We start from the raw sequence: 144179 nt of genomic DNA on the forward strand, positions 1-144179 counted from the left end.
TGGGAATTACTGGATCATCTGTTATACAGCCCTGGCTTAGCACAATCAGACTCTCATCTGTTTCCAAAACTGAAGGCATTTTATGGTCGAAAGTGATTGGAAAATGATGGCATGTTGAAAGAAACTGTTACTAGCTTGTTTAATGGTCAGGTGCCAGAGATCTTCAATGTTGGGATCCAAAAGCTGGTGACACTACTTGGCAAATGTTCACAGTGACTATCTTGAAAAGCGTGCACATACTTTTTGATACAATTTACATTCATAAATAAAGCTTCTCCTACTCCATTACAAATCAGTTCTTACTTTAAAATTATCCTTATATATACAGGTCGACAGACACACAAACGAACACAAACATACACACAAAATTCAAGCTTTCGCAACAAACTGTTGCCTCATCAGGAAAGAGGGAAGGAGAGGGAAAGACGAAAGGATGTGGGTTTTAAGGGAGAGGGTAAGGAGTCATTCCAGTCCCGGGAGCGGAAAGACTTACCTTAGGGGGAAAAAAGGACGGGTATACACTCGCACACACACACATATCCATCCACACGTATACAGACACAAGCAGGCAATTTGGTCTTTAAATATGTCTGCTTGTGTCTGTATATGTGTGGATGGATATGTGTGTGTGTGCGAGTGTATACCCGTCCTTTTTTCCCCCCTAAGGTAAGTCTTTCCGCTCCCGGGACTGGAATGACTCCTTACCCTCTCCCTTAAAACCCACATCCTTTCGTCTTTCCCTCTCCTTCCCTCTTTCCTGATGAGGCAACAGTTTGTTGCGAAAGCTTGAATTTTGTGTGTATGTTTGTGTTCGTTTGTGTGTCTGTCGACCTGCCAGCACTTTCATTTGGTAAGTCACATCATCTTTGTTTTTAAGTATATTTTTCCTTCGTAGAATGTTTCCTTCTATTATATCCTTATATATACAGATAGAGATATAATGTTTTTTTTTCATTCTCCTGACAAATGTGAGATTTGACTGTTATAACACCTGATGTTTCCACTTTTCAGTTAAAATAAGGATTGTAAATATACAGCCTGACGTGCACACCACAATGTCAGTACTTGCTCTTGAGCAAAAATATGGTGACCGTGGAAGAACAGGCCAACTAGCAGCTCGTTATGAGGACCTGTGATGTCAGTACAGAGGTGGTGGAGGGCTAAATGGGGGATCCACACAACAATGAATGCAATAACAGTTAAAAATTACAATTCCAGCTAACTATCAACAGGGGGTGTTGCCTATGCAAGAAGATCAGAAGACTATTGAATTTGAGGACAAAAGAGAATGTTGACAGAGTTTTGAGAAATGTTCATGAGGAGCCCTAAGAAATCATCACATCAAGGATCTTGTGAAACTGGTCTTTCACATTATGCAGTTGCAATGATGAACTTTCTGAGAACATTCTGTGGACTGATGAGGCAGTTTTCCACATTGGAGGATTTGTAAACAGGCGTAACTGCCATTATTAGGCAGGCACAACTCAACATCAATGTGTTGAAGAAAGCACGTGGGCATCTGGTGTGATATATCATCCAAAGTTTTTGGTCCTTTCTTTCAGCGGAATACAATGAATGGTGAAAGCTACCTGAATATGCTGCAAGATTGTGTATGGCCAGTAATTTCACAATGGAACAACCCACAGCTTCACTTCATGCAGGATGGAGCACCTGCGCATTTTGCATACAATGTCCGCAAATGGCTGTATGATCATTTCAAATGTCATTGGATTGGCAGACATGGTACACATGAATGGCCTGCCCGCAACCCTGATTTAATGCCTTGTGACGTTTTTCTCTGGGGTTTGGCTAAGGAGGAGGTTTACAAGAAGAAACAATGGAACTTGGATCCATTGGAAGCAATAATATCTGATATGTTAGCCAATGTCCCACCTAACATAGCAGGCAGCAGTATCGCATGTGCCAGTTCATAGCAAAAAGATTGTGTTGAGAATGCTGGAGCTAATGTGGACGTTTACAATGATAAACATAACCTTATGGAGTGCTGTTGCTAACAAAAGTAGTATAAGAAAATTAGTTCAGAAATAAAGAAATTATAATTGTTTAAAAATAGGTAGTGATTTATCACACACACTGTGTACATATGGAGAATGATTGTGTAGGTAAACTGTTTCCCCTCGTTTCTTTCTGGGTCCTTCATAATGCGATTTTCACATCTTTGGCAATCTGAAAGAGCAGTATTTAAAGTGGAAGTGCCAAATTTCAGACCAAGAGAAATATATTTTATGGCAGCTGGTGAAGATACTATAGGTAGATCTTGTTATTGTTGGACTATGAATGCAGCCATTTTCTGCAATGAAGAGGGTTGCATAGGCATGGTGAGCTGCTTCAAACGCCAACAACAACATGAATATTCAGCAGAACGGTCATTCCATAGTGTTCTCCATGACCCACTTTCAGTTTTCTTTGTCACTTATTATTTGAGTGTTTTTAATTTTATTTTGCACTATGCTCTTTTGGTGCTTGAAATAAAAAAAAAAGTGCATTGGAGAGTTATGTACTGATCAGTGAAATGATTAAATATTTCTCACAGTGTTAGCTGGTTTATTTACTGTAACTTAAATCAGGAGTAAAGAATGCCTCAAGAAAATTAGAAACACAGATTGTTTATTTTGTGACCAGAGTTCAACATTATGAAAATAAGACAACTTCTTATTAAATTTGTATATGCAGCTATTGACAATAATAACACATGTTATTACATTAGGAAATCTCATTAGCAGTTAACGATATAATCACTTAAGGCACATAATTTAACAAGATAATTAGCCATTCATTGGGCTTATAGCACATCACTTATCTGAGATTACAATGAAATACAAAGAAATTTACTTTTGTGCAAATGGAGTAGTCATGGAGTTTTAATGTCATAACTTTCTCTGGTTTCCTATCACATCAATTTGCAGTTACGTTCCTTCCATTGCCAGAAGACAGGATGAGAGTGCAAGGCTTCTGAAATTTAGTGACCACACAGCAAATTGATGCAGGCAAGAAAAAAAAATTGTTAAGTTACCTATGATTATGACTTAACATCTCACAGAGAAACAATGCACTCAAGCCACTGCAGACAAGAACATCAGCATACAGCTTATGACTGAATCAAACAATTGTATATATATACGTTCAAGGGCAATATTTTGTTTATCAAAAAAGACTGTATGCTACAATATATTTTTACACCAGATAACAATTATCTAAAAATCTTCTTTAAGATAACAACCTTCAAAACTATTTTATGTCTGCTGTTAGAAAATAGAATTATAAATGTTGTATTTATAAATCTTGAGAAAATTAGTATACTTTAAAACTTCGTTTGCACCCTACATTTTTACTTTCACATTAATAATTTAATGAGACATTCATAAAACCAAGAGCCATAGAGATATATTCTATTTTCCAACTCTGAACTAGTTATTTTTCAGACTTCCAGGCTCTGGACCACACTTCCTTCACAGGCATTAACAATAGGTTCTTAAAATACATGATCTCAGTAAATAAATTATGTGGTATCATGCCACATGAAATCAGTAAAGCTTCCATTCCCTACAGATGCTCATATTTCTCCTCTCTAAAAAAAAAAAAAAACAAAAAAAAAAAAAAAAAAAAAAAAACACACACAACTAACTGTGATTTCTGATAGAATCCAAATGCATCTTCTTCCTATAATGACAGTAGCTGAACTCCATTTACATTAACAATTTTAGCACTCAAACCCCTCAGCTCCCAACTGAAAGTGTAATACTTGAGCGTAGTTAAATTTTGATGTCTTAACAGGGCTGGTGTCCAAACAAACAAAATAAAAACTTCTCTTTGAAAGCACGTCCTCTAGAGGCTCAGCTCTACCACGCACACATACCTAATCAAATATGTTTAGGTAAGTGGTGCTTCCATTCAGCTCCTTTCTATTGCTTACTGCAGTGTGTAATTTAAGCTCCAAAGCTGCTGTTCTTCTAACACCATACTTGTGACTTTCTCTTCAGAAATCACTTCATAATTTAGCATCTAATTGTAAGAGGCCACTGGTTCAGTTCTATTGTCTCCACAAATTTATTAATGGTAATACTGTCAGTAACAGTCCACTCAAACAACTCACAACAGGTGAGAGGGATGCTTAACACCTAAGTGCATATATGGGGAAGCAGTAGCGGATAACAATGCCATTGTGATAGCATATGCTCACAACTTCCTCACAGTGTAAACAGCTCATACTTTTAAATTTAAGTGACCGCCATTCGTGCGCATAGCCAGAGACCGTCTAGAGGAACAGAGATTATAGTCAGTCTCAGCTCATAAATATAAAGAAGGATGTTAGCTACTGAATGTTTTCCAAATTTACATAGCATAATTTTCAGTACACAAATAGCACACAAAGTATACACTATCCATCTAAACACTGTTTGTAAAAGGATGTGCATAAACAAATATTACAAAGAGAAAACGAGCATAAAATCTTGTAAAATCATATACTCTACAGAAAGTGCCTGCAGTTGCTGCTTGTGCTAATTATGTATAAGCTGACTCATTCCATATCATTGATAGCTTTCATGGTGGGATTATGGGCCATGAAGTGTGACCTAGAGTACAGTTTCTTACAAAAAGGAACTGTGTTTATAATGGGTCATAATTGTGAGGTTAGTTTGCGCACAATTGCCTGCAGTGGCAACACTTTTGCAACCACGGACATCTATAAAGGTAGCGTGGCTCAATATTTTTGCATGGCACTTCCAATGACTTGTTGGTGCACTACACCATGCAAAAGGAGGTCCAACATGACATTAGGAGGTATCCCATGACTTTTTTCCCTTCATTTTACAACAAGTACTTACTACTTACATTTTACTTAACTGAGAAAGTAAAATTTTAGGAGATTTGTACATATTATTTGGTTGTCCAGCAAATGCCATTCAGACACATAAAAATACTCTGTGGTATCATTTTATTGGTTTTTGACATTGGCCGATAACAAAAATTGAAGGTACAACACTACTGGAAGTTTTCAGAATCCAGAGGCATATAGCAGTACCTAGTATAAGGAGAATGGCAGTGAAACAGTTTTGAGATTTCAACACAAGTGGTTCTGGAGCATTTATACAAGTACAGTTCTGGATGCTTTTACTACAGGTCAGTAACTACTAAATATTTTAACTTTCTTCAGAACGATACTGCATTTATACATCTCTGTGTTGGGACAGAATGTGAGTTTGGTTTGCTGAGATTACAGTTTTTTACTAGGAAGAATAGCTAACTTCCCCTGCCCCTCACATGATATACTCGTGATTTGAGGTGTTTCGCAAGTCGTGTATGAGAACACATAGCACACAATTGTCAAAAGAACAAAGTAGAGGACAAAGTTTGTTGGACGACAGCACGGTAATTTAAAAATTTCTGTTATAAATATGATAACACAGATTGTATAGACAGTGTGCAAAATGGTGTTCAGAATTTAAAAGGAAAGGTTATGTAGGAGGGAATTTTTCAGACTTACCCATAGGGAATGTTACAGGACTGTTACTAGAAAATTGCAGCAAAATGCAGGAAGACCTCAGATGATTGACGCTTGGTTCAGGGACTGGCAGTTGACCGCCGGCAAAAACAAATGTAATGTATTATCCATAAGTGGGCAGAAACATCCATTATTGTATGATTACACAGCTGCATAACAATCATTGGAGATAATAACACCCATTAAACAAATGGGAGTGTGCATATGGAATTACTTAAATTGGAACAACCACATAAAACTAAGTGTAGGTACAGAACATACCAAACACATTCGTTGGAAGAATACCCAAAAAATATAATTCATCCATGATGGAAGTTGCTTGCAAATACCTTGTTCAACCAACATTTGAATATTACTCCTCAATATGGGATCCTTACCAACGAGGAAATAGAGAAGATCTACAGAAGGGCAGTGAATTTCATCATCATTTAGTAAGAGTGAAAGCATTATGGAGATAATCACCTAATTTTGGTGGCAGACGGTACAAGAGTGATGTTGTACATCAGAATGTGGCTTACTGTTAAAATTCTGAGAGCATGTGTTCCTTGACAAGTCAGCTGACATATTTCTTTCTTTTCGTCTATGAATATTTCACAAAAAGACAAACATGTTAAATTCAAGCACACACAGAGGCTTCCCCACAATTGTTCTTCCTGTTGACCACTTGATATAAATGATACTGCTACACAAAGTGCCCTTAGCCAAACACCATCTTGTGGATTTCTGAATATAGATGTATATGTTTCAATGCACAGTAGAATGGGGTTGTGTATGTGTGTACATGCTATAAATACAGGAAACTACTACATTACAAATTTAAATGTAATGCACAGGTACCCTAATGTACAAGCAAAGCACGTGGAAACAAGGACGTGGCATGGCCATACACCTATGCACTAACACTGTTAAGCCAACAGAAAAGATAATACACATTACACATACAGCAGAGACCAATACTCTTCCAGTACATTGTGCGGAATTTGAAAAACAAGTAAAATCACTTTCTGATCCACGAGTTAAGCTGTGTCTACTGAAAAGATATAGCACTCCTATACATAGTAGAATAAAGGTAAAAGCACAAGTAAGCCATCACTTAAAAGGAGTTACCAGTCGGCTGTGAGCAGGCTGGGATAATGGAAACACAACTAGGCAAGAGGGTAGAGTAAATGTGGGTCATAAGTTCATGTGTACTGCTGTGAGCTAAATATTCCTCATGATGAGGTACTGGAAGGTATTCCTTAAGGAGCTTGATGGGATTAACTACGACACTCTTAAGATAGCCAAATAGTGGCGTATTGGTTGCAGTCGGACTTTGTTTTTTGAAGTACCGTCTTCCTGCGACTGGGATGCTGCTGTGGACTCCTTCTTTGGACTGTAGTTACAGAGTGATTGATGCACAATACATGGGCCTAGCCCTCTTAACCTCTCCTCACCTGCAGTCTTCCCCCCTTCATGAGAGCCGCACCGTCTTCCTGTGACTGGGATCGTCTTCCTGCGACTGGGATGCTGCTGTGGACTCCTTCTTTGGACTGTAGTTACAGAGTGATTGATGCACAGTACATGGGCCTAGCCCTCTTAACCTCTCCTCACCTGCAGTCTTCCCCCCTTCATGAGAGCCCGCTGATTTCAGATTTCACTGAGTGGAAGACCGCACTGGGGGCTTGGAGGGGGGGGGTTACCAGCACTCCCTCGCATTGTACCCTTTACAACTAGAGCAATCAACAAGAGAGCATGAGTGGTGGCCCTTCCACTGAAGGTGCCACTCCAACCGGCCTAGTCGAAGATCCGGTGCGAGGGGCAGCACTTTACGCCTGCAGAAAGTGCCACTGCACCTTTACCACCAAGAATGATCTCAGGGTCCAACACTGTTGCCAACACCTCGTGGCCGCCAATGAGGAGATCGTGACAGAGAGGCATCATGGAAGGTGGACGGAAGAAGTAGTCCTGCCACTCGCCGGGGCAGAAGCCGAATTGTTCCTCAAGATGGATGCCTGGTTCTTCTTCATAAACCAAGAGCTTATTAGGATGTTCTCTGACCGCACACTTGAAGCCATTAAGTGCCAGTGCTGGAAGCCCGCCCACAAGCAGAGCATCCGCGAGTTTATGGAGGCTCTTGTGAAGACTGTTGGGGGGGGGGGGGGGGGCAGAAGAACCGGCATCCGGCTTGGGGGGCAAGTAGGTCACTGCTCAATGCTGGCGACACCACTGTGCCAGCCGACAACAATGTGAAGGACTGCGTGAATGCTGACAACAAGCCGTCACCAGTGGGGCCGGTCGACACCGCCATCTGGGAGCACGTGGCGGGCCTACCCACCTCCACTCAGTGACTCTTGGCCCTGGACCACACTATCAGTCTGAGCTGGGGACAAAGCTCGACATCATCTTGGACATGTTCCCAGATGCCCATTCGTCAATCGGTTCCAGAGAGGAGAGGGCACAGAAGCGGCACCCGCCACATAAGTGGCCGCCTGCAGGACCACCACAGCAGCGGTGCAAACAGCGCCGATGGAAGAACGCTCGGATGCAGAATGCCTTCTAATGGTCGCATGTGTGTGGCCCCCTGGATGGCACCCTGCTGTAGCTGTCACTCGACAACCCCACCTGCTGGACATCTGCACCGACCTCTTCACTAAGAAGCCCATCTGCACTGTGGGCTTCATCAATGACCGCCTCCTGCTGCACTCAGAGCCTGTCGCTCTGGAGTGCATGTGAGGGCTGGTCACCACCGAGGAGGTCGTGGCCGCTCTGCTACCCAGGAGTTCAGCAGCAGGTCCTGACAGCTTTACTCCCATAAAACTGCGGCACCTGCCGCATGAGGTTTCCTCCTTGCAAGGACTCAAGCGCCTCCTTTGCGCGTACACCTCAATCCTTCCTAAGACAGCTGCACCAACATGCCCCACTGACTTTCGCCCCATCACCATTTGCTCGCTGCTGACGTGAACCTTTCACAAGGGTCACATGACGTCCACCCAGTGTGCTGTCTTTGACCTGCCGGAGGTGATGGTGTCCACAGCAATGGTGAACTCGTGGGGACTTGGTCTCCTGAGTTGGCACATAATCTCAATGGCTTGGGGTTCGGACCCTGAGAACTGGTGGTGTTAAATGCCCGAGTCCTGCATAGTTGCTGTTCCACCTACAGGATCTTTGAGCAGATGATGGCATGAAGAGTGCTGGACTTGTTTTCCTGACTCCGGGGGAAGCTGCAAACAGGAGCTAGACTTTTATTGATCATATGTTTATCCAAAAATGTGGCACCTATTTGGCCAAATATTAGAGTCTTTGCTGAAACTCTGTATTATTATTTTATGGTCAATAAAATCAATTCATAGCCAGAAATGGCATATCAGTCACAGGTGAACTCCTTGTAACCGACGTGTTGCTTTGAAGCTTCTTCCTTGGTTTGTTACCGGGGGAGTGATGCGCAGTACACAGGCCTAGCCCATTTACCCTCTCCTCTCCTGCAGTCTTCCCCCCTTCAAGCGGGCCCACTGATTTCGCTGAGTGGAAGACCACACCTGAGCTTGGGGGCAGTTACAAGCCTTCCCTCGCATTATACCCTTAGATAGTTGAGGGCAGCACAATAGAGAATACGAGCGGTGGCCCTTCCGCTAAAGGCACCACCCCAACACCCATCCGACCAACTGGCCTGGTCGAGGATCCAGTACAGAGGGCAGCATACATCTGTGGAGTGTACCACCACACTTTCACAACAAAGAACAGTCTCGGGGTCCACTGCCACTGTCAATACGATGCAGCCGCCAATGAAGAGATTGCCATGGAGAGGCACCGCGTGAGGTGGACGGAAGAGGAAGTTCTGTCACTCGCCTTGTCAGAATCCGAACCGTTTCTTCAGGAGGGACGCCCGGTTCTTCTTTATTAATCAAGAACTAATAAGGATGTTCCCCAACTGCACACTCAAAGCAATTAAGTGCCAGAGATGGAAGCCCACCTACAAACAGAGGGTCCATGAATCCATGGAGGCACTTAACGATAGTCGGGCAGGAGAGCCGGAGTCCGACTTGGGGGCAAGAGGCTCCTGCTCGATGCAGGCGACACTGCGTCAATGATGTGGGGAGGGACAGCGCAATAACCGACACCGAGTCACTGCCAGTGGGCCAATCGACACTGCCATCTGGGAGCTCCTGGCAAGTCTACCTGATTTTTGCCCAGTAGTTCTCGGCCCTGGACTGCATCATCAGTCTGGGGCAAGGAACACAGCCCAGTCATCTTGGGTGTGATCCCGGATGCCCTTGTGTCAGTCGGTTCCAGAGAGGAGAAGGAGCAGAGGAAGCAGATGCTGCTCCTGCCACCCAGGTGGCTGTCGTCTGTGGGCTGGTGCAGCAGTGCCTCTGAGGGACCAGTCACTGCTGAGGAGGTCAAGGCCCAGGGGTTTCGCAGCAGGCCCTGACAGCCTAATTCCTACCAAGCTGCGGTGCCGGCCACATGAGGTTCTAGTGAAACTGCTGTATCTACTCCTGGCAAGGACCCTTTGTGAGCGCCTCCTTCATTACACCTCTCTTCTTTCCAAGACAGCTGCACCAACATCCCCCATGAACCTTTCACAGGGTTCTTGCCTCGCACTTGATGTGTGCAGGTTCTGTAGACAAATGTCAGTGGGTGTTCATCCCTCAGGATAGGATGTTGGAAAACACTTTCATCCTTGACCAAGCTCTCATCGACAGCGTCCACTCCTGCTGCTCTGCATTTGTTGCTTTGATCAACATTTCTAAGGCATTTGATTTCATAGATCATGCTGATGGTGCATGATCTGCTGGATGAATTTATAGAATACTTGGTGATATGCCACAAGGACAGCACAACTGTGATAACGGGGGCACTGGCATGGGTGTGGCAGTGCAGCTGTCACGCGGACCCTCTTGCCGCCCCCCCCCCCCCCCTCGGTATTTAATTTTGCTGTGGACTATGTTTTAGAACAACTTCTCTCCCACACTGGTGGTCGGACCCTGGGCCACAAAGGCAACACTGGGCCTTTGCGGATGATTTACTGCTGTTTGTGTCGACCAAGAGGGCCCTGCAGTCCCTCATTGCAGCCATGGGGGCCTTCATACACCTGGGGCTGCACATCAGTCCATGGAAGTGTTTCACCCTCTTCTGGGTGGCTTTGGGCCATTACAAGATGGTGAAGGTGGACAGTGACACCACCTTCGAGGCTGGAAACACCACCGTGCCAGCCCTACGCATGGGTGAGACCTCCGCTACCTGGGGCTGCAGTTCTCAATGTCGAGTCAATGGCTGTTCAATCTTCAATGATATCTGCAGGAGCAGGCTGGAAGTCATCTCTGGAGCTCCACTGAAGCCACAACAATGTCTCTAAGCGCTCATTAACACATTCTGTCTGGCCTGTACCATAGGCTGGCCCCCAACCACACCTGCATCAGTGCCCTGAAGTTGGTGAACATCATCATCCAAGCTACCATCAGGAGATGGTTCCGCCTCCTGGTGGATGTCCCCTTGGGCTACCTCCACTCTCCTGTGATCCAGGGAGAACTCTGTGTTCCATCATACTACTGGATGGGGCCAACCATCCAATGCTCTCGTCTCCTGGGGCTGAGGCAGATAGGGCCAGCCGTCGAAGGTGTGAGTCGGACGGGGTGTAGCGTGAGATCATGGCACTGGAGTGGCACTTTATATGGGAGGGGCAGGAGGCAGACACCAGATGCAGCACGGCTGCAGGGCCATCGAAATCACCACCCACGTCCTCCAGGCTTGCTCCCACATGCACAGGTCCCACATGCAGTGACACAATGCCATCATGAAGTATGTCGACTGTGGACTCGTGCAAAAGGGCTGCAAAATGTCACCATAGAGCCCCACCTCTGCACACCTGGGGGACTGCACAAGCCAGACGTCGTGGTGGTCAAAGACCATATAGCCTGCACTATTGTTATTGACACCCAGATACTCAGCAACCATCTGTGACTAGACTGATGTCACAATGAGAAGGCAGTCTACTATGTCATGTCGTCCATCTGGCATGCTGTCTCCAACCTGCGTCCAGGTGTCCGTGAGGTGATGATGTCCACAGCAACATGAAACCGGCGAGGGGGGCGGGGGGTGCTGGTCTCCTGCGTTGAGTGCCAGAGTCCTGTAGTCATTCTGTTCATCATACAGGATCTTTGAACGGATGACGGCTAGAAGGCCAAAGCCTAGAGTCGGCATTGGGTGAAGTGTGATCGACTCTGACTCTGACTCCTGGGGAAGCAGCATCAGGAGCATTTTTATTGATCTTTTGTTACTCAAAAAATGTGGCATTATGTTTGGCCATATAATTTAGAGTCATGAATTAAACTTTTATTAAAATATCTTGGTTCAATAAAATAGTGTTATATAATCAGATTATGTAGGAACACCAATGTGAACATAAGGTCAAGAGATTACCCTGTATGTGAAAAGAGAATAACAGTATTACAAAATTGAAAGGGGAAACCTGACAGTGTTTGGAAAAAAGTTATGTTACCAACAGTAGATTGTAGAGTTCAAGATAAAAATTATTTTCACAAGCAAATAGACCATATGCGTGAGATCATATTGTTGCAAACAGAAGTTACCAGAGTCCTCCACTGTCACTTGTTCTGCAAGACTTGTAAGCTAGTAAAGCAAAAGTGGAGTGTGGTCCTGGACTACAGATGACTACTTGATACCACCACAAAGCCTTTCCACTGCCACATGTGTCTGAGATGCTACATCTGTCAGGGCAAGTCAAATATTTTCTGACACTTGATCTTGCAAGCATATACAATCAGATTTTAATAGATTATAAATACACCAAAAATATAGTGTTTAGTTCCAAGGAGCCCTAAGGTTCTCCGAAAAGCTCACGAACATAGTCTTGTCAGGACTTTTTTTTTAATGGTCTTGCCAAAAAAACCAGTACCACCCTGAACTGGAACAACTGAACCACATCCTTCATCAGGGATTTTTATTATCTATTAACATGCTCTGAAATGAGGGTCATCCTACTCAAGATCCTTCCTATCCCTCCCGAAGCGGTGTTCTATAGCCCACCAAACCTCCGCAGCATCCTAGTCCATCTCTACGCCACTCCCAATCCCAGCCTCTTGGCACAGCAGTCATATCCCTGTGGAAGACCCAAGTGCAACACCTGCCAAATCCACACACCCAAATCACTCCCAATTCCAGTCCTCTCACAGGCTTATCCTACCCCATCAGAGGTCAGGCCACCTGTGAAACCAGCTGTCACATATTAGTTCTGCTGTCATCACTGAAAGTTTTTTTTTTTTTTTTTTTTTTTTTTTTTTTTTTTTTTTTTTTTTTTTTTATTCTGATATGACTGCCAATCACCTACCTACCAGAATGAGTGGTCACCACCAAACTGTGGCCAAAAGCAATGTGGACCACACGGTGGCATAAAAAGCAGCCCAACATAACTTGCTTGATTTCAATGTTTGCTTCACAACCTGAGCCATCAGGATCATCCCATCCACTGCCAACTTTTCTGAACTGCACAGACGGGAGTTATTCTTACACCTTCTCCCTTCCTGAAACTATCCCAGACTCAACCTATGGTAACTTAATGCCCCCATAACCTCCACTCAACAGCTTCCACCCCCTCTGTCTTTTCTTCTCCTCCCAATTTGCATCCCCTCACCCTCAATGTGTACCACTCTCCGTCAACGCACCCACATGTCTTTTCCCTTCTCTGTTCCTTTTCTTTTCGGGTCCCCATTTTCCTTCCTCCCTCTCCCACAGCTTTTCGATGTTGCACCAGGCAGCCTTGTCCTGCCACATTCTGGTCCCTGCTCGCTCCACCAGACAGTGCTTTTCTCTCCCAATACTCTTACCTTGCTATTCCTTCCCCTTCTCTGTCCTGTCCCCCTTTGCTGCTTCCATTCAACGAAACAGTTGCAGTCTGGCTAAAGAGTTGGAGGTAGTGGTCACATGTGCATGAAGTGTGCCTGCTTGCATAAATTTGTGCATTTTTCTTTTCTGAATAAGGCTTTGGCCAAAAGCTGAGTGTGTAACAGTCTTTTCATTGTGCCTGTCTACAACTCAACCTGTCATCCTTACGGTGAGTAATGATCTATTCTTTTCATACTTGTTGATGTTCTGACCTGGCCTTTCTATTGTTTGATCAGACAGATATACTTTATCAGGTTACAAAAAAGTTTAAAAAGTTCACACACCACATCTTTGAATTTGTAAAAAAGGTTCAGTCAATATCAACACAACAAACACCTAACTGAGGCATCAGTTGCCCACTTGGCTCTAAATGCTAGCTGAGATGTGGTGCTACTGTTGGAGACATTGCCTTTTTTTTTTTTTTTTTTTTTTTTTTTTACCCCGTTCTTCAGATTATGAAATGACAGATAATGTTTACATTACAAATATTAAAAGTCAAATTATAAAAACATGATTTAAATGAGCATTGTTGCATATTCATGAAATTAGTTTTTCAGATGGCAGTAATTAGTTCCTGTGAAATTTGTCAAAATGTGACAAGTATTCACTGAATCAGATTTAAAATAATGTCTATATGACAGCCGCATAAACTTTAGTATTGAGTACCTAGAGCCTTAACATCATGATATGATTCTAAACTTTGCATTTGTTCTTATAATTCCATGCATGTCATAAATAAAAACTGTACTAAGAACTAAAGCTTAGCCAAACAAAGTACTAAAATATGAAGATTTGTAACCCATATTTCAAAGTATAAAACAATCTAATGATTACATTAAAATGTTTTGGAAGTAGCTTCCATTTCCAGGAAACCAATAAAAATTTTAAAGATGTCATCAAATTATCTTATTGCAACTATAGTCTAGACATTTTCTGATTAAATGGGAATTTAAGTTTATTATCTTCCCTGATCTCTTTTCTACAAGTCTTGCAGAAGCTGAATTGCTTTTAATTTTAACTACAGCGTAATTGGAAGTAACCCCACAATCCAAACATCTATTGTTGAATTTCTTGTTCAAAGCACTTCACATCATATTCCTTTCAGTCTTAAAAAACAGATTAACTTACACTCAGCTGACCTGGCATAATGTTATTAATAAAGGAAATTCCAATCACAAAAACAGAGCTCCACAAACACTTTTGAATGAGCAGTGTGAATTTAACCCTATGTTTTTTGAAGTTTCTCGAGAATTGCTAGTGGGATGTGTGCTAACTGATGTGCTCTCCACCTTTCTGCTGGGCCACACCTTGCCTCACATCTGCTGGGGTGGCGGAGCTCCCACTGGTTGCAATGAAACTTACATGCCTTGGAGAACAAGTTACTGTTTCTTCCCCATGATGTAACTGCCTTCCGAAACATTTTAATCTAATAATTGGAGTGTTTTATTCTTTTAATATGATTGACAAGTCTTCATATTTTAGTATATTGTCTGGCTAAGTTTAGTTCATAGGACACAGTTTTTATATATTAGACACATATAATTATATAAGCAAATGCAACACTTAGAATCACATCATCATGTCAAAGCAAAAAGTACTCATTACTAAAGTTCATGCAGCTGTTGTATACCTACTGCTGTAAAAAAGGTTTGAGCAGTACCTGCTGTCAAATTTTGATGAACTTCACATGGATTAATTACTGCCACATAACTTTGGATGCTTGTAATTTCAAAACTATCTGTCATTTTATAAGTTTGAAAGGGGGATGGAGGTGTGTGTGTGTGTGTGTGTGTGTGTGTGTGTGTGTGTGTGTGTGTGTGTGTGTAGGGGGGAGGGGGTTAGGACTGAAGGCAATGTCTCCGTCACTAGTGCCACCTCTCAGCTAGAATACTGAGCCAAGTTGACTGCTGGTGCCCTGATTGGGCATAAGTTTTACTGATACGAACCCTGAACCTTGTTTTACACGTTTTAAGTTTTGGTGACTGCACTTTTAAAATTTTTAGCTTCTTAGTTTTTATTTATTTATTTATTTATTTATTTATTTTTTTTTTTTGTAGCCTTATAATGTATAATAGATGTCTCTAGTTCTTACGCTCCTTTAATTTTAACTAAAGATTTGAAGAAGACACTAGTCGAAATGATGTTATAAATAAAAAACATAATATATTAAGCAATCTAGACAGTTTTATTCACAAAATGTTCATGGTGATCATGGGCTCATTCAGTTTTGCTTCCTTTATTAGTAAAATAAAAATGTTACTTGGGTGTTTGCACAAAGCAATTATGGTGAATTAATGTAAACCTCACACTTAATTTTCTATCTGTATTGTGAGATGTTTTCATGTTCTTCATAATATAGATGTCCTGATATCCCTATAATGTGTTTCCACTTTTAGAATATGGAGATTGTTGGAATTAGCTGCAAGTTCAAAAAATGTTAGGTACAGAAAAAAAAAGTATAAATAATGCAGTTGAAGGTAGGGATGGGAATTCCCTTGTTCATAAGTCTTAAGGAAAATATTTGAATTCTTAAAATAGTGTTACGTGGCATTTCCCCCTCTTGTCTGGACACGCAAATAAATGTACTAATCTCTATGAGTGCAGGTCTCAGGTTAACCTATGTACCGACTACTCATGGTTGTCCCTATCTAAAACTATTATGTGCACAAAATGACTGACCATGCGCAACACTTGGGATGATTGATATATGGCTTTCAGAGGCCAAATGTATGTTGGTTTTGTGACACCATCTGTTCTACTTGTAAATTAGAATAAAAACAAAAATTTATTATCAAAAACAAATGACAGAATTAAATTGAGTTCGTATAGTATTCAAATAAAATCACATTTCACTGTTTTCAGTTAAATAAAGTATTTCCTCTTCAATTTAATTAAACTTTGTTTTCAAAATCATAAACACCTATAAAAGAAATTTTTTTAAAGTGAAGTTTTTCTACATAGTCAGTTAGTTTGCTGATCTCTCTCATATTTTTAACTTTACACCAGGCGTACATACTATGCAGTTCAAACATGCAAAGTAATTCCAACCATAGACGTGAGCCAATACTCGTTGGGAAGCACATAAAAGTTGGACTGACACCAGAAACCTGCATTCCATTTAAGTAATACTGAGCAATATAAAATACTGATATAATGAAGTGAAATGCAAGCAAGTGTGAACAAACAAAGTGTGGATTGGATGGTAGATGAAGTACTCTTCACCACAAACCATATGATGACTAGTGCATAACTGTAAATGAAAGCTTTTTCATTCCTAAACACAAGAGTGGTGCTAATCAAACTGCCACAAATGCTACAATATGACTGCTATACAACATTCTAAAGCAGATATAGACACTTCACACTCCTGATTTTCATATGCTACAAATTTATGGAATATGTTAGAATCCGGTACCAAAAGCAGTTATATTACAAACAAAAGCTGTACGATGATGTTATTTCCAAGAAGCCTTGAGTAAAATATCAGTAGTGAAAACATTGAAATTGATAGAATTAATAATAGCTTGCCAAGAGGCCTTAAAGTAAAAGAAACGTGGCGTCTATTTACGATGGCATTTAGTATGATACAATAGACAATATGTGTGTTTTCTTAAGTTTTTTGTGCCAAATTTTGTAAAATAATTGTCAATTTCAAAAATTTTAACCATCTCTATATGTGAACATGATTTCCTCTTCACTGTCACAGCTGTGCACTAAAAGTATGGTTGAGTGCTAGTCACATCAAATGACACAGCTCAAATTAAATGATGCAAATTTTCCTCGTGTTTTGTTTGGTGTTGCAGGTCTACCAGACTGCACTTCCATTATTCACTGTGAAATGAAGACCATAAATACATTTACAATCCATCCTATAGGCCTATACTGTAAGAGTTGAGCCGCCATTGCCCTCAAACTCTCAGGCTACCAGCAAATCATATCAGTGTTTACATTCCTGAGACATGTCTTAAGAAATCCTGTACAAAAACACATAATGAGATGTTCTCAAGTGTCTTTAAACATGACTCTCATTTCCCATCCACAGATGAAAGTGCTGATAGTGAATAAAATACATGTGAAGGTATATTCACATATTGTATATCACTTTGATTCAATTTTTGATGTCATGTGAGCAGTGGCATTTCTTTCCTTGAAGTATAGATGAAACTCAACGTACTTACCGATGTGTACCTTGTTCAATTCTGTCACAGATCTTCAGCCAACAAGTGTTTAATGATTTTCCTGATGTTTAATCAGCATGAATGCGAGACACTGACTATGATTCATTCACATTGAGGGTCGAGAATTGAATTGAAGCCTGAGGCTAGAGATTATATGTACCTGTTGCACCAATGTCTGAGTGTTTTTACCTGACCATTACCACAGTAGTTCTCTCCCTGCTACTTTCAACTGTCATTGACTGCAGCACAAGAATCCAGGATCTGTTCACTTTGAGGCTTTCTTCCTTCTCATGTTCGAAATTTATATGATTTCCTTTAACATACTGGAGTGGTTGCTCTTCTTCACAGCAAGATCCTCTTTATAAGCAAATTTTACTGTGTGGCTGTCCGCATACCATGTGTGCTCTGCCTCAGCCGATTTCGTGACCTATCCCAACCTGCAAAATCAGTTATGTTGGGTGATAATGATGAATCATCCAATCATTTCAACATAGACTTTTCTCATGTACACAATATGCTGTATATTCCCGACATTGCCAGTAGGTTCCTTTTGTCTTTTGCTGATCTTAAGACTCTCTTTGACCTTCTTGGTAGTCTTTACACCACGTTTGTGTAATATATGGCTGATTCTGTCCATCAACCTGTGGGTGCATGGAGGAATGGCTGTGACCAACATTTCTTCTTCTAATGTGTCATTTTCTCAATTGTTAGGTTTTGTGACGCTTCTTATGCAACTGATCAAGTGCCCAATGCTCCTCAAAATAGATTCCTGGCATTTTATGTCACATATAAGTAAATTTTATGTTGGAATGGAGACTGTTCAGATGTCTTAGGTAGCTGAGGATATATGCACTCAAACCACCAAATACTTTACTGAGAAAAATCACCAGCTTGCACCTCGAAAGAGAAGAATTACAAATTATCAATTGACTTAATGACACGGAACAATTAATATCGTCTGCTGACAAGGTAAATGTGACTGTCGTAATGAAGACTAAAGATTATAAGAGCAAAATATGTGTGATCTTGTAGATCCGATGACACAGCAAAGGATAAGGGCAGATCTAACACAGTAGATTCCATCAAATAGACATTGGTTAAACAAACATTGTCTCCCTCTTGCCAGACATACAGAGAAACCTGTGCAACACAGAAGCTGTACCACCTCAGCTGTTTGGTTCACCAAAAATCCCTAAAGAAGATGATCCTTTAAGACAGACCGTAAGCATTCCTGGCTCAGCAACTGATAAACTGAAAAAACATTTTGCCTCTTGGCTTAAGTCACACTTGAGAAAGACCAGCACATATAAAAAGCACTCAGTACATTTAACTGAGAAGCTGAAGAACCAGAAACTTGGACTAAACAACAACCTGATCAGTTCTAAGATTGTTTCTTTGTTTACCAAAATGCCACTCTGTGCCCCACTGCAGTATATTGGTTCCATTTTCCTGGAGGACATCATCAAGCACTTTCACCCATGTCTTACAACAAGCTATTTTATGTGGAATAGTGATTACTATGAACAGCTGGAAAGTATCACCACACAGACCAATGGTTGCCAATTTTTTCATGGAGTACTTAAAAAGACAGGTGCTGTATTTGGCACCTTGTAAACTTTAAGATGTGGTACAGGTATGCCAATGACACCATCACGTGGACTCATAGTGAGAAGCAGCTTAGCGATTTCTTAAGACATTTGACAGTCTCTATACAGGAATTCCATGGAAATGTGACATTTTAGTCATAATTTAAGATTTGTGGCACTTAGTCATGCATCATATCATGTTGAAGCACAGAATGAGTAGTTTCTGAATTTGCCAAGACTACAACAATAAACCTAGTAAGAGCTATGCATAATAAACATAAATTGTAAGTAATAACAGTGTCCTATACAACATCCATTATTGGCAGTTTTAAATGAACGAAAACTTAAGTACCTACTTCTATATTAAACATATTTTACATGGCATGCTAAATGATGATCTCTTCTGTCATTTAATGTAGGTTTTTGTGGCATACAGATTATTCTAGTGTGGACAGATAATAATCAAAATAGCTTCAATGCCAATGGTACGTAAGTCACCAAACATGCTGTTTTTTCAAACTACACTGTGTTTTTGGTTATTGTGTCTATAAACATCAGGACAGACATACAATATAGAGGACTGAGAAAGGGGATGCATTATATGCTTCTACGCACTTTAATAGATGACATGACAAATGTAATAGGTATTTTGTGACACATGTTACCTCCATGTATTATTACCTTAATCACAGTCTGTACTGAGAGTTTGTTATCTCCTCACTTGATATCACCACAAATAATTACACAATATGTATAATTAATAGATTATTTTTTTTGTAGGAAGTAGTTGAAACACATATCTTTGAGGACTATGGCTACTGTGACACCAGCAGAACTGAAAAGTAATAGGCAATCTAAGCAAGATACACAGAAGAAAGTGATGGAAAGACAGAAAGCACATGAAAATATGAAGAAACTCTGAGAAAGTAGGAAAAGTTGCAAAAAAATGAAACAAAAGCAGAGGGAAGCACCAAAGAACCATATGAGGGAGATGAGAGAATGCCCCGTAATGCCAACAAGTTCTTATGAAATATCACCAAATAAAAGTCCTCAGGCATTGCAAAGAGCTGTCCCTAGAAAACGAAGAAACATTATAACACAATTGTTTTCAAAAAATTTATCTAGCAGCCCTTTTTCTGTCACACTGTCAAGACACAGGTGGTCAACCACAATCACTGAAGAAACAAAACAACTTGTGCAAGAGTCCTTCTATAGTGATAGCTACAATTTCATGCCAGCTGCCTGGCAGGAAAGATGTAAAAGTTGTCCGAGATAAACACACAATGACAAAGACAAGTTTGCAAAAGAAGCTGATGTTAAAGTTTGAAGTAGGTCCACTTTTTGTTTACAGAGAAGTATCCTGATGTGAAAACATGGTTGTCAGCTTTTGCAAACTGCCTGCCCCACATTATGACTGTTTGTCTCTTTGAGACAAGAAGTGCATTGTTGCTTATACAGTCAAACCTTCAAATTCTTCTCTATCAAATCCACTTATACACAACTGTAGAAACATCCACAAATGGGTTTGTATGCTCAGTTGTGTGAAACATGTGCAACAAAAACTGTATGACAGGAATATGTAACTTGTGCTTACCTATGGAACAATTAGTAGACACCTTGGAGTTTCAAGTGTAACAATCAACTGAAGACCTTGAGAATTGCAAGATCTATATCACTTAGTGGGACAGGAAAGGAACAATTTTGAAGAAAGAGTTGAATCTTCTTGAAGCAAGAGATGAAGTAACATCCAAAATTACACCTACATAACATATATCAAGAAGCATTGGAATTGCAGAAACAGAAAGACAATCTCCAGCCAGGAAGTGTGATACTGCAAACAGACTTTGCTGAATACTATTGTCTAAAATAAGAGTGAGGTAATGGCTGCACACTGGAACAACAAGACAATATATAATGCAGTCATATGTCCCCGTCTGGATTATACTGAGACTGTCAACCATCAATGTTATGCTGAAATTTCAGATTACACTAGTCACACATCCACAAAAGTACAGATCTTCAACAACAAAAAATCACCATACATTTTGAAGAGCATTTAGAAACTCTTGAAAAAATTAGTCTGGAATGATGGCACAGACAATTACTTCAAAAATAAGTATTCCATGGCAACCGTGTCAGTGAGCCCAAAATACTGTGCTTTAAACTTTTCTGAATCCTATCATGGTACGGGTGCAAATAACGGTATGGGTGCTGCTGCAAAAAGATATGTTTGGAGGCATGTCCTCCAAAATGATGAGCATATTGCTGGTGTTAGAGAGTTCTATGATGTTCTTGTTGCTGGTCTTTGGAATATCAAGTGCTGTTTGTCACAGAGTGAAATGCAAGAACAAAAACATGAACTCAGTAAATTTTTCAAACTTTTACTCTCATCCAAAGCACCAAAAGGGCACATTGTGTGAAACGAAAAGGAAATCTGCAGGTTCTGTCATATGCAAACATAGATGATGTGGTTGCCATTTCTGATATCATAAGATTTAACAATATCAGTCTTAATAATAGCATTAATTGATTCCTATAGTGGTACTCCCCAAAACAGTAGTGAAAACTTTCATAATGTCTTCTCTTTTTGTGATAATCAAGATTTGTTAGATTCTATGGAACTATCTGTGCATGTCTGATGTGTCATTCAGTATGATAATCAAGATATCCAGGTGAAGTTATTGGAGAAGACCCTGAGAATCCTAATTCTGTTCAACTGTCTGTCATGCCTCCTGTTGGCACATCAACATACAAGTGGCCAGACAAAAACAATCTGATTATTTATTGTAAGTGTGCCACATTGAAGAAATTGCAATCACCACCAATCACACTAAATCGTCATCGTCATTTCAATTTCAATAAGGATATATGAGAGTTATTTAATGCTGAATGTTCTATACTTGCACTTGTGTTTCAATCATATGAAGCTTCTTTTGAAATAAAGTACGCAGCTATGAACATTGTGCTACATTTGTCGCTTTACATTTGTCACACCACCATATTGATAATCTTACTGTCTTCTCTTAACAATTTGCCACACAGCAATCAGAAACTGGTAAGAAGTGGAGTACAAAGATCAAAATCATTAAGGTAACACTGAATAGTACTGGCATCTGACGAAAGTCTTTGCAACTTCAGTTGATTTTTGTAGTTTTACATGAATTTTACTTTTGTTATGCATTTTTAAGTTTTAACTATAAATAGGCTATTGCATTAATACATTATAAAAGCCTAAGTCAGCCTCCCATGTGTAGCACAATGGTTGTCAAAAAGTAATTATTGTTACCTATGGGTTAACGTGTCTGTTGTCACTAAAAAATGTCACGTTAGCTAGTACGGAATGACACTACACCAACATTACATTTACAATGTATGTAGAAAAGGATCAATATTTATGCTTTCTAAATATGCTGGTTAGAAGGAATAGTGAGAACCTGACCGACAGCCTGTATCAAAAACTGGCACACATGGACGAACACTTGTACAGACTGTCAAATCATCACTAGAGCCAGAAAAGAACAACAATTAACAAGTTCGTAATGTGTGCAAGCTGAATATGTGAACCACAACACCTCGTACGCAACATCCAACACTTAAAATCCATTCTGAAAAGCAATGGATACTCCACAAGTTGCAAATGAACTGTCATGAAACCTGACATTCAGCAGACTGATATACTGGAAGAAGAAATGTTAGGTCTAGTCATTCTGCCTCACATCCCCAGGGTGGTGGACAGAATCAGCTATATTTTGCACAACCACGGAGTCAAGAGTATTTGTAAGCTGAACAAGAAGACTAAGAGCATTGCAGATCAGCCAAGGACAAATGGGACCCACTCACAATGTCAGAAATGTACGGCATGTGGAAAGTCTATATTGGAATGACTGGATGATCCATCAATACCAGAATCAGCACACAAATAGGAGGTGCTATCCAAAATTTTTGGGACTGGTGTTGCCATCTGTTGAAAACCTTACCTTTGGACTAATGGTCACCATCACCCTCGAAGTAGTTCCCATCTGCACATACACACCGGTCCCAGTGCTACTGCCACTGGTCAAACGTTTTCTGGATGTCCTGTTCTTTGAGGGTGTTTATCACTGCCAGTGATGCTTCTTGAATCCTCTCTTAAAGTGTCGAACTGACAGCCTTTCAACTTGAGTTTCAGTTTTGGGAATAGCGTGAAGTCTCAAGGTGCCAAATCTGGCGAGTACAGTGGGTTCAACTGCCATGTTGTTTTTTGCCAAAAAGGTCCTGGTGAGCAAGAACGTGTGACAGGGCGTGTTGTCATGATGCAGCAGCCAGTTCCCTTGATGCCAAAGTTCAAGCCATTGTTGCCGCATATTTTTATGAAGCAGTCGCAAAACATCAAAGTAGTACATGGAATTCACTGTTTGGCTGGGTGGGATGAATTCTCTGTGCACAATTCCCTTACTATCAAAGAAAATGATGATCATGCTCTTCACCTGTCTCACTTTTTTGGGTCTTGGGAGAGCCCCGGCTCTTCCACTGAGACGATTGTTGGTTTGTCTCTGTGTCATAACCATAAACCCAGCTCTCATCACTGGCGATAACCCGTGACACAAAGGTTGGATCATCAGATGTGGTCTGATGAAGGTCTGTGCACACTTCAACACTCTATGCCTTCTGATCGGCAGTCAAGATCCTTGGCACAAATTTTGTAGTGACACGATGCATGCCCAATTCATCAGTAAACATTCATTGTCATGTCCCATAACCAATACCCACTTCATCCGCAAGATCTCAAATGGTTCGACGTCGATCCGCACAAACCAATTGTTGAAGTTTGGCTTCAATGTCTGGCACTGTGAGAGTAACGGGCCTTCCAGTGTGAGCATCATCTTAGACATAAGTATGGCCGGCCCTGGACCGAGCATGCCACTCAAACACACGTGTAAGGCTCATGCACTGTCCCCTAAACACTTGTTGAATCACTGCAAGGGACTCCATAGCACTTTTCCCAAGATTCACACAGAATTTGATACACACACACTGTTCTGTTCGCAGATCCATCGTAAAATCGCCACACACCAAGCACAGAGTAATATGGAAATCAATGTGGACACGCAACACATCCTCCCAGCTGAATGCCACTCTGCACACTGACTCATCAGATATGCAGCTCTTGCCACCAAACGGAGCGAAGATCTACTACTCCTACGCACCAGTCCCGAAAATTTTGGATTCCACCTCGTAGTATTGCAGGTTGGGACATGTGGAGAAATTGGCTATGATGGTGCATGCACTGTGTGTGGGCTACGACATAATAATGAAGTTCATCAACATATAAGTTCTCCCTATACAGAAGAGCTAACACACTGGCCTGCTCAGAGAAGCCACAGAAATCCACAAACTTGACAATAGTTTCAACAATAACGCAGAAAGCCTCCAGGCAAACAGATCCTAGATTCCTGTGCTGCAGCAAATGACTGTATGACTGTTGCAGGAAGCAAGGTGAGAACCACAACAGTAATGGTCAGGGAAAACACCTTACGTTGGCATAACGGGCACATATAATCATTGGCCACTGGTTTGATTACAGTCTGCAACCAGCAATGGAGGGTGAATGTTTGACAATGCTAGACAAAATATCAGGCAGGCAAAGTATCAGGAAAATTGTTTACATATGCCGGCTGAAGATCCAGAGACAGAATCCAACAAGCAATATGTCAACAGTGTATTTGTTTCAGTTATTTTAACTGAAATCTTGTGTGTTGGTTGCTCTGCAGCTTGAATATACTGTGCGACAGACATCTTGTTGGTACACTTTAAACTGCATTAATTATTACACTTCATCACATATACAGGGTGACCCAAAATAATGTACACACTCTTTGTAACAGAATATCCCTTTAATTAAAGGAGACAGAAATACAATTTTTATGGGTCATAATTTAGAAGGTGGTGAAAAACATAACAATGATTTCTTTTGTTTCAGGATTGTCAGCAAACATGGCAGTATCATTTGAATGATGGAAGTGGGTGCTAAAGAGTTACTGGAAAACAGAGAATGTGAGTGTGGTACGCTGAAATCAGAGAGTTGACCACCGACAAGAGTAACAATCACAAGAATCCGAGATAAGTTTGAAATCAAAGGATATGAAGAAGGGACATAGTGGACAAAAGAGAAGTTCAACAGGCAATGAGAGTGTTGATGCAGTAATCCAGGCATACACATGATCCCCAAAGAAATCTCTGAGGCAATGCTCTCGTGACACTGGGATCTGCAGAAGGAGTGTTCATAGAATTTTGTGGTCTCAGAACTTTAAGCCTTACATTCCAAGACTTCTACATGCTCTTAATGAGTGAAGCGAATTTTGTTGAGTGGTTCATTAACAGTTGTGAAGAAGAGCAATGTTTCCAAGATAAAATTCTTTGGTCAGATGAAGCAACATTTAAACTTGATGGAACAATTAACCGCCATAATTGCGCAGGCCAGGGAGAATCCATATGTAACCAAGCAAAGGCATGTTAATCTACCTGGAGTAACAGTCTGGTGTGCTCTGTCTTCTTGGGGGTTAATCGTGTCGTATTTCTTTTACAACATTGTCAAGGGGGATTCTTATTTGGAAATAATAACTCCTGGTCTTAGCGTTGTGTTTGTAAATGAAGATTGTTACTTTCAACAGGATGGGGAACCATCTCACTTTCACCTGGACGTGAGGACATTTCTCGATCGTACATTTCCTGTTAGATGGACAGGATGAAGAGGGAGTGTGGAGTATCCTGCTCGATCTCCAGTTTAACTCCTCTAGACTTCTCTCTGTGGGGTACTCTCAAGAATACAGTTTACACTGGATGATCATAGAGAGTGAATTGAGCAAGCCTGTGGTGATATTCCATTGGAAACAAAGTTGGCAGGTTGCTCAGTCGTCAGTCATTGTCTACAATTCAGTTGTCAGTCGTTGTCGAAGGTGTATTGTGATGGACAGACATCAGTTTGAACATTTACCACCTTAAGTTGGACCATGAGGCACCAAACACCACTAAAATTTTATTTCTAACCCCTTTCATTAAAGATATATTCAGCTTCAAAGAGTGTACACATTATTTTGGGGCATCCTGTATGTAACCTAGTGGCTAAGTTTTACGTATTTTAGTTATATGGAAGGACCAGACTATTCCATCTTTCATCATGTATCAATAAGTGATAGTCAATATTTTCTACTATTTCATTTTGTTCTTGCCTGTGACCTACATGGGTAATAAGATCTTCAGGTTTTGATCATCCAGTACAATTATATTTGTGGGTATTCTATAGCACATTGGATGCTGCATGTCAGATCAATCATAGCAATTTTGTCAAAGACTGCAGGAGAGAGTACTGTGAAATCTTGGTCAGCAGTTCCACATTTCCTTGAATTGTAACTTAAATGGGCTAATGTAACTTGGAAGCAAAGCCATGACATATGATGTTACTTTACTTGGGAATACATTTATTATAAATTGTATGCTGACTGGCAGATGTTTTTTGGCTCCACTGAGGTCATCTGGATTTGGTTTTTTGTCTAATCACTGTACTCTTGCAAGCTTGCATTGGGTTATGCTTTTGGTCCATACAATAATGAATGTTTTCCAGAAGTAATGCAGATGTTAATATTTATGTAGGTTATTCCCTTTGTACTATGTCAATTAGTAAACTGCTTGACAGTTGCTAATGGACAGACACACTGTTGGACAGGAGTAATCACTGCCAATGATGGATGACATGAAACACAGTACATACGTAACAGAAGTGGAGTGATACAATTGAAATGAAAAATAATACAGGTTTCACCACATGGGAAAGCAGGATAACATGATATAAATAACATTGTTTGACACAGATCTGACTCCCAACATAAATGTTGATATTGATGCCCACCTCACACACTAATGCACATTTTGCTTATGTTACTCATGCTAGCTATCAAACTATTGAGGAGTCTTAGTGTACATCGCCCCCCTTCTCTTTCAAGGAGGTCTTCTGGTTATTGCATGGTTGGGGGAACAGATGTTCATTGAGAAATACATCTGCCAAGGGCATTCCAGGCATGCTCTAAAGGGTTTAGGTCTGAGGACTACGCAGGCCATTTAATATGTTCAATATATTCACTTTCAAGTGTTTCTGATACCTCAGCTGTCCTGTGTGGGTAGGCACTGTCACCCATAAACAGACATGATACATAACAGTTTCCCCTGCAATAACACTTTGCTGTGCTGTAAAGGTACCTCACGCAAAGACATGCAGCGGTGTTTGGCAGTTTGCATAATGCCTGCCTGCACCATAACATCTAGGCCATTCCAATAATGTTCATGAATATTCTCTGATGTACAATGTGTTCCTGTCTCTCTCCACAGTACCTGGTGGCCAGAATCACTTGCTGCGGTGAAGTGAGACTCCTTCAAGAACACCAGTCTGGATCACTGCTGCCACCCCCAACTAACATGCTCCCTACCCCAGCGACCTCTTTCTCGACATTGACGTGGTTGAATGAGATAAATTTAATACGTTTCTGAGCATACAAACTAGCCTGATTTAATCGCCATGAAATTGTTCTGGTAGTGACTGCAAGGTCTGTAGCCATCTGCCTAGTAATGAGATGTCTGTTCCTCTTCATCACTAGAGTTACATATCGATCCTGTTGCTGTATGGTGGTCCGTCTATGACTACTAGCATACGTTTGCATACGATTTCCACCTTCAGTGGCCCTTTCTAATTGCAAAATGGCACTTTTGGACACAACTATTACTGTGACCACAGTAGTGACACTGAGTGACTTTGAGCTGTCCATCTGCCCATCCATAATCTTAAGTACTCAAATGATGTTTTGCAAACATGTTGCCATACCATATGGAATGTCACACTAATCAGTTCCACAACAACCTTTGTCAAACACCATACTGCATGAAATGTCAAATGCATACAGAACATTTGCACACAAGCTTTGCTGCAGTTAACATGTCCTGCCCTCTACATATCCTTTACTATTATCGGTCGTAGCAATTGTTTGTTCCACAGCAACTGGCAGTTGTTCCTTTGTAGCTGTAAAGCACGGAACTTTTTGGTGTAGTGATATACACTGAATAGCCAAATAAACTGGTATAGGTATGCGTATTCAAATAAAGAGATATGGAAACAGGTGGAATACGGCACTGTCGTTGGCAACGCTTATATAAGACAAGAAGTGTCTGGTACAGTTGTTAGATTGGTTATTGCTGCTACAATGGCAGCTCTCAAGATTTAAGTGAGTTTAAATGTGGTGTTATAGTCAGCGCACGAGCGATGGGACACAGCATCTCCGAGGTAGTGATGAAGTGGGGATTTTCCCATACTACCATTTCACGAGCGTACCGTGAATATCAGGAATCTGGTAAAACATCAAATCTCCAACATTGCCTTGGCCGGAAAAAGCTCCTGCAAGAGTGAGATCAACGGTGACTGAAGAGACCCTTCCACAAACTGCACCAGATTTCAATTCTGGGCCATCAACAAGTGTCAGCATGTGAATCATTCAATGAAACATCATTGATTTTGGCTTTCAGAGAAGAAGGCTCACTCATGTATCCTTGATGACTGCACAACACAAAGCTTTATGTCTCACCTGGGCCCATCAACACCAACATTGGACCGTTGATGACTGGAAACATGTTGCCTGGTTGGGAAAGTCTCATTTCAAATTGTGTCAGACAGATGGACATGTACAGGTATGGAGACAACTTCATGACTCCATGGGCCCTGTATGTCAGCAGGGGACTGTTCAAGCTGGTGGAGGCTCCGTAATGGTGTGGGGTGTGTGCACTTGGAGTGATGTGGGACCCCTGATAAATCTAGATACGACTCTGACAGGTGACATGTGCGTAATCATCCTGTCTGCTCACCTGCATCCATTCATGTCCATTTTGCATTCCAACGGACTTAGGCAATTCCAGCAGGACATTGCGAAACCCACATGTCGAGAATTGCTAAAGACTGGCTTCAGGAACACACTTCTGAGTTTAAACACTTCTGCTCACCACCAAACTCCCCACACATGAACACTATTGAGCATATCTGAGATGCCTTGCAATGTACTGCTCAGAAGAGATCTCCACCCCCTCATACTCTTACAGATTTATGGACAGACCTACAGGATTCATGCTGTCAATTCCCTCCAACACTACTTCAGATATTATTCAAGTCCATGCCACATCATGCTGTGGCATTTCTACGTGCTCGTGGGAGTCCTACATGACATTAGGCAGGTGCACCAGTTTCTTTGGTTCTTCAGTGTAGTTTACTAACTGAATAAAGTTTCTGTTTTTCTGTACTCCGTATTTGATACCCATGAAGGTAAACCATGCCAAATACTAGTCTTCTACAACATATAATCATTAATGTAGCTTGAAGTGTACCAACAAAATTATGATAAGATTATTAATGTTATGAATATGGACTTCTCACCCAGGTCATTAAGCATTCAAATATACTGAAACTTTATTAACATTTTAGTATCTTAATATCTGCCAGTATTATGCTGAATGTTACAGTCAGCAAAATAATGGAATATTAAAAAAGTCAGCTATTAGATGTTTATTTGCTGACCTAGGTCCAAGTATACTATTTAAATGTGGAAATTAATTTCATAATTATGATCTGGAACTTGTAATACAGACAATGAAACTAACTTTAGTTGTTCCATTTATTCTTGAAGTATTTATTTCAACATTTCATTAACATCTAGCAAAAAAAAAAACACACACACACACACACACACACACACACACACAGAGAGAGAGAGAGAGAGAGAGAGAGAGAGAGAGAGAGAGAGAGAGAGAGAGAGAGAGAGAGAGGGGGGGGGGGGGGGGAGGGGGAGGGGGGGGGGGGAGAGAGAGAGAGAGCACTGCGTATCACAGAATGGTTCACTTGAGTATCACGGTTATGCCAATAGCTCCTCCAAAAGATCAACGACAGAAAAATTACAAAAATTATGTACAATGTTCACCATTCCCTTTAATCTCAGGTGATAGTTAATCTGTAATTAGTGCAGTGATATTTACCTCATTCAGTTTTTTTTCTATGCTAGTCATTTATCTGGTAAAAATAGACAAAATGAAACTAATGAAACTATGTTGATAGTAGTAGATGAATAAAGACACACATTGTAGACAGTTAAACGATAACCTTAGGAACAAAAAATGTAAAATATTGTATTTTAAAGGTTCAACACAAGCATTCTATAAGTACAAAGAAAAACATACACATATGAAATGAGAGAGAATAAGAATGTTGTGATGAGTGTATAAATAAAACCTACAATTAATACTGGTTGAAAAGTGGGATGCATATGTATAAAAATATAAGAACTATACAAATAAGTTCACTTAGTTTCTTCTCCATTTTATCAGCATGTCTCTGGACATAACATCTCCTTTACAGAAATTTGCACACATTCTCTGTTCTCCTCATTATGTCCCAATGAGAAGTATTCGGATCTAAAAGCGGAAGTTCAACGCCTCCATTGGTTCTCCTTTGAAAACAATTGCGGTGTATTCACTTTCAGCTTACTTCCTGATTTTTTTTTCCATGTAATCATACATTAGATGGTAAATGGATGAAAATACTCTGCAGTTAACAGAAATAATTTTCTTGCAATACTTTATATTTTAAGTTTACTGTCCGCTTGGAACTCCTGCTATTGTCTTATCTGCCATACTGGCCAAGGAGTGTAGCCAAAGGCAACTCCAGTAGATAGCCTTCCATCACAGTCTTATCGGAAACAATCTCATGCGACAGGCAACTGGTAATCGTGCGAGGATGTCAATCGCTTTCGGGACCAAGAGTCCCTTGTCAACATCCAGCCATGCCGCAGAAGAATTGGTAATAAGAATGCTGCCATAATCAGTGCATATAAAGCACAAACAAAGCACAGTGCAATCCTGCAACAAAGAGGAGCAATAAACACGACATGATTAACATTTCCTGCTTAAGCATTATACATTAATATTTAAGAATACTTTTTTGAGTTAACTAGGAATCTGAGACCATCTTAACAAAAATTAATAATTTCTACTAGAAATAAGAAACAAAAAACTCTTCTCATTTCTTATCCTAATAATCCATAGAATTCCACAAATATGTTGCCTACTCAGAAGTAATCAGTCATGAATAAACTTAAAACAATATCCAATTTCTACACTGCTTTACTCGGATGCCATATTTGCAACAGTGATAAGCAATAGGGCTTGAAATGACACTGGCACACACTGACACACACACACACACACACACACACACACACACACACACACACACACACACACACACACACACACACACACCCCTTCCACTAGGGTGAGATGAACACTTGTAGAAAAAAGATGAACACCAAAACAAACAAAATGCATAGAAAGGGTGACAGAGGGTTAATTAAAATGGAGGGATGGTGAAGGTCTTGGAGAGAAGGCCAGACACCCACCCTCAGATGGTACAATAATAACCGCCCTCATGTATAAAACTAAAACTGCTGTTGGGGCACTGTCAACCAACACTGTAGGTAGTGTGCTGGGAAGGTTAAAAGTCTGCTGCAGAGTGGCTAAAATTGGGCAGTCCAACAAGATGTGGACGGCAGTCATAGGGGAGCCACAGCGACACCAAAGTGGGTCCTCGCAACAGAGATGACCATGTGATAGTCACGTATGGCTGATGCGGAGCCAGTAGAGGACAACAGATTTCCTGTGATTGGTTCGCATAGATGACCACAACACATCTGTCATCTCCCTAATAACACATCGTTTATTTGGTGTACTGAGGGTCTGCCATTCTGTATCCCAGGTTGCAAAAACTTTGTGGAGTGACAAAAAGTTCTGTATAAAAATTGGGAGCAGGCCCCGCAGACCCCACTCATGCAGAGTAGTGAGGATGTGGTGTCTCCAAGTCATATCATAGGCCTTCATCAGGCCTATAAAAGACGGCAATCAGGTGTTGGTGCAAGGAAAAGTTCAAACGAATGGCAGTCTCCAGGTAAAGCAAGTTGTCAATGGTGGAGCATCCTTGGTGAAAACTGCCCTGCCACGGAACCAGCTTACCATATGTTCGAGTAGCTTGCACAGAATGTTAGTGAGGCTGATGGAACAGTAGCTATCGACATCTAGTGGGTTCTTATAAGGCATTACCACTGGGATGATGATACTCTCCCACCACTGCAATTTGCCATTGCTCCAGATGCAGTTGAAGACAGCAAGGACGCAGTGCTGGGAGTCTGTTGACAGATGTTTCAGCACTTGTGAATGGATGTGGGCTGAGCTAGGGGATGTGTCAGGACAGTCAGCAAGAGCACTGAGAAATTCCCACACACTGAAGGGAGCACTGTATGGCTTAAGGTTGTGTGGAGCAAAAGAGGGGTGTTGTCATTCCATCCTGTGTTTGAAGAGATGGAAGGTGGGGCGGTAATTCTCAGACCCAGAGGTGTGAGCATAGTGCTCAGCAAAATGCTATATGATTACATCTGGATTGGCAGATACAGCTCCAATTGTGGAAATGCCAGGTACAATTGCAGGCGTCAGATGGCAGTAAAATCGGCAGAGCTTGGTCCAAACCTGGGAGAGGAGGTTCATATTCCAATGGTGGAGACATAGCATTCCCAACACTCCTGCTTCCTTCGTTTGACGAGGAGGCGAACCTGGGCATGGAGCCATTTGAAAGCAATAAGGTTCTCCAGGGAGGGGTGGTGCTTATGATGTTGGAGGGCCCACCTATGGTTTCTAATGGCCACAGTGATTTCCGGCGATCACCAAGGCACTGACTTCCGCCAGGTGTAGCTGGAGGAACAAGGAATTGCCAATTCAGCTGTGGTAGTAATGGCATTAGTGATTGTGTGAATCACCTCATTGATGGTTGCATGCAATCGGAATTCAATGGCAGTAGCGGACGTGAAAGTATCCCAGTCAGCCTTGGGAAGAGCCCACATGGCAAGTGTCGAGATGAGGGACACAGGGGTAGGGATAGGAAGTGTGGAAACTGGTCACTAGCCCACTAATCGCCATGTGCTCTCCAGTGGACAGATGGAAGGAGGCCAGGACTTCCAACTGAGAAATCAATGGCTGAGCAAGTGCCATGTGCCACACTGAAATGTGTGGGGACACCTGTATTTATGAGGCAAAGGTCAAGGTGAGTTAGTAGGTCCTCAACGTCTTTAACATAGCCAGTAACCTTGGTTCCACCCCACAAAGGGTTATGGGCATTAAAATCATCCAGAAGGAGAAAAGGTTGGGGGAGTTGCGAAATGAGTGCAGCCACGACATGGGGCGGTGTGTCACCATCTGGAGGGAGGTAGATGTTCCTCCATTGTCCTCACCCTGACAGCCACAGCTTCTAAAGGTGTTTGAAGAAGCAGAGGTTTGTTTTAGACAGAGGTAAGGACACAGATGCATACTCCACCTGACGATCTGTTACAGTCAGGATGGTTTTTTTAGTACCCCTGATAGCCACGAAGGGTGGGAGTCTGCATTGCGGGTAACCAGGTTTCCTGAAGGACAATACAAAAAGTAGGTGTACTGCTTCAAAGTTGACATAACTCAGCCAGGTGAGAGAAAAAAACCACCACAGTTCCACTGGAGAATGACGCTTTCTGTCAGCTAGGATGGCATGAAGTGACCAAGGAGGCAAATTAGGCCTCAGCATCACCTGTCGCCACTGATTGAGTGTTGGCATCCAGTGCCAAAGCTGTGGGGGAGTGCTGGTGCGGGGACCACTGTAGCTTCCTGTTTCTTAGTGGACTTCTTCTTTGATAGTTTGTCCTCTCTCCACTCCTAAGGGACTTGCTGGAAGGGCTTCTTGGAAGTAGCTTCAGATACAGAGGAAGACCTTGAAGTCCTTCAACCAGCAGCCAGTGGCGCTTTCAGCCACTGGCTAGTTTCCCAAGTAGAAGCTTTGGGAGCAACAGAAGATGTGCCCCCAGCCAGCTGGAGGAGTTAGGAAGATGGGCAGCACTGAGGGCCCATTGGGGCAGGCTTAGATGATGGGCATAATGGTGTCACTGATGGCGACACTGTCACGGCAGCAGCATAAGAAGATAGCATTCAAATAGGGTTTACCTTTCATATTTGAGTTTAGCCTCACGGTATGACAGCCTTTCCAGGGTCTTGTACTCCATGATTTTCTGCTCCTTTTGGAGTACCGGGCAGTCAGGTGAGCAGGAGGAGTGGTGCTCTACACAGTTCACGCAGGTGGGAGGTGGCATACATGGAGTACTCGGATGCAGCAAACGTCCACAGTCTCTACATGTGGTGGTGGACTTGCACTGGAAGGACATGTGCCCAAATTTCCAGTACTTACAGCCCTGCATAGGGAGAGGGACGTAAGGTTTGACATCACATCGGTATACCTTCACTTTGAACTTTTCAGGTAACAAATCACTCTCAAAGCCCAAGATGAAGACACCAGTAGCAATCCTATTGTCTTTGGGTCCCCTGTAAATGTACCAGATGAAATGAGCACGTGTCATTCTAAATTGGCGCATAGCTCATCATCGAACTGCAACAGGAGTTCATGATGAAAAATAATTCCCTGGACCATGTTGAAGCTTTTATGGGGAGTGACTGAAACAGGTATATCACCCAGCTTGTCACAGGTGAGTAACACCCAGAACTGGGTTGGGGATGCTGTCTGAATCAAAACCCACCCACTGTGCATTTTGGACAGCACTGTCACTTCCCCAAATTTATCCCTCCAGGTGCTCAACAAAAAGTAGAGACTTCGTATCCAGAAAGGAGTTCGCATCAGCTCTGTTGCACAGTAAGTAACAAGGTAAATATAGATCCCATTGTTATGTAGCCCTACATTCCTCCCATGGTGTTGCTAGGGAGGAGAACAATTTAGGGCCATACCTATCAGCATTATAATCAACCTTCTCTTTCTTACAGACTGCTGGGGCTATTCGGTCCACAGTAAAAGATGACTTGATCCGCTTCATTGTGGGTCATCTGCCCTGATGCCACCCACTCCAATCAAGTGCTCTCCTCACAGGTGCCACCCAGCCACAGCAAAGGCCACCTGGCATGATGGTGGTTGCCACGAGTGTGATCCCTATGATGTCAGGAGGATACCACCAAATGGATACACGACGGCCCCACCACAACGGACTGGTTACCATGTTGGATGCTGGGTGCAGAGAAATCAAATATTGTCTTAGGCAAAAGAGGGCAGAGAACTATGGAAGTACATGGTGTACCCTGTAATGCGTTCCTTGCTCAGATAACTGGATTGCAGATGGAGATGCAGATCCAGGACAATATGAGGTGGAAAAGGCCTAACTGCACACTGGATATATGGTGCACCACGTAAGGCATCCATCCCCAAATGGTCCGCACTTCTGTATAATTTGGAAAGTGGGATGTCGAACCATAAAATGGGACCTGAACTTATAGGGCCAAAAAGTGGGAGACTCCTTTTAGTTGCCTCTTATGACAGGCAGGAACACCTTGGGCCTATCCTAAACCCCGGACCCACAAGAGGGGTGTAATTAGTCTGAACAAAACTGAGAATACAGGAAATCTGCTTCATATTGTCTGCTGTAAAACTGATGGAGGATTATATAAATAGATGATGGAGGAAGGAGAAAGGAAAGGGAGAAGGAACTGTTGATGTCAGTTGTTTCTGGACTTTATGCCGAATTAGCGACGATGAGTGAAAACGTGTGCAGTGCCAGGTTTCAAACCTGGGATATCCTACTTACTAGGCAGTTGTGTTAACCACTGCACTATGCAGATACAGTGTTTATCGAAATTGCATGGACTATCCTCCCGGCTAACCACATTCCCACCTCACGCTATCTATCAGCAGTTGCCATCCATGTCCTTCATACTCGCTACTTCAAGGTTCCCACTGGAGTTCGAACGTTATTTCAGGCATGTCTCTAAGAACAGAAACTGTGCACTGACATATAATTGATTAATGATTCTTGACCATGTACAAGGTAAGTGCAGAGGTTTGTTGGGGGATCAGCTACAAAACAATAACTTATGTTAAAAAGGTATGGAGGAGAGAAACAAATGTTTAGTTGAAGTGCTGAGTCAGCATTTTAAGAGTGTACACGTAATGCAATCCTTAGCATACTGCCTGCAGAAGTACGGCATTCAAGTTAAGATTCTCAGTCGGGCACAATATTTTTACTTAATACAAATGTTCAAAAGCTATGAAATACCACTTAACCACAAGAAAGAGGCATAAGAAACCAAAAGCAACACCTGATCAAATATTATGTCAATATAATAGGTAAACAGTGTTAGAGACAGAACAATGTTCCTTACATATTTCAGAATGTCAAGGAGCATTTCAATGCGTTAAAGAAATAATTAACTGACACAAATGAAATGGGATGGTGAAATTTAAAATTTTCTCAGTGAATTAAATGTTCAAAGAGATTTTGGGACTGCAGTTGGTCATTGTAAACTTCACTACACGATATTTCAACTGGACACCTGCCAGTCATCTCCAGGTGAGCCATTGAAGACTGACAAAGACGTTCTCTGCTCCGCTTTGTATAACATGTGTAACATGCTGATAGTATTGCTGCATGTATGTCTGAGTCACAGTGATAGAAGAACCACACTGTCTGGCGGCAGCGCCCTTACTGGTGGAACTGCAATGATCAACTGCTTTTGGCATTACCGCTTGCCGAAGTCATCGGAGTATCCTGGCATCTTCGTCTGGAGCATATCTTGGAGATGACAGGATTACATGCATTATCTAGCTGGTAGCTGGTGTCACGGTTCATTGGATTTTCCACGATGTGTATTTTAATGGATTCTTTCATAACGGAGTCCCAAAAAGATGTTGCTGTGGCCAAAATTAATGTTTTGTCATACTCTTTTGAATGTCCATCAGAGATACAGTGTTCCGCAACTGTAAACTTGCTCGGTTGCAGGAGGTGAGTGCAACATTTATTTTCTGTGAAACGTTCTTCCACTGTGCATGTTGTTTGTCCTATATCGGCCATACCGTATTGGCAAGATATTTTGTAAATTCCCCCCTTCTGCAATAACAAATTATCCTTCACTGATCCCAGCAGGTCCAAAATCTTAGATGGTGGGCAGAAAATCACTTTCACATGAAACTTACTAATCATTCTTGCTATTTTGAAAGAAATATTTCCAACAGAGGGAAGAAAAGCTACAGACTTTGCTAGCACATTATCCTCTTCATCCAATTCCCAGTTCTTGGTTTTAGCTGATAAAGCCCTGTTAATTTGCCATGTCGAGTATCCATTGTTTCCGAACACCTTAAATGTGCAAGCTCTTTAGGTAAACTAACTGCACCTGGCACTGTATGGGCCCTGTGTGCAAGGGTTTAAGCATGCTCAGTTTGGAATGGGTGATGGCAACTTAAAGAGTGCAAGTACAAATCTGTATGAATAGGCTTACAGTAAACAGAATGTCCCAGAGAGGTGTCAGTCCTCTGTCTAACCAAAACACCCAGGAATGGGAGACAACCATCTTTCTCTAATTCAATAGTAAATTGAATGTTCTGATGAATGGAGTTAAGATGATGAAAAAACTTCATTAACTTATCTTCTCCATGGGGCCACACTAAGAAAATATCACCCATGTACCTGCAAAAAACAACTGGTTTAATGACCACTGATTCAAGTGCTCTTTCCTCAAAATCCCCCATAAAAAGGTAAGCCACCAGGGGAGACAAGGGGCTGCCCATGGTGATGCTGTCAGCCTGTTCAAAATATTCTTGGTTCAACATAAAATAGGTTGACAAAAGAGCATGCGCAAACAAAGCAGTGATGTCCGACAAACTGTTTTCCAATTAGTGCCAAGGAATAAGCATGAGATACCTTTGCAAAAAGAGGTACTACATCAAAACTCGCTAAAAGATCTACATCTACATCTATACTCTGCAAGCCACCTGACGGTGTGTGGCGGAGGGTACCTTGAGTACCTCTATCGGTTCTCCCTTCTATTCCAGTCTCGTATTGTTCGTGGAAAGAAGGATTGTCGGTATGCCTCTGTGTGGGCTCTAATCTCTCTGATTTTATCCTCATGGTCTCTTCGCGAGATATATGTAGGAGGGAGCAATATACTGCTTGACTCTTCGGTGAAGGTATGTTCTCGAAACTTCAACAAAAGCCCATACCGAGCTACTGAGCGTCTCTCCTGCAGAGTTTTCCACTGGAGTTTATCTATCATCTCCGTAATGCTTTCGCGATTACTAAATGATCCCGTAACGAAGTGCGCTGCTCTCCATTGGATCTTCTCTATATCTTCTATCAGCCCTATCTGGTATGGATCCCACACTTCTGAGCAGTATTCAAGCAGTGGGCGAACAAGCGTACTGTAACCTACTTCCTTTGTTTTCGGATTGCATTTCCTTAGGATTCTTCCAATGAATCTCAGTCTGGCATCTGCTTTACCGACGATCAACATTATATGATCATTCCATTTTAAATCACTCCTAATGCGTACTTCCAGATAATTTATGGTATTAACTGCTTTCAGTTGCTGACCTGCTATTTTGTAGCTAAATGATAAAGGGTCTATCTTTCTGTGTATTCACAGCACATTACACTTGCCTACATTGAGATTCAATTGCCATTCCCTGCACCATGCGTCAATTCCAAACTACTTATGTGGAGTGAAGTTTACAATGATCGGCTGCAATCCAGATATCTCTTCGAACATACAAATCACAGGGAAAATTTTAAATTTCGCATCAAACGCCTTTATGAGGAGGAGGTAGCCTCACTTGTGAGAAGTTTCAACAAGCTGAGTGGTAAGAGAGCAAAACTTTTAAGTTTTTATAATGAAATGTCAGAACCATGACATAATACCAAAATTTGCCAGAGTGACACATTTTATTAAGACTGCCTCTGAACGGAAGATAACAGAGAAGACCAGTCATACTACTGTTAAGGAGAGAATCTGTTATATGAGACAGAAGTTGTACGGCGTTTCAGAAGAACTGTTCAACCTACATCTGAGGGCTGCAGCACTTCTTTCTAGGGAATAACTGCACAGCGTTCTGTTATTAATTTCACGGAGAAGAATTTGGTCAATGTCTGTTTTGTCCAAAGGACTCAATTTTGCATCTACACCTAGTTCACTACCTCTGATAAGTTTCATGAGTGACACTGAAGAAGCTGTATGATGTCTTCCTATGGATGCTGCTGAAGAAACAAGAAGAGAAACTTGCTGTGCTCTTTTGAAAGCTCCTCCTCAGTGCAGTAATATAACCTCTGAAGGGAGGGCTGCACTATGAAATCTCTGAGAGGATCCGGATAATAGTGGTGCTGTTACCTCATAGTTTGTATTTGGAGATGTATGGCCTACTTAGTGATATTATGTACAGGAAGACTCATCACGACCCTACAGCATGTATGCAATGGAAGACATATACTGTATTTACTCAAATCTAAGCCGCACTTTTTTTCGGGTTTTTGTAATCCAAAAAACTGCCTGCGGCTTAGAATCGAGTGCAAAGTAAGTGGAAGTTCTGAAAAATGTTGGTAGGTGCCGCCACAACTAACTTCTGCCATTGAATATATGCAGCACTACACAGGCATGCTTTGCAGGCACAAGGATAAAAACTGGCGCAAAAACCTCTGCGTCAGTAAACAAATAAAAAAAAGGGTGAAAGACGAGCTTTTTTCTCTGCCCCGAGTTTCGACGACTGCATTTTCATTTTCATACATTATCCAATGAAGTAAACACATATTCCGTATTGTTCATTTTCGAATGTAGCAACATTTCAATGTACTATGAAAATGATAGACTGATCTGGCCTTGTAACAATAACCAAAACGGCCTTGCTGTGCTGGTACTGCGAACAGCTGCAAGCAAGTGGAAACTACGGCCGTAACTTTTCCCGAGGGCATGCAGCTTTACTGTATGATTAAATGATGATGGCGTCCTCTTGTGTAAAATATTCCGGAGGTAAAAAAGTCCCCCATTCGGATCTCCGGGCGGGGACTACTCAAGAGGATGTCGTGATCACGAGAAAGAAAACTGGCGTTCTACGGATCGGAGCGTGGAATGTCAGATCCCTTAATCGGGCAGGTAGGTTAGAAAATTTAAAAATGGAAGTGGATAGGTTAAAGTTAGATACAGTGGGAATTAGTGAAGTTCGGTGGCAGGAGGAACAAGACTTCTGGTCAGGTGACTACAGGGTTATAAACACAAAGTCAAATAGGGGTAATGCAGGGGTAGGTTTAATAATGAATAGGAAAATAGGAATGCAGGTAAGCTACTACAAAAAGCATAGTGAACGCATTATTGTGGCCAAGACAGAAACGAAGCCCACACCTACTACAGTAGTACAAGTTTATATGCCAACTAGCTCTGCAGATGACGAAGAAATTGAAGAAATGTATGATGAAATAAAAGAAATTATTCAGATAGTGAAGGGTGACGAAAATTTAATAGTCATGGGTGACTGGAATTCGGTAGTAGGAAAAGGGAGAGAAGGAAACGTAGTAGGTGAATATGGATTGGGGCTAAGAAATGAAAGAGGAAGCCGCCTGGTAGAATTTTGCACAGAGCACAACTTAATCATAGCTAACACTTGGTTTAAGAATCATGAAAGAAGGTTGTATACATGGAAGAACCCTGGAGATACTAAAAGGTATCAGATAGATTATATAATGGTAAGACAGAGATTTAGGAAACAGGTTTTAAATTGTAAGACATTTCCAGGGGCAGATGTGGACTCTGACCACAATCTATTGGTTATGACCTGTAGATTAAAACTGAAGAAACTGCAAAAAGGTGGGAATTTAAGGAGATGGGACCTGGATAAACTGAAAGAACCAGAATTTCAGGGAGAGCATAAGGGAACAATTGACAGGAATGGGGGAAAGAAATACAGTAGAAGGAGAATGGGTAGCTTTGAGGGATGAAGTAGTGAAGGCAGCAGAGGATCAAGTAGGTAAAAAGACGAGAGCTAGAAGAAATCCTTGGGTAACAGAAGAAATATTGAATTTAATTGATGAAAGGAGAAAATATAAAAATGCAGTAAATGAAGCATGCAAAAAGGAATACAAACGTCTCAAAAATGAGATCGACAGGAAGTGCAAAATGGCTAATTAGGGGTGGCTAGAGGACAAATGTAAGGATGTAGAGGCTTATCTCACTAGGGGTAAGATAGATACTACCTACAGGAAAATTAAAGAGACCTTTGGAGATAAAGAGAACCACTTGTATGAACATCAAGAGCTCAGATGGAAACCCAGTTCTAAGCAAAGAAGGGAAAGCAGAAAGGTGGAAGGAGTATATAGAAGGTCTATACCAGGGCGACGTACTTGAGGACAATATTATGGAAATGGAAGAGGATGTAGATGAAGATGAAATGGGACATACGATACTGCATGAAGAGTTTGACAGAGCACTGAAAGACCTGAGTCGAAACAAGGCCCCAGGAGTAGACAACATTCCATTGGAACTACTGACGGCCTTGGGAGAGCCAGTCCTGACAAAACTCTACCATCTGGTGAGCAAGACGTATGAAACAGGCGAAATACCCTCAGACTTCAAGAAGAATGTAATAATTCCAATCCCAAAGAAATCAGGTGTTGACAGATGTGAAAATTACCGAACTATCAGTTTAATAAGCCACAGCTGCAAAATACTAACACGAATTCTTTACAGACGAATGGAAAAACTGGTAGAAGCCGACCTCGGGGAAGATCAGTTTGGATTCCATAGAAATACTGGAACACGTGAGGCAATACTGACCTTACGACTTATCTTAGAAGAAAGATTAAGGAAAGGCAAACCTACGTTTCTAGCATTTGTAGACTTAGAGAAAGCTTTTGGCAATGTTGACTGGAATACTCTCTTTCAAACTCTAAAGGTGCCAGGGGTAAAATACAGGGAGCGAAAGGCTATTTATAATTTGTACAGAAACCAGATGGCAGTTATAAGAGTCGAGGGACATGAAAGGGAGTAAGACAGGGTTGTAGCCTCTCCCCAATGTTATTCAATCTATATATTGAGCAAGCAGTAAAGGAAACAAAAGAAAAATTCGGAGCAGGTATTAAAATCCATGGAGAAGAAATAAAAACTTTGAGGTTCGCCGATGACATTGTAATTCTGTCAGAGACAGCAAAGGACTTGGAAGAGCCGTTGAATGGAATGGATAGCGTCTTGAAAGGAGCAAAACAAGGATAATGGAATGTAGTCGAATTAAGTCGGGTGATGCTGAGGGAATTAGATTAGGAAATGAGACACTTAAAGTAGTAAAGGAGTTTTGCTATTTGGGGAGCAAAATAATTGATGATGGTCGAAGTAGAGAGGATATAAAATGTAGACTGGCAATGGCAAGGAAAACATTTCTGAAGAAGAGAAATTTGTTAACATCAAGTATAGATTTAAGTGTCAGGAAGTCGTTTCTGAAAGTATTTCTATGGAGTGTGACCTTGTATGGAAGTGAAACATGGACGATAAATAGTTGGGACAGGAAGAGAATAGAAGCTTTCGAAATGTGGTGCTACAGAAGAATGCTGAAGATTAGATGGGTAGATCATATAACTAATGAGGAAGTATTGAATAGGATTGGGGAGAAGAGATGTTTGTGGCACAACTTGTCCAGAAGGAGGGATCAGTTGGTAGGACATGTTCTGAGGCATCAAGGGATCACCAATTTAGTATTGGAGGGCAGCGTGGAGGGTAAAAATCGTAGAGGGAGACCAAGAGATGAATACACTAAGCAGATTCAGAAGGATGTAGGTTGCAGTAGGTACTGGGAGATGAAGAAGCTTGCACAGGATAGAGCAGCATAGAGAGTTGCATCAAACTAGTCTCAGGACTGAAACCATAACAACAAACAATGAAAATCTGACTGGCAAGACTGTTTGGGATGTTTGTCAATATGGTCAACTCTAAATTCTGAATTTTTTCCTACCTGTGAGAAGAGATGGTTGCTAATAGGAACTCTTATGAACTGTGAATCACTTGCAGTATTCTCTTCACCATAAGAATAATAGGAATATAAACATTTTGCCATGTATTCTTTCATGTTTGCTGGTATCTCATTTAAATCCTGTCTGCCTAATAAACTACGAAACTAGAGTGAGACAGCAGCAAATGCCGAAGAATATACGTATCATGTCATTTTTATATTCGTATTATTCTTATGCCTCATAGTGATACAGTCAGAATTGAAGCACGGCAGTTGACTAGATTTTTAAATCTAAGATGACTCTAATTTCTGTGCAGAATGTAATGTACTGTAAAGGCATAAAATTTTCACTAAACTCTCGTTCAGAACATCTTCTATCATACACAGTCTATTATTTGGTTCTTGTTGATCATTATCAAAGAAAGCAGCAGTGTAAGTAACAACAAATAGCAGTCTCTTGCCATTGTTTCGCTAATGAGACGATTCCTCTCTATTTTTTCTTTTTTAATTGAAAGCAGCGGTAGCGTGCACAAAAGCAAGCCATGCCGCGAGAGGTGACATGTCGTTAACACTCACTATCAGAACGCGACAAACAGTGCACGACACAGTACAGTAATGCATCTTCATCTTAGAGTGACGTAAACACCTATAACAAAGAGAAAGGCACTTATCAGATCAAAGAAAAATAAGCAATCGATTCAAACTAGACGAAGCACGTGAAAAAGGAAGGGTACCCGAATAAATACGGACGGAGCGCCTGACGCATAGCAATGGCTACCTGGTAAAGCTTAACTGCTAAGTTTACAACTCGACCCAAACTACTGTAGCTGTATCATCATTCATTCCACCTAAATTGTGTCTCGTATTACAACGGACCAACTTTGTTTCGATTTGGAGGTGCGGCCTATAACTTTTCTCTCCCCTCGAATTTCGAGTCTCAAATTTCAGGTGCGGCTTAGATTCGGGAAATTTTTTTTCTCTTGATTTCCAGTCTCATTTTTCAGGTGCAGCTTAGATTCGAGTGCGGCTTAGATTCGAGTAAATACGGTACAATCCTGAATGCTTCCTTGTTACCTCCAGACACCATCTGGCAGTTAAGACCATATGGCAGCTTACCACAAAGACTTTAGGGTCTTCCTAAATTGCACAAAGGTCTTCCTTTATGGCCTGTAGTGAGAAATATTGATGCTCTCATATATGGTTTAGCCAAAACATCTCTATTTCTTTCTATGACTATTCATTGGTAAATGTCCACATCATACACGGAACGCTGCCGATTTTATCAACAGCTGGGGGCTTTCCACCTAAGTAGTTTGGATCTTATAGCGAGTTTTGATGTAGTATCTCTTTTTACAAAGGTTCCTCTTGCTGATTCCTTGGCACTAATTGGTAAAAAGTTTCAGTCAGACATCACCGCTTTGTTTCAACACACTCTTTCCTCGGCCTATTTCACGTTTAACTAAGAATATTTCGAACAGACTAACGACATCGGCATGGGCATCTCCTTGCCTCCTCTGGTGGCTAACTTTTTTGTGGAGTATTTTCAGGAATGATCATTTGGATCAGCAGTTCTTAAGCCAACTGTTTTTCGGAGGTATGTTGATGATACTTTCATAGTGTGGTCCCACAGAGAATGTAAGTTAATGGAGTTTTTACATCATCTTAACTCCATTCGTGAGAACATTACATTTACTATAGAATTAGAGAAAGATGGTTGTCTTCCATTCCTGGATGTTTTGGTTAGACGGAAGAGTGAAGGCTGTCGGGGAGATCCTGTTTATGCGTAAGCTCACTCACACTGATTTGTACTTGCACTCTTCAAGTTGCCATCAACCATACCAAACGATGAGCAGGCTTAAAACCCTCGTACACAGAGCCAATAAGTGTCGGATGCAGGTAGTTTACCTGAAGAGCTTGCACACTTGAGGACAGTGTTCAGAGACAATGGATACCTGAAACGGCAAATTAACAGGGCATTATCAGCTAAAACCAAGAACCAGGAAGTGGATAAAGAGGAGAATGCACCAGCAAATCCGGTAGCTTTTCTTCCCTTCGTTGGAAACATTTCCTTCAAAATAGCAATAATCCTTAGCAAGTTTCAAGTGAAAGTGATTTTCTGCCTGCCATGAAAGATTTTAGACTTGCTGGGATCAGTGAAGGATAATTTGTTGTCGTGTAAGGCAGGAATTTACCAAGTACCTTGTCTGTGTGGCATGGCCTATACAGGACAAACAACATGCACAGTGGAAGAACATTGCACAGAACATAAACGTTGCAGCCGCCTTCTGCAACCCATCAAGTCTGTAGTTGCATAATACTGTATCTCCAACAGACATTCAAAGGAGTGTGACAAAACATTAATTTTGGCCACAGTAACAGCTTTTTGGGACTCCACTATAAAAGATCCATTGAAACACGCATCACAGAAAATCTGATGAACCGTGACAGTGGCTACCAACTGGATAATGCAAAGAATCCAGTCATCTCCGAGATTTGCTCCAGACGAAGACGCCAGACTACTCAGATGACTGCAGCAAACGGCAATGCCAGACAGCTGATCCTTGCAGTACCTTCAGAGAGGGTGCTGCTGCCAGACACTGTGGTTGTTCTGTCACTGTGACTCTGACGCATGAGCAGTAACACTATCAGCATGCTATATAAGGTGGAGCGGAGAACGTATTTGTCAGTCCTCGATGGCTCACCTGAAGATGACTGACAGGTGTCCAGTCGAAATATCGTGGAGTGAAATTTATGACGACCAGCTGCAATCCCAAAATCTGTTCGAACAAAAATGGGATTGTTTGTGTTAATGAGAAACAATCTGTATACAATATTAGTGCACAACTGTTTGAACCTAGGGCTGTTTCTTCACAATGTGACTATTTTCAAACTGATAGGTCAAACCAGTGATTGTTGCATTCCACCAGAAAAAATAATCCATGTTCTGCTAGTAACTGTTGTTATTCCAACACACTGTACTTCAATGTTTGTGCTATAATAATGCCTTAAGGTTTTCTTTGACTGATGAGGGTATATTGAGAGGCACAAAGACTTCCTTCGGACCACTACAGTTCTCAAAGCTTCCATAAGGGAAGTGATGAAAAGCGGTGCTTAGAAACTCAGGATGCATACTACACAGTTGACCGAAGTATGCATCATCTGTACAACTATTTAATTAATAAGACTAAGACACACACACACACACACACACACACACACACACAAAATATTTTCCATGCTGAAACTAACGATTTCTATGCAATCAAAAATATCACGGTTTGGATACAGCTTTTACTTACTCAACGTCATGATAAACATCACTGCAGTCATATGGCAGCAATATAAAGTCCAACCAGAAGAAAGGTCGGCATACTGATGTGAGAATGAGGATAGAGCCATAAATGAGAGCTCCAGTACCTAATACCAGTGCTGTTATAAAGGCATGCCTGTTGTATTCTCCAATACAGCAGTCTAACCTGAAAAGGAGGAGAGGAAGAAAGATTAGGTTTGTAATGTCTTGTCAACAATTCCAAGCATGTAGAAGGAAACGGATTATATACTTTTTGAAGGGAGCAGCTCAGCATTTGTCTTAGGCAATTGCAGGTACCATAAATATGGATGGGTAGGTGAGGATCTCTGCATCAATTCTTCACAATGAAAGTACAATATTGAATATTCCATGAGGTATCTCTTACAGTACTGGTCTATACAAATCACATATCTTTCAGTCCAGTTTGTGTCCACCCATACTGTTTTTAAAAAGAGCTAAGCTTGTCACTTTAACCTTAATAATAATAATAATAATAATAATAATAATAATAATAATAATAATAAATGTTATCTATAGGTTATAAGACAGAAAAGATGACTGCCGTATATGGTGTAGGGAACCACAGGACTATTTCAAAAAAAAAAAAAAAAAAAAATTACATGCTATATGTGAAAATGGAGGATGAAGTGTGAGACAAATACAGGCATCATATTACAGTGCTGCAGTTACACCTGGCATATGTGTAACCTACTATGTAAATGATATGCTGAAGTGTCAAATAATACAGTCCGAGAAGACAAATTGAAGAAGAGGAATTATAGCCCAGGCTAAGAAGGCTGTAATACAGTGTAATATCTAAAACATAATTTACTATTTTTATTGAATATTACTACATTTTAATTGGCAATTAATTTTTTCAGCACATAAACTGCTAGAACCTTTTTATATTACATCACAGATTGAATTTCGTGCATAATTTGTCTAAATGTCAGAGTTTTTAGTTTTCTGTCATCAGTCTTTCCAGTATCAGTATGGGTATGAACAGGACACAATTCTGATGGCTCACGTTAAGTACATATTATAAGCATAATATATGTATATCAGAGTGGTGTACAATACTGAGTAACATAGCAATTTATGTGATGCTAAGTGGATGAATTTATTGGATTATTAAAATTAACATACACACATTTCTCATTTACTCCAGTAACCTGATTTGTACTCATTGTTAAGTATGTTTTCTTTCTGTTGAGTACTTCTCTTAATATAGTGGTGTTCCATAAGTTTGTGACCTAAGCAACTGCAAGAGCTAGTAAGAATTGTATGCAGAAGCAACTTTTTATCCTCGCAGATTGTTTTGATTGTTACGGTGCTAAACGTACCTACAAAATAACACAATTCAAATGAATACAATGTAAGTAAAGAATGGAATAACAACAATGTGAAAACCAAAGCCTTCACAGACAGGCACTACCCCTGAGTATGTTCTAGTCAAGGTCCTTCCGATCCCTCCTAATGTGGTGTTCCATCACCCATCCAGCCTACACAACATCCTAGTCCACCCCTACACCACCTCTTACAAAATGGGTAAAATCCCTGTGGAAGACCAGGGTGCAAAACTTGTCCAATCCACGAAACCAGCACTTCCCACTTCAGTCCTGTCACAGGCTTATCCTACTCCATCAGAGGCCGGGCCATCTGTGAAAGCAGCCATGTCATATCAACTCGGCTGAAAACACTGCACTGCTTTTTATGTTGATATGATTACCAGTCAGCCATCCAGCATAATGATTGGCCACCGCAAATCTGATGCCAAGAATGAAGTTGACCACACATTGGCACAATATGCAAACCGGTTGCTCCCCATCGAGCCGCTAGCCACTAACTCCCAATCCCTCTCCCTGGTTCCCACCTCCCCCCCACCCTCTCTACCCATCCTACCAGACATAACCCACATCACACCCTAGTCCACCTGCTGAAATGCAGCACCGTGCATCCAGCCGGCAGCATGTAGGGGCATTGGAGAGTGTGTGTGTGTGTGTGTGTGTGTGTGTGTGTGTGTGTGTGTGTGTGTGCGCGCGCGAGCGCGCGCGTGCGCTCATGCCAGTTTGGAAGGAGAACATTTGCATCCAAAAGCTCAAGTTTTTAGCTGTCTTTTTATTGTGCCTGTCTGCAACTCGAAGCAATCTATCGTTTTGACATAGTTCAAATTTGATTTATATTTAAGTCCACAAATATCAGATGTTTATAAGTAACTGAAGCATTTTGTAAAAGGGTAAAATGGAATAATATTTTTAATCATGTGGATGCTACTATAGTGCTCACAGAATGTAGAAGGTACTGATTCACTTCTGCAAAATAGTATCAAAATGTTTGAGCTTCTGCTTCCCAGTTATCTTTTAAACTACAGAAGCTTATGTTCACATCATTAAAAGGAGTTATATTACTACACACTGTCAGGGTACTTGCTTAGGATGTTTTAGATCCATAAAGCAATACAACATTGTAGTTCCCTGAAGGTTTTTCTTTCCTGCTGTTCCTCCCTTTTCTTCATTTGCACCTTGCAATAGTATCATCTGTTGCAACCTCCATCCAAGATAATTTTGGTGTCACGAGCAATACTGATACAAAGCCTCAGCTGTCGGGTTCTCTTGTGAGCACAGCACTGATGAAATGATGACTAAAAATGTTGAAACATTTAGCAGGGGACTACTGATTACTACCAGATGTATTCTCTTATTCAGTGCTGTGGTCCAAGCTTTCTGTCTAGTTGTGTGTTGCTTTTTCAAGGAAAACAACTTTGTTTCTGGAGGAGAATTACTGCATGTCAAGCTACAATCAATGACAGAACAATTACAACTGCCCTTCCTAGAGCCTGAAGCTCTAAATTCAGTCACTTTCACACTAACATGTTGGTTTAAATATAACCATTTACTCCTTTAAGAGAGTTGCAAAGGCTATTCACTGGAGTACAGCACTTGCAGTTTGCATGCTGCCTACAGTGACAGGAAAACAAAACCTGTCCATGTATTTTGACCATGCCAAAATTCTTTCCCTAACATGCAAATGGAGTTATCGCTCTATTTGTATCATACAAAATTTGTTGAAAGCTTAAATATAACCAAAACAAGAAAAGAATTGAAAACTAATCTTGAAATAACTTTAGAAAAATGTTACTCTGTATGGCTATTCTGGCTGCCTTCTTACAAAAGCAAGTACCCTTGGACATACGTTATCAGCACGGTGGGGAAATTACATTTTTCATTGGAACTTGCTTGCTTAACACTTTCCCATGACATAGTTACGTAATGTTTAACATGAGATAATATTGAAGTTTTTTTGTATGTCCCACATACACACTCTCACTCACTCATTTATTCACACAACAAAACAAATAGTTGTTAAATAAATATTAATCCTTTCTGAATTCTATGTTACAAAAATGAAAAACAGTGAATATTCTTAATTATAAAAAAAAAAAATCTAAAAAAATTGTTCTGTCATTTAGTGAGCTTCAATAATAATTCCAAATGATACTAAAAGACAAACTGCTAAGAATCCTAACTGACTTTAATCTTATAAATGTCGGTTTGGGGTGTTTTAGGTAATTTTCTCTAACTCTGAAAGTATGTCAAATAGAAAGCTGAGATTTTTACACAATCTTCTTTTTAATAGCAAAGGACAGTATATTGACTTTTAAATAAATTAAATAATATTTAATACAGTTTATTTAGATTCTTAGGGGCTTGAATATTCTGTCACTCTAACTGACACAGGTACCGCTTCCCACGGCTAGGCCAGCGACAGGTGCAAATGAGTCACGCTAAGATACAAACGGCTGTTTCTGTCACCACCAATGGCTCCAAAGCTACGAGCCGTACTGCAAAGTAGTGCAATAAATACTATTGTGTATTGACTCGCGATTTTACAGGGGGTGAAGAAACAGACGAATGAATAATCTGAACACGATGGAAATCAGTAGATGTGATGCACATGTACAGACAAACAAATGATTACAATTTCAAAAATTTTGGACAATTTACTCAAGGGAAAAAGCTTCACAAATTGAGCAAGTCAATAATGTGTTGGTCTACTTCTGCTGGCCCTTGTGCAAGCAGTTATTCAGCCTGGCACTGACTAACAGAGTTGTTAGCTGTGCTCCCTAGGGATACTGTGGCGGATTCTGTCCAACTGGCACATTACATCATCAAAATCCCAAGATGGTTGGAGACGCCTGCTGTTGAACTTGCTGACCACTGCTGGGTTAGGCAAGCACAAAGCTACACAGTAGAAATTCTTGCCTTGTGCGTGTGAGCAATATCTTGCTGAAGCGTGAAGCCAAGAAGGCTTGCCACGAAGAGCAACAAAACAGGGTGTAGAATATTGTTCATGTACCACTGTGCAGTGAAGAAGTTGCAAATGACAACCAAAGGAGTACTGCTATGAAAAGAAATTGCACCCCAGACCATCACTCTTGGATGTCAGGCTGTATGGCGGCCAACAGTCACGATGGTATCCCACTGCTGTCTGGGGCTTTTCCAGACACATCTTCAGCCCCGAATCTCATTAACTGCAGTAGAACTATCTTCAGTTATGAGCCTCACTTTGAATGAGTCCTGATGATAAGCAAAGACATGACTGGAGACACCACAGACAGCAGTGGGATACCAATCTGTCACCTGCAATATGGTCCAGCAACCAGGAGTGACAGTCTTGGGTGCCACTTCTTTTCATAATAGGACCCCTTCGGTTGCCATCCACAACACCCTTACAGCTCAGGATGTCAACTATGTTCTACGCCTCTCATAGCAAGCCATCCCCGGCTTACATTTCAGCAAGATAATGACCACCTGCACATTGCGGGAGTTCCTACTGCTTATCTTCATGCTTGCCAAACCCCACCTTGGCCAGCAAGATCTCTGTATCTCTCTTGACCATCTAACGTATCAATTGGACATAATTTGGCAAGATATCCCTCTGGAGAACACTTGATAACTCTATCAATCAATGTCAAGCTGAAAAACTGCTCGCACAAGGGCCAAACATGGACCAACACATTACTGACTTGCTCAATTTGTAAAGCTCTTTTTCTTGAATAAATCATCCCATATTTCTGAAACTTTAATCATTTGTTTATGTGTACATGCAAACATCTACAGATTTCCATCCCATTCAGATAGTTCCTTCGCAGTGTTTTTCCCCCCTCCTTATTGTGTATCACAATGTGTAGGTGTAGATACTGACTTTTCACCCATAACTGGCATCAAGCTAATGTCGCACTTCATAAGTTACCAGCTGCTTATAGCAAAACTTATCAAAAAACTATAAATACCCAATTGTTAGCCAATGGGAGACTATTGCTCAGTAGCTGTTATGATAAGGTATATTGCATGCACTGAATACTACACTTGTAGCTGTGACTTAGTCAAACCTTGGCAACAACTACTAACTATAATCAGTTCAGTCTACAATATGCCACTTTTTACTTAATATGTCATGCACAATAAGCTGATAGCTAATTGTTTTACTACGGGTCACTCTTCTTCAATATTTTGTCAGTGTGTCTTCCTCGCAGCAGTGTCCTATTCCGGTGACATCTGCCTGACCTTCCTGTGTCACACACAACTAAATTTTAACAGCACCACTGCAACAATTTCCACAAATATAGCTCATTTGCTACTGACATCACAATCCATTTACACTGAAGTGTAGGCCACATCAGAAGGCAGTCCTGTTTTGAACTGTTCTTAGCATGCTCCTCTACTAATCCCCAGTAGCCACTGAGATTTAATTTCCTTGGGATGCCTTACAAAGAACAGCACTAGTCCGCAAATAAAAGCTGTCCTCCAACCTGTGATGAGGTCATACTTCAGCAGTGAAGAAATTTTAATCATTGTTGCCTGCAGCAGCACTTTGTAAGGCTTGTCAACATGGAAGGCGTTCCTCCTTTCTGCCACCACATCTAAGTGAACTTTACATCCTATCTTCCTCTCTTCTTCTCTTCCTCTCTCTCTCTCTCTCTCTCTCTCTCTCTCTCTCTCTCTCTCTCTAAACATGTGGCACAGATGGGAGTGATAAGACCCTAACCTGCTCCGAAAGGAAGTACTAGCTTTCTGCCCTCATATCGAACATTAAGGATCCAGACTTTAGTAGGCTGTAATATGATTGCAAAGGAAAACTACAACTACATCATTCCACTGAAAGACTACAGGTATGACAATTTTTTCAGGGCAAATCCAGAAAATATTGCAAAAGCTGACGCATTTTTAGCAGGTGAAGTAACAGAGTGGGTACTGAATGTTTCAAGAAAGTATGGAAAACTGTAAGAATTGAAGAATCAGTACATAGGCAGTACTGCTTACAATTAAAAGACTTCAGACAAAATATTAGGAATGATGCTAAATAAAGTCAACATGCCACCAATAACCTGAAATAGGACATAACTGAGGGCTTTAAGTATCTAGACTATCTACCAGATGGTTATGAAGTATCTTAAGTCTTTGTAGAGAAACTGCAATGAACAAAGAAAAGTTAGCTAATAAAGCAAACAGGTTGAATAATTTTTATGGAAAGTAGGTGCGGCTGATTAGGGGCACAATGCTGGTCACTGTGAACAAGAAAATAAGATGATGCTCATGTAGTAAGAAGATGGTTTGATAAGTTTCGCCAACAACTCACCTTACTTCTTGATGTAGTGCCTAAGTGAGGGATATACACTTGGTCCAGCGATCCTCCAGCCTTCTCATCCCATAGGAAAAATAGGTTCTGTCAAACTCTGCAAAATACTCATTGAATGCAACTATCACTTCCTCATTTTATGAAAATGTCTTCCAGCAAGCCAAAATTCCAAGTTACGGAACAGGCAGAAATCACTTGGGGGGCTATGTCTATTGAATAGGGTGGATGAGGAACCAATTCAAATACCAATCCATGCACTTTCGGCATTGTTTTCGCTGATGTGTAGGATGGCACATTATCTTGGTGAAAGTTTCAAACAGTCCAACAACAAAGCATAATAGTGTCCAGTTATGATTCTGCCTTTTTCCAAGTAATCCTTGAGGATTACTCATTGGGCATCCCAAAGAACTGTGGTCATCATTTTACTGGCTGACAAAACTGTCTTTGCCTTCTTCAGTGTACTTTAACTCGGCTTTGTCCATTGTTTTGACTGTCAATTTGACAATGTTGTGTGATGATAGACACAAGTTTCATCAACAGTCACAAATCAATGCAAAAAGTCTTGTGGATTGCGACTAAACACCACAGACATTGTGTTGAAATGTTTTGCTGGATGTGCTTTAGGTTGTCTGCAAGCAATCATGGTACCCATCTCACACACAGCTTCTTTACAGCCACTTCTCCGTCATGGATATTATACACTCAGTCTGTTGAGATACCTTCACAGTCTCAGCAACCTCAATTTTTTATTCGACATTCTTGCATTACCATATCATGCATTTTGCCAGTGCTTTCCTTTTTGGTGACCTCAACTGGATGGCCAGAGCATGCTTCATCTACAGTGCTTGTCCAACCACATTTAAATTCATTAACCCAAACACAAATTGTTCTCAATTATGGTGCAAAGCCCACATGAACTTCATCCAATTCTGCTTTAATCTATGTGGTAATCCAACCCTCCAAATGAAAATGTTTGGTAACAGTACAAAAAACTGTTTTACTCTTTTCAATCACAGACCAAATCAGATGGCCGTCAACAATAAACTGTACGCTGTACAATGTGAAGTTCTTTACATGATCCTTCAAGTAACCGAGCTTACCAACCATGAAGGAGTACCAAAAATGTTCCATTCTTTCTTGGAGCTTTACCAGACTTATCAAACCATCCCTGTAACAGAAGGATTTGTTGCTCATAGGAATAAGGATACCCCTGAGAGAAGGGAAAGATTTGAAGTGGCACATGATGGGACTGAATGTGTGATTGGAACAGTATGAGATGTTGGTTCATAGGAACAACTGTCAGGTCAGGAGTGACTGAAGGTCAAAGAAATGTCTGGAGGATCCAACACACTTAATTGTGATAGTTCAAATGGCGTCCATGATGAGTTGAAGGAAGCCTTGTAATGTAAGTGTGCCATACAATGATGCACTGACAGAGACACTGAGATAAATTGTGCTCAGACAATTGTACCAAGTTGTACCAAAATGGTTAAGGTTATGGTAGCTGAAAGTAAAAAATACTGTGGCCAGAAATGTAGTGCTACATAATGAGAAGTCCCATGATTCAAGGGAGAAATAAATGCAAGCACAGCAGAAATCTGACTCAATTTAGCTAGCCAAGATTAGTCACAGTAGCAAAGAATGGAATAATGAAGGCAGCAACCTACGGCAACAAACTGGAAAGATTGTTGAGAGTTTTACAGAAGAACTATCAGAAGATGAAGTGGATGAAGTACACAAATGAGCACCCAATAATCCATCATCGAGAAAGAATTACTAAATACCAGAAGTGAGTATTGTACGATTTTTCTTTCCAGAAATATATCAGTACGTAGCACAGAAGCTGACTACGACTGACCATTTTCTTCTTCTTACCGTCCACACTTTCTAATACGTAAACTATTTTTGAAGTGCCAAAATATACTAGAACAAATAAAATTTCTATAAAACGCCACACTGTGCAATGTACTTGTGGTGAGACTGTCACAATTCATAAAATCCATCACCCATGGCCTCTGGCCTGCTGAGGAGCACCACAGTCCTGGGTCCATGGATAAACCATGAAAATCCGCTCCATTACACTATGCACAAACAGACCTGGCCTGCGGGCAGATCGGTGAGACTAGATCCGATGGGCAGGGCCTGCACATTTGTGGGAACAGAAAGGCTTCAGATTGGCAGGCCAGATGCATTAGAGATACCTACAGAAATGGCCTGTAGTTTTGGCTCATTGGGGAAATCCACTTGTGTGGTCAGCTATTCACGAGTCACAGACAGTGTATTGATGAAATGAGGCCATGGTGATCAGTCCATGCAACAGATAACTTGGGTAAATACTCTGAGAATCAATAATGATGAGAATAGGCAGCAACTCGTCATAAAGATCGTCGCTGAGCCACAGACAGGCATGTAGAAAAGACAATCACACCCTCACAACTAAATTTCCACAGCCATAGCCTTTGTTAGAAAATGAAAGCGCACAAGCATGCGCTCCCCCCCCCCCCCCCCCCGCCCACCCACACACACACACACACACACACACACACACACACACACACACAAAACTTGTGCACACATGACTGCCATCACCAGCCACTGTATCTATAGTCTCTGAGAATCAGATCCAAACAAACCATTCCAAACACCTCGCAGCCTCTCATCAGCAGCTGCTAGGCTAGCAGCAAGAAGTGACAGCAGCACTGATTGTAAGCTGAGGGGAGTGGTAGGAAGGGGAAAAGCAGTAGTAATGAGAGAGTAGGCAAGTGGTGCACACGCTCAGCTGCACCCAGCCAGCAACGATGTGTAATACCTCAGTAAACAAACCATTTCATCTACTGAGACAAAACAAGCTTTTTCCAATGTTTTCTTCAAAGGTTCCCGATATTTCCCTGACATGTTTGAAATTCCCCGATGTTCCCTGATTTCCAGAATCTGTTGCAACCCTGATGAAGCAACAAATTAACTACCAAAGCCACACTATTTTTTAAATATGAAATGTGAACACAGTTAATACCTCTAATAATGTATGCCACATTTATCAGATGATCACTATGTCAACACATTACTGACAGTTAAGAGTTACTTAAGTTTTATAAATCAAACTTCCCCACTTTGTGTACAGGCTGTCTTCAATTATAAAAAAATGAAAAAGCTATAAATGCAGTCTGATTGTGACTGCACATATGTGAAAAACAAACCCCAGTAAATTCTGTTTAATGTGCACGAGCAGTTACAGGCCCAATGTGCCCATATAAAATCTATTGGACAGTTATGGGGCTGGAGATACAGCTTTCCGTTCAGCCTGAAATACAATTTTAATAAGTTAACCATTTCACTACACAACAACGTACGACCTGAAGTCCACAGTAAGGGCCTCAGATACCCTTTGTTCTGGCATAACCACAAGTGCCGGAACGAATATGATGAATGCAATAGAAGAGAAGAGAAGGCGGTGAAATGATGTTGGCCAATGGTGTGCTGATTAAGACCGCACCAAGACAGCAGTGGCCTCTACAAGAGGAGAATATAAGCACCGCTCCTGCCAGCTTCAGTTGTTCAGTATTGGGACAGTATATGGACAGGCCTAGCAGAGAACACTACGCTAGCCGTTATTAGTGATCCGCAAACTGTGAGTCAAACTTGCATGAACATTGTCTATAGTGAAGAACATTACTGTTTGCATGCTGCCCATCGCTTGCGGCGCCATTGTATATTCCAAATTAAGTATTACCAATCTTCTTATTTGTAATAAAAACTATAAATGTTATTTGTCTGAATTGTTGAATAGCATTCCGAGAACGCAGTATCCTTTAAGCACCCCATACGAGACAAGTGGGCAAGACCCCACACCATTACTCATCCACAAGAAGCCTTGATCAAATTGGTTGAAACATCAGCTTTATTTCATGTTATAACATTTAAATATAATAAGCAGAAGGTTATTAAACTTGATGAAAGCACTCAGTTGGTTCAAAGCTGTTAGAGAAGTGTTTGATGTGTAGCAATAATCCAACAAGAAATGTATTAACATTCACATTAATAGAAAAATTAATAAGCTACAAAATTCAGATTTAGATTCAAAATTGTTACTTTATACTATAGGAACTATGAGCTGCCAGACACATAAATACAAAAATCTATGCTCTGTAGCTACTGAATCATAAACAAGATCCATTCTGAACCAATATGCTTAAAGAAACTGTTCTTTTGAAATACTATAATTTAAACTTTGCTTCACATTCTAATAGTACTCACCATATGCAGTGGTGAATCCTGCCGACAGAACAAACACGGCAGTACTTGCAATGTCTGGCACCCAAAGGAACCCTTCTACGGCAAGCGGCACATGCCACACCAGTACCATCGATTGGTGCAAGAGGTATTGCTAAGCTTGACCTAGAGCGTCTCCACGCAAAATGCAACAGTATAAATGTTGCCAAAGTAAGGACAACAAGGATCAGGTTCTCATCTGGTAGAATCTCCAACATTGGCACGACACTTGCTTCAAATACCTGAAAGTGTAAGAATACATGTTCTATACCGGTTAAATACAAAGTACACCCAGTATTTTAATACAGTAGACTAGAAGCCTCCTACTGCTTTCAATTTGAACTCATAAAATTTACAAACCTATATATTCTCATTCATAATAGTTATACATCAGACTTAGCTAATTTATACATCATACACACATACACCCACACTTACAAAGAGAAAGAAAGAAATACAGAGAGAGAGAGAGAGAGAGAGAGAGAGAGTGTGTGGAGGGAGGGAGACAGGACAGAGGGTAGAAACGAAACAGAGGGGCCGGGGGGTGGAGAGGGAGAGAGAGAATGGGGGGGGGGAGCAAACGGAACGTAGGAAGGGGGGAAGGGTGGGGCAGAGGGAACAGAGGAGGAGGGGGGACAGGCGCAACAGAGGAGGAGGGGGGGACAGGCGCAACAGAGGAGGAGGGGGGGGACAGGCGCAACAGAGGAGGAGGAGGGGGGGGGACAGGCGCAACAGAGGAGGAGGGGGGGGGACAGGCGCAACAGAGGAGGAGGGGGGGGACAGGCGCAACAGAGGAGGAGGGGGGGACAGGCGCAACAGAGGAGGAGGGGGGGACAGGCGCAACAGAGGAGGAGGGGGGACAGGCGCAACAGAGGAGGAGGGGGGGGACAGGCGCAACAGAGGAGGAGGGGGACAGGCGCAACAGAGGAGGAGGGGGGGACAGGCGGAACAGAGTAGGAGGGGGGACAGGCGGAACAGAGTAGGAGGGGGGACAGGCGGAACAGAGGAGGAGGGGGGGACAGGCGGAACAGAGGAGGAGGGGGGGCAGGCGGAACAGAGGAGGAGGGGGGGGACAGGCGGAACAGAGGAGGAGGGGGGGGACAGGCGGAACAGAGGAGGAGGGGGGACAGGCGGAACAGAGGAGGAGGGGGGACAGGCGGAACAGAGGAGGAGGGGGGGGACAGGCGGAACAGAGGAGGAGGGGGGGACAGGCGGAACAGAGGAGGAGGGGGGGACAGGCGGAACAGAGGAGGAGGGGGGGGACAGGCGGAACAGAGGAGGAGGGGGGGGCAGGCGGAACAGAGGAGGAGGGGGGGACAGGCGGAACAGAGGAGGAGGGGGGGACAGGCGGAACAGAGGAGGAGGGGGGGACAGGCGGAACAGAGGGAGGGGACAGACGGAACAGAGGGAGGGGACAGACGGAACAGAGGGAGGGGACAGACGGAACAGAGGGAGGGGACAGACGGAACAGAGGGAGGGGACAGACGGAACAGAGGGGGGACAGACGGAACAGAGGGGGGACAGACGGAACAGAGGGGGGACAGACGGAACAGAGGGGGGACAGACGGAACAGAGGGGGGACAGACGGAACAGAGGGGGGACAGACGGAACAGAGGGGGGACAGACGGAACAGAGGGGGGACAGACGGAACAGAGGGGGGACAGACGGAACAGAGGAAGAAACAAAACAGAGGAAGAAAGCCGCAGTGCAGATGAGAGTGAAATACGAGGGCATGGAAACACTGTTGGAGATGGGCATGTCACAGGTTACCAGATATTGTGGCCAGGAACACTGTGAGATTGAAGGATGTCCCGGTATGAGGGCAGATTCTACTCACTGTAATGATGACACATTGAACTGCAGACAGGTACAGAGGAAGGACTGTTACAGATTTAGCTTTTGCTAAAGTCTTCTTCAGAAATGAAAACAAACAAACAAACAAACACACAAACACACACACACACACACACACACACACACACACACACACACAGGCGCGTGCACAAGCAAGCCAGCCAGCCTCAAGCTCATGTGTACACCATCTCTGGTCCGAGCTGCTAGAGATGGTGGTAATGTGTACATGAGTGTGCTTGCTTGCGTGAATGTGTGTGTGTTTTCTTTTCTGAAGAAGGCTTTGGCAAAGAACTAAATGTGTAACAGTCTTTTCATTGTGCCTGTCTGAAATTCAACCTGTCATCTTTGCAGTGGGTAGCAATCTATCCTTTTCTAATATTGTTGATATTGCAACCCGAAGCTTCCATTGCTTCATATCTACATAAGAAGCTGGTATACATGGAGGGAGTGGAGAGGTGAGGGAGGATTATATGGCACTTGTTGCAAAACAAACACTGTAATTAAGCATGTGGTGCTCAAACCCAAGTCCTGCCACTGAATGGTTAACACTGCTTTTGGCTTCCTTTGACCACAGTTTGATGCTGATGGCAGGTATGTATTCAGGAGGGCCCAAGATGGCTCACATATAAGATTGTGCAACAGTCAGAGCTGAGCTGGTATACAACATGGCTGCTTTTACACGTAGCCCTACATCTGAAAGGGTAAGATATGCCTGTGATGGGACTGGCGTATAATGAGCTAGATGGGTGTACAGGATAGGCGTAAGGGTGGATCAGGATATTTCGTAGGTTGGTCGGGTGGTGGAATAATGCTTTTAGAGAGATGCAAAGGTTTGTGAGTAGGATATTTATAATTTTTTGGGAAGGGTGTGGTTTAGGTGTTCCAGTCCTGGGTGATATAGGGTAAAGAGTGGGAGGAAGGGGTGTGCTTTTGAAGCTGGTTCATTGGGGTGGTTTTATGATTAGGGGCATGATCGGTATGGTGTGACAGAAATGTTTGCAGACTAGGTTTAGAGGGTAGTTCCTGTTTGTGCAGGCTTTGATGAAACAACTGATACTACACGTGAAATCGCGTTGGCACAGACTCAGTATCAAAAGTGTGCATAAATTTATAACTGTATGTAACCAAAAACTTTAGAGAAAAATTAACCTCACTAGTACATGTGTTCCCTGATCATATTCTTATTATTGCAGGAGGCTTTAATAATCCAGCACTTGACTGGGACAATTATAGTTCTGTTAGTGGTTGGTATGACAAGACATCCTGTAAAACAATGTAAATACCTTCTCTGAGAACTATCTACAACAGGTAATACAGAAGCCTGTTCACGAAGGAAACAGACCTAATGACTCCAAACAGAGGTGACTTATTCAGAAATTTCATTGCTGAAACTGATATAAAAAAGAGGAGGTTGTAGCAACAATGATTACCAAAGTACAAAAAACAACTAAAACAAGCACAAAGATTTATATGTTCACTGAACTTGACAAAGAGGCAGTATGTCATTTCATTAGTAAACTGAAACATGTAACGCTGGGCAGCAGACTGTAGAAGAACTATGACTCAAGTTTAGAATAATCACATACGAACCTACAAGAATAGCTTTTGACAGGAGAGACCATTTATTGGATACAGTCTATGTAAAGAAACTTCTAAAGAAATGACTACTGTACTAGACGTGCAAAACCAAGCATAGGGATATACATAGGGAGAGATGTAGAAGGAAACGTCTTTGGCTGTCGAAAGGATGAAGTAAAGCCCTCAATGGCTAACTGAGCAAAATTTTGTTGAAAGGATCTCACAAAACCCAAAGAAATTCTGGTACACTATGTGATCACAAGTATCTGGACATCCACGAAACATACTTTTTTAATATTAGGTGCAGTGTGCTGCCACCTACTGCCAGGTACACCATATCAGCAACCTCAGGAGTCATTAGACATCGTGGGAGAGCAGAATGAGGCACTCTGCGGAACTTATGGATTTCGAATGTGGTCAGGTGACTGGATTTTACTTGTGTCATACATCTGTACCTGAGATTACCACCCTCCTAAGCATTCCTAGGTCCACAGTTTCCAATGTGATAGTGAAGTGAAAACATGAAAGGACACGTACAGCACAAAATCGTACAGGCTGACCTCATTTGCTGACTGACTGTGATGGCCAACAGTTGAAGAGAGTAGTAATGTGTAATAGGCAGACATCTATCCAGACCATGACAAAGGAATTCCAAACTGCCTCAGGATCCACTGCAAATACTATGACAGTTAGTCGGGAGGTGAGAAAACTTGGATTTCATGGTCGAGCGGCAGCTCATAAGCCACATATCACACCAGTAAATGCCAAATGATGCCTTGTTTGGTGTAAGTAGCATAAACTTGGACAATTGACAAGTGGAAAAACGTTGTATGGAGTGATGAATCACGGTACACAATGTGTCGATAAGATAGCAGGATGTAGGTATGGCAAATTCCCAGTGAACGTCTTCTGCCAGCGTGTGCAGTGCCAACAGTAAAATTCAGAGGCAGTGGTGTTATGGTGTGGTCGTGTTTTTCATGGAGGGGGCTTGCACCCCTTGTTTTGCATGGCACTATCACAGCAAAGGTCTACATTGATGTTTTAAGCACCTTCTTGCTTCCCACTGTTGAAGAGCAATTTGGGGATGGCGACTGCATCTTTCGACACGATTGAGCACCTGTTCATAAGGCATGGCCTGTTGCGGAGTGATTACATGACCATAACATCCCTGTAATGGATTGGCCTGCACAGAGTCCCGACCTAAATCCTATAGAACCACTTTGGGAGGTTTAGAAATGCCGACTTCATGCCAGGCCTCACCAACCGACATCTATACCTCTCCTCAGTGCAGGACTCTGGGAAGAATGGGCTGCCATTCCCCAAGAAACCTCCCAGCATCTGATTGAACATATGCCTGAGAGAGTGGAAGCTGTCATCAAGGCTAAGGGTGGGCCAACACCATATTGAATTCCAGCATTACCAATGGAGGGCGCCACAAAGTTGTAAATCATTTTCAGTCAGGTTTCCGGATACTTTTGATCACATAGTGTATGTTAAGGCTAGTTAGTGGCACTAAACCTAAGTGTCCAGACACCCACAGATGACACATAACACGACCTGAAATTGAAGGTTAGCAAAGGAAAAGCACAAATGCGTAACTACGTTTTGATGTGTTCCTATACAATAGAAATATCCATGAGTAATGACCAAGTTTAATTACAGCCATGAAAAAAATGAGTAACATAGATATTAAACAATATAAACTCCAGGTAGGAATATCAACAATGTAGGAAGAGACAGATTGCTACTTACTGCACAGAAGTCTGTGCTTGAAGTGTGCCTGCTTTTTTTTCTTTTCTCTCTTTTTTTTGTGTGTGTGTGTGGGGGGGGGGCAGTGCACACATTTGAAGGATGTGGCCGAAAGCTTTATGTAAGTGTGTCTTAGTTGTGCCTGTCTGAAATTTGATGTGTCTTCTTTACAGTAAGTAGCAATCTGTCTTCTCCTGCATTGTTGACATTGATATTGGTGTGTGGGGTTGAGCAGCAGCTGAAATTGCTAAACTAAAAAAATGAAGTCCCAGAGCCAAGAGAATCCATAATAGTCTACAAAGAATTTGTGTCTGATATAGCCTCTTAAACCACAACATGGATCCCTTGAACAAGAAAAAGGCCCAGTGTTTGGAGGAATGCACAACACACACCACAATCTACAAGAGTAGCAGAAGTGACCCCTGCAACTACTGTAGTGATTTGAGAATTTTTGTGTAAATTGTAGAACCACTCGGCCTTCTACAGTCTTGAACACACGATATTCTAGATACGAGTGTGGGATGGTGAAATCGTACCTACTGCGTGTCACATGTTTAAGTGTGTAGGTTTAAAATCAGTCGCAGGAAGAAAGTAGATGCGGCAATCGAACGGCACCGACAAGTACCTGTCGGGCAAACCACAGATGTGTTAGTGAGAATGTATGGAAGAACCATGGAATCTATATGCAACTTTGTGCTTATTGTGTCACTGACTAAAGAGAAAGGTATTATGGTGAAGCTGTCAAAATCAGTTTTTGCGCGCCAAGAACTTAAGTTCTCAGGGCATATTGTAGGGGTAGAGGGAATTAGACCAGACCCTGAATGCATAAAAGCTATCAAAGAATGTCCACATCCCAGAAATGTAAGACAATTAATAATATTTATAGGTATTGCCAGATACTGTCAACAGAACGTACGAGGGCAGTAGTTAAATGACCCGTGAACTTTACATTTATTAAAAAAGGAAGTACCGTGGACTTGGGCTCTGGGTGAAAATGACGCATTTGAAAACGTACAAAGAGCACTTGTTGAGGCACCCATATTACATCATCCCGTTTATGGGTGAAGTGTTTAAAATTTTGACAGATGCATCTGATTACAGTATTGCTGCTGAACTTTTCCAAGGAGAATGGAATCCAAGTAATGTAGAACAAAGAACCATAGCTTTTACTAGTCGGAGCCTAAATAAGCACAAACTAAATTACACAGCTACCAAAAAAGAACTATTGCCAATTGTACGGAGTATTCAAAAGTTTCAGACACTAGTATGGGGATCAGAAATCCACATTTATACCGATCATCAAGCTTTATCCTTTCTTATGAGTAGTAAATTACTACACAGTAGGTTGATATGCTGGATGCTTTTCCTACAGGAATACGATATCGAGATATGATACGTAAAAGATTCAGAAAATATAGTACCTGATGCATTATCGAGGCTACCCATAGGAATGGAAGACTTGACACGTACGGAGGGGCCCAGCGTTATTTTTGCCATTAATTTTATGTCAGCAGAATATCCGAACATCAAGGTTAAAAGAGATGGTTCAAAGAATAATAGAGAATATCCATCATGATCCTTATTTCACAGAAATATTTTCTATGTATATTCAGAACTCGTTACCTCCTAATCAATTGGGAAAATGGAAAATTGTAGATCATAACTTGTTTTAGAGAGGCAGTGTAACATCACAGCTTTGGCGTTTATGTATTATGAAGGTAATGGAAGACGAACTTGTACGGTATGTTCACAGAGAGTATGGACACTTCGCAATCACAAAAATGCATCTCTCATATGAATAAATTTTATTATTTCAAGAAACTAGGGCACAAAATAGCAACTTTGATTAGAACCTGTGAAACTTGCCAGAAAGTAAAAGAGAGTAATACTCACGTGAAATACAGAATGTATCCTATTATCCCTAAGTCATTACACGACCTTAGAGCAGCAGATTTCTTTGGACCAATTGAACAAGGAAAGGGAGGAGTATCACATTTTTCATTATCAGAGAACGCTGGCAAAATATGTTAAACTATATCCTATTACGAGAGCAAGTATGCGGACAGTTATAAACTGTTTACAACAATACTTTATAGAAGTAGGTAAATCAAAACGGTTTCTTACAGATAATGGAACACAATTTGTGAGCAACAAATTTAGAGAATTCCTAGCTTGGGAAAGTATTCAACAAGTGTTAATATCCAATTATCAAATCTGTGTGAATGTAACAAAGGAAACTGGGAAATTATGTCATACATACTGCCATGAAAAACATACTTTGTGGGCAACGGAAATTAAGGACTTTGAATTTACCCTAAATGAATTACCTCATTTATCGACTGGGTTATCAGCTTTAGATGTTACAGGCAAAACTTTTGTAGGAGAACCTTTAATTAAGTATTTTAATTGGCCTCAACAACCTAGTGTCAATTACGAAGTAAATCAGGAAATAATTTCTAAAAATTTGATTGAAAAGGCGCAACAAAGAGCAAGCAAGCATAATGAAAAGGCTGTGGAACCTCAGTATCAGGTCGATGACCGGGTTCTTATAAAACAACATCTTCCCAGCTCGACTGAAGAAAGACACTCATAAGTTTTTTCAAAAACATGACGGACCATACCGGGTACAAACGGTGGTCCATCCTAAGACGTTATTTTTAGTAGATCCCACAACTGGATTAGAAAAGTGGAAATACGTTGTAAAAGATGTAAAATTGTATATCCCCCAGGAATGTTAACACACTGAGTTAATGGGCAGAGGGACGACTTGAGTTGTTTTCGGTGTTTCTTCCAAAATAATTTTCCTGCAGTAAATTCCTCTAAAATCTAAAACTATCCTATAATCTTATTGCTTTAAAGAAAAAAAAAGAAAAAAAGAGAGAAAAAACTGAATATCACCATAAAATAGAGAAAACTTAAGAGAATCACAAAAAAAGTGATGTCTAGGCAAAATAAATTGAATAGAGTATTATGTTTGTGGAAAATTGTTATAACGTCAAGTTTAACACTTATATTTCAGAACGACACAACACATATAAGTCACAGAGTAAGTTGACAAGCAAGACATGTGTACACGTTAGCATTCGAATAAGCACTGAGTCCCAGTCTAGCGGCCGCTCCTCGTCTGGCCGCTTAGGTGGCGCAGCTGCTGCATGGCTGGCAGACAGCGCTGCACGTAGAGGACGCGCGTAGGCGCTTTGAATGATCGGCGAGTCACAACACTTTTCCTCCCTTTGAAATTATTGCACTGGTCTTGATGGAGGTGCCCCAGAGATGGCTAACATCCATAGGCATTGTTTGACTCGCCGTAAAGTCTTGAGGAGGAGGCTTCCCGTACGGACGGAAGTGTCCCCGATGATAACAGGTCGAGACGACAGGAGATGTAGGGGTCGAATCTGCTGGGGCCCCATGCACCAATCTGCCCGTTGCGGCAAGTCCAGTTGATATGACAGGAGACATGGGCGATGTGTCGGCGTCCGTTGGAGGAGGAGGCGAGTAGATTTGCTCTGACAGAGGATGGTCATCCGGTTCCTGCATGGGTACGTCTCCTGGTGGCATCCGTTCTTGTGCTGGCATCGCAATGACGGTGAGAGGGCTGCGTTGTGAGTATTGAGAGATGCCAAGATCCCGAGCGTCAGGTACAGCCACGGTGTCGTAAGATGCGGCCCGGGCTCCATTTTGGCCGCCTGCCATATCTCCGTACCCAGATGAGGTCGTCGGCAGTGAACCGGCCAAATGAAGGCACCCACGGCCGTGAGGTGGAAGGCCACAGAAGATGAAGTAGCGTGCGGGGCTGTCGGCCATGTAAGAGCTCAGTGGAGCTGTGGTCGCCCATGGGGGTGAAACGGTAAGACGCCAGAAACTGGAGAAGCGCATCATCAGCAGCAGAAGAAGTCAGAAGTTTCCGCATCTGAGCCTTAAATGTGCGGACCAGTCGTTCAGCCTCACCGTTGGATTGTGGATGGAACGGCGGGGCCGTGACATGCATAACGCTGTGTCGAGCACAAAAATCCGCAAATTCGGAAGAGGCAAATTGCGGACCATTATCAATAACAAGAGTAGAGGGGAGGCCATCCAAAGAAAAAATGCGGGCAAGAGCACTGGTGGTTGCTGCGGTGGTAGGCGACGTGCAATGGACAATGAAAGGAAAGTTAAAAGTAGGCGTCAATTACGAGGAGCCAATAAGTACCTGCCGCTGCTCGGCAACATCCAGGTGGAAACACAAAAGTTCGTCCCTATCGAATGCCTGATCAGAGGCGGTGTGCAGCGTTGTCGGGAAGTGACGTTGATGGATGAAACAAGGAACCAAGTGGTTTGTGATCCGTAATGAGATGAAATTTTGAGCCATAGAGAAAAACACCAAACTTATGAAGAGCATAAATAATGGCCAAAGCTGCTTTTTCAATTTGAGAATACTTTTGTTGAGCATCCGTGAGCGTTTTGGAGGCATAAGCATTGGGTTGTTCCGAACAGTCAGAAAAACAGTGTGCAAGGACTGCACCAACCCCGTATTGAGAGGCGTCTGTGGCAAGAACAAGATGTTGGCCAGGTCGATAAGTAGCCAGGCACGGGGCCTGTTTCAGCATAGTCTTCAATTTCTGGAAAGCCGCATTGCATGACGCGGACCAGTGAAAAGGCATGTTTTTATGCAACAGGCGATGCAACGGCTGAGCCACCGAAGCCGCAGACGGTAAAAACTTGTGATAGTATGCTATTTTCCCCAAGAAGGCCTGCAGTTCCTTAACAGATGTAGGGCGAGGAAGGGCATCGATCGCAGTGACAGTTTGCTGAAGCAGACGAATATCATCCCGAGAGAGTTGAAACCCCAAGTACGTGATAGAGGACTGAAAAAATTGTGATTTTTGAAGATTACACTTAAGACCGGCAGTCTGTAAGACATGAAAAAGTGTGAGGAGATTTTGAAGATGTTCTTCAGTGGTGGAGCCAGTGACAACAATGTCGTCCATGTAATTGATACACCCAGGGACAGGGAGCAATAATTGTTCCAAGAATCGCTGAAAGAGAGCAAGGGCACTAGCAACCTTGAATGGCAAGCGTTGGTATTGATAAGAGGCCGAAAGGCGTGTTAAGGACCAGAAACTGCCGGGAAGCAGCGTCGAGAGGAAGTTGATGATATGCTTCTGACAGGTCAATTTTAGAAAAATACTGGCCTCCAGCAAGTTTAGTGAACAGTTCTTCAGGACGGGGCATAGGGTAAATGTCGATGAGGCACTGAGCATTTACAGTAGCTTTGAAATCGCCACAGAGACGAATATCACCATTTGGCTTAGCAACGACGATAGGAGAGGACCACTCACTGGAAGTGACAGGAAACAAGACCCCTGAAGTTGTGAGACGATCCAACTCCCATTTTACCCTATCACGAAGGGCCACAGGAATGGGCCGAGCCCGAAAAAACTTAGGCCGAGCAGTGGGTTTGAGCGTGATATGAGCTTCAAAGTCGTTTGCACGGCCTAGCCCAGGAGAAAAAAGGGACGAAAATGTCGTCGACAATGAATCCAGTTGAGCATAAGGAATAGCGTCAGAGACAATATTGACAGAGTCATCTATGGAGAACCCAAAAACGCGAAAGGCATTGAAACCAAAAAGATACTCCGCGTTGCTCTGGTCGACCACAAATATGGGAACAGTGCGAACGACGGATTTGTAAGATACCTCAGCATGAAACTGTACCAATAGAGAAATCTTCTGTTTATTGTACGTCCGTAATTGCTGAGTGACAGGTGACAGGAGTGGAGAACCCAACTGAAGATACGTCTGAGAATTAATTATAGTGGCAGCAGAACCGGTATCCACCGGCATGCGAACATCTCGACCAAGAATTTGGACAGTGAGGAATAACTTCCTTGAAAGGGATGAAGTGCAATTGACAGACAACACAGAATCAGAATCAGCGTCATGTTCATGAACATCATGTATGTGGTCGGATTTGCAAACGGAAGACACGGGACCTTTCTTTTTGCAATTGTGACACAGAGCCCAACGTTGGGGACAATCCTCACATGAATTATTCGAAAACACTGCGGACATGAAGGAAGTTGCCGGGGGGTTTTGCTGCAGTTTCTTAGCAGGTTGTTTACGGTTAGGCCGAGGCTGCGGGTGGGAGCGCACTGCGGCCACGTCAGCCGGCGGGGACGCGCCGCACGCGTCGTCAACAGCGCACAGAGGTTGTATTTCCCCGACATCACCCCACGCCTCTATTTGCGCCCCAGTGGCGCGAGAAATTTCAAAAGACTGCACAATGGAGAGACCTTCATCTAGAGTTGGATTTGCCAACTGAAGGGCACGTTGCTGAACTTCTTTGTTGGGCGCTGACCGGATAATAGCATCCCGTACCATGGAATCGGCATAGGATTCTTTGTGAACGTTAGTAACAAATTGACACTTTCAACTGAGGCCGTGAAGTTCAGCAGCCCAAGCGCGATAGGATTGATGTGGCTGTTTTTGACAATGATAAAAGGCAACACGAGAGGCTACCACATGCGTTTGCTTTCGAAAATAGACAGACAGAAGTGAGCACATTTCAGCAAATGACAAAGACGCAGGATCCTTCAAAGGAGCCAACTGCAACAACAACCGATACATCTGAGGAGAAATCCAGGAAAGGAACAGAGACTTACATGGTTGTTCGTCCGTGACATGAAATGCCAAGAGGTGCTGTCGAAGACGTTTTTCATAATCAGACCAGTCTTCCGCCATCTCGTCGTAAGGAGGAAAAGGAGGTACAGCCAACGATGAGAAATGCCCCGCATTTGACGCCGCAACGAAATCGCGAATCGCTGCTGTTAGAAGCGTTTGCTGTTCAAGGAGATTTTGCAATAGTTGCTCGACAGTAGCCATGGAAACCTGTGGGTCAACGATGAAAAGGAAAAATCCCATCCTCGTCGCCAATTGTTATAACGTCAAGTTTAACACATATATTTCAGAACGACACAACACATAAAAGTCACAGAGTAAGTTGACAAGCAAGACATGTGTACACGTTAGCATTCGAATAAGCACTGAGTCCCAGTCTAGCAGCTGCTCCTTGGCTGGCCGCTTAGGTAGCGCAGCTGCTGCGTGGCTGGCAGACAGCGCCGCACGTAGAGGACACGCGTAATTGCGCGGCGGCGCTTTGAATGATCGGCGAGTCACAACAAAAATATAATATGATGTGACTAACTGAACAATCGTTATACCGAAGTGTATAGCTTTTCTATTTTGTATTAAGTATTTTATACCTTTTATGAGATGTGTTTTAGATGGGAGGGTTTGTCTAAATTTTGAAGGGGTGGGCAGTGTAGCTAAAAGCTTGATTTACAAGAACAGATAAATCATGACTAACACAAAACACACATCACACCTTTCAAACAACTCTCACAAACAAGTGTGCCTGATTCTTCTTCATTTGCCGTTTCCATAGGGTTGCTAGGATTTCCTTCCGGGACCTCATCAGCAAGGGCTTAAGAGCATCGATTATCGATCAGGGCTGAGTGAGATATCGATTACCGTGCATAATTTTAAAAATGTAAGCGACATAACAGCCGGGATTTTCCGAAGTAAAATAATGGTGTGAACTATGTGATTTAAGTCAATAAATTTATGAATGTCATTTTCTATGTTTTTCCACAAGTGCCCCGAAATTCATTTACTTGTAAGTATTTTCAAATAATCAACAATAAAACAAAACCAATCGTTCCTTTACAGGACCACCAAATCTTAAATGGGAATACATTCATCTTTAGTTAGCGAGGAGTTAGTCTTTTCCTCAGTTAGTCTTTGACTTTGTTTACTCTGTTAGTTAATGAGTTCACTCATTAGTAAGTAGGATATTTGGTTAGTTAGTTAGCTAGTCAGATGATTTGTTTGATAATTAAAGTTGTGTGCGGAAAAAATTAATATTTTTGTCGACATTTGTAAAACTCTAATTCCTCTCTCTCTCAAACCCCACCCTGAGGGTGAGTTTTAGTTAGGCAAATCAAAATTTACGAAATAAATAAGTGTTTTTTATTTATCCGTAACCATTTTCCACGCAAAAATGAGAACATGGATTTTCTTGAATTACAGCGCCAACTACCAAGAATCAAAACAAATGTTTAAGACAAAATGCATGCAGTTTTTTTTATGTAGAATCTAATTCTGCAATAAAAATGGGGGTTCCCAATTGAAATTTTAAAGTTGCCTCCCACCCCACCCGCAGGGTGCTGGAGCAGCAGGATAATTTTGGCAATGGCAGAATCTGATATATAATAATCTTGTTTTATTTCCTCTTGAGTTTGCTTAACTGCATAATGGCCTTTCTCTCGCACAATTTTGATGATTTCATGTTGTACAGTGCATGGAATGATCAAAGACTCTTTTCAGTCAGAGAACTTGAAAAGAATTCCATTTATCATTAAGAAGTGCTCATATCTGAGAATGGATTTGATTGCTGCTAAATTATCATCCTTCTCTTGAGCTCTCCATTTCTTGCTATTAAACCATCTGCAAAACCAAGTGGCACATTCACAACAAAAACTTATGGTGACTGCATGTTTCATTCTAAAACAAAACGGTGTAGGAATACTCTTCCAAAGCTAAAGCTCATCTGGATAATCTTGATTACAAGTCCTTCTTATCTGTAGTCTTTTGGAATGCAGCAGACTCCATTGCAATTTTAAAACATATTCCTAGCAAATATACCCAGAATTTCCTTACGGCATTAACAACAGCTAAAACTTGAAGCTCTCTATTTTTTTTTTACTCATATATGTGACTGGATGGAACCTGTCATCACCTTTTGTATTCCAACAGCTCCAAAACCTTCTTAGATTGTGTCCGTGTTTAGTTCAGTTTCACATTTTGGGCTGTAGATTTTTGAAACTGGATCAGATGAAAGAATATCTTTCAGTATCTTGAATGCTTGCCTCTGTTCTTTCTAAAACCTATATTCTCGATATTCCTCAGCAAATTGCTCAGGGATTTGGCAATTGCAGAGTAATTTGAGATAACCTTGCTGAAGTATCCTGTTAGACCTACGAAACTTAGTGTTGCTGCAACAGATTTCTGTGAAGTTTTGAACATGTATTGTCTTCTCAGGAAGAGGTCAGATATGCCCACACTGTATAACACACCCAAAAATTGAATAGTTCTCTTCAAGAACTGGCATTTTGCAAAATTAATTTCCCAGCCATTTTCTGCTGCAATTTCTAACACTAAACAAAGCCACTGAAGTGCCTCATCACCACCCTTTGTTGGTATTATGATAGTGTCTATGTAACTAGATGTTCTCTTGAGCCAATGCCCAAAAAACTGTGGTCATAAAATGCTGGAACACTGCAGACGAATTTGATAAGGCAAAATAAACAATCCTGAACTGAACCCACCCAAATGTGTCACAAATGAGGTATATTTTTGGCTTTCTTCTTCAACATCAATGTGGAAAAACTATTCATGCAGTCTAGTGTGGAAAACATACATGCGTCTTGTAGTTTACCTAAAAGATCTTATATGAAAGGCACCGGGTAACAACCTTTCACTGTGATCTTGTTTAATGTTCTGTAGTCTATACAGACACAAGTCTCCAGTTTTCTTTCAAACAACTACAACCTGGATAGCATATTCAGATGAACTTGGTTCTATTATTGCTTGATCAAGGCACTACAGGACTTGGTTGTCAAAAATTTCTAAAAATTCTCTCTCTCCTGGTGACGGTCTTCTGGGTCTACTATATACTGGTGGTTATTCTCTCACAATCTCTCCTGGTGATGGTCTTCTGGGTCTACTATCGACATCTACATCTACATCCATACTCCGCAAGCCACCTGGCAGTGTGTGGCGGAAAGTACCTTGAGTACCTCTATCAGTTCTCCCTTCTATTCCAGTCTCGTATTGTTCGTGGAAAGAAGGATTGTCGGTATGCCTCTGTGTGGGCTCTAATCTCTCTGATTTTATCCTCATGGTCTCTTCGCGAGATATACGTAGGAGGGAGCAATATATTGCTTGACTCTTCGGTGAAGGTATGTTCTCGAAACTTCAACAAAAGCCCATACCGAGCTACTGAGCGTCTCTCTTGCGGAGTCTTCCACTGGAGTTTATCTATCATCTCCGTAATGCTTTCACGATTACTAAATGATCCTGTAACGAAGCGCACTGCTCTCCGTTGGATCTTCTCTATCTCTTCTATCAATCCTATCTGGTACGGATCCCACACTGCTAAGCAGTATTCAAGCAGTGGGCAAACAAGCGTACTGTAACCTACTTCCTTTGATTTCGGATTGCATTTCCTTAGGATTCTTCCAATGAATCTCAGTCTGGCATCTGCTTTACCAACGATCAACTTTATATGATCATTCCATTTTAAATCACTCCTAATGCGTACTCCCAGATAATTTATGGTATTAATTGCTTCCAGTTGCTGACCCGCTAGTTTGTAGCTAAATGATAAAGGATCTATCTTTCTATGTATTCGCAGCACATTACACTTATCTACATTGAGATTCAATTGCCATTCCCTGTACCATGCGTCAATTCGCTGCAGATCCTCCTGCATTTCAGTACAATTTTCCATTGTTACAACCTCTCGATATACCACAGCATCATCCGCAAAAAGCCTCAGTGAACTTCCGATGTCATCCACAAGGTCATTTATGTATGTTGTGAATAGCAACAGTCCTACGACACTCCTCTGTGACACACCTGAAATCACTCATACTTTGGAAGACTTCTCTCCATTGAGAATGACATGCTGCGTTCTGTTATCTAGGAACTCTTCAATCCAATCACACAATTGGTCTGATAGTCCATATGCTCTTACTTTGCTCATTAAACAACTGTGGGGAACTGTATCGAATGCCTTGCGGAAGTCAAGAAACACGGCATCTACCTGTGAACCCGTGTATATGGCCCTCTGAGTCTCGTGGACGAATAAAGCGAGCTGGGTTTCACACGACCGTCTTTTTCGAAACCCATGCCGATTCCTACGGAGTAGATTTCTAGTCTCCAGAAAAGTCATTATACTCGAACATAATATGTGTTCCAAAATTCTACAACTGATCGACGTTAGAGATATAGGTCTATAGTTCTGCACATCTGTTCGACGTCCCTTCTTGAAAACGGGGATGACCTCTGCCCTTTTCCAATCCTTTGGAACGCTACGCTCTTCTAGAGACCTACGCTACACCGCTGCAAGAAGGGGGCAAGTTCCTTCGCGTACTCTGTGTAAAATCGAACTGGTATCCCATCAGGTCCAGTTGCCTTTCCTCTTTTGAGCGATTTTAATCGTTTCTCTATCCCTCTGTCATCTATTTCGATATCTACCTTTTGTCACCTGTGCGACAATCTAGAGAAGGAACTACAATGCAGTCTTCCTCTGTGAAACAGCTTTGGAAAAAGACATTTAGTATTTCGGCCTTTAATCTGTCATCCTCTGTTTCAGTACCATTTTGGTCACAGAGTGTCTGGACATTTTGTTTTGATCCACCTACCGCTTTGACATAAGACCAAAATTTCTTAGGATTTTCTGCCAAGTCAGTAAAAAGAACTTTACTTTCGAATTCATTGAACGCCTCTCGCATAGCCCTCCTCACACTACATTTCGTTTCACGTAATTTTTGTTTGTCTGCAAGGCTTTGGCTATGTTTATGTTTGCTGTGAAGTTCCCTTTTCTTCTGCAGCAGTTTTCTAACTCGGTTGTTGTACCACGGTGGCTCTTCTCCATCTCTTATGATCATGCTTGGCACGTACTCATCTAACGCATATTGTACAATGGTTTTGAACTTTGTCCACTGATCCTCAACACTATCTGTACTCGAGACAAAACTTTCATGTTGAGCCGTCAGGTACTCTGTAATCTGCTTTTTGTCACTTTTGCTAAACAGAAAAATCTTCCTACCTTTTTTAATATTTCTATTTAAGGCTGAAATCATCGATGCAGTAACCGCTTTATGATCGCTTATTCCCTGTTCTGCGTTAACTGTTTCAAATAGTTCAAGTCTGTTTGTCACCAGAAGGTCTAATATGTTATCGCCACGAGTCGGTTCTCTGTTTAACTGCTCAAGGTAGTCTTCAGATAAAGCAGTTAAAATAATTTCACTGGATTCTTTGTCCCTGCCACCCGTTATGAACGTTCGAGTCTCCCAGTCTATATCTGACAAATTAAAATCTCCACCCAGAACTATAACATGGTGGGGAAATCTACTCGAAATATTTTCCAAATTATCCTCCAGGTGCTCAGCCACAACAGCTGCGGAGCCAGGGGGCCAATAGAGACATCCAATTACCATGTCTGCGCCTGCTTTAACCGTGATCTTCACCCAAATTATTTCACATTTCGGATCTCCGTCAATTTCCTTCAATACTATCGCACTTCTTATCGCTATAAACACGCCTCCCCCTTCACTGCCCAGCCTGTCTGTGCGGTATACATTCCAATCTGAGTTTAGGATCTCATTGCTGTTTACGTCTGGTTTCAGCCAACTTTCTGTCCCTAGTACTATATGGGCATTGTGACCATTTATTAATGAGAGCAGTTCTGGGACCTTTCTATAGGTGCTCCTGTAGTTTACCATTAGCACATTAATATTGTTATTCCCTGTTGCATTTTGCCTACTCCTACCTTGCCGTGTCTCAGGAGGTGTCTTGTCGGGCCTAGGGAGGGAATTCTCTAACCTAAAAAACCCACATGTGCACTCCACACGTACTCCGCTACCCTTGTAGCCGCTTCCGGCGTGTAGTGCACGCCTGACCTATTCAGGGGGACCCTACATTTCTCCACCCGATAGCGGAGGTCGAGAAATTTGCACCCCAGATCTCCGTAGGATCGTCTGAGTCTCTGGTTTAAGCCTTCTACTCGACTCCAAACCAGAGGACTGCGATCGGTTCTGGAAACGATACTATAAATAGTTAGCTCAGATTCCACCCCGCGAGTGAGGCTTTCCGCCTTCACCAATTCCGCCAACCGCCTGTAGGAACTGAGGATGACCTCTGAACCCAGATGGCAGGAGTCATTGGTGCCAACATGAGCAACAATTTGCAGTCGGGTGCACCCAGTGCTCTCTATCGCCGCCGGCAGGGCCTCCTCCACATCTCGGATGAAACCCCCCGGCAAGCAGACAGAATGAACACTGGCTTCCTTCCCCGACCTTTCCGCTATCTCCTTAAGGGGCTCTATCACCTGCCTAACGTTGGAGCTCCCAATAACTAATAAACCCCTCCCCCCCGTGTACCTGCTCGGACCTTGCTGAAGGAGCGGCCACATGTCCACTCATAGGCAGAGCGGGCGATGCCACATGGCCAGCCTCCACATTGACCCTCCACTTTGTGCGCCGCGAACGCCGCTGAACCCGACACTCCCCTTGGGGAGAGCGTGGCCCAATCGCGCCCAGTATCCGCGAAGATGTCTCGACAGCAGGGACAGTGGGTGAAGCATGTAACACCTGGGGTGTACCATGCAACGCACCTGACTCCCCACTGCCGCTACACTCTGAGGCAGCAGCCTGAAGACGGCTGACTGCGGCCATCAACACGTTCAGCTGTTCGCAAACAGTGGCCAGCTCCTCCTGCGTCCGTACACAGCAGTCACAAATCCTATACATCCTAAGAAATCAATTTACTGTAGAGAGTTAATCAACTTTTAAAAACTGCTAATTCACTAAAGGCGGCTGATATTTGTCTAAACTGTGGTTGCTAGACCCTTCTTGTAGAAAACAATTAAAATAGCACTATCTGTCTCTGGACTGTACTGAAAACAAACACTAGCACTACTGGCACTATGGTTGACTAAAGGGACTGTCTCTGACAGTATTCAAAACAAACATAAAATCTATGGAACACTGTTACTAGCACTCGACAAAGCTTCCTAAAAGCAAAAACACACGGAAGAAGAAGTGACAAGTAAGAAAAACACAGTTAATACTTAAATTAACGTAGCTTGCTGAACAGCAGACGTGAAGCAGACGGGAGTTACGATGACACTGACACTACTGGCACTATGGCTGACTAAAGGGACTCTCTCTGACTGTATTCAAAACAAACACGAAATCTATGGATCACTATTACTAGCACTCGACAATTAAAGCTTCCTAAAAGCAAAAACACGCAGAAGAAGAAGTGACAAGTAAGAAAAATACAGTTAACACTTAAATTAACATAGCTCGCTGCACAGAAGACGTGAAGCAGACAGCAGTTGTTCTCTCACAATCATCTTCATTCTAACAGCAGTGGGCTTCTTGGAGAAACTCCGCAGCACAGATGATATACTAGTCACCATTTCCTTAACACTGTTAGTGCCAAATGAGATATTTTCCTTTGCATCCTAGCTGATGTTCTGTTTCAATCGCAGCAGTTACACTCAGCTGTTAGGTAACAAAGTAACCACTATCTTGGGAATTGTGATATATTACAGAAAATAAGCAAAATGACTATGATAAAAATTATTCTAAGTATCCTCTGTGCTATTATATTATAACCTAACTGCACCCTCATACAATATCATATACTCTGAAAAAAATGTGAAATATATCTGACAACATCGATTATAAATATTGCCACTCACTTGAAGCATGTTCAAGTCGTTTTACTAGCTTCTAACCAAACCAAAACCACGTAAATATTTATGTATTTGGAAATAACGGCAAAAAGTTTCTGGACATGAAGATTATGTCTTGGTGTTTCACTTAACTCACAGCGATTTATGCTTTGCAGTTAGGATGAAACTTAGCCAAAACCTCTGAAATCAAGCCATATTTGGAAGTACCTGGCAACCAACAAACTGAATACAACAAATCGTGAGTGTCTTTGATTGTAAAAGTGCACTTTTGGTGTCAGCAGCTTTTCACAGCTTTGTACTGTCAGACATTTTAAGTGCATACCATTGCTGCTCATTTCAATCGTGCGTGGCAATTTAAGTTGTAGTATAACGTCCAAACATAACAAAAACCATGTAATTTGGAACACATTCACAAATAACAGTGAAATGTTTTTGACAACAAAAATAATAAATGTCAATGCTTCTTATTTCACTTCTGCTAGTTCAGCTTTACAATTAGGATGCAACCTACCCAGAACCCAGAAATCATGCCATATTCGGAAGTAACAGTCAAATATGCCAGACAACCAACAAATTCAACACAATGAATCATGAGTTGGCTATCGGTAGTCATTGAGAATGGCAGTTTGTAAATGAAGTTAGCTGGTATTTTGTTATATTAAGATATAGCTGAACCACATAACAAGGATTTTCAGCAAAATCAGAAACAGGGAATGGAAAAACGTTATTGCAAAGATGAAGTTACATTACAACCTGTTGTTGTTGTGGTCTTCAGTCCTGAGACTGGTTTGATGCAGCTCTCCATGCTACCCTATCCTGTGCAAAATTCTTCATCTCCCAGTACTTACTGCAAACTACACCCTTCTGAATCTGTTTAGTGTATTTATCTCTTGGTCTTCCTCTACAATTTTTACCCTCAACGCTTACCCCCAATGCTAAATTTGTGATCCCTTGATGCCTCAGAACATGTCCTACCAACCGGTCCCTTCTTCTCGTAAATTTGTGCCACAAACTCCTCTTCTCCCCAATTCTATTCAATACCTCCTCATTAGTATGTGATCTACCCATCTAATCTTCAGCATTCTTCTGTAGCACCACATTTCGAAATCTTCCATTCTCTTCTTGTCCAAACTATTTATCGTCCATGCTTCACTTCCATACATGGCTACTCTCCATACAAATACTTTCAGAAATGACTTCCTGACACTTAAATCTATATTCGATGTTAAAAACTTTCTCTTCTTCAGAAACGCTTTCCTTGCCATTGCCAGTCTACATTTTATATCTTCTCTACTTTGACCATCATCAGTTATTTTGCTCCCCAAATAGCAAAACTCCTTTACTACATTAAGTGTCTCATTTCCTAATCTAATTTCTTCAGCATAACACAACTTAATTCGATTACATTCCATTATCCTCGTTTTGCTTTTGTTGATGTTCATCTTATATCCTCCTTTCAAGGCACTGTCCATTCCGTTCAACTGCTCTTCCAAGCCCTTTGCTGTCTCTGACAGAACTACAATGTCATCGGCAAACCTCAAAGTTTTTATTTCTTCTCCACGGCTTTTAATACCTACTCCAAATTTTTCTTTTTTTCCTTTACTGCTTGCTCAATATACAGATTGAATAACATCGGGAAGAGGCTACTGCCCTATCTCACTCACTTCCCCACCACTGCTTCCCTTTCATGCCCCTCGACTCTTATAATTGCCATCTGGTTTCTGTACAAATTGTAAATAGCCTTTCGCTCCCTGTATTTTACGCCTGCCACCTTCAGAATTTGAAAGAGTGCTCCAGTCAACATCGTCAAAAGCTTTCTCTAAGTCTACAAATGCTAGAAACGTAGGTTTGCCTTTCCTTAATCTTTCTTCTAAGATAAGTCGTAAGGTCAGTATTGCATCACGTGTTCCAATATTTCTATGGAATCCAAACTGATCTTCCCCGAGGTCGGCTTCTACCAGTTTTTCCATTCATCTGTAAAGAATTCGTGTCAGTATTTTGCAGCTGTGACTTATTAAACTGATAGTTCGGTAATTTTCACATCTGTCAACACCTGATTTCTTTGGGATTGGAGTTATTACATTCTTCTTGAAGTCTGAGGGTATTTCACCTGTCTCATACATCTTGCTCGCCAGATGCTAGAGTTTTGTCAGGACTGGCTCTCCCACAGCCATCGGTATTTCTAATGGAATGATGTCTACTCCTGGGGCCTTGTTTCGACTCAGGTCTTTCAGTGCTCTGTCAAACTCTTCATGCAGTATCGTATCTCCCATTTCATCTTCATCTACATCCTCTTCCATTTCCATTATATTGTCCTCAAGTACATCGCCCTTGTATAGACCCTCGATATACTCCTTCCACCTTTCTGCTTTCCCTCTTTGCTTAGAACTGGGTTTCCATCTGAGCTCTTGATATTCATACAAGTGGTTCTCTTCTCTCCAAAGGTCTCTTTAATTTTCCTGTAGGCAGTATCTATCTTACCCCTAGTGAGATAAGCCTCTACATCCTTACATTTATCCTCTAGCCATCCCTGCTTAGCCATTTTGCACTTCCTGTCAATCTCATTTTTGAGATGTTTTTATTCCTTTTTGCCTGCTTCATTTACTGCATTTTTTTATTTTCTCCTTTCATCAATTAAATTCAATATTTCTTCTGTTACCCAAGGATTTCTACTAGCCCTCATCTTTTTACCTACTTGATCCTTTGCTGCCTTCACTACTCTACTGTACTTCTTTCCCCCATTACTGTCAGTTGTTCCCTTATGTCCTCCCTGAAACTCTCTACAACCTCTGGTTTAGTCAGTTTATCCAGGTCCCATCTCCTTAAATTCTCACCTTTTTACAGTTTCTTCAGTTTTAATCTACAGTTCATAACCAATAGATTGTGGTCAGTGTCCACATCTGCCCCTGGAAATGTCTTACAATTTAAAACCTGGTTCCTAAATCTCTGTTTTACCATTATATAATCTACTATCTGATACCTTCTAGTATCTCCAGGATTCTTCAATGTATACAACCTTCTTTTATGATTCTTCAACCAAGTTTTAGCTACGATTAAGTTATGCTCTGTACAAAATTCTACCATACAGCTTCCTCTTTCATTTCTCGCCCCCAATCCATATTCACCTACTATGTTTCCTTCTCTTCCTTTTCCTACTCTCAAATTCCAGTCACCCATGACTATTAAATTTTCATCTCCCTTCACTACCTGAGTAATTTCTTTTATCTCAACATGCATTTCATCAATTTCATCATCATCTGCAGAGCTAGTTGGCATATAAACTTTTACTACTGTAGTAGGCGTGAGCTTCGTTTCTATCTTGGCTACAATAATACGTTCACTATGCTGTTTGTAGTAGCTTACCCGCACTCCTATTTTTTTTATTCATTATTAAGCCTACTCCTGCATTACCCCTACTTGATTTTGTATTTATAACCCTGTCTTCACCTGACAAAAAGTCTTGTTCCTCCTGCTACCAAACTTCACTAATTCCCACTATATGTAACTTTAACCTATCCATTTCCCTTTTCAAATTTTCTAACTTACCTGCCCAATTAAGGGATCTGACATTCCACACTCCGATCCGTAGAACGCCAGTTTTCTTTCTCCTGATAACGACGTCCTACCCTACATGTATTACGGCAATTGTATTCTCATGTTGAGATTAGTTTGCTTTGCTGACTCTCAACATAATTGTCGCATTCAAACCTAACCTAGGCAACTGGCTATGCTATAGGTCAGTCTGCCACTGCATCTAGTTTTTTTCCGGACACATTCATTCGCTTCATGAACTCAAAATTAATCTGTCACATTCAAACCTGAGCTTGGTCACAGGCTCTGCTACAGGTCAGCCTGGCACCACATTTAGTTTCTTTCCCTGGCTTCGCCAAATCACTACCACATTGTCACATTCCAAACTAACCGAGGTCTCGGGCTACACTCCAGGTCATTCTGTCAGTATTTATAGCTAGCTTCCACTCATTTTTTCCCTTCACCAACCTACACCCAAACTGTCAAATTCCAACCTAATCTGGACTACATTAGTCAATAATCATGACATTAAGCTGTGCTATTAAGTCGCAAGGTAATCACTGTATTGGAAATAATGCCACTTGCAAAGAAAACATTATTATTAATAAAACAAATTGACATAAAAAGTATTACTCTCATTCAATAAGTAATTGAAAAATGAAATGAAACAAAATAAAACTTTATTATTGATTATAAATTCTTTTAACTGCCTCCATGCATGTAGTAAGTCTTTCTCATTGTTCCACCTCCTCCACATATACTCAAAGAAATATGCATATAAAAATGTTCTTGCATTTATTGGGTCCATTAACAGAATGCTTGATTGCAGACCATGTGCCCTCTATACTACTCAAATATGCACTTGTTATTCGATCTTTAAAATGCATTCTGCATTTCGCCAACATTACAATGCATTCTATGTTTCACCAACATTACAATGCATTCTATGTTTCAACAACAAGTGTATGAACCCCTCATCTGACAAACAGTCACAACGTCAGAAGTAATCAGAAATTACAACTGTTCCTGGAAGCACATACTTCTTCAGCACATTCGGTAGAACACAGTTTTTCTTTTGGGAACAAATTAAAAAAAAAAACACTTCTTGCTATTCATTTTCTGAACTCTGATTTGTCGATTTCTATAATTCTTTCTACACCCCTCCCCCCAATACACTACTATTTCTAACAGAACATTATACATAAACTTCGTGATAAGAACTGCACCAGTCAACATCTCTTCACAAATAAAAGCATTAGTACACTTCTTCACCAGGAAAGGCATTCTTAAAATGACTTCCATCTTCAGTCTGCTCCCCGCAAACCACTCTTTTGCTTCCATAGGCATATGAAACAAGAAACAATATCACCAAAACTCATGACTTTTCTGATACATGGATGATGCTACAAAAAATATGAAAGTGGGTAACTAACCTTAAAATTCTTAACAACGAAACCAGCTTAAGTTAATTTTGCACTGTCCTTTTCAAAAACCAATGTAATTAATCAGCATCTTCTGCCAAAACAATATACTAGATTCAATGATTCTCACTGGCTACTGTATATGCACACCAGCACACTACGGAACAGTTGCTGACACCATAAGCGCATTTTCACTCACGATTCATTGTATCAAATTTATTGGTTGTCAGATATATCCGGCTGTTACTTTAAAATATGTCGAGATTTCTGAGGTTTCAATTAGTAATAGAAAAGCTTAAACAAGAAGATATGGCATAATTTTCATTGTCAGATACATTTCATTGTTATTTGCAAATATATGTAGATTTATGAAGGTATGACCTAATGAAACAGATAAATGCATGTGTTTAGAAGCACTTTTATTTTATAAACAACACTTAAACATACTTACATAAAAACAAAAGCACTGTTTAATTAACCAATAATAAAATAAAATTTCATTATATCACTGTTGCCGTGGGCAAGGGTGACCCTACAGAAATGACCCACTTGAAGCATTTAATAGTGCAGTTGCATCAGTTCAATTACTTATAATCTTGTAGACAACTGTACTGCAGGCTCATAATCTGGGTAATTTTCTTGCAAAGGATGATAAATTTTCTGTCACCCAGCCCTTTGCTTATTTTATATTACTGCTACTGACTTGGATGTAGTGCAGCACAATTTGTCACTGTGTTAGCTGAATCAATAATGAAGGAATAGCTATGAGCTCACAATTGTAAAACAACAAATGAATGGCGCAAGACAACGGTATTTGTGGTTGGTGACTTTGCAGACAGGAGCACCTTCTCGAAGGTTAGGGAGATTGTCCTGCTGTTTTGACTCACCAGTGCACAAAAACTGGAAAGAAATCATTGCTTAGCGTCTCAGCTCATTTAAAGTCACCCAACTAAAAGTATTTTAGCAAAATTCCAGCACATTTATACGCAGCTTTCACTGTCAAAGTTTCTAACACACCATCAAATTTTTTGCAAGCCACTGCATGGAAGTCTGGCAACAAAACACACAATTTACTCACTGCATATATAGAAACAATACAATCTGCATTTGCCAGATTTCATAATACTGGAACTGACTGTTCTGGGAAGTTCCCAAAGTAAATGGATTGTACTATTCCTGTGACTGTCTACTCTGCACTATGATCCCAGATGCTTAACCGACGCCCATGACTACTTCAATATGGAAAACACAGTAAATCACATAATCATCTCTGATGGACAAAAACAGTTTCAACAATAATTGGTGCCAGAATTAACTTCAGAACCAGTAGCCTGCAGAACGGGGACTGCCTATCATTCACAGATAATCTGTCACTCAATATTTTATTAATATTATGATTGATATCCTCCTCAGTACGAAACTCAAGACAGCAACTGAATAAGAAACTGTGCAACAAAGAAAAGGGAGAGACTACAAATCATACTTCTTCTTCCTATTCAAAGAGTCTTAATAATGAAATCAACTGGCACACTATTTCTACTTCAACCAGATGATTCTCGGGATGATTAATCAAACAGCTACACATTGCTTTTGAAAGACACAGTGATGATGAGGATACAACATGATTGGAATATGATGATACTGCTAGAACAAAGACCACAGATCCATACTCAAGATGCTGCAATAGGTTCTTAAAAGGCTTCTGTAGTACCTGTTTGATACAATCATTAGTAAATAAGTAAAGTGCAACTTCAAAACTACTATATGCATCGATAATGAAAATGTCAACAGAAGATGAAGAAAAAGATGTCCACACAACACAAGAAACTTGCCTTTACAATGTAAGTTATTCCTATTTTATGGCACACAGACATCATCTGGTTAACAGATTATTGTCAGCTACCCCATCTAATACTCTCACTGCTACTATCTTCATTGCACCCATCCCCCCCCCCCCCCACCCCTTACAAGGACAGAAAATGGAGGGTGCATATTTAAGTTCAGCCAAACATTGTAAGCCACGTGTTATTCTTTATTCAGTTAACTAACAGCTTGAGAAGTGTCCTCATTTGTCACAAGAAGTAAACAACTTCACCACTCACCAGTACTGGCAATACTACAGAAGAAACCATCCATGCAACAAAATATCGTGGTGGTACACAATGTTGCATTAACCAAGCAGCCAATGGCACAGAACCTAATGTCAAAACTGTCCACCACGGTCCTTGGGCTGCCATCACACCAATTAATGCCAGTAACAGTGGGGGCAGGAACATTTCTGGTGCAAGAGGTCGTGCACCACGTAGCCAAGGAATTCGCATTCGGTCACATATAGTTACCATGACCGCATGGAAAAGAGATACAGGCACTTTCCGACACCGGAACAGCCTGAAAAAGGATTATTTCTGAAAATTTGTTGGTTATATTACATAGATTAAACATTAATCACATAGTTATTAATACAACAGAATGAGTAATCTATTTGTTCTAAAGGGCTTTTTATAGCCCAAACAGCTATTAAACTAAGAAACTGAAACAAATAGATAATGACAAATGAGACATAATTAGATGTGTTCACCTGAAGGGATGCTGAATAGGTACAAAAGTAACAGTTTTAATCTGATAATCCAGATGCTGATGAAATTTTGTACAATTTCAATTATTATTATTATTATTATTATCATAATCATTTTGTGACTGTCCCAACTTCCTGCCCTGTCATACACTATGTGATCAAAAGTATCTGGACACCCCCAAAAACATACGCTTTTCATATTAGGTGCATTATGCTGCTACCTACTGCCAGGTACTCCATATCAGCCACCTCAGTAGTCATTTTTGACACTGTGAGAGAGCAGAATGGGGCGCTCCGCGGAACTCATAGTTTTTGAAAATGGTTAAGTGACTGGGTGTCACTTGTGTCATACGTCTGTATGCGAGATTTTCACACTCCTAAACATCCCTAGGTCCACTGTTCCCGATGGTGAAGTGGAAACATGAAGCGACACGTACAGCACAAAAGCGTACAGGCCGACCTCATCTGTTGACTGACAGAGACTGCCGACAGTTGAAGAGGGTTGTAATGTGTAATAGACAGATATCTATCCAGACCATCACACAGGAATTCCAAACTGCCTCAGGATCCACTGCAAGTCCTGTAACATTTTGGTGGGAGATGAGAAAACTTGGATTTTATGGTTCAACGGCTGCTCGTAAGCCACACATTGCACCGTTAAATGCCAAACAATGCCTCGCTTGGTGTAAGGAGAATAAACATTGGATGATTCAACAGTGGAAAAATTTAGTGTGGAGTGATGAATCACGGTACACAATGTGGCGATCCGATGGCAGGGTGTGGGTATGGCGAATGCCCAGTGAACATCATCTGCCAGCGTGTGTAGTGCCAACAGTAAAATTTGGTGGCGGTAGTGTTATAGTGTGGTCATGTTTTTCATGGAGGGGCTTGCACCCCTTTTTGTTATGCATGGCACTATCACAGCAAAGGTCTACATTGATGTTTTAAGCACCTTATTGCTTCCCATTGTTGAAGAGCAATTTGGGGATGGCGACTGCATCTTTCAACATGATCGAGCACCAGTTCATAATGCACAGCCTGTGGCGGACTGGTTACATGACAATAACATCCCTTTAATGGACTGGCCTGTACAGAGTCCTGACCTGAATCCTATAGAACACTTTTGGGATGTTTTGGAATGCCGACTTCGTACCAGGCCTCACCAACCGACATTGATACCTCTCCTCAGTGCAGGACTCCGTGAAGAATGAGCTGCCATTCCCCAAGAAACCTTCCAGCATCTGATTGAATGTATGCCTGTGAGAGCGGAAGCTGTCATCAAGGCTCAGGGTGGGCCAACACCATATTGAATTCCAGCATTACCAACGAAGGGCGCCATGAACTTTTAAGTCATTTTGAGCCAGGTGTCCAGATACTTTTGATCACATAGTGTATGTTCTTAGGCAAGTTGTAAAACACTAGAATCAGCATACACAGCTTCATTCTTTATCGTAAATTATTTTAAATCTTGTTATGAGGTCGTACAGTTCAGGGTTCATCTGAATGACTGTATTGCTGCTAATGAAAGCCATGTGATTATGTAAGAACTCAATCACATCATTACTACTGTTCATTTTTGCAAATATTGCTATTCCAGAAAATACTATTTTAACAAACAGATATAAATATGTTCCAGAAGGTTTTGGCATCTATGTTATGCATACATTGCTTGACTATCTGTAAAAGAAGAAGAAGAAGAAGAAGAAGAAGAAGCAGCACAAAGTAAGTAAGTCAGGCTAGACTTCTGCTCACCTTGTGAACTGCGAACAGGCACATTTAAAAGTATATTGTTGGATATCTTTTCAGCATTCATTCATTCCATGAAGAATGAATGACACACACACACACACACACACACACACACACACACACACACACACACACACACAGTTCTCTAGGTGCTGTGCTCCACTGGCATAAGTAATGATTTTGGCTGGATCGGTTAGTGCAGGTACGAAAGTGTCAGGGGAGTGGGAGGTTTGCAAGGTATGGGTGGGGAAAGATGATGCCATGGAAGGGAAAAAGGGAGAGAAGAAGAGAAATAGAAAAGGTATATGCAGGTGAGATGGGGTGATAGAAAGCGTGTGTCAAGCTGCAGTAGAAACAGAGGAGGAGGAAGACAGGTACTAGTGAAGATTCAGGTATGGGGGTCACAGGAAATGTTGCAGACTGAGTCCCCACCTGCATAATTCAAAAAAAGCTGGTGTTGTTGGGAAGGATCCAGATGGTACGAGCTGTGAAGCAGCCACTGGGGTCAAGCTTATTGTGTTGCACAACATACTCAGCATTAAGTGGTGAACTGTCCCTAGATCATAGTTTTACTGTGGCCATTAATGTGAATAGTCAGGTTGTTAGTAGTCGTGTCCATGTAGAATGAGTCACAGTGGCTGTTTACACAGGTGGTCCTGCCTGTGATAGGGTTGGAAGTGTCTGTGAAAGAACTGGAGTAGTTGGTATAACCTGTTCACAGAGAGATGAAGAAGAGCTTTCCAGTTCTGGATCGCACTAGTTGGCCAACTTCGGCCCGTCCAGAACCTTGTGTATACTACCATTGCAAGGTGATTGTTGTGCTATGTTGTGTCACAAATTAATACATCTCTCAGTGAGTGATGAAGCAATTCCCAGCTCATCAAGAGCAGTGCTAGGTACTCTTTCACTTCTCGGAGAAGACCAATGGTAGTACTTTATGGAGTGGAGCTGGAAAAATAATTAATAACACCTTTGAATGTTGCAAGCAGGGGAGCCAAAATGAAGAGCTGCTCCAACCTCTGTCCCAACCGATGAGGTGAACATTCGCGGGAGTAAGCTTCAGCTCTGTGAAAAGAAAATTTGGATTCTTCCTAAGATAATCCTGAGAAATCAATTGAAATACTGAGGAAAAAGAAGTTCCACTATTTTAGTTCGTGCTTTGAAACTGCTTTCCCCTTTGTCTGAATTATGAACAGTTTGTTAGTGCGCGCAAGAGCACCATTATTTACTGTAGGAACTGTTTGTACTATTTTTCTTACAAGGAGACATCCCAAGGAGTGAGAGTGACTTTCAGAAATCACTTATGTGGTTGTGTAGGTATTACATCACATCCTGCAATCATTTATCCTTTGTGGGCCCTCGTTTGTGTGTAATCAACAAATATGTCCAATGACAATCTGTTTTTAATCTGCCAGTGAATCCTTAATGTCACTAATGTAACTGCTGGTAACTGGTGATGGTACTGCAGGAATGTCCAATAACTGAAAAAAATTAATGGAGGCTTGGCAGTCTAATCACACTCGCAATAGACAAAATTAGTATTGATACATCTGAATAGCACAGTGGTGTAGATAATAAGGAATAATCAGGAAGATAATGAGACTGATTGTGACAATGAGTGATTTATGTATATTTACAATTTAGTGTTACATATATTAATAAATCTTTAAAATTATGAGTCCTTTTAGTAATTTCTATTACTGGCTGTTTTTAATTTCAAATTTTCTATGAGTACTGATACAGAACCAGTAGCAACAAGCACTGTCATTCAACAAGAAACTATCAATTTCAATTTCATGACTACTGTAAGCTTTTGTTATGCCTGTCTCAGTTTTTACTTTTATAGATGCACAATATTTGACAATTGACAGCTGGTACTGTGGCAGTAGATTATACTGTCAATGTTGCTTGGAGCGTATGTCGACATGTGAGCAATATTCTAGTGCCAGCATGTGTGACACAAGAGCAGCTTGTGCCAGCATGTGTGACACAAGAGCAGCTTGTGCCTCCCATACTGTCCCTCACCCCCTTGACGGACTATGTGCTGGGAATTGGTGGGCACAGCTTGCTTCTCTTGCTCTCTGCAGTCACATCAGAATTTGTTCCTCTCTTCGTGAACAGACTATAGTGAGAGGATTGAAAGGATGTACAGGACATGACTTGTACCTAAGCCTCGCAGGGGTATAAGCCACGCGGCAACAAGTAGGCAGGAGGGGTGGAATAGGGATGGACAAAGACATTGCATAGGTTGGGTGGACTCTGGAATATCACTGTGTGAGGGACAGGGAGGATATTTCTCCCTTCAGGGCACAAAAATCCTGGTTGAGAAAGTGATTCTGGTGTTACAGTCTGGATGCTAATGAGTCACAATGGATGGAGAACAATAGATGACTGGGGAGACAAGGCAAAGGAGATCTTTTTCTTATAACTGGATGAGGTGAGGAGGGTAATTTTGGACTGCAAATGCCTCGGCTAGACAGTTGACATCTTTGTAGAGGTACTGCTTGTCACTGCAAATGAGATGGTTTAAGTGCATTTACAGTTTATCTGGCCATTCCTTTGCATGCTGCAGTTGATAACTGTAAGCAAGATGAATTATGTGTAGTGAACATGACAGACTGTGAGTCAGCTGAAACTTCCTGGCAGATTAAAACTGTTTGCTGTACTGAGACTCAAACTCGGGACCTTTGCCTTTCGCGGACAAGTGCTCTACCTTTTCAGTTACCCAAGCAAGACTCACGACCTGTCCTCACAATTTTACTTCCATCAGTACCTCGTCTCCTACCTTCCAGATTTCGCAGAAGTCTTCCTGAGAAACTTGCAAGAGTATCACTACTGGAAGAAAGGATACTGTGGAGACATGGAGACATAATATCGTTTCTCCCAGTAGTGCTAGTCCTGCATGTTTCGCAGGAGAACTTCTGTGAAATTTGGAAAGTAGGAGATGAAGTACAGGCGGAAATAAAATTGTGAGGACGGGTCGTGAGTTGTGCTTGGGTAGCTCAGTTGGTAGAACACTTGCCCGCAAAAGACAAAGGTCCTGTGTTCAAGTCTGTCCGGCAGACAGAGTTTCATATCAGCACACACTCGCTGCAAAGTGAATATTTCATTCTGTAAGTCGGTTGTCTGTAGTTATTCAGAATGTAATAACCTATGGTTCATAAATAAATCTAGCTGATATTCTGTTCTGTTAGCTTAGAATTTAAAGACATCATCTCAATGTTTGGCAAAAATGGAAATGAGATGTACAAGTAGGTTTCCTCGGAGTCTTTCGCGATGGCATACATGAATAAAACATTCTTGGTTTTCAAGCCGCATCAATTTGAATTGAAAATTGAGAACGTTTTATTCATACAAGTAGGTTATCGCAATTAGGCATATGTATCTCAGATTACACTACACATCAATCTACTAAGCCAATCATATTTCTGTATTGAGATTCAATGGCTTCACAAACTCGTAGCAAATTGTCATATCCCAGCAAAACCTATGTCTTGAGCTTTGCTACAGGCCAGTCTGTCAGCAAATCTAGTTTTCATCTGTTCACATTCATTGGCTTCACCTACTCGTGACCAAAGTGTCACCTTCCAGCCAAACCTAGGTCTTGGTTGGTTGGTTGGTTTGGGGAAGGAGACCAGACAGCGTGGTCATCGGTCTCATCGGATTAGGGAAGGATTGGGAAGGAAGGTGGCCGTGCCCTTTCAGAGGAACCATCCCGGCATTTGCCTGGAGTGAGTCAGGGAAATCACGGAAAACCTAAATCAGGATGGCCGGACGCGGGATTGAACCGTCGTCCTCCCGAATGCGAGTCCAGTGTCTAACCACTGCGCCACCCCGCTCGGTCTAGGTCTTGGGTTATGCCTCAAGTTTTCTTCCCGTTCTCCACATCGACAACAAACCAATTTGTATATTCCACTGAAACAAATCATTAAATTCAGTAATGCTCATTGGTTACTGTATACTATCAAATAACTGACTACAATCAACAACCAACAAAAGGACAAGTGGAAGTACTGGCATGCTGTAAGTGCACTATAGCTCATGTGATGAGCATGACTAGCTAGATAGTATGGAAGTGACTTCTTTATGTGGAGTGGGTGGCAGCTGTTGAAATGGAGGTATTGTTAATGGCTATAGGTATGTTTCAACAAAAGTAGTTATGAAGCCACCTGTGAGGTAGTGGTCGAGTTTGAGGAAAGATGCTTGTTGGACTGAAGAGAGTGAAGTGAAAGGAATGGGAGAAGGTGTTGAAGTCCTGGAGGAATGTAGGTAGTGTCCTTACCCTCAGTCCAAATCATGAATTTGTCATCAGTGAATTTCAACTAGGTAAGGGGCTTGGAATTCTGGGTAGCCAGGAAGGATTCATCTAATGAAATCTTCTCGGGCTTCCATCCGGGTAGCTGCATCAAAAATCCATGACGTTTCGATGAGCGTCATTCTCATCATCCTCTGGTGAAGATGATGAGACTGACACTCATCGAAACATCGTGGATTTTCAACGCAGCTACCCGAAAGGAAGCTCGAGAAGATTTCATCAGCAGCTTACACTGGGAAAGCCTACATTCACATAGGATCTTCTAGGTTACTCATGAACAGGTTGGCACTGATAGTGCCATGCAAGTGCCTCTCACTGTACTGCAAATTTGTTTGTCAGCTTTGTCTTCACAGGAGAAGTAATTATGGGTGATAATACAGCTGGTCATGATGCCCAGGAAAGTGGTTCTCTGTTTGGAGTCAGTCAGGCATCGAGGATGTTGGTTCAGAGAGAGCCAGCATTGACAGTGACAAGCAGGGCATCAGGTGGTAAAGGGACAGGAACTGTGTAGAGCAGGTAAAAGAAACTGTTTGTCTTTTATATAGGAGGAAGGTTTTGGGTAACAGGCTGAAGGTATTGATCAATAATGGCACATAGCCTCACTGTGGGGGCTCAGTAGCCAGCCACATTGGGTAATCCCGGTACAAGGTATGAGTCTGGAAAGTGGTGAAGGCGAGGGACACAGACTCAGAAGAGATTTTGGGGTGAGCATTGAGATTTGAGGAGGAACTTGAGATCTGGCTGGTTGGTTTTAAGACGGAGGAAGGGACCAAACAGCTAGGTCATCGGTCTCTTGTTCTGAATAAAACAATCCACAAGGTGAGAATAAAACAAGCAAGACTGACAACACAAAATGGAGAGAAAGGAAAAACCACAAGAACTATGGAAGGGCAACAAACACTTAAAGGGAAAAAAGGGGAGAAAAAAACCACAGAAACACAAGAAACAGGTAGAAGAGATTAAAACAACAAAACAGATTACCGTGGCTGGCTCACCATGAGAATAAAAAGGAGAAGCCAGCCACTCTGCAACACATTAAAACCTCCACCCTAAAGGCACTAGGGTGGAGGACGCAGAGAGACAAAAGAGATCAAATGATAAAACCCACCCTCATCAATAAAACGTAAAACTAAATCAACTGATGAATGAGACATTGTCAGATGAAATTAGCGGCAACAAGTCTGGTAACCGAAGATTTCGTCACAGAGCAATCGAAGCGGCACAGTGCACCAGAATATGGCCCAATGTCAACCGGGCGCTGCATCGACACTGAAACAGGTCTTCATGGCTCAGGAGGTAGCCGTGGAATGCCCAAGCATGGCCAATGCGGAGCCACCAGAGAACGAAGAGTCCCTGCGACAGGACCACATGGAGGACTGCCACACATTCATAGTCTCCTTAATGGCACACAGTTTGTTGTGTGTACTGAGACTATGCCATTCCATCTCCCAAAGCCAAAAAACCTGGTGATGTAAAAACGAATGCAGGTCAGTTATTGGAATGTCGACCTCCATAAGTGGTTTCCATGTAGCCTGTTTGGCAAGCCTGTCAGCAAGTTCGTTGCCTGGGATTCCGATGTGTCCTGGGGTCCACACAAACACCACTGAAAGACCGGACCACTCCAGGGCATAGATGGACTCCTGGATGGTTGCTGCCAAGGGATGATGAGGGTAGCACTGGTCAATAGCTTGTAGGCTGCTCAAGGAGTCAGTACACAGAAGAAATGATTCCCCAGAGCATGAACGGATGTGCTCAAGAGCACGATATATAGCCACCAGCTTTGCAGTGAAAACACTGCAGCCATCGGGAAAAGAATGTTGTTCAATATGTCCTCCATGGACATATGCGAAGCTGATGTGACCTTTGGCTATCAAGCCGTCAGTGTAAACCACTTCATGGCATCGGTACATCTCAAGAATCGAGATGAAGTGACAGCGGAAAGCTGTGGGGTAAACTGAGTCCTTTGGGCCATGTGAAAGGTCCAGGCGAAGCCGTGGCCTAGGTGTACACCAGGGAAGTGTACGCAATTGGACTTCAAGTATAGGTGGTAAAAGCAACAACTCCAGTTCAGATAGAAGGCATCAGACACAAAGCGCGAGATGAACTGTCGTGGGTGGGAAAAGGAGATGGTAATTCAGATGCGCAGGAGAACTACAAACGTGCGCAACGTAACTGGCGAGCAGTTTTGCACGCCTGACCTGCAATGGAGGAACTCCAGCCTCCGCAAGGACGCTGGTCACCGGACTCATCCTAAAAACTCCTGTTGCTAGTCGAATGCCACAGTGGTGCACTGGGTCGAGTAAACGCAATGCTGAGGGTGCCGCTGAACCATAAACCAGATTCCCATAGTCAAGGCAGGATTGAACAAGGGCTCTGTACAGCTGCAGCAGTGTAGGGCAATCTGCACCCCAGTTGGTGTTGCTCAGGCAACGGAGGGCATTGAGGTGCTGCCAGCACTTCCGCTTAAGCTGACGAAGGTGAGGAAGATAAGTCAATCAGGTGTCGAAAACAAAAATCGATACGTCTCCACTACAGTGAGGGGATCATCAGTAAGGTACAGTTCTGGTTCCGAACGAATGGTACGACACACACGACTTTGCGGATGAAAACTGAAAGCCATGGGCTAGAGCCCATGGCTGCGCCTTGTGGATGTCTCCCTGTAGGAGCTGCTCAGCAACACCAGTGCTGGTGGACCAATACAAAATGCAAAGTCGTCTGCATACAGAGAGGGTGAGACGGACGGCCCTACAGCTTCTGCAAGACCGTTAAAGGCCACTAAAAATAGAGATACACTCAACACACAGCCCTCTGGGACCCCATTCTCCTGGATATGGGGGGGGGGGGGGCAAGGAAAACACCAACTTGGACACGGAAAGTACGGAGCGACAGGAAATTCTGGATAAAAATCGGGAGCAGGCCTCGAATACACCACTCGTATAATGTGCCAAGGATAGGATGCCGCCAGGTGGTGTCATACGCTTTTCATAGATCAACAAAGATGGCAACAAGGTGTTGGCATCTAGAAAAGGCTGTTCGGATGGCAGACTCGAGGCACACAAGATTATCAGTGGTAGAGGGACCCAGGTGGAAGCCGCCCTGGCATGGAGCCAGTAGACCACAAGACTCCAGGACCCAAATCAAATGCCAACACACCATACGTTCCAGCAGCGTACAAAGAAAGTTGGTGAGGCTGATGGGCCGATAGCTATCCACATCAAGCGGGTTTTTGCAAGGTTTGTGCACTGGTATGATGGTGCTCTTCCACCAGTGCGATGGAAAGACACCATCAGACCAGATCCGGTTGAAGATCATGAGGAGTTTTTGCTTGTAGTCAGACAAGAGAGGTTTAATCATCTGACTGTGAATCCGATCAAGCCCAGGAGCTGTGTTGGGTAAATGTGCAAGGGCACTGAGAGTTCCCATTCTGTAAATGGGGCGTTACAGGGTTCACTGTGGTGTGTAGTAAATGAGAGGACTCTCACTTCCATCTGCCATTTGAGAGTGCAAAAGGCTGGGGGCCAATTCTCCGACCCAGAGGCGCGAGTATAGAGTTGAGCAAAGTGCTCGGCAATCACATTTGTGTCAGTAGATAACACACTATTTATGTTAACACCAGGAACACCTGTTGGGGTCTAGTAACTAAAAACTCGTTTGATCTTTGCCCAGACTTGGGAAGGTAAAGTATGGCACCCAATGATCGACACTTACCTCTCCCAACACTCCTGTTTCTGCCTCATGGTGAGCTGGCAAAAGCGGGCACGGAGCCGGAGCCATTTATAGGCTATGAGGTGCTCCAGGGGAGGGTGCCGCTTATGCCGCAGTAGAGCTCACCGATGCTCCTTAACTGCCTCAGCAACTTCCGGCGACCACCAAGAGACTAACTTTCGCCGGGGGCACCCTAAAGAATGAGGGATCACATTTTCCACGGCAGAAACGATCATTATAGTTACCTGCTCAACCACCACATCAATGTTACCGTGTGGGGGAGATTCAACGGTGAAAGTTTCCCAGAGTGCCTTGTTTAAAGCCCATATGGGCAGGTGTCCATGGGTCTGATGCCGGGGCAGTGACAGGAAGATGGCACAATGGTCACTACCACAGAGGTTGTCATGTGCTCTCCAGTGGATAGATGAGAAAAGGCCAGGACTGCAAACCAAGAGGTCAATGGCCGAATATATGCCATGTGCCACACTGAAATGTGTGGTGGCCCAAGTATTTAAGAGGCAGAGGTCGAGTTGTGACAGCAAATTTTTGACAGTAAGAACTGTGCCACCCCACAAGGGGTTATGAGCATTAATATCTCCCAAAAGTAGGAAAGGTTTAGGGAGTTGATCAATCAGTGCAACCAATGCGTTCAGGAGTACTGCATCATCTGGAGGAAGATATACATTGCAAACATTTATTTCCTGTGTCATCCTTATCCTGACAGCTACAGCTTCAGGAGGGGTTTGAAGGGGCACAGGTTCACTGCATACTGAGTTCAGGACACAGACACAAACTCCACCTGACACTCTATTATTGTTGCTACGATTCCTGTAATATCCCTTATAGCCATGGAGGGTAGGGGTCCGCATTGCCAGGAACCAGCCTTCCTGGAAGGCAATGCAGAAAGCAGGTGTAAAGCTTAACAGTTGCTGTAGCTCAGCCATGTGGTGGAAAAAACCGCCACAATTTCACTGGTGGGTGACGTTATCGTGAGGCTGGGAAGGCATGAAGTTCGCAAGGAGGCAGGTTATGCCTCAGGGTCACCTGCTGTCTCTAACTGAGTTTTTGTAGCCTTTTTTTTTCTACGGTGGATGACCAGAGGGTCCTGTTTCTTAGCAGACTACTACTTAGTTTGCTTGCTCTCTCACTTCACTTTAGGGGCTTGCTTGGAAGATTTCTCCGAAGCAGCTTTAGACATGGAGGAAGACTGCCAACCTCTTCGTCCAGCAGCTTTTGGCTCCTTGATCCACTGGTGAGTGTCTGCCGTGGCACTAGTGGAGACCTTGGAAGAGAGGGCCCCAAGGGACCCCTTCCGCACGAGAGGCTGTTGCTTCTTCGGCTGGGGAGAAGGGACCGATGTCCCCTGCATTTGGGCGGGGGGGGGGGGGGGGGGGGGGGCCTTGCTCCCAAAGTAGGTGCTTTGGGAGCAACAGAGCAAGATTTGCCCCCTACCACCAAGGGGCAGATGTATTCTGGTGGCCTGAAGGGCCCACTGTTCATGGCACATAGTGAGAAAACACTGGCACTTGGGACAGCGATGGTGATGTAGCTGCAACATACGTCAACGTCAACTGAATGGGATGTAGCATTTCGAATTTAAGTCAATCGGTCCAGGTTCTTGTATTCCATAATTTTCTGCTACTTTTGGAGTACTGGACAGTCTGGCTAGCAGGAGGAGTTGTGCTCTCCACAGTTGATGTAAGTGGGAGGTGGCGCACATGGAGTATCTGGGTGCAGTGGACGTCCGTAGTCTCAACATGTGGCGCTGGAAGTGCAGCAGGACGTCACAGGGGTAAACCATCACCTTGACCTTTTCAGGCAATGAATCACCATCAAAGGCCAAAATAAATGCACTGGTAGCAACCCTGTTATCTTTGAGTTCCCTGTAAACGCTCCGGATGAAATTAACACTCTGCCGTTCTAAATTGGTGCGGAGCTCATAGTCAGACTGCATGATGGAAAATAATCCCCTGGACCATGAAATCCTCTGGCAGATTGTGTGCCGGACGGAGACTCGAACTTGGGACCTTTGCCTTTCGCAGGCAAGTTTTAATCTGCCAGGAAGCATACCAGTGCACACTCTGCTGCACAGTGAAAATCTCATTCTGGAAACATCCCCCAGGCTGTGGCTAAGCCATGTCTCCACAATATCCTTTCTTCCAGGAGTGCTAGTTCTGCTAGATTCGCAGAAGAGCTTCTGTAAAGTTTGGAAGGTAGGAGACGAGGTACTGGCAGAAGTAAAGCTGTGAGGATGGGGCATGAGTTGTGCTTGGGTAGCTCAGTTGGTAGAGCACTTGCCCCTGACAGGCAAAGGTCCCGAGTTCGAGTCTTGGTCTGGCACACAGTTTTAATCTGCCAGGAAGTTTCATATCAGCGCACACTCCTCTGCAAAGTGAAAATCTCACCCTGGACCACGTTGAGGCTTTTATGGGGAGTGACGGAAACAGAAATATCACCCAGCTTGTCACAGGTGAGTAATGCTCGAGATTGGGCTGGGGATTCTGCCTAAATCAAGATTGTGCCGTTTCGCATCTTGGACAGCACTGTCCCTTCTCCAAACTTATCCTCAAGGTGTTCAACGAAAAACTGAGGCTTCGTCGGTAGAAAAGAGTCCCCATTAGTTCTGCTACAGACTAGAAACCAAGGCGAATATGGCTGTCTCCGTTCTGTAGCTCTACTTTCCTCCCATGGTATAGTGACGGAGAGCAACGATTTAGTGTCAATACATTGTATTCTATTTTGCCCTTCTTAGAGACTGCTGGTGCTGTACGGTCACCAGCAAGAGATGACTTAGTCCGCTTTATTGCAGGTCAATTGCCCTGATGCCACCAACTCTGATCAGGGGCTCTCCCCATGGGCACCACCCACCCACAGCATAGGCCAACTAGCATGGTGGCCGTTGCCAGGAGTCCTGATGCCCCAGGAAGACAGGCATCTACTCCTTGGCATACATAGGGAGTTTACAGCTCAGGCATCAGCAGTACGATCCCTGTGTTGTCAGGGGACTATCACTGAATGGGTACATGACGGCCCCACCACAACAGACTGTCTACCGTGCTGGATACTGGGCGCAGAGGAATCCAATATTGTAATAGGGGGGAGGGGGGGGGGCAAGAGGGCAGGAAACAAAACAACAGAAGGAGATGACATACCCCGAAAAGTGTCCTCGCCCAAATAGTTGAATCGCAGGTGGAGATGCAAAGCCAGAATAAGATATTCAGGAGATTGAATCTAAGTGCACTCATGCACCACATAAGCTGTTCTTCTCCATATGGCCCGCACTTCTGTAGAATTTTGAAAGTGGCTGGTCAAACCACAGAATGGGACCTGAACTCATATAGCGGAAAAGTGTGCCTCTTACGACAGGCAGGAATACCTCAGGCCTATTCTAACCCACGAACCCATAGGGAGTGATCATGTAGGACTTCTCGTACAGGGTCCCTGTGGCAAGGCTTTGGTGGACATGTCTGACCGTTGGTGGAGGCCTCAGCTAGGTAGCCTCCACATTTCAAACAGTTGTGGAGCCTTGTCGGAAGGTGGGATTATAAAGATGGAATCAGTTCTTATCATGGTTATTTCGGTAGATGTGAAGTTGGTTTACATGTTGAGGGATTTGGGGAAACATTGTGAAGCAAGATTTGAGCTTAGGAAATTCTGGAGAATTATCGGGGGATGATTAATGGTAAGATGCAAGAGTAAAATGAATGGTGCAGGGTTAGTGGTGAAAAGGTGTTTCAGCTGCAATGACCATGAGAAGGAAAGGTCTTTAAAAAGCCCAGCACGATTGAATTTGGGAGTGTGGCAAAAGGTGTCACATTTGGAAAGGACTGATTGAGGCTTTTAGTGGATGGGTTAATAACTGTCTTGTGGGTCTCTTTAGGCTCTGGGTTCTGTAGCATGGTGGGAGGGGTTTTTGAAAGTGGAGCATATATAGTAGGTACAAAAAAATGCTATACAAGAAATTATCTTATGAAACATTACTGAATTCCAGTTAAGAAGAAAACCACTCTATGGATGCTTGCAGAGAAAAAAGGTAAATGCACAGCCAGAGAATGAATGATTTCTTGGCAAATAAGATCTGGACCAGGCAAAACAATTTAGCATTGTGATGTGTACCTGGCTTATTTGAATAAAGGCAGGAAATGGCAATTACAGTTAAATACAGCAGCAAAAATATGTATTTAATCTGAAGCATATTTTGAAATCAAAGATGCAGTTACAACATAAATACATTTACAGTAATTTCTGTTGTATCATACGGAAAGCAGACACTTTCTATCCATAGCTTTTCAACCAACTATATCACACTCCCCATACATAAGCTAAGAGAGGATGTAATACCGAAGTTATGTTTGAGACCGAACACTCATTCCTCAGTATACTTATTCCTTACTGGTATTTGTTGGTAATAATACACTGTTTTCATTACTAAGCACAACACAAGAAAACTACGTCCACGGAGCCTTTGCCTGCTTGTCTATGGTTCCAAGTGAAGTCATATATTCGGATGCAATGGTCTCTGTTGACCACCCACCTGATTCGCTAGATGTTGCAGACCCCTTCAGATTCAAAATTTAATTACAAATGTACCTTACTAGCCACTACTACTGCAAATCACCTGATTATATATATTTCAACAACAGAGGAAACAAAGTGCGGGACAAACCAAAACTTGTCCACACTTCAATATGGCACAGTGAGTGCACATATGTAACTTTTTCCACCTTATATATTAACTAGATCACACCAACAACAAAAATTAATGAAGCAGGTCTTTGTATATATACTAGAGGACATCAATTTTAGTCTAATTCTGGAGATGGCAGACTTTCAACTGAAAGTAAATTAAATTAAAATTTATAAGTTTTTGACACTTCCATGATCAAAAAGTGTCTTCAGTACCATACTGACTCTTGATAATTATATGAATTTTGAAAACTGTACATGTCTACAGTTGATTTCAGTTAGAAATTAGGGCACATTTATGCCAAGGGCAAAGGCAACAATATTATGTTACTTCAATTCAGTTTAACACCATAGTGGTATATGAAAAAAAAATGTAATGTTTCACAAAATCCTGAATTGACTTTACTCATTCCTTAACTATGAGACACCAATAGGTCGACAGCTTTTTATTTCTATGACTTTGTTTCTGAGGTGGTAATTGAAGAGGGATGTGACAGTATGTAGCACTCAAACCAACAGTCTTTTCAGGAAGTAACTTACTGAGTTTCAAAGATGAGATGGGATATTTTGTAAGCCGGTATGATTATCTATTGACTGGCAAAACAGAAAATTTAGAGTATAAGCATATGTTTTATGGCACTATGGATTTTTTATTGGTACCAACTAAAGGGTAGTAATAGATTTATTTCCTTGGTGGCTTTTATTTTGCTGTGATTTCAAGGACACTTGGAATAAAAGCTGTATGTAGAGAAGTGATTGTTGGAGGAGAACCTATATTTATGAAAATTAAAAATAACAGATGGTGGATTGAAAGCAAAAGTCAAGAGTCTATTTGAATGTGTACAATCTTCAGTACAACTAATTTGTGTTGGCTTGATCTAGTGGATGTGAAACAAATGCCTTCAATCTATAGTGGTCACACACATTTGAAGTTCAGACTCAGATACTAACCTTCTGTCCTTCATACCTGCCACAACTGCATAATGACAGGCACTCAAAATTTGAAGCAATTAGACATGGTACACCATAACACTCAATATTAGGTCTGCTCGTGTTTCTGATATATCAAAATGATTTTCCATTTTAAGCTTCAGAAGATTTTCTTTTCTTCTCTCTTTTTTTTTTACTTTTTGCAAATGATACAGGCATAGGAATAAAATTAAAAAAAAAAAATACAATAAGGCCGATTTCATTTCAAAACTATACTGGTTAAGAGTGAGTGTGTGACATCACTATTTCAAAGTTTGCTGAGAAAAATATATGTTGAAGTTCCACACCTCTCCAAAACTACAATATTTTGATTTTCTGATGATTTGTTAAAATGCTGCTGACCTCTCTAAATGAAAGTATTCATGAAAAGTCTTAATGAATGGGAAAATTGAAAAATTTTAATAAAGGAACCAAAAGTGAGTGAGATCAGAATTTATTTTCAATAAATACTTAGTTCCCAGTACTATGAGACATGATGAATACATGATGAATACACTTCCGAGCTTGCTTGCCCCCCCCCCCCCCCCAACTGCCCCCCCTTTCTTTTTTTTAAATATGAATAGTCACACGGTGTTAACTGTCTTGAGAAATGATAAAGCATGACTGGTAACGGTCAGCTATGATATTAATGCATGAAATTCTTGAACTCAAAATATTTGTACATAAAGATAAAAGAATCTGAAATATTTTTATTATTTAGAAATTACTTTCCAAAATCCCCATCCTACATGCTCCAAAAATTTCATGATATGTTAGCTGGTCACTTATGGAATGCACAATCAGAGTGGGCAATACTTGTCTGTACAAAATGTGAAAATTTTTTTTTAGGTAGACCAAGCTCTACTCTCTCAGTCAAAAAATCATGGACACATCAATATTTAAACCAGTTGCTGATTTTAAGGAAATGTCATGCAAAACTGGTATTTCTGACTCAAAATAATTACTTTACAACATTATAAGTGCATTATAAGTGAGTGGGAAAAGAATTCATAATTTTGTTCAAAAGCATTTTATAAGAATGTAGAATATTTATATCCATTTTTCTTTTTATGATATTATTCACAAATTATTATTGTCTTCTGTCATGATTCTACTTCATGACTTTCCATGAATTAAAATTGCCTACAATGTAACAATTAACATTGCACTGTTGAAAAGACTTCATTTGTTTGTTTGTTTTTCATCTGCTTCTCATTGAACTTGCATAGCTGAGCTGAATTTGCACACAGACAAGGATGATGCAACAAGAGCAATACTTGGGAAATGGAAACTGCAAAAAGATTTTTTGATTATAGTCATTTGAGAGCATTAGCAGGACCATGAGGTATCATAGAGGAGACAGTTATATCTTGCAGTTCATGAGAGGCATTATTATCTGTCCCACCAACCACTGACTGTCATACACACAAGAAATGAAGTGGCTTACTTCAAAGTATGCTAACGTATAGTGTGGTCTCTGCACTTCACACGCAGTAACAGACTGCATTTTGTGCAGAACCGTTCTTGCAATGTATGTGCCACTCTGGAAAGCAACCCAGTGGTGACTTGATTGAATTCCTATCACAGGCTTCATAGCAGACCATACTTCTCTTTTTTTTTTTAAATGGAGTTCTCTTAATGTACTTTCATTTAGAATTAAGAGTTTCGTATTTGTTACTTATGTTGATATGGTATGTGCAAATCCAGCAGCATCTCTTATAGCAACAGCAGCTTCATGTTGGAGATTAAATCTTGTTGCAAGGTGTTTACAGACAGCTTCTACCCCAGCACATGCACTTTTTCCATGACCTGTTGCTGAAAATATCTTTTCTTTGTCTTAATTTCTGTACTACAGTGTTGACCAAGCTCATAAATCTGAAAGCAGTTTTTAAAACAAGATGCTGCACCATCAATAACATACACATGTTTAGGAAATGCATAGCTTCTAGATGCTATGTCATCAATTATCATGCTGACAGCGTAGCACCCAAGTGCACTCTCATGAATGAGATTGCTGACAATAGCAAAACAGTGTGATGTTCCAAGGAAGTGAGCAACACAAGTGAAAATTGATACTTGTGATGGGTGGAAGTAGTAATTTTGAATTTCGTCCTGCAAAGCAACAGACAGTTCTCAGCGAAGTGGAAATGAACTAATGTGTCAGTATTCTGGGATGTGGCTGATTTTACTTCTGCTATGGCTTGCCTCTGAATCCTCTGGTTATGATGGTGAGCTATTCCTTTCACGACCCAATGCCTAACCTCTGTAACAATGTTTTCTGGCTCTACTGTCTTCTCCGCCAACTCTCCTTCCTCCCACAACACATAGGTTATGTTATTGTCACTATCCTGAAGGTGTAATGCTTCAACAGTCATCACTTCAGCACCAGGACACATTGCACACTCCTGCAACCAACATTTATTTTGCAGCTCGTTACATATACACAAAAGCATCTGGTCCATCTCTGTGTACTTCTTTCCTGTGACACTGCTCACTGTGAAACAAGTAAGTTTCAAATTAGTGCAGTAAATACATGTGCATACTTCCTTCACTGGCTGGCATTTACCCGTTTTGGTTATAAGGAGTAGAATTTTTTGAGACCTATTTTTAAATTCGGGTTCTCCTTTTTCATTAGGAGATATGCTTCTCTTATTGGTCTTGTCATATATATTTTTATCTATTTCACTAACAGAGATAACATCACCTGGTTAGGACTTTGCCTGCTGCAAACTTTGTCAACACTCAGGTAATATTCCTGAGCAACAGTACGCATTTCATCTTGCAACAGATGCCCATAGTAAGAATCTAGGCATGCCCAAAAGCTCATTCTTTATTTTACTAGCTTTTGAAACCAGATAATGTGATGGAGTGGGTATGTAGTTCTGTATCTGCCACTTAGAGAAGCTACATGGTATCAGTGTCAGTAACTGTACCTTCTCAGTGTACGTGGCTGCTGAGGTATCAGTATTTAGTTTAGAAACCACACAACACATTTTGTGCACATTCTTCAGGTACCACTAAGTGCATCTATGTTATACACTTCACAAAGTTTTGCACCTGCTTGTGTAAAACTTGTTTCAATTTCTTCCACCTTTTTTTTAACATACTGTTTTCTTATTGTGCTTCTTACTTTTCCTGGATGTTTAAGGGGGGATGTAGTAGGGGCTACAGCAAAAATGCTAACATTCAACATGTCAACAACTTCATGTCCAGCAATATAAATATCTGCACTGTCTTCTGCAGTTACACATTTGTGTGATGGTGATCATTCAGGCAGATTGTCACTAAATTTCTTCTATAGTAATTGTAGCAATCCCTGCAGAATGGATGTGATGGTAATACTCTGATGTGAGGACCAAGATATTTATGCAATACCTCTGACAGATTTCCAACAACTGTGAAGCATTTTTTACTTTAAACACCACCTTATTGTGTCTTTTTTCATAGTCCACATTCCTCACTCTTTCACTACTGTATTTCCTACTGTATCTACCAAAAAGTTCAAACCAAACACAAAACTTGATGAAGAATGGTTTATGTGCAAGTTCTCACTCGTTTATCATTAACAGAAGAGCACTGGAAACATTGTTGCCAACATCCATATTTTATACTAGAAATTCAGTAATGCGAAGTGCGCAGAATGATGAAAAATTTTTAACGCTTTACACGGAAAAATACTGCCCACTGCATTTGCTCTGACTACAAACGTATTATCCAAAAAATATTTTATGTAACTTTCAAAAGTTTTGGATGGAGGTTTTCCAGTAGATAATTCATAAAAACTAATAATAATGCAATTTTTTACATTTTTAGTAAAAAATAATTACATATTACGGACAGCTGGAGCACAGAAGGTACGGTTTTGTACCCGGTAATACAGAAAAGATATCATTCAAGGACTTTCCAAATTATATAAAAAAAAAAAAATATTTAAATGGAAAAATTAACTTAAATTCAAAACACCTGCCATGTTTCCAGTACTTTTAGTTTATTAGATTTTTAAGAGTTATTTACAAAATATATACTTTTCAAAGGGCTGTATGATTCACAAAAATTACGATAATTTTTATTTCTTAACATTTATGATATAGAGGCCTAATATACTTTTTTTCCAGAGAAATCTATGACCACAAGTTGACATGACCTGTATGATTTGAGATGAAATCACCCACAAGTCCTTGTACTGAAAAGATAGCTATTGAAATATTTATATAGTGATACATCTACGTTTATACTCTGCAAACCACTGTGAAGTGTATGGCAGAGGGTACATCCCATTGTACCAGTTATTTGGATTTTTTATGTTACATTCACGTATGGAGTGAAGGAAGAATGCTTGCTGAATGCCTGTGTGTGTATGCTGTAATTTGTCTAACCTTGTCCTCACAGTCCCTATGGGAGTGATATGAAAGGGGTTGTAGTATATTCTTATAGCCATTTACAGTCAGTTCTTGAAAGTTTTTAAAGTAAGCTTTCTTGGGACAGTTCATATTTATGTTCAAGAGTCTGACAGTTCATTTTCTTCAGCATCTCTGTGACACACTCCCACAAATCAAACAAATGGTGACCATTCTTGCTGCCCTTCTCTGCATATGCCCAATGGCCCGTTAGTCCTGTACGATACAGTTCCCACAAACTAGAGCAATGTTCTAGTATGAGTCATGGAGGTCGTTTTTAAGTAATCCCCTTTGTAGACCGAAGGCATTTCCTCAGTATTGTAAAAATAAAGTTAAGTCTGCCTCCTGCTTTATCCACAACTGAGCTGCTGTTCATTCCATTTCATATCCCCACAAAGTGTTATTTGTACAAGTTTACTGATTCCAACAGTGACTCATTGACATTGTAGTAATAGGATACAATGTTTTCTCATTTTGTGATGTGCTCAACTTTAGGTTTCTGAACATTTAAAGGAAGGTACCAATCTCTGAAATCACTGAATAGTTATACAGCTTCTTTCAAACACATAGCTGCATCATCTACAAAAAGTCTGAGGTTGCTATTAATAATGTCTGCACTTTCATTAATATACACATGAAGAACAAGGGCACCAACACACTTTACTGGGGCACACCCAAAGATACTTCTACATATGCTTATGACCCTCCGTCCAATACAACTTGCTGCATCCTCCCTAGCAAAAAATCAATCACAAATGTTGCTTGATATGTATATGGTCATACTGTTGATAAGGTCAATGAAGCGTCAGATTCCACTCCTCTGCTTTGACCAATGACGTAAGGGTGTTGTGGTGTGTGATGTCATTAAAGTGCCCAGTTTATGAGTTGGTTGTGTTTCTAAATGTCGTCTTGTTGTGTTTGATGGTGCCCTCTGGTGGTGTGTGTGCATATACTGAGTGCAATGTGTTCTATTAGCTCCATTTGAGCCTTGGTGCTGGATATGTGATGCCACTGGCAGTGCTTGTAGTAAGGTTTGGAAGTTTTTTCAGTGAGTCATGAATTAATATTTTGTTTTGTTTACATGTTTGGTGTTTTCATGAGGTGTTATTGGTTTGCTGTTTGTAGTGCAGTAAGGCGTTTAGTTTACTGTGTGGCTTCTCTTGTTAGGTATGGGTATGATGATGAAATATAACATAACTGTTGCGGTCGGAGATGGGGGAGGACATGTCTGTTATTACATTCCTCCAGTTATATGGACTGATTGCTGGGATTGTGAAGTGTAGTATTTGTGGTGAGAACATGAGGTTGACCAGAGTTCCGTCATCTCAGACTAGAGACTGGGGTGACTAACCTAGTTTACAGCTCCGGCATATGTTGCTGCTAAGTAATTTTTTTCTTTTTTTTTTTGGGGGGGGGGGGGCTATTCTTCTCGGGTTGTGATGTTTTGGCATTAATGGTCTAGTGAATGTATTTTAATTTATGTAGGGATGTTGGATTTTTAGATTTTTTAGGTGTTTTGGTTTTATTTTTCATGTTTGTACGTGTTGGTTTTTTGGTATCAATAGTTGTGGTTGATCTATATAAGGCAAGGGAAATGACCGACTTCAATTTTCATAGTTTTAGCTGTGGTTGACCTTTATAGGCCAGGGAAAGTGTCAAATTCCTGTAGATTTTGTTGGTGTAGCACAATGTTGTAATTTTTTTCTTTTGTTTGCCATTTTGTGTGTTTTGGGATTGTGGTGTGTTTTTTACTGTTATACTTAGCTTGTCCCCACCCTAAAACCCCAATTTCCCATGGTAGCCCCGTTAGTTTGATTGTATTTTTGGAGGGAGATGTTATCATCTTATTTTTATGTATTTTCGTGTTTACTGCTGCATTTATGTGTTGACATCATAGGCGCCATATTGCAGACACTTAGAATAGCCATTTCCACCACACTGATGATGTCATGGGTCAATGCAGACGGGTGGACTCTGAGACTTCTGTAATCCTGTTGGTAATAAGCACAGATGTGACACTGAGTTAAACGCTTTTCATGAATAATAAATAGGCTACTGCATCTGCTTGATTGCCTACATCCAAAGCTTTCAGTACATCATGCGTGAAAAGTTGGAGTTGGGTTTCACATGATCCATGTTTCCAAAATCTGTGCTGGTTGGTGTGGAGGTGGTCATTCTGTTCAAGATACCTCTTTATATTTGAGCTAAGAGTATGCTCTAAGATTCTACACCAAAATGATGTCAAAGATACTGAGCAGTACTTTTGAAGATCATCTCTATTACCCTTCTCGTAAATGGATATGACTTATGATTTCTCCCATCTACTGGGCACAGTTTTCCGTTTGAGAGATCTATAACAGATTATAGTTAACTGAGCAGCTGACGCATCCGCAAATTCAGTACAGAATCTGACAGCAGTTTCATCTGACCCTTGAGCAGTTTAAATGATTTCAACCATTTCTCAATGTCACTGACAATAACACTAATTTCATCTTTACAGTGGTACAAGGATTAATCTGGGCAACTCTACTGAATATTCCTGTGTAAAGTAATATTTGAAAATGGGGTAAAGCATTTCTACTTTTGCTTTGCTACCCTCAATTTCAGCTCCTGTTTCTCCATGAGAGACTGGACACTAACTTTGGTGCCACTAACAGCTTTTACATAAGATCAGAATTTTTTTGGGTTTTTTGAAAGATCATTTGACAATATTCTGCAACAGTCGTCATTAAAGGCTTAACGCATTGCTCTTCTTACAAATTTCTTTACAGCAACCATATATCATGGAGGATCCCTCCCATCATGAATTGTTCCACTGGTTATGTATCTCTGCAGCACATGATCGATAATTCCTTTAAACTTTATCCACAGTTCTAAGCAAATACATTATCACTGCCTTTTGTTAAGATCCCGCACTTAGGCCTAAATTTAAGTATTTCTCAAGAACTATATAAAATGGGTTTCTCATACAATGAAATACAAAAATTAGAAAGTATCAGCTTTTGAGACTACAGATATATCACATCCATAATTGAAAAACACACTGCCTAGAACTAATGAAACTGGATAAACTGATAACTACTTCACAGAGATCTTGGCTTTGATTCCCAGTAATTCCTAAAAGTTTCACCGGTTTACATTTTGTAGCTCTGGAACTGTTGGTTAATGTAAAAAGATGCCTAACTGCACTGGTGTTCAGAATCGATGTTAAACTATGGGTCTGCCTGTAACTGACAGGTCAGAGGAAGACAACGCGCAGTACCTGTAATAGTACCATGCTTAGGAAAGAACTGTGGTGTGTATGTAAACCACATATACAACTAAGTCCAAAAACAACTTCAACAAAGACTTAAACGGGTTAAAATTTGTATTAAAGGAAAAGTCATATACATGGGTACATATGTCTTCAACAATCAAAACAACCTCAGCACATTAAATGTCATGTAGATGGTTCAGTGGGCCGTAAGTTCAATTAAAGAATTTTGTGTTACATGACTATTATTACACTAAACTGTATCTACATGGATCTACATGGCAACTCTTAGATTTAATATTTTAAGTTAATTTGTAATTTTCACTGTAATATATTATTGTAATGTCATTTCACTGTACCACACTTGAATTAAATTTACATCTTTGACTGTTTTCTGCATTCGTTACCATCCATCAAATATGGCAAATGTAATGTTACACACCAGTACCGCAGGGGAAACAATGTGTAAGGAGAAAGAAACGCAGTCCATAGCTGCAGCATAACACATCGTTTTTCGATGTACCAATGCGACGTCAGTGCGTCATACGTTACCTCGCATATGATTACTTCGTAAGTATTCAATATTACTGGAAAATTATTTGTAAATTATAATCTGTAAGCACTTTGTTACTACAAGTATTTAAATTTCCCACACTTTTTTCGCGATGGTATGCCATAAATAACGATGTGATGATGACTGAATGACACTTTCTGGTATTCTTGGGTACCAATAACTGTACTGAATATAAGTTAGGAGAACTGTAAGTAATCAGAAACTCTAGATAACACGTAAAAACTTTTGTGTTACCAGTAGCATCATGCTCGTTACGTTTTGCGACAGATATATGTCATTGTCTATTTAAATTCAGCTTCGATGGCATCTTATAAGCAAAACAAAGATTTTTAAATCAATTACATTAGATTTATGTTAGTATCTCGCACGTTTGAAGTTCATCATATATAGTTTCTTTTTTCCAGAACTATCATCAATCTCACCTGTCAACGCAGATATCAAGTTCTTCACAATTGCAACAACACTCTAACATGTGGTATCTTTCTTGGTTGCGATTAATATACTCGCAACAACATAAGCTATCTCTGCCATCCATTTCTCCTTATGTCACCCATCAAAAACTGTCCACTTTTCCTCATGTAAACAATTTACATACGACAATAACATGCCACCGGCGCACTTGCCAAAGAACTTCGAGTAGTTGGCACTTCGCTATGCTCACCATACGCACTTCGTTTCTCGCACACCAAAGACGTTTTTCATCTACATGAAACAAGTGGATGAGTCGCTAAAATGAGTTACCCTTCAATAGGCGTTCGTCTGAAACCGTTCGATTTAGTTGTGATGACAGACTGAAGGCCAATTCACACTGGCCGTCATATGAAGTCCCGTCTCTACAAAACAATCTGTAATACATTTCAAACGTTGGCATCCACACTGGCAGTGACGTCCCGTCCCGTTACGTCACGTTACGGCACAGTCAAGGTTTCTCTGGGTGAAAGTTTTGACGGCTGACGTCATCCGTCCGTTACTGATCATGTGATCCACAAGCTCATTTCTTTCCAGACACGGTCATGGGCGGAACTCCACATTTCGTTGCATCGTGGTTGATATCAGTTGTTTGTTGGTCGTTATTTGCTATAAATTGTTTCGTTTTGTTATTTTGTTAAAATTTATAATAAATGACGACACATTAATCGAAGCAGTGAGACTGCAGTCTGAAGTGTAGAGTGCAGGCAGGATAAACTGGCCGGTAGATCCGCAAACGACTGGGCAAGCGTGGTGGGAGCGGTTGTGCTGGGGGTAGCAGCCGGGCAGTGAGAGAGCACTGCGCTGGAGGGGAAATGCCGCCCTACAGCGAAGCCTATGCTCGACCATCTGGCGTAATGCGGAGGAATGGCAAACCGGATAATAAAAATAATAAGCTTTTTTAAGTACTACAGCCAATTGTATAACATTATTTTATTATTTCTATTATTATGTTATTAACATTATAAATCTTGCTACGAAATACATGTTAGTTAAACACTAGTTATGTGATGTTTGCGATATAGGTTATGGATTGATTTGTGGTGCATGCAGGAAGTATGGCGTTTCTGTTGAACCTGCAAATAGAAAGAGTTTTCATTAGTGGTCACTCTACTGCATTCGTCTGGATAGTGCTTAAACAATCAGAGAGAACAATGATAAATCTCGAAGGACATGTCACAATTCACATGCTTCACAGTTAATATGATAATACATGCAGTGGACGACGTCCCAGACTACCATGTTCAGACTGTAAAACAAAGAGAATGCACAACGTCTGTTTTTTGTCTACTGACCTTTTATTTATTCACCGTCCTCAAACTGGAAAGGTTGGAAATCATCGTCATCATAATCATCGCTATTGTCATCAGTATTGCTGGCACATATCTCAATAACCATTTCTTCCAGTTCGTCTGTCAATTTTTCCTGATTTGCCTATGTTTCTTCCACATGCCTACAAACTGCCTCCCATTCATGTACAGTAATGTAGAAAAATTTTTCTTCTGCTAGCTTCCACACATCCTCCAGCTTGAACGTAACATTCTTTGTACCCACCCAGTTCTTTACTGTAGCCCAAACAATTTCTATAGGATTTAGTTCAGGATAGTAAGGAGGTAAACGGAGAACAGAATGACCACAATGTGCCAGAAGTTTATCCACAGTGTAAATCTTTCTGGTTTTGTTGCTGCCTATTAAGGCAAGCAGTTCGATCTTTGGGCTTCCCTGGTCGAATTGAATGTTTCAGGAATTTAGCCAATATGCCATGTCAGCTTTCCTGGTAAGCATTGTTGCTGGTTTTTCATGCAGAGCATTGTGCTAACTATCATTGTCAAACACAACAATGGAGTTTTGCGGCACATTCGGTATTAGTTTGTTTTCCAGCCACCTGATAACAAATATAGTCATTCAGTCTAATTATGACACTACTTTACATGTGTACCACAATCAGATAGTAAACGATAAAACAAATACCTTGAAAAACTTTCAGCATTCATTTCTGCATGATAATCTCCTGTTTTAGTACCGAATTTGAAAATTAAAAGTGCATTTGGCACAAAACCTGATTTGCCTCCTGTGATCAGAAACACGACATAAACGCGTTAATAACACCGACATTATTTCTGTCGTTGGTTTGAAGAACATGTTGAAATTTCAAAGGAATGCTCACTATCTACTGATCTACAGTATTGTAGATCAGAAGAATGCGAATGTTTCCTTTGACGTTTAGACACATTGATACGTTACAGTCTACAGAACTTCTTGTCCTTATCGGATATTTTTGTTACCTGCGTGTACTATAATCAGACGTTGTCCTTTTGAAAGTGGCACCTTTACTCCCTTACTTGAGCCATCTGTCCATTCTTTGGGTGTTGTATGCGAACTGTGAATATAGGTTTCATCGACATATGTGATAGGTCCTCCCTCTTCATGATACTTTTTTATTTTCTTTAAATATTCAACACGTTTAGTGTGTATTTCTAAACGTTTCACAAGCACCTTCCTGTTATCTGTTGTTTTACGCCATCTGGTAGATATTAAGCACGTTAATTACATAACAATTGATGCACATAAATAATCCATTGACATTTAAAAAAACCAACGTACCCGAAGCCAAAAGTTTGAAGTAGGTGCCGTAATAAAGAAATACTCCCTGTGAAAGATGTATTTTCTCTCACTACAGGATAAAGTGCCTTTATTTTGGGATGCTGTTTGTTTGTCACGTGGAAATTATGTATCAGTCTCCACGCAACTTGTTCATCAAAATCATCTAAATGTAAAATCTTTTTCTCTTTATTCCTCTTTTTTCCGGGAACTGCCGGCAACTACTTTTTCTCCCTCTTTCTTTATTCTACGTATTGTTCGAAGTGACACACCAGTAGCAGCCTGCACTCTTTCTAGAACTCTTTTTACTGGGATTTGTTTCTCCTCTTTTGCCTCATCTGACATAAATGTAATTACATTGAAAATAATCTCTCTTGCCTGGCTATGCAGAACTCTTCCTGTCGCTATAGTGATTGCAGATGTGATGCCATGCCATGTATACCGCTGAGCTCACTCGACGTGCACTAGCTGACAGGTGGAAGTACAATGAGACAGTATCCCCTCCTGCACGACAGAATGGAATCGTCCAGCACTGCGGTCAGAAACTCGTGTCTGTGCAAGGGCCACCTTATCCTGTGCGGACTCAACGACATGAGCACCGTAAATTACTTGCCATGTACTACATTTATAAAATGAATTTTGAGATACCAGTACCGTATTTAATAATTTGCAATGAAATGGAGTGCAACATGGCTGCAACTAGAAGTGAAAAAATTACTCTGGGTAGAATCAATTTGATTAGTGGGTGGAATTTATTTGTGTCAGGCATTTTTAGTGTTAGGTAAAGAAATGCACCGAAACCTTCAGACACTGGAACTTGTTTATTTAAACACATATTTGTGGTAGATCTATTTATTGTTAAGCAGTTCTCTAAATTGTGTGCAAAACTGTTTTGCAAGAATCAGTGTCCAATATTTATGTGGTTTCACTTGCTAAACCCAGTACAAATAAGACACTTGAACGATAAAAAGGTAAATACAACATACAAGGAAAAATATATAGCTATCTTGAAGGGAAAGATATTGAGGGAGATATGACTATGCACAGATTAGATTAGATTCAGTTTTCGTTCCACAAACCCAAAAAATTAGATGATTCTCTTCGGTGTGGAACATGTCAGAAAGTATAACATAAAACATTTGCATATAATACTACACTGATCATTTGTCAGAAGACTGTCGAAATCGGTGAATACAAATGCAGTAAACTGGAGCAGCTAATATTTACAGAATTAGCATGCTATCAAAATGAAACATTGTTATGCACTATTAATAAATTTATCATACACAAAACGCCTAATGTTTGCTATTGTGACCAAGTGCTGCCAAAATTGAAATCTAACAGATATTTTTACTTAAGCTGGCTTAACAGTCTCCGTTATGATACTCATCTATAGAGTAGAAGGAGTTGCCTATCAAAAATGGTCTTTATGTAGGTTTTTCTTATTCCTAGTATAGATACTGACCTATTGGTTGGAAATAGTGATGTATTACTTGCAACAAATTTCATTAGGGAATAAATATACTGAGAAGCAGTGGTTAGAATACGAAGTTCCTTGAAAAGGATCTTGAATTAACATCACAAATGATTCTTTTGCACCCTAAAAACTTTTGCTCAGTTTGATGCATTGCCCCAGAATATGATCCCATATGACACAATAGAATAAAAGTAAGCAAAGTATGCAAGTTTTTTATATTTATATCTCATACATCTGACATCATTCTTACTGCAAATACAGACTTGTTTAAGTGCTTAAACAGTTCTGTGGTATGCCCTTCCCAACTGAATTTATTATTGAGTTGTAATCCCAGAAATTTAATACTGTCAACCTCTTCGATCTGGATGTCTTCATATGCTACACACATGCAAAAGTTTGTACTGTACTGGAACTAAACTTAACCTTAAACCAATTTCTCACAAGACTTGATGGCCGCTTCTGACAGTGTGTCTCTTATAGTAATTCCAGGTGCAATTTGACGTAACAAATGGAAAAAACTGATGCTTCCCCTTTCCAAAACATAAAATGCAGATTCCTCTTTCTCAAGCTCCTTGTATAATGCATTACATTCCCAATTTGTACTACGTAATGACATTTTTTCGACACTACGCACTTTCTTTGGTTGTTTTGCTCTTCTGTCTCCCTTCTCTAATATAAAAGCTATCCCTGCAATCTGCAAACCATTTGAGTCCAGGAAATGTCATTTTCGTACAAATTTTAGACACCAGCACCCACACATATAAGCTGTTGCGTTGTGTATGTGCACTTCACACATACAAACAACAGTAAAGCGAGTTGAGACCATGTAACTTGAATGGACTTGATGTACTATGATCTGAAGGTGTGTATGAATACACTTTGACGTTACAATGCCATGACGTGACGATGCCATGATGGACAGTATGAATTGATCCTGATCTGTAGCATAGCCCAGTGTCTAGATTAGGTTGAAAGGTAATAGCCTAGTTGTGAGTTGGCAAAGCCAATGAATGTGAATGTCAAATAAAGATTGTGATAACAGATTAACCTGTAGCATAGACGTTTGTGCTATACCTAAGGCCGATTCACACTGGTTGCCCCATCATGTCACATCCCATCCCCTCAAAACATACTGCGATGTATTTCAAATGGCGGCACCCACACTGGCCGTCCCATCACGTCAAGTCACAGTACCATCAAGATTTCTTTGCAAGAAAATTTTTACAGCTCAGATCATCCATCCATTGTTGATCACATGATGCCCCAAGTTAATTTTCATCCTATATACAGCCATGTTCAGATACCCATAATTTGTTTAATTATGGTTTTAGCTGTTAATATCAGTTGTTTTTTGTTCATTATTTGTTAAAAAAACTGTTTCGTTTTTTCTTTTGTTAAAATATATATTGAATTATGAAAGATTAATTGAAGCAGTGAGACAGCAGTCTGAATTTTATGACATGAGCGTACTAAATTACTTGCCCTCTACTACATTTATAAAATGGGTTTTTGTTCATACTGGTATGGTATTTCATACTTTACAGTGAAATACTTTAAATATGTGTTTGTATCAGGCTTCTTATTGTTACATAGCTCTCTGGATTCTGTGTGAAACAGTTTTGCAGGAATCTGTGGGTATACTAGCTAACTCCAGTAGAAATAAGGCACTTGAAGTATTAAAAGCCAAATACCAGAAGTAAAGAAAAGCTATCACTCTTGAGGGGAAAGGTATTGAGAGACGTATGAGTATTGTGCAACAATTTGCACTGAACTAACAACGAAATTTAACCTTAAACAAACCAATTTATCACTGGATTTAATGGCAGATCGTAACACTTTGTTTATTTCAGTAATTCTGGATGCAATTTGATATAAAATATAAAAAAACCGATGATTTGACTTTCTAAAATATAATATGAAGATCCCTCTCCCTTGAGCTCCTAGTATAATGTGTGAAATACTCTTTCTGTACCACATTACGATGTTTTTTCAGACCCACACTCTTTTTTGTGTTGTTTTGCATTTCTGTCTTCCTTCTGTAATACACAAAGTGTCCCTGAAAGCTGGAAACCATTTGAATGCAATAAACGTCATTTTTGTACCAATGTGGACTCAATTATCCACATATAAAAGCTATCACACTGTGTATGTGCACTTCACATGTAAAAATAGTTGAAAATCATCTTGCAAATATCGCAATTTCTGTGAAAAAGCAGTTGAGGACAGTCGTGTGAGTTGAGATCACGTGACTTGAACTGAGTTGACATACCATGATGTGATGGACAATTTGAATACACCTTGATGTGATGGTGCTGTGACATGGTGGTACCATGATGGACAGTGTGAATTGGCCTTTAATCGGTCGATTTCAGCATAACATCAATCTGTATTTCATTCCATACAGTATAAATATCTATAGAGAGAGCATTCAGATACACAGAACAGATTTATTTTCCCTAACAAACGACAATTCCAACAGTTACATGATTTTGCTGAGGAATAATGTTTGCCCATAAACACATAACAGACCTTGAATGGAAATAAATCCCTAATACAAACTTATCTCACTGAAAAGTATCCTGTATTTTTACATGCCCTCCATAAGCATCTTAATAACATGCATTCGCTATCTGGACTGGACTTGGATTACAGATTTTAAGAGATAAGCACAAGGGCTTTCTGCTCTTATGTTGCTGTTTTTTGTTGTAAGGAAACAAAAAATAACAACCACCATACTTAAGTATTACAATACACTTTATCATATTGGTACATCTCTGTTTTGGTAAATTATTCTGCGGCAGCTCTGTGAAATAGCTTTCTAATATGCCAAAGTGAAAAAAAAACCTACAAAATATCGATTTGGTCTTATGATGTGCAGCAATTGTTGTACAAACAGTAATACTGGATTAGATGAGATTTAGTTTTCGTTCCATAGACGCAAAATGAGATGATTCTCGTGGGTGTGGAACAAGTCAGAAAGTATAACATAAAAATATAGAGTATTTGAATATAATACTCACTTCCCTTATCATTTGTCAGAGGATTGTCAGAATTGTGAATACATTACAGTAAACTGGAATTGCTAATGTTTGCAGTGTGGAACACAGAGTGAAACATAGTTATGCACTTTTAACAAATTTATCATACACAAAATACCTAATCATGACTGTTGTGACCAAGTGCTGTCAAAATTGAAATCTAACAGACATTTTTACTTAAGATGATTTAACAGTCCCTGTTAAGGTATTAATCTATAGAGTAGAAGGAGTTGCCTATTAAAAAGTCTTTCAAACTCTGTCCAAATTGTGCTTCACCTGAAACCAAATTTTTAATGGTTGCTGGCAATTTATTGAAAATGTGTGTTCCTTAATATTGGACCCATTTTTGGCCCAAAGTAACTGATTTTAGGTCTTTATGTAGATTGTTCTTATTCCTAATACTGATACTATGTATTGAGCTATTGGTTGGAAGTAACGGTATATTACTTACAACAAATTTCATTGAGGAATAAATATACTGAGTAGCAGTGGTTAGAATACAAAGTTCCTTGAAGGGGTTTCTACATGATGTTCTTGAATGTACACCAGAAATTAGTCTTATTACATGCTTTTGCATGCTAAAAACGTTTGCTCAGTTTAACCACTTATCCCAAAATATGATTCTATCTGACATAACAGGATTAAAGCAAGCAAAGTATGCAAATTTTTTATATTTATATCTTCTGTATCTAACATCATTCTCAGTGCAAACACAGACTTGCTTAGGCACAATTCTGTGGTATACTCTTCCCAACAGAATTTATTATCAAGTTGTTATCCAACATTTAACATTGTCAACATCTTCGATTTGCATGTGTTCATACGTCATACACATGCTGGAAGGAAATCTTTTACATATTCTGAACTGTATATAGTGGGTCTTTCCAAAGTTTAATGACAATGCATTAGACTTCAACCATTTGTTAATGTTACTGAAAATTTGATTAGCAGCCATTTCTAAAGTTGTACTTGACTTGCTAATTATTGCAGTGTTTGTATCATTTGCAAACAAAACAAACTTAGCATCTGGCAGTGTAACAGATGAGAGGTCATTAATGAACATGAGAAAAACCAATGGAACCAAGATGGAAGCTCGAGGAACACCACATCAGGTGGAGACTGATTGCCTACTCCCAGGTATTTTGCAACAACACCATTTGTTTCCTGTTAGGTAAGAGTCGAACCATTTTGTGGCACTGCCAGTACACCATAATATTCTAATTTAATTAAGAGACTGCTGTGATCCACACAGTTAAAAGCTTTTGGCAGGTCACAGAAAATGCCAGTAACCTTGGATTTCTTATCTAATGAATTATGTACATTCTCACTGTACATGTAAACAGCCTTCTCTATATCAGAACGCTTATGAAACCCAAACTGTGGCTTGAACAATACGTTACTTGTAGCCAGATGCTTAAGGAGATGCTTGAACACAACCTTTTTAAATATTTTTGAAAAAGCTGGCAAAAGTCAAATTGGTATACAGTTTGATGGTATCTCTTTATTCCTCCTCCTGTAAAGAGGCCTAACTTCAGCATATTTTAGCCAATATGGAAATGTTTCACTGATGAGAGATTGATTACACAAGTAACTTAAGAGAGAACCCAACTCACATGAGTATGCTTTGATTAACTTCATCGATATGTTACCATAACCACTACAATACTTTGATTTTAACGATTTTATGATGGATGCTACTTTGTAGGAGACGTGAGTGTAATTTCCTTTTTACTGAAGTTATTTGTAAGGACTGCTCTCAGATACTCCATTGCACCGTTCACTGAATCAGATAAACCTAAGGTGTCAGTAACAGAAACAAAGTACTTGTTTAAGAGGTTTGCAACGCTACTTGCACTTGGCACTTGTTACCAATGTCTCCTTTATTTTTAGAGCTATCTGTTCCTCTTCGTTTTTGGCCCCATCTATGTCTTCGATATATCCCATATAGCTTTTTTGTGGTTCCCTGATGTAATTATCTGTTTTATAATAAAGTTGCTTAGATTTCTGGAGTACTTGCTTCAATATTTTGCAGTACTCTTTGTAATGCATTACAATGCTAACGTCAGAGCAGTTCCTACATAGTAGATACAGTCTCCTTTTTGTCCCACATGATATCTTTATTCCTTGTGTAATCCATGGTTTATTTTTAGACTTCTGTTTGATTTGAGTTACCTGAGGGGAAAACAATATTCAAAAGAGGATGTAACTTTATTAATGAATGCTTTGTATTTTCCATTTGAGTCAGAAGTATTGTAAACGTCTATCTAATTCATGTCTGTGAGGAATCTCCTATAATTCTCAATTTTTGAGTGATTTACTACCCTTCTGTACTCAGATTTAACATTTTTTCCTGACAAGTTACAACATTTAACAGAAGATGTTGCATATCGTGATCAGATAGTCCATTTACTACTGGTTTTGTGAGATGACTTTTTTCCCCTCGATTCATCTACAAAGATACTATCAATAGTAGTCTCAGAGCACTTACAAAATCTGGTTGCAAAGTTCACAGTGGGAGTCAATTGAATGCCAGTGTTACTGATCGCAATAGTTGTTCACTGACAAGGTTTTTCAATAAATGCATATTAAAATGACCATCATCAACTATGACCTTGCTTTTTAATGTGAGATGGGGCAAAAGCGCTTCTAGATTTTTTTATGAAGAGGTTGAAGTTTCCTGAAGGTTCTCTGTAAATACTTATTATTATAAAGAATTGTGTAACATTTAATATGTCTATACCAAACTGTGATCACATTATTACAGTCTGGGATGAATTAGTGTTATTACTTGAGTAAAGAGGAAGCCACTTAAAACGCAAGAGACCAAACAGATTCGCACGAAGTAATGGCCGCTATCGACAGGAGATCTCAAGTTGATTCCGTATTTCTAGATTACCGGAAAGCTTTTGACACCGTTCCTCACAAGCGACTTCTAATCAAGCTGCTGGCTTATGGGGTATTGTCTGAGTTGTGCGACTGGATTCGTGATTTCCTGTCAGGAAGGTCACAGTTCGTAGTAATAGATGGCAAATCATCGAGTAAAACTGAAGTGATATCAGGTGTTCCCCAGGGAAGCGTCCTGGGACCTCTGATGTTCCTGATCTATATAAATGACCTGGGTGACAATCTGAGCAGTTCTCTTAGGTTGTTCGCAGATGATGCTGTAATTTACCATCTAGTAAGGTCATCCAAAGACCAGTATCAGTTGCAAAGCGATTTAGAAAAGATTGCTGTATGGTGTGGCAGGTGGCAGTTGACGCTAGATAACGAAAAGTGTGGGGTGATCCACATGAGTTCCAAAAGAAATCCGTTGGAATTCGATTATTTGATAAATAGTACAATTCTCAAGGCTGTCAATTCAACTGAGTACCTGAGTGTTAAAATTACTAACAACTTCAGTTGGAAAGACCACATAGATAATACTGTGGGGAAGGCGAGCCAAAGGTTGCGTTTCATTGGCAGGACACTTAGAAGATGCAACAAGTCCACTAAAGAAACAGCTTACACTACACTCGTCCGTCCTCTGTTAGAATATTGCTGCGCAGTGTGGGAACCTTACCAGGTGGGATTGATGGAAGACATCGAAAGGGTGCAAGAAAGGGCAGCTCGTTTTATTATCACGTAATAGGGGAGAGAGTGTGGCAGATATGATACGCGAGTTGGGATGGAAGTCGTTAAAGCAAAGACGTTTTTCGTCGTGGTGAGATCTATTTACGAAATTTCAGTCACCAACTTTTTCTTCCGAATGCGAAAATATTTTGTTGAGCCCAACCTACGTAGGTAGGAATGATCATCAAAATAAAATAAGAGAAATCAGAGCTCGAACAGAAAGGTTTAGGTGTTCGTTTTTCCCATGCGCTGTTCGGGAGTGAAGTGGTAGAGAGATAGTATGATTGTGGTTTGATGAACCCTCTGCCAAGCACTTAAATGTGAATTGCAGAGTTATCATGTAGATGTAGATTATGAAATACTACTTCTGTTGCACAAGCTTCAAGGAGCTACTCTGAGCATGTGCCAACTCCTCCTTTCTCCATATTTGCTCTACAGAAGTAAGAATTGGGTAACATTTAATATATCTATACCAAACTGTGATCAAGTTATCAAGTTATTACAGACTGGGATGAATTAGTGTTATTACTTGAATAAAGAGGAAGCCACTTAAAACGCAAGAGACAAAACAGATTGCATTAACAATGGTAGTAAGTCAAAAAGGTCTCAAAGGAATAAAAGATTACCTTTCAGTGGGAAGTGGGAAGATACAAAAAAAGTCAGATGCGCTAATGAGATATTCTTCAACCATCAACAGACATCACAAGATCTTGTTGTCTTGTTTTAAAGACACAGTTAATAATGATCTACAATTAGTTCAAAACATTTCTTTTGTAAGGGCTTTTGTAAACATGTCTGCCAACCATTGCTCTGACTTAACTTAAGATATTAAAATAGAACCATCATTTACTTTCCATGGAGTACTTAAACTTTATATCTATGTATTTAGTTCTTTTCTGATATATATATATATATATATATATATATATATATATATATATATATATATATATATTAGCAATTGCAGTGCACTCTAGCTGTTCTCAGAGTAGAGGTGGTTGCTCCATGTTGACAACGAGCACTTATAAGAATGTGTGCCGCTACATTACTGCAGCTGCAGCATTGTATGCTGAATTGCAGGCTGAGCAACATATTTTGCCTGTGAGATGTTTGGATAAGAGGTCCCTAACCAATTGTGATGCTTGATGAGTATAAATATCTCCAACAAACTAACTACAAACACTTCTTGACAATCAACTCATGCACAAAACAGACAATTGTTTGAATATAGCTGCTTGAAATAAAAAAAGCTTTCTAAACTGAAAAAATTTTGAAGCCAGCATCAAGGCGACTGCTTCACTCCACAAAGGGTTTCCTCTATGGTTGCGTTGTCATATGGAAACAGTAAGGGTGTTACATGAAAATGTCCTGGAAATAGCAACAGAGAAAGGCAATCAGATCCAATCACATGCTCCAGCCAAACCTAAAGGAATATGAAGTGATTCATACCTTAGATTAGGCGAAGAAAGTTTCTCCATAATAAAGTTCGAATTTGTGGGAATATCCTATTGCACATAATTTAGCTTTATACTCTTTACATTACCATCTGATTAACATTTAAATTTCTAAATCCATATGTAGGCAGATCCACTAACTCCCAGGAATTATTTATTGCCAATGAGGTCATTTCATCTTTCATTACTCTGCACCAACGCTCTGCGCCTCTGGGTGCCATCACCCCTTGAAAGTTTGTGCTTTATCAATGACTGCTTGGCAAGTCACACACGCTGAGGTAACACAAGTCATTGGATATGTATGTGCACATATACAGATGCAAGTAGTATAGTGTGCACAAGGTATAAAAGGACTCTGCACTGAAGGAGCTGTCATTTGTACTCAGGTGATTCGTGTGAAAAGGTTTCCAACGTGACAGGAATTAACAGACTCTGAGAGCAAAAAAGTAGTTGGAGGTAGACACATGGGACATTTCAATTTGGAAACCTTTAGGAAATTCAATATTCTGGGATCCACAGTGTCAAGAGTGTGGCTGGAATACCACATTTCAGGCCTTACATCTCACCACAGACGATGCAGTAGCCAACGACCTTCACGTAATGACCAAGAGCAATGGAATTTGTCTTGAATTATCAGTGCTAACAAACAAGCAACACTAGCTAACCACAGATATCAATTTGGGTGGGGGGGGGGGGGGCATACAACGAACGTATCTGTTAGGACATTGTCATGAAATTTTGCATTAATGGGCTCTGGCAGCAGATGACTGATGCAACAGCACGATGTCACCTGCAGTGCCTCTCCTGGTCTTGTGATCATATCTGTTGGGCCATAGACAACTGGAAAACTGTGGCTGGTCATATGATCCCCAGTTTCAATTGGCAAGAACTCACTGCAGGATTCGAGTCTGGCGCAGACCCCATGAAGCCATGTACCCACACTCAAAAAGGCACTGTGCAAACAGGTGGTGGCTCCATAATGGTGTGGACCATGTTTTTGCACAAAATCCTGCACCAGAACATTTTCGTAATTATGGATAGCTATAGAGGCAGCGGCTCAGTATTTCCGCAGTGAACTTCCAACAACTCGTTGAGCCTATGTCACATCGAGTTGCTGCACTGCACCAGACAAAGGAGGTCCAAAACGATATTAGGAGGAGTCCCATGACTTCTGTCCCCTCAGTGTAGGGGCAAAATTCATTCATTCCAAGATGAATAACCTTATCAGCAGCACAAGGTCCTTGGTCTTGCACAATTTCATCTGTACTTTCCAAAGCTTATTGAACTGCATCTTTAAGAACAACAAGATAGTTGTCTCCACCTAATGTTATGAGTGGCATCTTTCCACACATCAACATGAATAAATAGTCCTGGATTAAAGGTATGAGTTGGTAAATTTGATCAAAATTCCTTCTTATGTAGTTTACTGTATCAACATAGTTAACAAAAAAATTGTTTAAAACAGTTGATTTTAAATTTGGAATCAAGGCATAGTCAGAATGCTTCAAATTCTCGAAATTTATATATCCCAACCTCTTGTGCCGTAACTGAGCTATGTCAAACAAGCTTTATAACAGCTTTTATAACAATTGACACTGTCCTCTCTCAATGTTCTTCATTTTCGTAGTCTTTAATATTATTTTTAAATCTTTACTGCTTGTTGCTACCATTGAAAAAAAGACATTTCTTCAAAGCAGGTACATATAATGCGTTCCTGTACAGGATTTACTAGTGCACTAGTTGTCATGATTACTGCAGCTGCAGCATTGTATGCTGAATGCAGACTGAGTAACATAATTTGCCTATGAGATGGTTGGATAACAGGTCCCTAACCAATTGTGCCCTGATCAGGTTATGTCTCAGGCCTTGCTTATACCTTCAGTACATACAACTGAAATATCTTCTAGCTGAACTTTGAACTTCCCTAGTAGATTAAATGTAGAAAACCATTTCTGTATGAGCTTTTGTTCTGATGTGGCCTGTTGGTTTTTTCTTTGTCTCCCCATGTCAATTTAGTCTTTTTTGCGCTCTTTCTTACAGTGACCTTTCTTTTGACATTAATAATACTCCACATTGTTCTAGTTCACAGAATTTTTACGTAAATTAAGTGAACACTGACTGTCAGACTTCCTGTGAGTAGTCCTAACAGCAGCAAATACAGTTGTCATTTCTTACAAACTCTGACAAATGCTCTACTTTTCGTAACCTCACTGTAAAGTTATCTGAAGTCTTTCTACTTTCAACACCGGGTTTCTAAGCAGTAGCAAAAGAACCTTAATCTGCCAAAGTCTCACCTAAAACTTTGGCGATCTCCTCTCTATCTCCCAAAGATTCATCAACATCTGCAGGAGAGAATGATTATGTTTCAGCTTTATGAATATGTTGCACAGCTGTATCACAGTTGGACATTTTGTAATTGAAGAATTCTTAAACACAACATGCAATATTAAAATTACGAAATACAACACTACCAAAAACCTATCAGGATGGAAAATGTTCCAACCATAGCACAAAAAAGGCGATTATGTCCTGGGAAGAGGTAAGGATGTAAAAGAAGGGAAATAGCTTTTCGACTTATCTGGCAACTCTGAAGACATTTAAATCAAAACATCTTGATATACAGGGTGTTTCAAAAAGAATATACATATTTCGAATGCATATACTCATTAAACTTTACAGACATATTTATGAACCTCTGAAGTTCAGATTACAGATATTCAATATGTTCTCCATCAGCAACATGAAGCATATCACATAGATACTCAAATTCCTCCCAAGCATGTTCTTTATCACTGATGTTATGGCAGTATGGATGGATCCATTTCTTCAACTCTTCCAGGTTCTGTGAGAATGGTGGTACATAAACGTTTTCTTTAACGAAACCCCACAGGTAGAAGTCAGAGGGTGTCAAATATGGTGACTGTGGAGTCCAGCTGAGACATGCGAGGTCGCCAGCTCCTTGACGACCAATCCATCAGTTTGGTAGAGTTTCATTCAGATATTCATGCACTTGGTTACTCCAATGAGGGGGTTGAAACTGAAGTTGTCTTCGTGCAGCATCGGAAACAACCAGTTTTGGAACATAGTGAGACACTGCTGACCGTTAACCGTGTTTCCATCAAATAAGAATGGGCTGTAAACAGATGATCGGGATATCGCTCAAAACATGTTGACTTTGGGCGAATCTCGTACACGGTCAATGACTGCATGTGGGTTCTGTAGGCTCCAAATTCGAACATTATGTTTGTTTACCTGACCACTAACATGGAAAGTCGCTTCATCACTGAACACGACGTGTTGTGCAAAAGCGTTATCATTGTTAATAACATCAAGAATCTCGTTACAAAATGCCACACGTTTGCGTTCGTCATCAGGATGCAGAGCTGGTAACAGCTGTATCTTGTACGGCTTCATAACCAACCGGAGTCTCACAACACGCCAAATTGTTGTTGTAGCCAGTTGTAACTCCTGACTGGCACGACGAGTTGATTTTGAAGGACTACGTTGGAAAGCAGTTTTAATTCGTGCAACATTTGTTTCAGGAACACGAGGGCGGCCAGGGCTCTTTCCTTTACATACACATCCTGTATCTAGAAACTGTCGATACCATCTGCGAATGTTCCACACATCTGGAGGATCAATTTGGTACCTCAACCTGAAACGTCTTTGCACTGTAATCACGAAATTACACTTCGCAAACTCGAGAACAAAAAATGATTTCTGCTGCAGAGTAGCCATTTTAAACATATGTCGGCTAGGAAGCAAAACAGAAGACAACTGACATCTAGCGGCTATTAATATAAACTAGACTATGTATTTGTTTCTGCAATAGCCAAGCCGAGGCACAGCGATCGATTGTTTGGACAAAATAATACTTTGTAATATGTATATTCTTTTTGAAACTCTGTATTTGTGCTTTCTTAGTATTAGTACCCATTGCATGTAATATAATTCATCACATCAAGTAAAGTAACACGAGACATGATGTCATGTCGTATAACATGACACATGCCATCCCGTCTTCCAACAGGCATTTGTCATGTTGTGCAGTATGACACAGTGTGTCATTAAAGTTTAAGATATCTCGGCAAACCGACTTCTTACCATCTTCAGGTGTTCCTGTTGATGGGTGATATTTGCTGGGTGCTGCCTTTATATCCTCACCCTCTGAATATACCACCGCCTCCAGTAGGTGCCTCCACCCACAGATCTAGTGCGATGGTGAGGGAACCATTGCTTAGGGCGTCTATCTAGGCCTTCAGTAGCGCTGCAGCAGGCGCTGTATGCTAATTTCTTCTGGCATGGTGACAATGCTTCTTCGTCCTCTTCAGATGTCGTGACTGGAACAGACCTCTTTATAGACTGCTGCTGTGTTCTGATCATGCTCAAGGCTGGGTCCCAGACCCGTTCTGACTTATTAATGTCATGAAGTCGGATCTCTACAGTTTCTTTGAGAATGCAATCCCAGAAGGTGCTCGATTGTTACAACAACTTGGTGTCATAATAATTCATTGTATATCCTTGGGAGATACAGTGCCCTGCCACAATGGACTTTGTCAGCTGAATGTTGTCTGTGTGGCATTTTTTGTTCAGTGCACCTCACCTGTACTGTCCAGATAGTCTGGCCTACATACATTTTTCCACACTGGCAAGTGATATGGTAGACTCCCAGTTTCCAGAGCAGTAGGTCATCCTTGACTGATCCTAATAAGCTTTTCATCTTGGCTGGTAGTGGGAACCCACACATGACACTGTGTTTCCATAGTATCCTCCAGATTTTTGCTGATGTATTCCTGACATAAGAAATAATCGCCGTTGCATCCGCTTTTTCTTCGTCTTCAGTAGACTTTGGTGTTGGCTCATTAGGTTGCAAGACATGTTGTATCTTGTAGTTGCTGTAATCGTTCCTAAAGAACTTGAACTGTAAGTGCTGTCGCAGTCCAAGAGGTCGTGTGCTCAGTGCACTAGTGTGCTTAGGACACCCTCTCGCTGTGAGAGGGGCGTGACAGCTGGCGACTTGCAGGTACGAATCTGTATATTTTGGTTTACTGTAGACGCTGTGCTCTAGAGTGTCATTTGGTCGTCAATCGACGGGCACTTCCGGAAATGGAAGCTGATGTCCTCCATGCCTATCAATAATTTGACGTCCTGGTGCAGCGAATTCAGGTGTTGCAGAAATACTTGTAGGTGATGGAGTCCATGTAGGCAGATTACGAACGTTTCTACAAGGTACCACAATAGGTTTTGGAGATTTTACGTGCATTTACATGCAGTTTTAGACCGCTATATCGTGGCAACAGATAACGTTTTCACAAAACAACAGCACGACCATTAATTTCATCTAGTTCTCTCCCTCCTAACAAAATTTGAAACGAACACACATTTCTTAAAGCTCTTCTGCCTTGTAATAATAAACCTCAAAATATAAAAATAACAGAAAAAGAAACAGAGATATTAGAAAAAGTGCTCAAACACAACATCAGTATCAAGTCAGACAAACACTACATATAAAACCTAATTGTAGAAACAGAAATCAATCTGATAGAGGAAATGTGATGTGTACAAATCGTGAACATAAACAAACTTTAAAAAATGTGTTTTTTGCACGTAAAATCCGTATGAAGCTAGACTGTCGATTGCGTATTTTCAATGTTATCTTATGAATCCATTTTTTATTTGTTTCTTTGAACTGTTTCAGGACATTCAAGTCATATAAGAGCGAATTTTATGGTTACACTTAGCTCAACTTTATACCATTGTGTTTCAGCAATGGATGAAGATTATTGGGTAAAAAAATCAATTTCACTTTATCCATTTATCTACGTTCATGCTAAGTTTGAACCTATTTGTACAAATTTAAAGTATAGAAGTGGCATGCTTCGAAAACCGCATAGGAAAACTTGTTTTTTTGCGTGAAAAATACGAATGGTGCACAAACAAATATTGCCATTAGCTGAGCAGTAATTTCAGCCCAAGTAAAATCTTTTGCAAAAGGAATTAATCGATTCACACCATTTGCCTGGACACCAGCCCCAGTTTGTCTTTCAAATCTTGCTTAATTAACTGCAACATAGCTACAGTAAGACAGATGTTTGAATGGCTATATAAATGGCCTCTGATCTGGGCTGAAGCAAAAACATTTCACTCAGTTTTCCTTGCTTAAATAGGAACTGAGCACCAAGACCTCCAAACCGCAGTTCTATGTGTATCCTTTTTCGACATATTTCTTACAGTAATGGTAAACCTCAAAATACAGAAATAAAAGAAAATAAACAACAGCATTAGAAAAAGTGCTGAAATACAACATGAGTATCAGTATCAACACAGACATCCACTTCATATTAAATCTAATTGTAGAAACAGAAAGCAATAGGCTAGAGGAAGAACTAAACTAAACTCTGTTCAAACAGATCTTGGAAGGTTTACTGTTAGCAACTGATTGCTGCATCGTCCTCAGTCGATAGCCTGTCACTGAATGTGCATATGGATTACATGTGATCAGCACAACACTCTCCTTGCCATTGTCAGTTTTTGTGAGCAGATGATTGAGGAAGAGAAACAAGAGAACAGCACAGTATGTCTAAGGCTAACATGAGAACTGGTGAAGGATGATATGAACAACATAATCACTGTATGAAAGTAAAGAGCATAATAGAAAACCTCAATTAGAAAACACCAGAAAAATTTAAAAGAAAAGTACACTCCAGTAACATCATAGACACCAATGCTGATAAAGTGAACACAACAGCACTGATCAATAGAAAACAATGCGCAGAAATGAACCAATGAATTCAGATCCTCAAATAACATCACAAAACTCAAATCTGATCCAACCACACCTTTTCAGGCACACACATAAAAGTTCTTCAAGAACATCAAACATTTATTCAGGGACAAAGAGAAACAACACATTACCTAAAAGTGACTTAAAGCATCAATTCTCAGATGCCAACCAAAAATTCACAAATAATATAATCCTACAAAGAATACTATGAAATGAACAACAGTAGAACAGCAGAAACCATAAATGAACTTACAAAGCAAATAAGAAAACTACACATTCCATGAACAGCATGACTCATTTCTTTTGACACAGAGATCATGTGCACATCAGTAACAACTGCAGATACAATAAAACTAACTAACAGGAACCTAATGACTACAAATATCTACAGACATCAGAGAAAAAAACAAAACCCTAAAAGTATCCACATTTAAATATACTTTCAGCCTCAAAAGGAAAATTGCTTACAAAAAGATGGCCTTGCAGTGGGATCCCCAGTGCCTGAAATATTGGCAGACACATTCATCTACTGCACAGGAAATGCAATCTTCGATTCAATAATTGCAAAGAAAGGATACAAACTTATTTACTGGTATATATTTGTGAATGATGTAACCTGCATGACAGGTTAACTAACAGAGAAAATAAATCAACTCCATGCAGGCACAACCAATATACATAAAAGTGTCAAGTTCACCATAAAAAAGAAACTAAAAAACAAATAGACTTCATTGATGTAACAATAAAGAGAGATGACAATAAGCATATATTTGACATTTTCAGAAAGCCAACAGAAACAGATAAAGTAATGCACACCACATTAAACCACAAACTGGCAGCTGTTCAACATAATACACAGACTATATAAAATCCAGCTCAGCAGTTAACACTATGAAAAAGAATTAGAAACAATACAGCTTATGCCCAAAAACAATGGACATAACACTGACACAATACAAAAGCTCAACCACAAAATCAAAGCAAAGTAAAGAAAAATTAAAATAAACAGAGGACTCCATGAACAGCACTGACACCACAGTACACACAAAAGTACATAACAAGAACCACGACATGATGAACAAAAAGAAATGGTACACTTTAACATAAAAATATAAATTAACACACAGAATAGGTATTATGATAGAAGAACAAGAACAACACATAGCATACAGTACAAGAAACATACCCCACTCAAATTTACAGATACCAATATACCAATAGAAAACCAGACAAATACCAAGGATCTAGTATATACTATTAAGAAAGAAAAGACTGTAAATCAGTATCTGCGAGCGACAGGCAAAAATTTCAAAACTGGATATAAACAACACATAAGAAGGTGAAAATATGAAAACAGCCATTCTACGTTTGTTGAACACCTTATTAGGTGTTAGCATAGACATGAACCACTTAACACAGAAAAGGATGTGAAAATTGGAAGGATGAATGATCACAGAAAATTCCTAATATTACAGAAAAATTTTTACTTACAAAGATCACTGACAATGAACAATAAAGAAATAAATGATCAAATCATTATAAGTAACAACTCACAGATCATCTTAGCCACTAAAAAATAACAAACAGAACTTTAGAACATAACCATACGAAATAACTACTAAATAACTAGATACAGATGCAACAACACACACGAAAACACACGAATAAGGTTAAACATTAAGAATACGAACGAGTCTATCATTAATAGAATGGAGCTACGTAGTGGCTACAAAGTGGTGACCCCAAAGTCAAAAGAACACGTACGGCAAGAGGCAGAGGAGAAGGACAACGAAGGTACACTACAACATATGCCAAATGGCACAAGCTCTACAGCACGATCAGTACACCGGCAGTGCACACTGCACGGTCAGGTTCGGGAATTATGGAACGACGTTCGACACCGCGGAATGGATTCAACGGAGCGGGACAGTGATATTACCAGGACAAAATCCGCGGCCGGAACACATATACGAGAGGAGGATTTGCTGGGACAAAGAATGAAGTACGGCCGCCGCCGTTCCTGGCCGATAACCGGAACTTTGATTCTCCTTGTTAGAACTGGCATTCATGCATAATCGGGTAACTGACGACCGGGAAAAGTTCATGATAGCGACAAACAGTCTGGATGCCAGGGCAGCGATATTGGTTTAAGAGATAATTAGACGGCCACCGGAAACGCATCAATATACACTCCTGGAAATGGAAAAAAGAACATATTGACACCGGTGTGTCAGACCCACCATATTTGCTCTGGACACTGCGAGAGGGCTGTAGAAGCAATGATCACACGCACGGCACAGCGGACACACCAGGAACCGCGGTGTTGGCCGTCGAATGGCGCTAGCAGCGCAGCATTTGTGCACCGCCGCCGTCAGTGTCAGCCAGTTTGCCGTGGCATACGGAGCTCCATCGCAGTCTTTAACACTGGTAGCATGCCGCGACAGCGTGGACGTGAACCGTATGTGCAGTTGACGGACTTTGAGCGAGGGCGTATAGTGGGCATGCGGGAGGCCGGGTGGACGTACCGCCGAATTGCTCAACACGTGGGGCGTGAGGTCTCCACAGTACATCGATGTTGTCGTCAGTGGTCGGCGGAAGTTGCACGTGCCCGTCGACCTGGGACCGGACTGCAGCGACGCACGGATGCACGCCAAGACTGTAGGATCCTACGCAGTGCCGTAGGGGACCGCACCGCCACTTCCCAGCAAATTAGGGACACTGTTGCTTCTGGGGTGTCGGCGAGGACCATTCTCAACCGTCTCCATGAAGCTGGGCTACGGTCCCGCACACTGTTAGGCCGTCTTCCGCTCACGCCCCAACATCGTGCAGCCCGCCTCCAGTGGTGTCGCGACAGGCGTGAATGGAGGGACGAATGGAGACGTGTCGTCTTCAGCGATGAGAGTCGCTTCTGCCTTGGTGCCAATGATGGTCGTATGCGTGTTTGGCGCCGTGCAGGTGAGCGCCACAATCAGGACTGCATACGACTGAGGCACACAGGGCCAACACCCGGCATCATGGTGTGGGAAGCGATCTCCTACACTGGCCGTACATCACTGGTGATCGTCGAGGGGACACTGAATAGTGCACGGTACATCCAAACCGTCATCGAACCCATCGTTCTACCATTCCTAGACCGGCAAGGGAACTTGCTGTTCCAACAGGACAATGCACGTCCGCATGTATCCCGTGCCACCCAACGTGCTCTAGAAGGTGTAAGTCAACTACCCTGGCCAGCAAGATCGGCGGATCTGTCCCCCATTGAGCATGTTTGGGACTGGATGAAGCGTCGTCTCACGCAGTCTGCACGTCCAGCACGAACGCTGGTCCAACTGAGGCGCCAGGTGGAAATGGCATGGCAAGCCATTCCACAGGACTACATCCAGCATCTCTACGATCGTCTCCATGGGAGAACAGCAGCCTGCATTGCTGCGAAAGGTGGATATACACTGTACTAGTGCCGACATTGTGCATGCTCTGTTGCCTGTGTCTATGTGCCTGTGGTTCTGTCAGTGTGATTATGTGATGTATCTGACCCCAGGAATGTGTCAATAAAGTTTCCCCTTCCTGGGACAATGAATTCACGGTGTTCTTATTTCAATTTCCAGGAGTGTATAACATTGAAGGGCTTTTTAATAAGCCAGCTTACTAAACCGCTAGATCAAAGAAGCTGCCAGGTGTTGCGAGGTGAACGTAGAGGTGACAGAACTCCCTCCGAATATTGGAGGCATTTGTGCGGAATGGTGACGGAAAATGAGTTTTCGAACACTACACTTCATTCCGTTTGGGGAGCACAGCTTCCGTCTGCAGTAAGAGCAGCTGTGGCAGCGAATGACGGATACGATATACAAGCACTACTCCAACTCGCTGACAGGTTTCATGCGACGGTTGATCCAACAAATTCTCTCAGTATAGCAAAGGTGGAGGCCACGACGGAAGAATACGAAGCGGCGGCGAGTAATAAGCAGCGGCGCGCTATTACTGGTACACAACTTCAAAAACTCAGGGAGCAACTAGACGGGCGGCAGAGGCAGATGGAGGCGTTGAGAATTACCGGTTCGGAGGTCCGGCCGACACATACGGACAGCGGAGATGCCGGGCAGGAGCAGTTGTGTTGGTATCATCAAAGATTCGGGGAGCGAGCCTCAAAGTGCATTCTACCGTGCAGTCACGGTACAGATGTTACTTTATTAACGGTATCTCGGCGACTTTATGTTCGGGATATGACGGCTTCGGGTTATTATTTGATTAGACACGGGGTCTGATGTCAGCACGTGGCCAAAGGGAAAATGTACTTCCCTCAGTGACAGCACATCATTTTGCCTCAAGGCTGCAAATAAACAGCACATAATGACGTATGGCAGTTGTGTCGAAGAAGTGAATTTAGGACCTAGTATTATTTGTCACTGGACTTTTGTCATTGCAGATGTGGCAGAGTGCATATTAGGGGCAGATTTTCTGTACGCATTCGGTATTGCGGTGAACATTTGGTTATCGCAGCTTAGAAGGGGCAAAGAGGTGGTGCATGGTCATGTAGGAATAATCACAGAGAAGGTACACGGTTCGGTTGGCGTGAGAGAAGTATGGCGACTTAGAGAACCGTCAGCGCAGCCGATAGCCAGGTGGCCCATCATACAGTTCACCACATAAACACCGTGCCCGGGCCTCCGGTCTCCCTCAGACCGAGAGGGTTGGCCCCAGACAGATTTGCAGACACAAAAGCTGAGTTCGGAGAGATGTTGGAAATGGGAGTGATACGAAGATCTGATAGTGCACGGGCCTCGCCTTTACATTTAGTGCGGAAGAAAGACGGAAGTTGGAGACCTTGTGGTGATTACAGGTTGCTGAATGCCCGTACGATACCTGATCGGTATCCGGCTCCCAACATTCGCGACTTTACAAATAAATTGTCTGGAGCTGAATGTTTCAGTGTAGTCGACTGTAAAAAAGCATACCACCAAATACCGGTGGCTGACAGTGACATACCGAAGACAGCAGTTACTACACTTTTAGGTCTTTTCGAGTTTTTACGCACGCCATTTGGTTTCGTCGATGAGATGCTGCGAGGGCTAGATTTCACTTTCGCCTATTTAGACGATATACTGGTGTTCTCAGCGACAGCAGCCCTCCACGAAGAGCACCTCCGGACAGTTTTCGAGAGGCTACGTACTTATGGTGTAGTGGTAAATGACACCAAATGCAGTTTGCGTAAAGATCGGGTGACTTACCTGGATCACACAGTCTCAGCAGCTGGCATCCGACCTTTGGAGGAGAAGGTCGAGGTTATACAGCAGATGCCTCGCCCGTTAGATTTGCAACAGTTGCGGAGGTTCCTAGGTGTTTTAAATTTTTACCGCAGACATCTGCCAGGAGCTGCGGCTTTACAAGCACCACTCACGGAGGCTTTGGCGGGCACGAACACTGGTAAAAATCAGAAGCTACAATGGACAGCAAGCATGCAGCGCGCATTCGAGCGGATCAAGGAAATCCTAAAGCAAGCGGTTTTACTACCTCACCCAGAGAAAGATGCGAAGCTAGCTATTGTTGTTGACGCAAGTCAGGTGGCGATTGGGGCAGCGTTGCATCAGTGGACTGCTGGTCACTAGCAGCCTGCAGGATTCTTCTCCAAGAAACTCACAGACCCAAACCGGAAATGGAGTGCGTATTATAGAGAGCTGCTGGCTGCTTACGAAGCCATAAGGTATTTCCGGCCTTACGTGGAAGCCAGACCATTTACATTGTTTACAGATCACAAACCGCTCACTTGCGCATTCTGCAAGTGTACGGATACTTTGTCACCTAAACAATTCAGGCAACTGGAATTTATAAGCCAGTTCACTACTGGTTTACGACATATTAACGGGGCAGAGAATATAGTGGCAGATTACTTCTCACGAGTTGCGGCAATAAAGTATTCAGTGAACTATGCTACAATGGCGAGAGAGCAGAAGGATGATGCACAACTGCAAGTTTTTCGGCAGAGCACGCCCACAGGGTTGAAGTAAAAAAAAACTGTATCTAGAAGGTGAGACAATACAGTTATGGTGCGATACCTCACAGGGACAGCCAAGACCTTTTGTGCCGGAGAGTTTGCGCCGGGAAGTACTCGAAGGGTTACATGGTTTGGCTCATCCGGGACCCTGAGCGAGTGTAAAATTAATGACAGAGCGTTTCATGTGACCAGGAATTAAGAGAGACTGTTAGAAATGGGCGCAGGCGTGTCTGAATTGTCAGCGATTTAAAGTGGGACGCCATGTGAAGAAGCCAGTGGGTAAAGTTGACGGGCCAACTGGCCGTTTCGAACATGTGCATCTGGATATTGTTGGACCGTTGCCAACGTCCGAAGGCTATCGGTATCTATTGACAGCAATTGAGAGATTTACGAGATGGGCAGAAGCAATCCCCATTTCAGACATATCAGCAGAGACAGTCAGTCGGGCGTTCTTGACGACTTGGATAGCACGGTTCGGATGTCCAACACAGGTCACGACGGACCAAGGACGTCAGTTCGAATCCTGCTTGTTCCTGGAGCTGGCAAACATGTCCGGGTTCCGCCGCCACCGTACCACAAGTTATCATCCGGAAAGCAACGGCGTGGTAGAGCGGTGGCACCGAACACTTAAGGGCCGTGTTAATGTGCCATGGCGAGAATTGGTCAGCAGCATTGCCACTAGTGTCACTGGGCTTACGCACTGTTTTCGAACCCGACCTCGGAGCATCTACAGCGGAATTAGTATACAGGGAAACCTTACGCCTACCCAGAGAGTTTTTTCAGAAGAGTACAGGCGAGACGGACCTACCGTACTTGTTAACGAGAGTAAGGGCTCAACTGGCCGAGCTTAGGCCACAACCAGTGACACGGCATGGCGTTAGGGCGCCGTTCGTACATCGAGAATTGAGCAAATGCTCACATGTAATGTTGCGAACCGACGCAGGCAGAACTCCATTGCAGCCGCCATATACGGGACCTTATAAAGTACTACACCGTACGGACCAGGCCATGACTATCCTAGTTCGCGATAAGAGTGTTACTGTGCAAATAGACCGGGTGAAGCCGGCTCACTTACTGCTAGAAGATGTAAGACAAGAGGAGGAGGCGGGCCTGCAGCAAGACGAGGGGCCCCTGCAGGGTGCAACGGATGGTAGGACAGCGAGCCAGATGAAGCCGCAAGAGGATACGACGATGGAGGAAGTACAGCCGGAAATCCGCACAAGAGCCGGGCGAGGGGTCCGGTACAAGTTTCCGCACATTCCTGGAGCTCCGCTCTTCAGGGAGGGGGCTGTGTGGGAGCACGCAGACGATTAGTTGCTTGTGCACAGTACAGGGGCAGCGGCAAAGACTCTGGTGTGCACATGATCATTTACTCTTTGCTTTGTGTTTATTTTGTCTTAGATGTTCTATGTTACTGTCTGGTTCATTGCTTCAGAATAAAGTAGAACATTAAGAATACGAACGAGTCTATCATTAATAGAATGGAGCTACGTAGTGGCTACAGCACCATCAGAGATACAAAGCTACTCTTGAGTTAATTGAAGTCGCTTGTAAATATAATAGTGTTCTTGCTGGCGTAATCACTGAGTGATGATACATTCTATACTGTAATACAAAATTAAACGAATGGAACGTTATATTTACAGCACCTGTGCCCTATCAGAACTACCTTTGAAAATAAAATTTATATTTAGGGAATTTTAGATAACTACCAGAATTTCGCATAAAAATTTAGAAATTGTGCCTTTGTAAGTGCAGTATGCACACTGCAATGATAATAAAAAGGTCACCACATGCAAGGTATCACAGTGTTATCAAAAACTTAAGGGAAGCTGTGATATGACAATTATGTGTATCTCAGTTCTTTACATAGCAAGAAATACAGTTCAAAAGGAATTCAAATGCATTTTTACTTACTGCCATTCGTTTACTTTTCGAATAATCTAACGCTTTGGACGACTTAAAGTGGCGAAGTATCTATGCAAAATCACACTTCTTTGACGATAGACTCACCTGAGATGGTCAGCCGACTGTCCTTGCTGGTTAGCTTGCTGCTGCCACTTCCTTTTCTCTTCTTCTCCGAAGTATATCTGCTAGGAACAGGAATTTCTCAAGACTCTTTCTACCTATAAAAATAAGCAGACGTACACAGTTTCTATTGCTTAACTTCACAACGTATATTTGAACATCAAACTTCTACAAAACTCATTCTCCACATAAACAAACAGTATCAAGTAAGTCTCTTCAAGTGTCCAAAGGTTAAAAACAGAGTTCATTTACACATAAGAAAAGGTTGGCTTAAAACCGAAGCCCTTTCTCATTCTGAATCTGAACACACGTCCTATCCTCTCCAAGTCCAAGAAGAACCTTAATCAAAAGTCTTTTTCCAACTCCATTGTTCTTTTGTCACTACAATCGTCAAAGTTACAGAACAGCACTGAATACATAAACATTCCTTGTTCTTTCGCTATGGCTTCCATGGCGTGACCGGCAGACACTTGTTTGCACTGTTCGACTGCCACGTCTACAGTCGTCTCACGATAAACTTCAGTCTTGAATACACAGACAGGTGATGTGCAGTAAATAGGCTCTCTCGCACTTATATTTCAAATATCGTGTGTTCGAGTCGGTAGTTGGCCGAGTGGTTCCAGAATTTACGTGGAAATTCTCGAAACACTACATATCCCCCTCCTCAGATCGAACACGCGAATTTTATACATAATCATTATGTGCATTAATATCATACATAATAACAATTCACATTTTAAAAGTATTCATCTATTACATAGATTTATATATATATTTTTTTCTTCACTCATAAATCTTTGTACTCTATAGAACAAGCTTCCGATCGTTGTCTTTCTACTGATTCCTTAGTCTACTTTGCTTTTAGAACATAAGCATTTATTTATGATTTCAGTCCACATTATTATTACTTAGGAATTGTGAGGACTCTTTCTTTAACTCCAATTGTAAACTTCAGATGTTCATAGCACTTGAGTACTTTATTCTTTATTCTAATTTTTTGTACTACTTATTTAGTACGTAATAGTCTCATTATTTATAGACTGTAGTTTGGATGAACTCTGGGCAAAATAGAAGTGTTCCCTTTTGACAATCATAAACGTGATAATGCTAGTGTTACATAGAATTCAACCTTACCAGAATAATCCTATAAAACATGAGACTTCTGCCACGATACTGTCCCCTCCTGCTAGGATCAGTACCTTTACCTTACTTGTGAGTTGACTATATGAGCGCACTTCCTCGTTCCGTTCTGGCAGGTACACCCATTTATACAACATCCCTATTCCTTAGGGCACAGGTCGTCCTATCTCCATGTAGGTACGCCTGCCCTTTATATTCAGTAAATGCCAGGTACGCCCCCCTTACCCTTTCTGAGTAGGCCTGATGGTTCATTACCTCCAGTATACATTCCTATGTATACTATAATTAAATATTTTCTGGTAAAGCTACAAATCTATTCTACACTTCGCGTTCACTTCTTTATACGTCATCAACTCACTGGAGTCCTCCCTTTCTCATCAACTTCTATTCCTCTAATAGATACCATGTCTGGAGGTACTATTCAGTAGATAATATGTTTACTTAGATTTTACGAGTCCCACTATCCTAAAAGTCTTTGGCTTGACGGTTCTCAAATGGGTCAAATGGCTCTGAGCACTATGGGACTTCTAAGGTCATCAGTCCCTAGAACTTAGAACTACTTAAACCTAACTAACCTAAGGACATCACACACATCCATGCCTGAGGCAGGATTCGAACCTGCGACCGTAGCGGTCGCGCGGTTCCAGACTGTAGCACCTAGAACCGCTCGGCCACCTCGACCGGCCTGGCGGTTCTCTTTCATTACTCATACCTCCTTCTTGTGTACACCTATTATAGAATCATCATAGTTCATAGTTCTTATTTGTATATACAGGGTGTTACAAAAAGGTACGGCCAAACTTTCAGGAAACATTCCTCACACACAAAGAAAGAAAATATGTTATGTGAACATGTGTCCGGAAACGCTTACTTTCCATGTTAGAGCTCATTTTATTACTTCCCTTCAAATCACATTAATCATGGAATGGAAACACACAGCAACAGAACGTACCAGCGTGACTTCAAACACTTTGTTACAGGAAATGTTCAAAATGTCCTCCGTTAGCGAGGATACGTGCATCCACCCTCCGTCGCATGGAATCCCTGATACGCCGTGGAGAATGGCGTATTGTATCACAGCCCTCCACAATACGAGCACGAAGAGTCTCTACATTTGGTACCGGGGTTGTGTAGACAAGAGCTTTCAAATGCCCCCACAAATGAAAGTCAAGTAGGTTGAGGTCAGGAGAGCGTGAAGGCCATGGAATTGGTCCACCTCTACCAATCCATCGGTCACCGAATCTGTTGTTGAGAAGCGTACGAACACTTCCACTGAAATGTGCAGGAGCTCCATCGTGCATGAACCACATGTTGTGTCGTACTATTAAAGGTATGTGTTCTAGCAGCACGGGTAGAGTATCCCATATGAAATCATGGCGGTAAATCGAGTAAGTACAGTACATACTGACAAAACTAAAATGAGCTCTAACATGGAAATTAAGCGTTTCCGGACACATGTCCACATAACATCTCTTCTTTAATTGTGTGTGAGGAATGTTTCCTGAAAGTTTGGCCGTACCTTTTTGTAACACCCTGTATAGAGTCCCACTTTGGCTTATGTTCTCTTTCAATGTTCTCTTTCATTACTCATGTGGCCTTCTTATGTACACTCATTGTAGAATCATCATAGTTCGTAGTTCTTATATGTATACATGGATGTGACAGTTTTTATATAAATAAGCGATGTAGAACTGTCATAATAAAAAAAACTATGTGTGCATATTTCCTGATGTACACATATCTTTCCCCTTACAACACTTGGTGGTTCGCACATTGCATCAGGTTTCTAATCGGTAATTATAATGTTTATGTTTAAGTGTATCTTTGCATGTGTGCAAGGAAACCACAGAAACTAGGAAGGACTTCTGCAATAGAAGTAGATGAATATGGAAAGAGGGAAAAAATAGATACCTCCTCAAATGAGAAGTAAGAAAGGAAATAAATAGAAATGGTTGCTAAGATCGAAGAAGAGAAAGAAGATAGCCCCAAAGACAAGAAATCCTTCCCACCCCCCTTCCCCAGGATCCCTACCTCGCAGGTACTTGAGTGAGAAGTCGGTGTTAAATCGTCTCCTGCAGAACAGACATTCCCACCTTCACCCCTGAGGTCCCCGAAGGAGATTTTAGCAACCCTATGGAAACAGCAAATGGTGAAGAATCAGGCACACATATTTGCGAGGTTTGTTTGAAAGGTGTGGTGTGTGTTTTCTGTTAATCATGATTTATGTGTTCTCGTAAACCATGCTGTTATTCACAATACCCACTCCTTTCAAAACTGATACAAACCATCCCATCTACATCACATCTCATAAAAGTGATAAAATATTCTATGCAAAATACAAAGTCTATCCACTATAGTATAATAATTATTTAAATTAAATCATGTTTTCCACAAATATAACATTCCATTCAGTTTATTTCGTCTAGAGATCACCCTTTATCCATGATTCTCTTAAGCCAGTCCTTAGGTTATCGTCATGTCCAGTTTCCTAGGTAACCAGATTATAGGAAAGTTTAAGAATTCAGAAATAGATGACGGAACAGTTAAGATTTGAAAGGAATTCGGTGCAGGTAAACTATTTTGGAAGGAACACCGAAAGCAACTTGGGATCCAACGGTCTTCACTCTGCCCGTTAACTCAGAATGTTAACATCTCTTGGGGATATATGACTCAGCCTGGATCCCATGGATCTGATATTAACCTCACTTGAGCAACTGCAGACCAGTACCTTTCGTTAAATTTAGTTCGAAAGTCTCCCCACTGCAAAACTGTCACGACCTAACTAGATAACACCACATTAGGTGAAGTTATTCTATATCCTAAGAGTTTAAAGAGTTTGTTATTTCATTCTTTAATTCTAGTTTCAAATCCTCTACTTTATTATTTAAATCATCAAATTCAGTCTTTAAAACCCCCATGCTTTCGCATAAACTACAAAATTCTCAGTTTACGATTGTATTTTGACATTTAGCAAATTTAATTGAGAATTTACTGAGCCTGGTTCTTTCTTTAGAGTTTCATTCTGAGCATTAGAAGCTTCATTTAATTGTAAACTCTGGGTTTCTAGTTTATCATTTAGTTCCTGTCTCAAAGCCTCTGAATCTGCACTCTGTGCATCTAATTTAGCATTTTGTGCTTTGATTAGGTTTAGTAGCTTAGACCAGTCTGGAATTTCTCTACTGATTCTCATAGCCATAGCTGGTTCCTGGGTTCTTTCCATTTGCCCTGAATTATCCATATTCTTACTAGCTTCAGACATAGTAATCATTAAAAAGAAATTCAACTCTGAGTATAATAACTACAGTAAATTGTTCACTTAACAGTTCTTACTAGTTTGTACTAAAACAATAAAGTTCTCTTTTACACTCACCTGGTGTAAAGCGTAGGCTGCATTGGCGAGCAGGTGTGTAACCAGCACCGGTGAACAGCAGCTGGTGCTGGTGGCGTCGCTTATTGGTTTCTGCGTAGGTGTCAGTGAGCAAACATGGAAATAGGTCAGCACTGGTGAACAGCAACTGGTGCTGGTTGCATCAGAAGTTTGTTTCTGCATCTGCATACTAACGATGTGTGAGAGCTGTATACTCCCCACATCAGATCTTCTTAGTCGAATTGTTCTTGCCATATCTCTTCTTAGTCTAACACGTCGGGATCTTCTCTCTATTCTTTTAACGTTATTACTTTCTTACGTCTTCCCTTTTTTGCATTTACTAATTTTCAGCATTTGAATTTATAGGCAGAATCCAATTCCATGGACTGGTTCTTTTGTCTTGTTAGGCTCGGTTGCTATGGCAACACATAATATCTGCTTATCTCGTTTTCGTCTCAAAATTCCTGTTTTCTTCTGTACTTTCACACAGGTCGCCACGTTCTAATGCTTTGTGGCATGTGAGGCAAAAAATTAATTTTTTATCTTTGTAATATGATGATTGCATATACAGACTTTAGTGTCACTGTACTCGTCGATTAACGATGTATTTGACTCGAAACCAAACAGAATTTTCTGCAGAACATAGATATATGACTGCCAGAAACAAACTAAATAACATTTATGAGAGAGCTGCTTTAGTAACCATGTCCTTTTTGAATATGAATCGGATACACGTCTTATCCTTTCCAAGTCCAAAACGAACCTTAATCAAAAGTCTTTTTCTGACTCCATTATTCTTTTGTCACTACATTCGTCAAAGTTGCAGAACAGCACTGAATACACAAACATTCCTTGTTCTATCACTATGGCTTCCACGGTGCGACCAGCAAACACTTGTCAGCGCCAATTGAGAGCCACGTCTATAGTTGTCTCACAATAAACTTCAAGCCTGCACACACAGATATGTGATGCACAGTCAATATGCTCTCTCACACTTACATTTCAAATATTGTGTGTTCGAGATGGTAGTAGGCCGAGTGGTTCTACAATTTACATGCGTTATTCAATGATAATAAAAAGGTTGCCACATGCAAGGTATCTCAATGATATCAAAAACTTAAGGCAAGCTGTGATATTATGGCAGGTATGTGTATCTCAGTTCTATACATTGCAAGAAATATAGTTCAAAAGGAATTTAATTGTATTTTTACTTACTGGTATTCATTTAATTTTCGAACAAAACTTCATCCTCTTTCAAGAAAATTTTGGTTAGTGTGTTTTACACTCCTTAATCATTTCAGTGAGACACTCATTTTCATATCAAATGTTTGTGGGACTGTCTTTGTTTTGATAATGTTTCTGTGAACTCTAGAGCTAAAATCTGTATAATTGCATTTAAATCTGCAAGAAATCTTTCAGTTTAGAATATCTTGAATAAAGCGCCAATAGAAACTTAGATCACACATGTCTAACTTTCACAGTCTCAGAGTGTAATAGTATCAGGATGCATGAGACATTTTCTTTTTGCCTGTGGACAGGTGGTTGTGGATAATGACCTCATCATTGATGACACATTAAGCCATAACCTACCTATAAATGTTACTGACATAAAACATTGTATATTAGTCAATCTTTATTATGAGAGGTGAAATGGATCGAACATTTATATATGTTTATTCATGTCATGTATATAAATTTGAGGTAGAGAATAATTTTTTCCTGTTTCCTTCTTATTAAAAACGTGGTTATATTAATATACCTGTATATGATTTACGTTTTCCATGTGTTAAGTTGACAAATCCTGTATTATCATGAAATGATACACTAATACTAATGTGACTGGACATGGCTCTTATTGTGGCTTAGTGGCCAGGTGTTCAGTTCAATTAAAATCCAGTTTAGTTGTATGTTCAATTGTTTGTAGCTGAAATCTCTCGTAATGATGTTAAACATGTGAGTTTTATTGTTGTAGTACTCTTTTACAGTGAAAAATATGGCAACATACCGATGATTACATGATTTTCTTAAGTTTTTTTTACATACAGTGATTTATTATGTTCAACATCTCTCTCTCTCATTCTCAAACAGCTCCCTTTCCCCACCTCCCCTCCCCACCCCACACTTACATTGTAGTTATTATTATGAATACGGAAGTTCTTCGTCCGCCGCTCGTGGTCTCGCGGTAGCGTTCTCGTGTCTCGAGCACGGGGTCCCGGGTTCGATTCCCGGCGGGGTCAGGGATTTTCACCTGCCTCGAGATGACTGGGTGTTTGTGTTGTCCTCATCATTTCATCATCATCCAGGAAAGTGGCGAAATTGGACTGAGCAAAGATTGGGAAATTGTACGGGCGCTGATAACCACGCAGTTGAGCGCCCCACAAACCAAACATCATCATCATCATCATCGAAGTTCTTCCATGGATTAGGAGGAGTCATCAAGAAGATGTGAGTTCAGTTTGTGTATGAAATTAACTTTATTATCTAATACGTTCTCTACATTGCTAGACAGGTGGTTGGGGGTTATTATGGCTGAATATCTCAATTCTTTCTGCGCCACACTAAGAGTGTGTGAATTATAATGTATGTTGTGTCTTCTTCTTATATATATATATATATACACTCCTGGAAATGGAAAAAAGAACACATTGACACCGGTGTGTTAGACCCACCATACTTGCTCCGGACACTGCGAGAGGGCTGTACAAGCAATGATCACACGCACGGCACAGCGGACACACCAGGAACCGCGGTGTTGGCCGTCGAATGGCGCTAGCTGCGCAGCATTTGTGCACCGCCGCCGTCAGTGTCAGCCAGTTTGCCGTGGCATACGGAGCTCCATCGCAGTCTTTAACACTGGTAGCATGCCGCGACAGCGTGGACGTGAACCGTATGTGCAGTTGACGGACTTTGAGCGATGGCATATAGTTGGCATGTGGGAGGCCGGGTGGACGTACCGCCGAATTGCTCAACACGTGGGGCGTGAGGTCTCCACAGTACATCGATGTTGTCGCCAGTGGTCGGCGGAAGGTGCACGTGCCCGTCGACCTGGGACCGGACTGCAGCGACGCACGGATGCATGCCAAGACCGTAGGATCCTACGCACTGCCGTAGGGGACCGCACCACCACTTCCCAGCAAATTAGGGACACTGTTGCTCCTGGGGTATCGGCGAGGACCATTCGCAACCGTCTCTATGAAGCTGGGCTACGGTCCCACACACCGTTAGGCCGTCTTCCGCTCACGCCCCAACATCGTGCAGCCCGCCTCCAGTGGTGTCGCGACAGGCGTGAATGGAGGGACGAATGGAGACGTGTCGTCTTCAGCGATGAGAGTCGCTTCTGCCTTGGTGCCAATGATGGTCGTATGCGTGTTTGGCGCCGTGCAGGTGAGCGCCACAATCAGGACTGCATACGACCGAGGCACACAGGGCCAACACCCAGCATCATGGTGTGGGGAGCGATCTCCTACACTGGCCGTACACCACTGGTGATCGTCGAGGGGACACTGAATAGTGCACGGTACATCCAAACCGTCATCGAACCCATCGTTCTACCATTCCTAGACCGGCAAGGGAACTTGCTGTTCCAACAGGACAATGCACGTCCGCATGTATCCTGTGCCACCCAACGTGCTCTAGAAGGTGTAAGTCAACTACCCTGGCCAGCAAGATCTCCGGATCTGTCCCCCATTGAGCATGTTTGGGACTGGATGAAGTGTCGTCTCACGCGGTCTGCACGTCCAGCACGAACGCTGGTCCAACTGAGGCGCCAGGTGGAAATGGCATGGCAAGCCGTTCCACAGGACTACATCCAGCATCTCTACGATCGTCTCCATGGGAGAATAGCAGCCTGCATTGCTGCGAAAGGTGGATATACACTGTAATAGTGTTGACATTGTGCATGCTCTGTTGCCTGTGTCTATGTGCCTGTGGTTCTGTCAGTGTGATCACTTGATGTGTCTGACCCCAGGAATGTGTCAATAAAGTTTCCCCTTCCTGGGACAATGAATTCACGGTGTTCTTATTTCAATTTCCAGGAGTGTATATGGAATGTATATACACTCATGTGTTTTGAT

The 144179-nt window shown here is 41.3% G+C and overlaps 1 protein-coding gene across 1 annotated transcript; it reads right to left on the bottom strand.

The window, feature by feature from the left end:
* Window positions 1-30041: 30041 nt before the first annotated feature.
* On the bottom strand, window positions 30042-109053 carry LOC126092461 (palmitoyltransferase ZDHHC23-B). The gene is made up of 5 exons (XM_049908062.1): window positions 108574-109053; window positions 84031-84316; window positions 57254-57510; window positions 46350-46526; window positions 30042-31088 (listed from the first exon to the last, which is right to left on the bottom strand). The coding sequence occupies exons 1-5, from the start codon at window positions 108684-108686 to the stop codon at window positions 30935-30937; spliced, it is 987 nt and encodes a 328-aa protein (XP_049764019.1). The 5' UTR covers window positions 108687-109053; the 3' UTR covers window positions 30042-30934.
* Between the last annotated feature and the right edge of the window lie 35126 nt (window positions 109054-144179).

The sequence above is a fragment of the Schistocerca cancellata genome, chromosome 7, assembly GCF_023864275.1.
Source record: "Schistocerca cancellata isolate TAMUIC-IGC-003103 chromosome 7, iqSchCanc2.1, whole genome shotgun sequence".
In the NCBI taxonomy this organism is placed as follows: Eukaryota; Metazoa; Arthropoda; class Insecta; order Orthoptera; family Acrididae; genus Schistocerca; species Schistocerca cancellata.

Excerpts from the sequence above, each read along its gene's own strand:
- LOC126092461 (XM_049908062.1), bottom strand. The coding sequence starts at position 108,686 with ATGGATGGCAGAGATAGCTTATGTTGTTGCGAGTATATTAATCGCAAC. Across the intron at positions 57,511-84,030 it reads CTGTAGTATTGCCAGTACTG|GTATTTGAAGCAAGTGTCGT; the intron begins GTGAGTGGTGAA and ends TTACACTTTCAG. Across the intron at positions 46,527-57,253 it reads AGGATTCACCACTGCATATG|GTTAGACTGCTGTATTGGAG; the intron begins GTGAGTACTATT and ends CCTCCTTTTCAG.